Here is a 116469-nt window from a genome sequence, read left to right on the forward strand (position 1 = left end):
AGAATGAAGGGTACGTAATTTATTATTCTTATAACCAAAAAAAAAAAAAAAAAGGTAATTTTATACATATCGAACCCTAATCTTCAAGATATACCAAGAACAACTTCCTCTCATTAGCCTTTGATACAAAACTCCTTGTAGAAGTACACTTTCCAGACCCATTGACCACCAAACATCGCCATCACATGTTCCAAAAAGGTTTTGTTGTACACCATCCTTTTATCCTTCAGTTTCCAGAGTGCAATTTTGTTTTGTTCTTAACAGGACAGGGTGAGAGAAATGATTTGTAATAGTTGGGTTTATATAGGCTTTAGGAATTGTAAGAAAATTTAGGTCACATTAATTTTATGATGCTACATAAGGAAAGTACAACAATTCCTTTCATATTGTTTTCCTTAAAAAAAAAAAAAAAAAAAAGCCGGGGGTTGTGTCATGAACATCTTTTGTGAAAATATCAAGTCTTCCATTGAAGGCAAGTTTCACAAACAAGAAATTGAATACCCCAAATTGGATTTCCATATTAGAAAAATATGGTACCAAAGTATGAGTCAAGTAAAAGTGGGATGATTGTTTATCCAGGAGAGACTGGTGGCATTTTCAATTCTTATCATAAAAATTATTATTTTATATTTATAAATTATGCAATAAAGAGAATGAGTAATATACCGTGAATGGTCATGATTGTCAAAAATTCTTGGCTGTCCTAATGGGTTTGCAGCTTGTTTAACACGCAAGAACAATGCATGCATCTAGTCTAGTGATTAAAAACATGATGTACAAAGGGTTCCCAAAAATAATACTGGTGTATAATAAATATAGGATAAAGGGATAAACCATCGGGACATTTCACATTTACATTAGAAGATACTCAACTATTTCTATATAGAAATTGATTAATTATTTATAAATCAAAATCATTTTCTTATTCTCTTTAAATTGAATCAGTGAAAGAAAATGGTTTTCTTTTTTTTCTTTTTTTTTTTAAAAAAACTTGAATTTTAACTGTAAATAACAATGCTTATATTGTACAATTAGAGCACATATACCTTTTTTTTAAACCAATTAAATTATTATTTTTCAGTATAATATCTTTTCTATTAGAATCCTTAAGTTATTGGATATAAATTTTACCAATTTAGGTGAAAATGGATAAAGCCCTATCAAGATATATTTTTTAGAAAGGTAAATTATACTTGTTAAACCTTAAAGTCAAGGAGGGATCCAAGATTTGGATTGAGAGGGCCGAAATATGAATTAAAAAAATCATGGGTACTAACAATTACTCAAAATTCATGGATATCTATTCTAATTACTTTATTTACTCTCTAAAGTGACCGGACTAGCTCTAGTCTAATTAAAACTTCACTCTCTTAATCATATTGGTACTCAAAATTTATTTGGGGGTTCAAAGTATTATGAAATGAGAACTAAACAAGAGTTTTCATTTTTGTTAAATTTTCTACATGTTTTTATGACTACAACATTAGAACACTCATATTAGTCAATGTATAATAGCATAAGGAGTAAATTTGCACATCCAACGCCAAAAAGTCACTAACATCAATCATGTAACCATGTAAATATACAAAGTTATTATTCATATGCAAAACTATGTTTTAATACTTCTTTACTCGTATATAGAGAAACATGATTTGAGAGAGTAATATAAAATTAATAAGGAAATAATATTTTTAATGAAATGTAGTGTAAAATAGATAATCTTATGTAAGTAGTTTTAAAAATATAGTTACGAAAACAAAAAAAGAAAATTAAATTCTTACATTAAAATAGACAAAATAAAAAATTATGTGAGCTCTTAAATTGTATCTCTGAGTCAAAACTCCAAATATCTTTTCCTGTGGTCTCATGCCCTTGTCATAAATGGTTGATAGACTCATGGCCGAAAAGGCTAACCTGCTTATGGGTGTGGAACCATGAATGCCATCCACTTGTCACTAAGGCCCATTTGGATTTGATAAGTGTTGGAAATTTAGACCCCTTAAACACACAGATTGCGTAGCCTAGATTAATTAGCCAAGTTGTTACTTAGTCAAATTAAGCAATTCTAGGTTAAAACAATCTAAACAATCATATCAAGATATAAAGCAGCGGAAAATAAATAACACAAGATATGATCACCCAGGAAACCACACGGTAAAAACCTGGGGAGGATTTGACCCACCGATCCTCAAGGCTAACCTGAATTCACTATGAAAGAATTGAAGTTCGTACAAAAGGACTACAAGCTCCCCGCTCGACTTCCTAATGCTACCCACCAGTAGAACTTCCTGACACGACCACGCGCAGGCTCCGAATCCACGGACTACTTCTTTCTTGAATTCTTCAATCAGCTACAAGCTCCCCGCTTGCTTTTCTTTTAAGTTCCAATGGTTGCAACAGTAATGATCTTCAAGATGTTGAAATCATCTCCACCATGAAAACCCTAAGTTTTGTGTAAAGGAAAGCTCCTCAAAGATCTCACACGAGATTCACACAAAACAGCAATGTATGAGCAACAATACAATATGGACAACCTTCAAAAACGTGGCTAGGGTTTTATTTATATACCTAGGGTAAAAACATAAAACCCTAAACGTTTAATGAAGTAGGGCTGAGTTGGAAATTCTGCAGAAAATTCAACCTGTGCGATTTTCGATCGATCGAGTCTATTCTTCGATCGATCGAGCCAGGCCGAGAGTCCCAAGTACTTCTGCAGCCACTCGATTCCAACTTTACAATATTAAACCAACTTTGAGCAAGTCTAAATAAGACTAAATACAATGTTTTGATCATGGTTTGCCAACATTACAAATTAGAGTTCTAAATACATAAAATCCTAAGACCTTAGAACCTAACAAACTCCCCCTTTGGCAATCCGTGACAAAACCCTAATTAACAGCTCAAAGTTTTACAAATAAAAAGCCCTTTACAAAGATAATGCTCATAAAATTCAATTCAGCCTAACTACTATCCATAGTTGCAAGTGTAGACAGCAGCTTAGTTGAATCAACCTGTATAATCCTGAAATACTCAACAAACGCATAAACGCATGTGTGACAGTAAAGAGTAAAACAACAGGTATAACATTCTTGTAAGATCCACACAACACAAAATAAAGACATATAAAAATGAACAAGTCATAAATATAAATCAATACGCAGTGAATCATAAAGCAACAAGAATCAATAAAAAATATCATGTATATCAATCAATGTTACTCCCCCTAACATGAATATCCCCAAAAATGATATACAAAGTGAAGCACATAGATACAATCTAAAAATCCACAAGCTCCTCTAAAACAAAAAAAAACTCCCCCTAACTACAAAAACTCTACTACAAGTCAAAACTCCACTCCCCCTTTTTGTGACGGAATGCCAAAGGGCAATCACAAGTCGCCATCAAAAGGAGGTGGTGAGGGTGAATGAAGACGCGCAAGATCAGCTCGGAGAGCACGCATCTCATCCAGCAAGTCCACCAAAATCTGACCATGAGCCTGCTGAACAGTCATGACAGTCTCCAAAGTACGACGAACATCAAAGTCGGCCGAAGGAGGTGGAGGAACATCAGCAGCAGCATCATCATCACCAACAGGAATAGGAATATCCTCACCAGCCATACCTGCAGAAGAAGAAGGAGGAGGTGCGCTACTAGAGGGCTCAGATCTAGGGTGTTTAGAACCAGCTCGAAGATGAGCGGCCCTCTGTCTAAGAAAAGACGCACCTAAAGGTCCTATCACATGGACGGGCTCAGAGGAAGGAAAGTCACTAAGACCAAGATAGAGAAGAATCCTATGAATGAAAATAGGATGAACAAGAGCATGAGCAGTAGATGAACTCCTATAAACTTCGTTCAAAGAACGAAGAAAAAGATGGGGAAAACTAATAGGAGCATCAGTAACAAGAGCGTACAGAAATACACACCTCTCAAGAGGAATGGTGTGAACATGGGAAATAGGCCAGATCGAATGACAAGCTATCCGAAAGAACAGATAGTGCAACCCAGAGAGCTCAGCAGAAGTGATCCGAGGATCAGAACCCCACTGGACAGTAGTACCAGTGACGTATGACAAAACATCGCTAATCTCGGGAGACTCATCATAAGGATAGACAGGATGCTGGACCAAAGGTACCCCTAGAGCATCAGCCACTACCCGAGGAGTAATGGTGTACTCTACGCCTCGTATCCAACTCTTAACTAGAGTGTTGGAATCATAGACGCGGATAGAGATGTTCGAATAGAACTCTCTAATCAAGGCAGAAGGTGGAGGAGGATCAGAAACATCCACCAAGGGTAACCAACCCCGACGCTCAAAATTTGCCCTAATGGCAGGATCAAGCTCATCTAATAGCACAGAACGCTCAGCCCAAATCTTTCTCTTAACGGTCAGTTTCTCAAAAGTCTCTTGGTTTTCCTCACTCGGAAACCTCTCACTATCAAAGGATGGAGGGGGTGAAGGAGAAGGTGAGGGAACACTCCTACGGGCTCTAGTTTTCCTAGGCATAGTGCTAAGGAAAGGACAGAGACACAAAGAGAAAAACACAAAGAAACAAGAGAAAACAAAACCAAGGGCAGACTGCAAATTAGCACAATAAATAATATAGAACAAAAATCTATATGATGCATGAACAATAAAATGTTGTGATGCATGATCTAAATGCAGTGACAAATTAAGTTTAATTGAGAGTAATTGGACAAAATTGGCTTGAACAAGGAATTTCTATCAAAAATCCCAAAAATTTGAAAAACCACTTGAAAATTTTGCAACAAATTGATGAATTGAGCATTACAAAACACAGCACATAGATTATAATGCTTAATTACACCAACACAACAAGCCAATTTCATCAAATTCTACCCAATTTAACAAAAGCCCCAATTCGGATCAAGAACAAACCCTAGAATTTTCAATTTTTCACAAAACACAAAATTGATCAAATTAACCACCAAGGATCATTAATATAATGTGTCCCCACAAAAACCCAATGATCAATTTCATAAAATAAGGTTTGAATCAACAGAAAATCCAAAAAGAATAAAGTCCGAAAATTACCCTTAAATGCATGGATTTATGCATGAAATAATGAAAATAACATCAAAAGGAAGGGCAAAAGAGTCTTACCGGCTTGAGGAAAGAGAGATTTTGCAAAAACAACGGAGGAAAACGACAAAAATCCTGAGGTGTGGAGCCTTGCCAACGCGGAGAGAGAGAAAAGTTTGAAAAAAATTTTGAATAGAACCTTTGAAAAAGTCAGAACTGAACTTTTAAAAAGCTTTTCCACGATATTCGATCGATCGAAAATTACATTCGATCGATCGAAAAGCACAGTCATTTTAAGACAAATGAGAGCACTTTTTCGATTGATCGAAAAATAGGTTGGATCGATCGAAATGGGCAGAGGCTCACTAAATTTTGGAAAAATCACAGTTTTTGAAAGACACAAGCCGAATTTTGAAAATAACTCCTCAAAGCATTAAATTGAAGAAACAAAATGCATGAGTATGAGATGGAATGCTTTTTCAAAAACCCAAAATTTTGAACCCAATATTCTTAAACAAATTGCAATCAACCTCCCATTATATTTTCTCAAGCAACAAATATGTTGTGCATAAATCTCAAGATATTTTCAAACTTGGTTGGTCAGACCAAAAACACACACTAGCATGTACAGTGTTTAACAAAGAGTAACTTGTGTCGTGTGTGATACTAGCAAAAACTTGAGATACATGTGAGGTGATATGTGAATAGCAATCAATCACAAAGTCTACAAAATTCATCACATAGAATTCAAAAGAGACTATCACCTAAAGAGTTACATCCTATAACTCCCACATCTCCTAGAACAAAAGCTTGCAATCATGTAAGTTTCTTGTATTTTTGCCTCTTATTTGCATGAGATGGCATTCAGCCTAATAGTACACACCGGTTTGAATTAAGTGAATTGGCATCAAGCCTAATAGTACACACCAGTTTTAATTTATTTTGAGGCTACACCTTATGTTCTTTTTGTGCATGTGCTACACTTTCTCGAGCACAGAATCTTATGATATGCACTAAGGTGTTCATGATTGGCTAGTGAACAGTGGTGAGATGGTTATTTATGCCTTTCTCAAAAGGATCAAGTCCGACAGTCAAATAACATGTGACTTCAAGATTAAGACAAAGTGATAAACACCATAAACATCTTTCCCACACAACATGCACTACAAAGCTCAAACTAGTAAAGTGCAATAAAGTAAGCTCATCCAAGTTAAACAAGGTACATAAGACATGTTATGTGTAAATAAATTGACCAACCTTGTTTTTCAAAAATCAAGAACAATATGTTCAACATAAATTTTGCTTCCTCCTTTTCCCTTTTTTTTTTTTTTTTTTTTTTTTTTTTTTATTTAAAGGAAAACAAATAAATCCTAGAATGAAATGCATGAATGTAATGCAATGCAAGTCCTAGAACAAAGAAAACACAAAAAAAAAAAAAAAACAATGGTCACAAAAGAATAGAGCAATGAAGCACAAGGACCATGTCAGAAAGACTCAAGTATTTCGAGTCTTTTGCATCCAAAACTTTTTAGATGCACCATGAGCATTGGAGTTCTTATTCACATTTGAGTGATTCCCAACTCCATGATTGGAATAAAGGTTTAACACCTTTACCAATTCACCAATTAATGCCATAGGATCTTGTGCTTGAGGCACAGGCACTTTTGGTTTATTTGCTCTCTTATCAGCTTGAAGCTTGTAACAGTTAGGACGAATATGTCCAGACTTACCACAATAATGACAAACCCACGCAGGTTTACCATGCATCTTGTCCTTAGATTTGGTAGGCTCCTTAGGTTTAGATTCTCTTAAGTCTACCCTAGTCTTCTTAGGTGGTGAAACTTCTACAGGTTTAACTACCTCACTCACAGGTGGTTTGACAGTATCACTCACAACCTCACTCACAGAAGGTCCAGAAGAAGAAGAAGGAACAAAAGTAGTGGAATGTGGTCCAGTATCAAAGATGCTTTCAACATATCCTAACCCAGTTTTATCAGAAGGATACTTTTGAACATTCAGCATGTGATCAAGTTTAGAACTAGCAGATCTAGCAACAGATAAATCATGTTCCAAAGTTCTAACTTTATCAAGCAAAAGCATATTCTCAGATTTAACATTATTCAAAAGTTCATTTGCATCAAACAGTTTAACAAGCAAATTTCTCTTTTCAAGCTCAAGAGAATCAATTTTCTTTAGGCCAAGATCAACTTTCATAGCATCCTTTGCAGCAATTTTGCAAAGTTTGTTATAGGCCTCTTGAAGATCTGCATCTTCAGAGAGTTCCCCATCAGAAGGGTTCTCTTCAGCAGATATGCCTTCATTGACTATAGCAGTAGCCGTGAAAGCAATGAAGTTTCCATCCTCGTCACCACCGGACTCATCATCAGAAACCTCATTATCACTAAGGGTTACAGCCATAGCTTTACCCTTAGTCCTTAAGAATGTAGGACATTCAGATTTCACATGACCATACCCTTGACAGCCAAAACACTGAGGACCCAAAGAGTTATTAGAAGATTGACCAGAATTTTCTCTAGGTTTTTCAAAATTGTTAACCTTAGTGGGATCATTCTTCCTAAAATTTCTAGGTTCAGCAGTGTAAGTACCTCTTGCCTTTCTATTTGTATTCCTAAGAAAGTTCTTAAAGTTTTTGGCAAGATAGGCAATCTCTGTAGCAGAGAGCTCATCATCAAATCCACCACCATCAACATCATCAACTGACTTAAGAGCCATTGATTTGGATTTGTTCACTTTAGGTAGGTCAGACTCATAGGATTGAAGAGATCCTACAAGCTCATCAACAGGGATGGAGTCCACATCCTTGCTTTCAGTTATGGCAGTCACTTTGGGTCTAAAGTCTTCAGTTAAAGATCTAAGAATCTTCCTAACAATCTTAGGTTGATCATAGATTTCACCCAAATTAAAAGCAGAATTAACAATATCATTCAGTTTGGCATAAAATTCATCAAAGGATTCATCATCAGACATCCTAATGTTTTCAAACCTAGAAGTTAATTGCTGCAGTTTGTTTATCTTAACTGCCTTTGTGCCTTCATGCACAGTTTGGAGGATTTTCCAAGCAGTATGAGCAACCTCAACATTAGAGATTCTCTTAAATTCCTCCATAGAAACAGCATTAAAGATAGCATTCATAGCTTTGCTATTGAAGCTTGCTGCTTCTTTTTCAGAAGTTTGCCACTCACTCACAGGAGTAGCGGGCTTCTCCCATCCGTATTCAACGGAATTCCAAACCCTTTCATCAATGGATTTCAGGAATGCTTTCATCCTTACTTTCCAATAGGCATAGTTGTTCCCATCAAAATGAGGAGGAACAAACAGAGAGTGTCCATGCTCCATGACAACAGGGGTCAAGGATCAGCTCAGAGATTAAAAATCTCAAACAAAAAGAGCTACCAGCTCTGATACCACTTGAACGGTTTTAGACCCCTTAAACACACAGATTGCGTAGCCTAGATTAATTAGCCAAGTTGTTACTTAGTCAAATTAAGCAATTCTAGGTTAAAACAATCTAAACAATCATATCAAGATATAAAGCAGCGGAAAATAAATAACACAAGATATGATCACCCAGGAAACCACTCGGTAAAAACCTGGGGAGGATTTGACCCACCGATCCTCAAGGCTAACCTGAATTCACTATGAAAGAATTGAAGTTCGTACAAAAGGACTACAAGCTCCCCGCTTGACTTCCCTTTTCTTTTAAGTTCCAATGGTTGCAACAGTAATGATCTTCAAGATGTTGAAATCATCTCCACCATGAAAACCCTAAGTTTTGTGTAAAGGAAAGCTACTCAAAGATCTCACACGAGATTCACACAAAACAGCAATGTATGAGCAACAATACAATATGGACAACCTTCAAAAATGTGGCTAGGGTTTTGTTTATATACCTAGGGTAAAAACATAAAACCCTAAACGTTTAATGAAGTAGGGCTGAGTTGGAAATTCTGCAGAAAATTCAACCTGTGCGATTTTCGATCGATCGAGTCTATTCTTCGATCGATCGAGCCAGGCCGAAAGTCCTAAGTACTTCTGCAGCCACTCGATTCCAACTTTATAATATTAAACCAACTTTGAGCAAGTCTAAATAAGACTAAATACAATGTTTTGATCATAGTTTGCCAACATTACAAATTAGAGTTCTAAATACATAAAATCCTAAGACCTTAGAACCTAACAATAAGGATAAAATTGTAAATATAAACACTCACTGATGGAAAGGCATATAGCGACGTTCCCAAATAAACCTGACGGCCTTACATTTGTCCATTGACAAGTAACGACAGTAGGGAGTCTACAGCTTTAATCTGACGGGGCAGACTCGGGGGAGATGGAAAGCTGATGCCACTAAGCTAAAGGGGATGCACGAGGCTAACGGTTCTGAGATTACCTTAACTTGGCCTCTGCATATGTGTGTATAAGGAAATATCTTGTGCCTATACACTCAGTAAGATCCCTACAAGGAAAGGATTCCGCAAAATACGCTCATGAGAACTCCTATAAAGAAAAGACTTCTAAATCATGGAGGAGAGGCCAACCCTTTACTACTATAAAAGCCCCAAAACCCTCACTAGCCAAGGTACGCATAATTTACTCCCGCTTTAACACTCTAGAGTTGTGAGAAAAGTTCTAACTTGACCTTCAGAAGGTATTTGGTGCACTACACCAGTGCCCTTTGTTAGGTCTTCTTTTTTTGTTGTGCAGGTATTATTTCAAGCGTGCAAGAACCGTGTGGCTCATCGGTGATTTTTCGGCATCATCAGGATTGAAGGAAAAATGAGGGAGTAAAGTAGAGTAGAGTAGAATTGATTGAAAATAGTTTAATTTTTGGTCAATTCTACCATAGTCTACTCTACTCCCCATCTTTTTCCTTTGATCCAAATGGACCATAATTTACTACTGCAATTCCTATTATAAAAAAAAAAAAAAACCCTTATTTACTACCCCAAAAGTGCAAAAGTAGTACTTTGGGCCTATATTTGGTTTTCACACAGCACATCTATATCTAGTGTGCAAATTGACATTCTCTTTATTCTCCTTTTGTAAGAGGGCCATGGCTTACTGTTAAGGAGTTTTTTAGAAGGCCAGGGGGGCCTCGGCCCCTATAGTTCCGTTCCGTTTGAGTTTAAGCTTTAATTTGGGTATGCTTTAATTATTTTAAACTTTAAAATGTTTCATTTAAACTTCAAAATTTCTAAAATCGTTTCATTTAAAATTTCTATCACACTTTTTCCATTAACACCATTAAACATCATGTCAAGAGTTGCTTTAATTGATTTTTTTCCCCCCCAAAATTTGAGGTCTAAATGAATTTACCCAAAACTCTAAGTTTTAAGTGAAACTATCTTAAACTACAAGATTGAAATGAAACTCTTTTAGAAATTTTAAAGTTTAAAAGAAAAATTTTGAAATTTTAAGATTAAATGAAACATACTCAAAACTCTAAGATATAAAAAAGTAATTTACCATTTCTTTTAATAAATGAAACAAAACTATAAAGTCTATGTTGAACTTTTTAGTGAAAGTTGTTTTATTTAATGATATTTGTGAAACTATAAAATTTCTCTTACAAAAATAAGACTACGTAGACTTTCTTTTAAGTATACTTAATTAATCATTTACAGAAGGGTGCTTGTATAAATTAACATAATTAGTAGTCTCATCTTACGGCAATAAAAAATTATATATTTTTATTTTTGTGATCCCAACTTACAGTGTGTGAGATTGTTCAAGAGTTGTTGAACAATTTGTGCCTTGTGCACCAGACGTTAGCCTCATCATTAGTATCACGGCAACATAGGTGTCACATCAACTGTCTTGCAAGTCTCATGCACATCCATGCAAGCCAACTACACAAGCATCTCGAGTCACCTATTGACCATGATCATTTCCCACGTACTAGATATTGTGAGTGTTCTCGCTCGCAACGCCCATTGCTCAAGATGCTTCCATCTCCTTATGAAGCTTTCGGAAATTAGTGTCAACCATCATATGTGATCGTATGTTATCTTGACATGCCTTACGCGTTTTGTCATTACATAAAGTCTAGGCATCCCAAATTGTTCCACCTTAATTTTGAGGGAGAGGGTTAGAGATATCATGGCCTGAGAGCCCCAAAACTATTGGAAACCCATGTACTTGTAGAACAAGCAAGCTAATAATGAATTAGACTAAGGTTAGCTTAGGGTCTCTATATAGTATATAAAACTTGCACTATGTTTATTATAAACAAAAGTTCAGTTAACCAGTAAGAATTTGCCATATAAAAATATTGTAAAATAATTTATGTCATATTTTAATTTACCCAAATCTAGTGGCCAAGGGATTTTGCCCATAGTTAGGCATCGACACCATTGACCAATTAAGAAATGTATGCTTTGTTTCTCAAAAAAGAGAATGAAAAAGTACGCTTTCTCTTTTTAAGACTTAAATCTTAGAAAACAAAGCGATAGGTAATTAATTCTAGAAGGGATAGTGTGCAAACCTTACTAAAAACTTGAAAGTTCAAAATGTGCATAAAACACCCTTAAACGTTTAGACCTCAAATTATAAAATACCAATTCAAGCTTTATATCAAACAATTAATGTGCGGAACATGATAAAAGCTTATAACAGAATTGATAACTAATCTAAGCCAAATATAAACACATCCACAGCAGTAAATATAAGGCAAAGATAAAGGGAAGGAAGATGCAAACACACGGACAACACACGATGTGTTATCGAAGAGGAAACTGAAGTTCTCGGCGTAAAACCTCTCCGCCGTCCTCCAAATGGTCAATAATCCACTAAAAAATAGAATTGGGATATATGAACAGCAATAGACCCTCCAAGCCTAATCTACCCAGGTACCTAAGTCCTCCAAGCTTCCTGCTCCAATGAGATTGCGCCGAACCTTTTTCTTTTCTAGCTTACCAGATTCCACTACTAGACCATAATATCAACCAATGTATATTGGTTCCTTCCAAACTGCTTCCCTCAGCACCAAAAGAACCTTCTCACAGACGTGGGTGTAGTGAGGTAAGGATTTGGTTAAAGGCCTCTCAAGAATGTAACAATGGAGAGGAAGAGAGAAGAGGAATTTGTAGAGTCTCTAAGGTAAAGATTGAAGATGAGGAAATCTTGTTTTTCTCTAGGGTTTCTCTCACAAAATTCTCTCTGGAAGCTCTTTCAAATTAATGGGTATAAGGGTCTATATATAGTGGTGTGTGTTTGGAATACGAAAAGTCAGTTTTTGCCAAACAGGGCTGATTGGCGGCTTAGCCTTGCAGCTTGTCCAAGTCGCGAGTTCAAGTCGCGAAGTAACGGTCTGGCTAGCCTAGGACTTTTGTCCTGTAGTGCGATAGCTGGCGCGACCCTTTAGCTCAACTGTGTGCTTCTCACATGCCTGCAGTTGGCGGCTTGCCAATCACAAGTCAGCCACAAGTCCTAGCCGCAAAACTCTGCTTTCTTACACATACTTGAGCTTTTCTTCACATCTTCTCACACACTATCCTTTCAATAATCTCACCTAAATACAGGGTAATTAAGTGCTTATATTACAAGCAAATTGGCACGAAATAAAGCCAACAAGATAGTTGATAAATTTCAATCTTACAAAACTATTTGTCAACTTTCTAGAGATAGATAAAATTGTTGGTTTACATAGTAGGAATTGGTTCATATTTCTCTGATTATACGACAAACTAAGGATGGAACTAGGACTTCATGATGGGGAACCGGAGTAAAAGAAAAAAAAAAAAAAAACCTTCAAACCAAATTAAAGAATAACGATGACTACACATTCAAATTACAAAGTATGACCACTATGGGGGTATGGCTTGATGGTAAGAGTTCTCGAATTACTTCACTTAGTGAGCGGTTCGAGTGACAATCCCAATATAACTCCGATAGTACACATGGTATTATCCATTACCATAATGTGTTGTAGAGTCGATGAGTCCACACCGAAAATCTCACTTTTTTTTATCCAACCAAAAAAAAAAAAAAAAACAAAAACAAAAAAACAAAGTACAAAGTATGATTCTTATTCTTTAACTGATATATTTCACATACAATCACAATAAAAGAAGCATAGTGATTCAGGCATAATGTCCTTGTCGAGGCCTCATTAATTGTCATGGTTAAGAGAACTGTCTTTACATTAAAGAGACCCTATTAATAACATATATTCCACCATTAATTGCAAAATTTTCTTTTTTGTTAATACAAGATAGAATTTCTACTCTAACCTAATCTAAGTGTATATGTGTGTGAAGTTCTCTTTTAAAGACTTGAATCTCGGCTTTTGCTCCCCACACCCAACAAACATTTATACTTGTGGAGTTACCACCGCACCAAAGGTGCGTGGTAGTAAATGCAAAATTTTCAAGGCTTTACCTAATGTAAGCCTTTAAGTTCATTGAATTTGATAGTTTCCCAAAAGATTCTGTGCATTTAATCTTAGTAGTAGTATCTAACCGGTATTAAAGAATCCATCTTTACAAACCATCTAGCAGACGCCTATAATATCGACTACAAGAATGTCTTCAACTCTTCATGTCACTTTTCATGAATGCAGCAGGAGCCAAGTCTATCAATAGAAACGCTACACATACGTATTACCGCGTACGACAGCCCAACTTGATCATCTCCAAGAAACTTTAAATTAAGCATTTCAGTCATCCTGTTTCACACTCCCAAACAAAGTAAATTATTGGAGACAATATTCATAGGGCTATATTAGAAGTACCGATGTAATATGTGTATATTAATCTATTAATGGTCCAGATCACGCAAATTTACTCATGCAAGCGTGAAAATCTTACGCTCATTTGCAGAACCTGTTCCCTAACAATTCAAATACTATTGGATTTGAAGTTCTTGTATAAGCCCTGTTAAAGACTGGACCTGTATTCTAAAAGCTCAATATATTAATTTCCTTATTTATTACAATCACTAAAATGTTTAAATTTGTAAGTTTGTAATATACAAGTATATTTTATCATTTATGTTGGCCTTATTCCATGACAAAAAGTGTCGTAATTGCATTAATTTTTTTCCTTGTATTTTGTGGGATTTTATTGTATTAAGTTTAGTATTAACTTGGTGAAAAATTGAGCATAAAATGAAGATCAGTACATTTTCATGACTAGCTTGCAAGAAGTTCGCAAGTAAAAGTTTCCGCGAAAAGGCCACGTGAGAAGTACATGCTGGAAACTGAAGAGTCAAGTGTCAAGCTGCATTTCACGAATACTTCGCAGGATAGGCCATCTCGCGAGGTACCCACGAAACTCTCTACCTAGAAGATTTTACCATTACTATATATATCTTCATTACCCACAAAAGTAAAGAGGCATTTTTTAGAGAGAAAACCCTAGAGAGGTTTCTATAACACAACACCCACCTTTTAGAGAGAGAGCTACTCATCCTTTAGTGAGAAATCAATTTAGTCTTTTCTTCTTCTCTCTCCCATTGTCATACCTTAAGAGGAGATTTGTACCCAAACACAACTCACACCTTTTCAAAGTGTAGAGAATGTTTAGAAGTTTGGGAAGCTTTGGGGATTTGCCAAAAGAAGCTGGTGAGACTTGGCAGATGCAATCAGGCAGAATTGTGGGATCCGAAAAGCTAGTGAAGACAAGACTTAGAGAAGTCTGTTGGTAGCAGGAGCTTAGAGGGCTCAAGAACATTGGATACACTAGGCTTGGAGGGTCTTTTGTTATTCGTGTACTTTAACTTATTCACTAGTGGATCAATTTCAACTTAGAGGGTCATGGAGAAATTTTTCGCCAAGTTATTCGGTTTCTTCTTAGATAACACGTCTTAGTGTTATCTTGTGTTTGCATCTCTCTTCTCTTACTCTTTAAACTTTATATTTACTGTTGCTTGCTTGCTTATGGCTTAGAGAGTAGATCCGGTGATTGCGCTTCATTTACTCTTATTCTGCACTTAGATAAGTTAGAGTAAAAACAATTAAGCCGTAATTTTAAAATTGGAACTTAAAGAAGCACGTATGTTTCACACGAATCTGAGCTTTGAAAATTGAAGCTCAAAACTAAGTATTTGGAAAAACTTATATCCGCAATGGTCTTCATTTACTGAATCTCGCCTATTTGCTAAAGTCATCAATGGAAAATGATGACTTTTATTTTTATTTTTAACTCGGAGCGTTTGCCTCTTAGAAAGTTGAACTCTGAAGAAATATTAATTATTGATAATTTTTTTTTTTTTTTTTTACACTAGCTTTGTATCTCATAATAAATGAGTATGAGAGTAAGGGAAATTGCTAAAATATACTTAAGAAAACCATGGAGTTTCATACAAAATTTACAATCTTTTTTTCTTTTCCAAGTTCCAAGAAATGCCTCTTCAAAAGGATAGCGATGATTAGTGATGATTGATGAGTCCTATATATTATAGCATGAAACAATACTCTAGGAGAAGCAAACTATGACATTGGAAATGGGAGTATATTTTTACTCATGAGAGTGAGACAAATTTACGACACAGAATAACAATACATAGTACATAGTTTATTGATAAATTTATATCCTAAAGAAAACCAATCATTTGAAACTAAAACTAACAAGAGAGAGTGTTAATGTGTATAATGTTGTGGGCTTTAGGCCCAACCAGATTAATTGTATAGCAGACATTCTTGTACTACACTCTTACTTGTACTGCACTCAAATGTCTCCTATATAAAGGCACTCGTGTATATTCTTTCGATGAGAAATACAATACAATTATTCAGTATTTCTAACATGATATCAGAGCCATTACTCTGACATTTTCTCAGCAGTGTTGACTTTATTGGTGCTACTCCATTCTCATCGCTTTTGCAGTCGCAACAGCCGCAGCAGTCTTTCGCCGTAGAACCTTCGATGTCTTCTAGCCATCATCCTCAGGTTCCAGACCTGTAGCTGCCGTCGTTGAGGAGTCTTGCACCACATAGACCATTGCACTCACCGTCTTCACCATGCATCTTGCTTTGATAAATTTTTTTGTAGGCACCACAGTGATCGTCTCACCTCGATCTACTAAATCATGGAAGTCTCCCAGTCATCAGAGGCCGCACGCACTCTCACACACCAACCAAAGAAGCTGCAACTCAATCACACGCCTCACACGCCACCTTCTACTCCTACCAACATCATCAAGTGATGTCATCACCATCACGTCAGCTAGGGCTAACGTCATCATCCAATCCTCTGCTGATGTCACCAACCTCGTTAGCTGTCGTCGTCATTGACCGACCGTTGACTTTTTCATAGGATTGACTTTTCCAGTCCAAGTGCTCCTTACTCATTTTTTTGTATAGATTTCATTTTTGCAATCCTTTGTTAGGTTCAGTGTATACAGAAAATTTTGATTGTGTTTCATGTCAGTTAGGAAAACAACCTACTTTGCCTTTCAATACTAGTAAATCAATATCCACTGATATCTTTAACCTTATTCATTCTGATGTTTGGGGGCCATCCTCTGTCTCTAGTATTAGTGGGTCTCGATATGTTGTTGTCTTTGTTGATGATTACTCTCACTATAGCTGGATTTTTAATATGAAACATCGTTTTGAATTATTGAAAGTATATTCTAATTTTGCAAAAATGGTTGAAACTCAGTTTTCCAGACACATCAAAGTTTTTCAATTTGATAATGCTCTTGAATACACTCAATATGCTTTCCAAGCTGTTTTGCATTCCTATGGCACTGTACATCAACTAACTTGTCCAGGTACCTCTCAGCAAAATGGTAGAGCCGAACAAAAATTTCGTCGTATTCTTGCCATTGTTCGTGCTCTCCTTCTCTCTGCCAAAGTTCCTGCTCCTTTTCAGGGTGAAGCTACTCTTCATGTTGTTCATTCTATTAATTGCATTTTGAGTCCTATTATCCAAAATTAAACTCTATATGATGCCTTTTTGGGTCACCTCCAGACTATCACCACCTTCGCTCCATCAGTTCTGCTTGTTTTGTTCTTCTTCAGTCACATGAACATAACAAACTTGAGCCTCAATCAAGGCTTTGTTGTTTCCTTGGCTATGGCAAAACTCAAGAGTGGTATCAGTGTTATGATCCCGTCTCTCATTGTCTTCATATCTCCCGCAATGTTATCTTTTGGGAACATCGCCTCTTTGTCGAGCTCTCTCACTTCTGTGCCTCCTTGTCTTCCTCCTCTGTCTTAGATCTTTTTCTAAATGAGGCACATATTCCTTCTATAGCTGATCCTGATCCTCCTATAGTTGCTCCTGATTCTTGTGTAGACTTCTCTGTCAAACCACCAGATATCACTAATCCATTTCCTAGTTCACCCTTTAATGAATAGGTGGAAGATGAATAAGTCGAAGACGAGCTACCCAACCCCAACCCTGAGCTTGGGTCTCCTACTCCTGCTCCGCCTAAAGATCTTGCAAAAGACATTCCACTTCGTCACTCAACTCGGGTAAGAACTATTCCTACACATTTACTTGACTATCATTGTTACACTGCCCTTACTACACTACACGAGCCTCACACCTATCGTGAGACTTCCACTAACCCTTTATGGCAAATTGCAATGAAAGAAGAACTTGATGCATTATCTAAAAACCATACTTGGGATTTGGTGAGACTCCCCCCCCTAGGGGAAATCTGTGGTTGGTTGTAAGTGGATCTACAAGATTAAGACTCACTCTAATGGGTCCATTAAGCGCTACAAAACCCGTCTTGTTGCAAAAGGTTTTACACAAAAGTATGTGATTGATTATGAAGAGTCCTTTACTTCAGTTGTTCGTGTCTTATCTGTTCGTAACCTTTTAGCTTATACTGCTGCTAGTAAATGGGATATTTTTCAAATGGATGTCAAAAATGCATTCCTTAATGGGGATTTAAGTAAAGAAGTTTATATGCAACCTCCTCCTGGCCTCTCTGTTGACTCAAACAAGGTTAGTCACCTTTGACGTGCACTTTATGGCCTTAAACAAGCCCCAAGAGTTTGGTTTGCCAAATTCACTTCTACCATCTCTCGCTTGGGTTACATGGCTAGTCATTATGATTCTGCCTTATTTCTTCATCGCAATGACAAAGACACTATTTTACTTTTCCTATATGTGGATGATATGATCATAACTGATAATGACCTCAAGGATTTTCTTAGTCAGCAGTTTGAGATGAAAGATCTTGGACATCTCAACCACTTCTTAGGTGAAATCACTCATTCTATAAATGGAATTTATATTACTCAAGCCAAATATGCTTCTGAACTCTTGTCTCGAGCTGGACTTACTGATAGCAAAACTATTGACACTCTAGTTAAGCTTAATGCGCATCTAACTCCCTCATGGGGGAAACCATTGTCTAATCCCTCTCTTTACAGACGCTTGGTTAGCAGCCTAGTTTATCTTACTATGACTCATCTAGACTTTTCCTATGCTGTTCACTAGGTAAGCCAGTATCTGTCTGCTCCACGATCGACTCACTATGCTGCTATTCTGCGCATTTTTTGATACTTGAAGGGCACTCTATTCCATGGTCTTTTCTACTTTGCTCAGTTTCCTCTTATTCTCTATGCATTTTCTGATGCTGATTGAGCAGGAGATACCACTGATTGCAAGTCCACTACTGGTTATTGCTTTCTTCTTAGTTCTTCTCTAATTTCTTGGTGAAGCAAGAAACAAATTCATGTAGCCTGCTCCAGTACTGAAGCAGAATATCGTGCCTTTGCTGATACCACATCTGAGCTCCTTTGGCTATGATGGCTTCTCAAAGACTTAGGTGTGTCTACATCCCCTGCTACTTTTCTTTATTGTGACAACCAGATTGCCATTCATATTGTTCACAATGATGTCTTCCATGAACGGACTAAACACATCAAGATCGATTGTTAGTTTATCCATTATCATCTTGCCCATGGTGCTTTCAAGCTGATCTCAATCTCCTCTAAAGATCAACTTGCAAATATCTTCACCAAATCACATCCTAAGAAACGCTTTCGTACTTTGGTTGACAACCTCTAGTTGGTCTTACATCCACCTTGAGTTTGAGGAGTGTTGTTAACGTGTATAGTGTTGTGGGCTTTAAGCCCAACCAGATTACTTGTATACCACACATTCTTGTACTATACTCTTACTTGTACTACACTCATATGCCTCCTATATAAAGGCACTCGTCCATATTCTTTCAGTGAAAAATACAAATACAATTATTCAGTATTTCTAATAGAGAGGTTGATATCAAATTACCCATACTTTTATTACTATATTGTAAAATATAAGTAAAACATTTTATTAATATTGGATATCGAACCCAAAACTCCATGACACAACAAAAACAACCTCCTAAAAATATAAGCAAATATTTTATTGATATTGGATATCAATCCCAAATCTTCATGATACACCAAGGACAACCTCATATTTTCAATACAGAACACCTTGTAGAAGTACACCTTCCTGTTGGGTTAAGATAGCTTGACTCCAGTTAATTAATTCAATTACCCAAGTTAATTAATTAGGTCAAATTATATGCAAATTGTGAAGGCACTAACAAATCACCAAATAAACTAAATACAGTGAAAATTAAATTGACATGGTAATTTGTTGACAAATAGGGAAATGTTGACCTGCATTTTGTACCCCATACGACTTGGGCCCTTGTTTCCCAATGATGATGAATTCTAAGATTCAAGGTTGGTTTAGAACACAATCAAATGTTAAATTGACTTGATAAATGTTAAAATAGTAAATATAACTTTTAATGAACAAATAAATCTATTTTTGAAAAAATAAGGCTAAGGAAACTCTCGTTATGCGCATGCAAGAATTGGCCTACACATGTAGGCCGAATCTTGCGCATGCATAACAAATTCTAGAAACTAAACAAGGCAAATTTTCTGCATTAATGTTAAAGTTTAGAACAAATCTCACATCGTCTAGGAGTCGTTTCAAACCCTTATTTTCACACTATAAGTAGCCTTACATGGTATATTTTCAAAACACACAAAAATCCCACAAGAAAATACTAAGATTTACTAGAAATAGTGTATCAAAGACAGAGTTTTTCACAAAACATCATCAAGTAAATTTTCTTTTTTTAGGGCTTTTTTTGGCCTTGACCTTTAAGTTTAAGATTACTAATCACTTTTTTATTGAATTGTGAATAGATTTGACTGAAGGGAATAGTCAAAAATCAAGCTTGAAGAGTTTTTGTTTGAGGTACTAGTTTCAAACTTTTCTTTTTCTTTTCCTTTGTTTTCTGCTTTTTAATCTTTCTGTCAGCTTTAGTTTTTTGTTATTTCACATTTTAATATGTTTATCTAGCATAGGTTTCCGTAGTTGTATGTTTTATAAGCATGTTAGAATGTTAGATTTGTAGTTTTGAAGTTCTGTTATGTTTCTAGGGTTTCTGGGAAGAAACCCATGTGAGCATAATCTTGCCTACGCATGCAGGCTTGATTATTTGCATGCAGATTTGATTATTCACACATAGAGGGTTGTTCATGCGTGCGCATGAACTTGTCCAGAAACCTTAATTTTGTTTTATTTGTTTTCGCTTTTTTTTTTTTCACATGCAACACTCCTGTTTAGCCTCTTTTTCAAGTTTCTATGTTTTTAAGCATCTATTTCACATGTTTAATTGCTTGGTTTGTCTCTCATATGTTAGAATTAGGGTTTATTTTATGTTGTTTTATTTTGATTCCATGAACATGCATTCACATACTAATGCATAATTCCATAGGTGCTGAGTTGTTATAAGGTAAGTGAGGTAAGTCATGCATTTGTATTGTACATGCATCTATGATATGATCTTGCTTAGGTTTGATGATATAATTGTGATCTTGATGTCTAGGATGATGACATGTTTCGTTGGCTTTGTTTATACCTTTGATCTAATGCTTATATGCTTCTACCTTGGATGGATGTGATATGATATGATGATAGAGTTTGTGATGAAGCATGTTTAGATGTATGATGATAGGGTTTGTGTTGTGATGAATGCCATAATGCCATGAGAAGTATGATAGATGATGAGGTGAGATGCCATGCTAGATGAATGCTAGGGTATGACATGACAGATGTATGATTAGGGGTATTTGATGCCATGTTGATCATTAGATGTATGTTAGCATGTGTGTGAGTTAGATACAAGTATTGAGTATATCTTTAATAGGGTTCAGACATAAGACACAATGATAGGAAGCCAACCTTATAGTTGGGCAGTTTTGGATAACTAACACATTTTCAAAACCATACCTTAACTCCAAACACATATCTCTCGTAATAATATCAAAATGTCCTCCCTCGAGAGGATGCTATATATATGATTCCTAGACCATTGCAAAAACTAGGTGGCGATTCCCTCTTTATGTCCTGGTGACTATAGTGGCGACTCCACTGGGGATTGTGAGTTTAATTCTTGTGTCCTATGTCTTAATCGAGAGAGAGAGAGAGAGAGAGATAAGGGGAGGGGAAGGGGAAGGGTATCATCGAGTTGACGGCAGCGTGGGCAGGGAGGCATGGGTTGGTAGCATGGTAGGTTTATGTTGGGGTCAAACCGATGACGTTATGGGTTGAGTGGCGGGATTGGCAGTGTGGTAGGCTAAGCAGTAGGTTTGGTAGCATGGTGGGCTAAACGGCAGGCTTGGTGGCATAGTGGGCTGAGCAACGAGCTTGGTGGCATAGTGGGCTGAGTGGTGGGCTTGGCGACGTTGTGGGTTAAGCAACGAACCTAGCAGCGTGGTAGGCTAAGCAACGTGGTAGAGTGAGAGAGTTAGAGATGGAGTTAAGAGACTTTCGAAACTGAATAGCATCATTTTTTTTACTGGAGCTATAGTGGCATTTTAAAAAAAAAAAAAAGTTTAATTTTTAAATTAAATTTTTTTTTTTTTTTTTTTAGTTTGGTTTTTTTTTTTTAAAGGATCTACATTGGTGTTCATAAACGCCACTATAGGTTATTTTAATTTTTTTTTTAAAGGACCTATAGTGGCCTTTTTCAAATGCCACTATAGGTTCTTTTTTTTTTTTTTTTTTTTTTTTTTTTTTTTTGTTNATTTCATTTTTGCAATCCGTTTTTGCATATTTTTCTTCTAAATGAAGAATAAGGACTAGTCTTCTTCTTATTGCAATAAAAGTAGCCAACAATCCAGTAAACGTTTTTGCAATTTTTGCAAATGTTTTGGCCACAATATTGAAACTTCCTATCATCGCAACAAATCAGCTTTTCCAATTTCTGCTGGTACTGTTGCTAACACTGGAGGGTCCAACCAATAGCTCTTGTCTCTGCACAGTCTAAATCTTCAGGACGCACTTTCACCATATTCACAGATGACCTTAAAAATATCATTGCCAATGTCATTCGTATGGTTGGCTTATGGATTCCGCTTGTTACAATCACATGACACCTCACTCGTCCTTATTTTCTAAACTCAAACCTACACCACACCTTCTTAATATTTGCATAGCAAATGGTTCCGCAATGTCTAGCCATAATATAGGTTGTGTTTCGACCTTCAACCTCTTGGTTCCTAGGGTCTTTAATGTTCTTGACCTTTCTTACAATATATTTTATGTGGGGCAATTAGCTGAGTTGGGTTATCACATTATATTTGGTTATTCTAGGTGTATTATGCAGGATCTGAGGACGAGATAGAAGCTTAGGACCGATCCCAGCGTTGGGCATATGTTTCCCGTGGACAACCTTTGTCTTCCACTTGTTGCTCCTGTTTCTGTTGTTGTAGCTGCTACAGTTTCTTCAATTCCTTCCCTTGCACTTTGGCATGCTCGACTTGGTCATGCATCTTCCTCTCGGGTACAACAATTGGCTTCTAAAGATTTGTTAGGTTCAGTGTATACAGAAAATTTTGATTGTGTTTCATGTCAGTTAGGAAAACAACCTACTTTGCCTTTCAATACTAGTAAATCAATATCCACTGATATCTTTAACCTTATTCATTCTGATGTTTGGGGGCATCCTCTGTCTCTAGTATTAGTGGGTCTCGATATGTTGTTGTCTTTGTTGATGATTACTCTCACTATAGCTGGATTTTTAATATGAAACATCGTTTTGAATTATTGAAAGTATATTCTAATTTTGCAAAAATGGTTGAAACTCAGTTTTCCAGACACATCAAAGTTTTTCAATTGATAATGCTCTTGAATACACTCAATATGCTTTCCAAGCTGTTTTGCATTCCTATGGCACTGTACATCAACTAACTTGTCCAGGTACCTCTCAGCAAAATGGTAGAGCCGAACAAAAATTTCGTCGTATTCTTGCCATTGTTCGTGCTCTCCTTCTCTCTGCCAAAGTTCCTGCTCCTTTTCAGGGTGAAGCTACTCTTCATGTTGTTCATTCTATTAATTGCATTTTGAGTCCTATTATCCAAAATTAAACTCTATATGATGCCTTTTTGGGTCACCTCCAGACTATCACCACCTTCGCTCCATCAGTTCTGCTTGTTTTGTTCTTCTTCAGTCACATGAACATAACAAACTTGAGCCTCAATCAAGGCTTTGTTGTTTCCTTGGCTATGGCAAAACTCAAGAGTGGTATCAGTGTTATGATCCCGTCTCTCATTGTCTTCATATCTCCCGCAATGTTATCTTTTGGGAACATCGCCTCTTTGTCGAGCTCTCTCACTTCTGTGCCTCCTTGTCTTCCTCCTCTGTCTTAGATCTTTTTCTAAATGAGGCACATATTCCTTCTATAGCTGATCCTGATCCTCCTATAGTTGCTCCTGATTCTTGTGTAGACTTCTCTGTCAAACCACCAGATATCACTAATCCATTTCCTAGTTCACCCTTTAATGAATAGGTGGAAGATGAATAAGTCGAAGACGAGCTACCCAACCCCAACCCTGAGCTTGGGTCTCCTACTCCTGCTCCGCCTAAAGATCTTGCAAAAGACATTCCACTTCGTCACTCAACTCGGGTAAGAACTATTCCTACACATTTACTTGACTATCATTGTTACACTGCCCTTACTACACTACACGAGCCTCACACCTATCGTGAGACTTCCACTAACCCTTTATGGCAAATTGCAATGAAAGAAGAACTTGATGCATTATCTAAAAACCATACTTGGGATTTGGTGAGACTCCCCCCCCTAGGGGAAATCTGTGGTTGGTTGTAAGTGGATCTACAAGATTAAGACTCACTCTAATGGGTCCATTAAGCGCTACAAAACCCGTCTTGTTGCAAAAGGTTTTACACAAAAGTATGTGATTGATTATGAAGAGTCCTTTACTTCAGTTGTTCGTGTCTTATCTGTTCGTAACCTTTTAGCTTATACTGCTGCTAGTAAATGGGATATTTTTCAAATGGATGTCAAAAATGCATTCCTTAATGGGGATTTAAGTAAAGAAGTTTATATGCAACCTCCTCCTGGCCTCTCTGTTGACTCAAACAAGGTTAGTCACCTTTGACGTGCACTTTATGGCCTTAAACAAGCCCCAAGAGTTTGGTTTGCCAAATTCACTTCTACCATCTCTCGCTTGGGTTACATGGCTAGTCATTATGATTCTGCCTTATTTCTTCATCGCAATGACAAAGACACTATTTTACTTTTCCTATATGTGGATGATATGATCATAACTGATAATGACCTCAAGGATTTTCTTAGTCAGCAGTTTGAGATGAAAGATCTTGGACATCTCAACCACTTCTTAGGTGAAATCACTCATTCTATAAATGGAATTTATATTACTCAAGCCAAATATGCTTCTGAACTCTTGTCTCGAGCTGGACTACTGATAGCAAAACTATTGACACTCTAGTTAAGCTTAATGCGCATCTAACTCCCTCATGGGGGAAACCATTGTCTAATCCCTCTCTTTACAGACGCTTGGTTAGCAGCCTAGTTTATCTTACTATGACTCATCTAGACTTTTCCTATGCTGTTCACTAGGTAAGCCAGTATCTGTCTGCTCCACGATCGACTCACTATGCTGCTATTCTGCGCATTTTTTGATACTTGAAGGGCACTCTATTCCATGGTCTTTTCTACTTTGCTCAGTTTCCTCTTATTCTCTATGCATTTTCTGATGCTGATTGAGCAGGAGATACCACTGATTGCAAGTCCACTACTGGTTATTGCTTTCTTCTTAGTTCTTCTCTAATTTCTTGGTGAAGCAAGAAACAAATTCATGTAGCCTGCTCCAGTACTGAAGCAGAATATCGTGCCTTTGCTGATACCACATCTGAGCTCCTTTGGCTATGATGGCTTCTCAAAAACTTAGGTGTGTCTACATCCCCTGCTACTTTTCTTTATTGTGACAACCAGATTGCCATTCATATTGTTCACAATGATGTCTTCCATGAACGGACTAAACACATCAAGATCGATTGTTAGTTTATCCATTATCATCTTGCCCATGGTGCTTTCAAGCTGATCTCAATCTCCTCTAAAGATCAATTTGCAAATATCTTCACCAACTTTTTTTTTTTTCTTTTTTGTTCAATTGGTTTTTCTTTTTCTTTTTCTTTTTCTTTTTTGAGGATCTATATATAGTGGCATTCATAAATACCACTATAAGCCCTTGTAAGACCTAGGACTTATATACTATTCGGTGATGACCACAACATGGTGGATTGAGGTCTGTCTAAATCACTACACACCTTTGGCACGTTAGTCACTTTACAAGTGTTGTGGGGTATGGAGTGTAGGGGGAAAGAACTGGGGTTTAAATCTCCAGAAGGGAGCTTCACACACATATATATTTAGATTAGGCTAGAGTATACTTTGTATCTTGTATAAAAAAAAATTAATGACCACTAATATTTGACTGACTTTTCAGTCTCATTCAATATGATAAAAAATAATAATAATAAGGGGAAAAAGAGAAAAAAGAAAATTTCGACTTGCATTTTTTTCAATTGTAGGTGTTTACTTTTAGCCCTTTGAGCTATGAAAGCTAGCCGGCATTTAGAAGTTAATCAAACAAGTGGTATAGTGTACTATGTGACTTTTAATTTACGGGTGAAAAATATTGTAGAACTCAAATCTACTTGCTTGGACAATAAGAAGAATCTGGCCTGGGAGTTTTGTACATAAATGACTGATTGTTTTTGGAAGGATCTGGGGAAGAATCATCTAATTATTGTTTATGATCTCAAATTCGTTTAGAACAAAGAAGGCATTTTTGAGGTTGTCAGACACCCAGTAATCAAATTGTTTAAGACTTGGTCTTAATCTCTGTGCTACGCATTTTGCCTGATTATTATAATTTGTGACCATCATTAATGAAGGAATATTGTGATTTTGAAATCTAATCATTTCTGGAAATAATAAAGAAGAAAAAGAAGAACACTTAACGATTACAATATATGTTCACATTTATGCGTGCAGCCGTATATGCAAAGAGAGTGATGGTATCATCCTGTGGTCCAGCCATATATGCAAGTTGACCATAGACCGAGCATAACATTCTCAATAGCTTATTTTGTTATTCAAATTATTTTTGCTACTATTCATGTACCTCACTATAATTTTTAGTACTATTTATGAGTCTCACTGTACTGTTACAGCTAACTTTTACCTTTATTTACAATACTTTTTGCAAAAAGTATTTAGTTTTAACAAAACAAACGGATCCCAAATAGACCCTCAATAAAGTCTCTTATTGTTGTCAATAAAAGAATTAAAAATCAAATATGGTGTACCATCACAAAAGCCATTAGCCATTGTGAATCTGTGATAAGAGAATGTTACTAGGAAAAGAGAGGAGAGCCAAACCATTGATTAGTCTATTCAATCAAAAAGCTAATCTTTTTAATTTTGATCATTCATATCATCCTGTGGTCCAGCGAATAGATGCAAGTTGACCATAAACCGAGCATAACATTCCCAATCAAAAAAAGTCCAAAGCCACTTCAATATAGGTAGGCTGTCCCAATTACCTACGTGATTAGAACTCCACGTTTTAAGATTCCGACGCTAAATTTTCAATCATACAATATTTATTGCATGGATACGCTTTTCTAGCCTCCATGCATGTCCTTCATCTTCTAAGGTCAAACATATAAAATTTAGTCAATATTAGTTAGTTTTTCAAAAACTATTCCTAACCAAACTACAAACTATTGCAATACCAACGGTATTATAAGTATTATTTTATAAAAATATTGTTAGCCGCTCTAATATGTTATCCGTTTTATAATATCATTCATTCAAATTTTGAAAAAAAAAATGTCATTAATTATTATAAAAACTAGATGAAGAAAAAAAAGTCGTGCTTCCCACATTGTTACGTCTCTTATCGTTTACTTCTTCTATATAAGTATCAGTCTGGAGGCATTAATTAAGTCCCATACAAATCCCAAACACCCAATCATTCACATCTAATATTGTCCCTTGTCTGTCCAACATTTTTTATAACCCATCAAAAAGGCCAAAAAACATGGCACTTTGAGCATTGGTTGCACTTCTATTTGTGTCTTTTTTTCTGTCTCTAACCATTCTTGGTTACTCTCAAGCAGATATTAAAAATTGGTGCAGCCAAACCCCAAACCCTGAGCCATGTGAGTATTTTTTAAGCCAGAAGCTTAATTACCACAGCCCCATTAAGCAAAAGTCCGATTTTTTCACAATCTCAAAGCAACTAGCACTAGAACGTGCCCTAAAAGCTCAGAGTAACATAATTTCACTAGGGCCCAAGAGCAGAAATGCTCGTGAAAAGGCTGCATGGGTAGATTGCCTTGAGCTTTATGAGTATACCCTCCACAGGCTTAACAAAACCATTGACCCTAATGTCAAGTGCAGCCAGACCGATGCTCAAACATGGCTCAGCACGGCTCTAACCAACCTTGAGACTTGTCGGGCCGGGTTTACTGAGCTAGAGGTCCCGGACAATCTCTTGCCCTTGATGTCAAACAACGTTTCTAAGCTAATTAGCAACGCTTTGGCTCTTAACAAAGTTCCATACACTGTACCGAGTTACAAACATGGTTTCCCAACTTGGGTTAAGCCCGGGGACCGGAAACTCTTGCAGTCTTCTTCGGCTCCTAAGGCCAATATTGTGGTGGCACAAGATAGTTCAGGGAATTATAAGACGATAAAGGAGGCGATAAGTGCTGTTTCGTCACAATCAGGAAGTGGGAGGTTTGTGATATACGTGAAGACTGGGACATACAAAGAAAACGTTGAGATAAAGTTGAAAAATATTATGTTGGTAGGAGATGGTATAGGAAAAACCATAGTCACTGGGAGCAAAAGTGTTGGTGGAGGTTCTACAACCTTCAATTCAGCCACAATTGGTAAGTAAATTCAATTGATTTCTAAAAATATACATGCTAAATTTAGTGTTAAGAAATTGTTGCTAATTGGTTCCCTACAAAATATTACATACATATTTATGTCTTAGATATGTGATAGAAGAGATTAATAAGAAGTGGGAGTTTAGAGGTTTGAAAGGTCTGGATCAAGTAATGCAAGAATACCAAGGAACTTCTGACTAGTTCGAAAAAAAAAAAAAAAACAAACAAACAAACCAGAAACCCAAACTCACCGAACCCAGTGAAAGAAAAAGAAAAAGGAAGAACTGAAGACCGAACCCAGGAGAAGAAAGGGGAAAAAAAAAAGAAAAAAGAAAGAAAGAAAGAAGTGAAGACCAAACACAAGAAGCTCGGACTAAGTAGCTTAAGTTGAGGGAGAAGGAGGCTTGGACTGAGGCGTGAGGGAGGGAGGAGTGTGGGAGTGAGTTGAAATGAGGGAGAGGGACTGTGATACACGGACTGAGTGAGCTGAAATGAGTGGGCTGCTGTGCAAGTGAAGAGTGAAGAAGAAATGAGGGATTAGTTAGGGTTAGATTATAGGTGTATATATATATATATATATATATTAGGGTATTTTGGTAATTTAGGAGTATCGGGTTTTTATCGGGCGGGGTTTCAGGTCGGGTCTCGGGTTTTTTTAATAAAATCCGGACCCGACCCGGACCCGCTTCGGGTTTTTTAAAAAAAAAACCCATACCCCGCCCATTAGGGTCAGGTCGGGCCGAATACCTGCGAGTTGGGCAAAAATTGCCATCCCTAGTCATGGCCAAATCTTGAAATGAATATTGAGATGACTAGTCAACAACGAAGCAACGTTGGTGCATAGCCATTCCTCAAGGGTAAAGAGAAGAGAAATGTTATGTTCATGACATTTTCACATGCTTGCATTACAAATCTTAAGTGATATGTTGTAATTGACTGTTATTGGTGCACAAAAAAGTTAATAGTAGGTTCAAATTACAACCAATAACAATGTACCTTATAAAATTTGTTGTGAAAATATATATTGTGAATGTAGTAGCACTTCTCTACAGAAAAGATTGATATAAGCGGTGGAATACCGATCTGAGCCCAGAAAGCTTTGGCAATGTAGCAGTCTCAAAGAACATGAATAATAATTTATAGTTAACTCATACACCAAGCGGCAATAAGGGTCAAGACTTCAAATGTATTTATTCAGCCAAAAAAAAAGACTTCAAATGTATTTTCCTTAGGGTCCCATCACGAAGGAGTAAGGACAAAGAAAAAGAACAAAAAATATAGATCAAAATTTTAAAAAAGTTCATGACTTTTGGGAAATTCGCTTTACTTTACTTGTCCGTATGTTGAAGAGAAGAGATCATTATTATTATTCATTAATTTGAATCGTGGACTAATCTTGGCTCTAAAGATTTTGAGATGGTGAATTCCAGTGGGATGGAATTGATAGTAGCAAATTATATATTGTTCACCAATTAGTACTATGGACTACACAGAAAAATATTGTAACTTTTTTTGTTTTTGTTTTTTGGAGACTTATTATTGATTTGGTTTTATTGTGATGTCGCGGAAGCCTGAAGAGAAGCACACACGATGCTCTCTTGATGGACAGAAACTAAACTGTTAGTTTCTGGTAGTAAACTTCGAATCCACGAGGGGTTTCCCTGAATCCACAAGGAGATAAAACTGGAATCCACCAGAAGAAAATTTGACAAAAGTCTGTGTTTATTGATAATAGTCTCTCAAAAAAAACGTTTACAGACTTTGGGGCCTATTTAAGGGCTCCTTAAAACTTGATTGACAAGAAAATATAATCTAAATTAACTCCTAATTGATACCTAACCATAATAGGAATCAAATTTGACCTAAAAAGCATTAAATGCACCTAAAAATAAGGAAATAAATGCCCTAAACCTAAAATAACGAAAATTCCATTTTATGCAAATTCCATTGTATACTTCGTCTTACTCTTACACACTTATGAATATTTTCTCATACTTACATGTCTATAATTTCAAATATATATTTTTAAGTCTACTACAATCAAATTATCTTGGTATATACTTTGTCATTTGACATTTACAAATCTTATTTATTGTGTTATTTAAGCAAGAGAGTGCGTTAATATTTACTTATTGCATTCAACATCATTTTTTTTTTTTTTTTGCTTTGTGAATTCAATATCAATTTGTTTGCATGTAACTAGATAAAAATCTCAATTGTTTTATTGAGACCATTGCATTTGAATGACTTTAAATATAAATACATGTTTTTTAAAAGGTGTCATCCAAAATAAAATTGAAGTTTTTTGAAAAAAAAAATCGTGTGCATTGTTTTGCCAATTGAATTTGGGTTGTGCAGTGTAAATCACATAACAAACAAGTAAACCAACTATGCCTTTGTTTTTTTTTTTTTTTAATAATTATTTTATATGTAAAACCAACCATGTCTTTATTTTATTTTATTTTATTTTTTACAAAAAAACAAAATATTTTCAAAAACAAGTCAGGCCACAAGTTATTCGAGTTGGGTTGGGTTAACCTACAAAAAAATGAGTTGGGTCATGGGTTACCCGTTTTTAATACCGGTAATTAAAAAAAAAGGATTCAAGTCAGTTAAAATCAAGTTTGGGCCGAGTTAGAGAATTTTGACCCTTTTGCAATGTCTAGTTGTTAACGATTATGTTTAGAGTATTTGTTAATGGATCATTTTAAAAAAAATCTTAGTATCACTTTTATGAAAAATATAAAAAACTGTAAAAAAAAAAAAAAAAAAGCGTTGTTTTTTCTTCCTATAAAATATTTCTCAAAATGTTATTAGTTTAGAAATATTTCTAAATTGTAACATTTGTTCAAACACCACGTAGTTTACCCTTTTATATTCTCATCTCATATGAATGAATCCGAAATCTCCACTGTAGTGGGCAATGTGTTCAAACTTTGAACAGCAAAGCTTTTTTTTTTTATGAACTCAAAATCAGCAAAGCTTCTATTTTGCTTTTTAATTTGTTTGTTTTCTTCCTAAAGATTGAATTATACTGGTATATTATAGTGTATTTTACTGCTAGGCACTATATTCTTACTTTGAAATAAAAAATAAAATGAAATAGCCTGTTTTGGGTTCTTGGCTTTTATTTGGATGTCAAGAAAATGAGATTTTTTCTGGTGACTGGAGTTTATTTATTTATTTTTAACTGCATTGTTTTTTCAAATGATTGTTTCTAGATAAATTTGATTGGAAAAATGAAAAAAGTAACAAGAAAAAATGAGATAGAAGATATGTGTTGATTACACGTGGATTGGTTTTTTTTTTTTTTTTTGGTTTAAGACACATGGCAGTCCACATGGTAACCTTGGTGGCATTAGAATAATTTTTTATTTGAACTGTTAGCCATATCAACATTTTTTATCTGTAACTTATTTAGACACAATACCAAAATGTTAGAGACTAAATTGATATATTTAAAACGTTAGAGACTAATTAATATATAGTGTAAAAATTAAAGACCAAATATGTAGTTTATGCTTTATTAAAAATTAGCAAAAATATAATTGCACCCAGAAAATATAGATCTTTTTGTTTAAGTTCTGCTCCCCAAAAAAAAAAAAAGACAATACAGTATATAATAGGCAATACAGCCTTTTGCAAGAACTAACGATGAAAATCTCTACGCCTCTCTCCCTCTGAGAAATCTCTAGTCTCTACCATCACATCGGTCATTTATATTTATTATTTTTATTAAATCATTACTTGCCCAACACACATGCATTGTGATAAGGTGCAACATGTAGGATATTGCATCTAATGTAGTATTTATAAATGGTTGAAATTAATAGCGATAAAAAGTAATTTTTAATCTCTATTATTATTTAAAAATATTAAAAAAAAGTCAAAATAAAAAAGTGAAAAGTGAAAAAATATTGTGAGAGGAAGGAAGGTAAAAATAAAATATTGTGAATTGCACCGGTGCAATGCACTGGATCCTAATCCACCACGTTATATGGATGCCACTCTCTCCTCTGGTTCATGCGATCAAAAACATGTCAGAAACTTTTGACCCTTGATTTCATTTTTCTGTCCAACTCTAGCGCGTGAAGTTGGTCTTCTTTAAACATAAAACTAATCCTCTATTTTAAGCAACTAGAAGAAATAATATTCAATATAATGTAGGCAAAATATTCTAAAATTTCTGTAATCTTTTATATTTGGTATTTTTATGTAANGCGTTCTCAGAAACGCTGGTATAGGTCTTTAATGGATATAATTAAAAAGGCCCTATTGCAGCGCTTTTCAAAACGCTGCAATAGGGCCTATTTTTTTAAAAAAAAATTAAATTTTATAGCACCTGAAATGTACCTACAATACATATTTTCCAACACATTTTATAACACCTGTAATAATGCAAATACTAATGCATGTTTTTACAAATAATAATGCAAAAACCAAATACATAGATTAAAAGAACTTGATTCACAGAATTTTTACAAATAATAATGCTAAGACCAAATGTGTAAGTTAAAAGAATTCAATTCACAAAAAGCCTAAGTCATGCCAATCACAGGACAAACCAATAACCTGAAGAACTTAACATGGGCAAGCACAATATCAGCATCAATCTACCTGCACCATACCAATAAGAGAAATCACCAACATAATTTCAAAGTTTCAAAGCCACCAAATGTTTAATCTAGCAATTTAACAAATCCAACAGTCAGAATTGAGTTGTTTTTTTATTTTAATACAGCAGAAGCAATAATACAAATGAACTTAGTAATATCATAAATAAGGGTGAAAGGTACCAACTCATCACTCATACCTTCACCCTCAGTTTCTTGGCTCGCTTAGATACATGACGTTGAGAAGGCTCCCTACTTTGCTGATCCTAAACACAAGTAAAACTATAGAGGTAAAGAAACAAAATTTGCAGGCATAACTAAGTGGACATCACTTAGAAATTCTTCATGTGATTAAGAAATTCTCCCAATTAAATCAAGGTATAAAAGTGTCAAAGACCCAGCATCCAAAAGTCATATCAGCTAATAGCTAGCATCAAATCTATTTTTAGCATTGCACAGAACTTTTGATTTCAAATGGCTAACTAAAGAAATTAAGTGCACCTGGTAAATAAATATAAAATGGCTAACTAAAGAAATTAGCATAGTGAAAGATATAGTCAATAAACTAGAGGGGCATGTGTAAAAAATAAACAAGTACAACCATCATAAAAATTGAATACTAAGACATGTTAAGGTCTCTATTATGGAAAATAGAGTTCCACCATTTCTAAGAATTGAATTACTTTTAATAAGTCTTTAAAGTAAATGTTGGAAGGTCCAACAGTTGGGGCATGTTACTATGAGAAACTGGAAATCTCAAACCAATTAAAGTTGTGGTTTTGCAAACTACAACTTTAATGACTGGCTGCTTGGTTTCAAAACAATTTGAAATGGGTTAAATGCTACTAGCCAACTACGTGCCATACATGCTAGTTGCTATAATTAGAGTGGAATGTAACTTATCAAAATAAAATAGGGTGGTCTAAAGACAAAAAAGCAAAGAACCTAACATACTATAAACTGCTACTATCATTTAAGAGCATCCAAAACTGTAAACATACTATAAGCATGTCGATCACATTCCAAAGTAGGCTAAGGAGAGTAGTATCATATCTATGCTGGCCTAATTGACTAGTCAAGTGACCCAACAACCAGCTATGTTCCTAAGAAAACAATGAATTTAAACGCATACAAAAGTTATCAACACATTTGGTAACTATAACATTATTACTAGCAATATTCTTTAGGAATGGACATCTCTTTAAATATCCCATTTCATTTTAGTGTTCCTCGTGTGTGAAAATGATAGAGAGAAGCCCCTAAAATGAATTAATCAAATAAAAACAACTCAACAGGAATCATCCAATATTACACAAAACAGTCAACACTCCCAATATCATCTAAAACCACCTTATATCTCCATGCAAGCCACCTGCTTGCCCCAATTCAATAGCCCACCACAAACACACACACACACACACACACACACAGAGTACCTTAAGTCTAACACAAACAAATTCACTTGCTTTGTTCACACGAACTTGTAATGCCTCTTCTTTTTGCAATCTGCCAATAAGAAAAGAATACTTTAAGAATAACTTAAATTATATGGAATCAGGCATTTCTAGAAACTCCAAGCCCACCATATCAAAATAAGAATAAATTTGTGGTGACTTAGCTTTTGAGACCTTGATAAATGAGTCATATTGTGAGAGCTTGTGCTTTAGTTTACCATTATATAGTTATAGGATACAAAATACTAAAACAAGATTTCAATACTCAAAATTAATCAAAAGGTAAAAACAATTACTATGAATTATCCATAAGCACAGAGATTCAAAAAAAACACCGTGTTTACCATCAAACGTTTAAAATGTGGATAAATGCGAATACCTTTACAAGTGGATGGTGTAGTGTATCTCCAATATACGCACAAGTTTACACATTCTGCCTCAAAGTACCACCTCCCTCTATCTCTTTCTCTTATACTCACACACCTCCCTCTATCCCTCTATCTCTTTCTCTATATTTCTTATTCAAGCTAAACTTATACCCCTGTGCCTGCCAAATTCTATCTTTATCTAAACCCAATAAAGTTCAAGCATTTCGTCAATTCCATATACAATCACAAACAGCCTTTTATTATATTCAATTAAAAAATCAAAACTAAAGCAAGCAAAACTTACAAGTCCCTTGTTCTGGTATTTTTGTAAAAGTAAAAATCCTAAAATCCTCCCCTGATTTGATGATGTCAAGGTTGAATTTTCAAAATATTGATCAAAGAAAATATTATTTAATGATGTAACATCCAAAAGTTACACTAGTTGTAACTAGATCCTTACTCTAAAACAATTACTCCAAATTGAAAATATCAAATATCAAAGCATACAAGCAGAAAATAAAAGTCATGTCCACAAACCATGGTTGCAAAACTCTTTAATGAAACCAGGGCCAGTTAAAAGGTTTCAAGTCATATCATCTTGTTAATTTGTTTACAGCTTGGTGTTGAAGTTTTCTTGTAATAAGTCAGGATGATTGTACTTTTTAATTTGATATAATATGTGTTAAGTGTCATATACTCATATGCAATAAAGTTTCAAGATGAATATATACTTGATTCAAATTCAAATATGTCTGATTTTGCAAAGCAAGGTGGCAGTAGACACAATTGTCTCAGTCCTCTTTACAGACTTTACTGCAACAATATTACTACATTAATTGTAAGGTAGTTGCATTGGCCAATGTCCTCTTTAAACACTACCTTGTCAACCATCAGATCAAACATTTGGCTCTTGGCTAGGGTCTTGTGAATTATGTGAAACACAACACCCTATAATTTTGGTTACCTATGAATGGATCTTGTCAGACCCATACCCATGTAAGACTTAAGGCTAACTACATAAACACTAGGACCATAAGAGAAAAGCCAAATATGCAAGCTAAGCAAGTTGATCGACCACAATATAAGCAAAATAATGATCTTAAAAGAGAAGATAAAATTAAATAAAATAGGGCACAGATAATTAATAACAATTTTTTTTTGTATTTCCCAGTCAAAAGCTGTAGGGAACTACTCAGTGGAGTTAATATGATGCTCTACTAAAAAATCTCAATATTCTTACCATTAACACTTCAATCTACTGCTTTATTTTAAAGCCAAAGGCAAAAAAAGTAAATCAATTAATAAGAGAGTAATATTTTGGCATCCTAAAAGTATCATACACAGTATTTAATAGATATGGGTTACTACATGTGCTCCAAAATCAGCATCAAGATGAATAAGAAAAAGATAATAATAGGAAAAATGATTTACTTGCTCAAAACCAAGCATAAGATTTGCCCACTATATTCCTAATAATCAACAAATTGGACCTAGCAAGAAGGAGTGCAACCTGGGCCAAAATAAATCACAAAATACCAAGTGAAACATTATCTATATGTTTCATAATAAAAAAACTAAAATCAAAAGGCTATTGTGGAAATATTTCATAATAAAACAACTAAAATGAAAGAAAAATGACCAGATCTACCAAATAAACCTTAACTAACTCTACCAATGCCTAAACTAACATAATAACCAACTCAAAAGACAATATCTCTATAAAACAAACATTAACAAAAAAATTAACTCAAAAGGAAAATAAAAAATAAAAAAACCTGGAAGCGTCGCTAACTGAAGCGTCGCCGGAAGCATCGCTGGATGTTGCGAAGGATGAAGCGTCGCCGGCGATCGAGAGCTGAAGCGTCGCGTCGGAACTGAAGCGTCCCGATCGAAACTGAAGCGTCGCGATTGGGAGCGAGCTGAAGCGTCGCCGGCGTCCGAATCGTCGCGATTGGGAGCGAGCTGAAGCGTCGCCGGCGACTGAATCGTCGCGATCGCAAGCTGAAGGGTCGCGATTGGGAGCGAGCTGAAGCGACGCCGGCGACGAGGTGAAGCGTCGCGATCTGGATCGGCGACGATGTGAAGTGTCGCGATCTGGATCGGCGACGATGTGAAGCGTCGCGATCTGGATCGGCGACGCTTGCAAAAACATGGATATATGAACTGTCATGTGACACCATACTACAATAAGCAAGAAAGCTGTCACGTCATCATGCATGTAATTGAGGTAAGACATCAGGAAACACATTAAAAAGAAACGTAGGGAAGTGGCAATCAAACAATATTGTCTAAATTTTCCACATCTGAATAATTTAATCGAGGAACATGAAACAAATTGGATGTCATCAAATTAAACTTGCAGGACCCACCTTCATAATATATATTAGGACGATTGAATGAAGATTTTAGGACTAAAGGGTTTTGCAGGCATAAGGACTCCATCACATCCTGCTGAACTCTGTAGAACAAGAAAACAATCAATGAATTAATATTGCTCTGTGATTTTTATAAATAAAAAAAATAATAATAAAAGAATATTTTAATCTTTCTACCATACTGCAATTGCAAGTTTGAGGAGAACAAGGATTAGATACGCATATCAATTATTCTAGTACCAAAATTAAAGGATTTGTATTAAAATGCAAGGAATCCAAAGATGCTCAAAAGGAATGAAGCCAAGAGGAAATCATCTTGAAGACTCACTTAGGAACAGCTGTAGCTGTCAAGCCAATATTGGTACATTTGGAAGGCGGCTTCTCAAAGATGAAAGCTTACGGTAGCTAGGCCTGTTCAAATAGACAAGTAAGAAAGTAGATGACAGTAGTCATTATATATATGCTTATATGTACAAAGGCACACACATAAAGGTTGTTAAGTTTGGAGGTCGTCATCTGGTTTTCATCATTTTGGATAAAATACAACAAGGTAACTAGAAATTTTGGGTATATCAAACAAATCAAAGAATGCGTTTGTTGAAAAAACAAATGAAAGAATGTGACATGGATACCCAAAATGATTATAAAAAGAAACTACCCTCTTCTTCTAGATTAAAGGACCATCAATTGTTACTCATTGCAGAATATGTTACAAACCTGAAATCGTGGCCCCAACTTGAGATGCAATGTGCCTGAATTTACAAAAAAAGGCGCAAATTATACACAAACACCTGAAACTTCCAGCTGAAACACTCAAATTCCAAATACACAAAAGTAAATAGGCCACGTCAGTTCACACCTCATCTATGGCAATGAGATTTAACAACCCTCTAGTGTAAATCTTAGTCAGCTTTGACATAATCCCAGTGTTGAAATCAATTCTGGTGTTACATATAGCAGCCTAACTGATGGTTTGCCAGAATCAAGGTCCTCATGGATCTATAAAGTAAACCAGCACTGTCAAGTATTCCAAATTACATAACATACATAAAATCCAAAACACTGAAAAACTTAATTTTTGTAAAACAAATAGTCTCCAACAATAAATCCAGAATAAGGTGATCGCCCAATGCAACTAACAATCTTCTCTATTCCAGAAAAGCTCAAGCCTTGACACTTCGTTACAATTTATGTTAATTAATTCCAAGGTTCAGGACAACACAAGTGATTTTTTAAGCAAAGCGGCATATCAAAAGCCGAATAATTGAATTCACCTTGTTTTTAACATCCGAAGTTTGGGTTGAAGAGAGATATTCGGCTGCAATTCCTTTCTCCTTCAATGCCATCACTTGGTTCTCCTGATCATAAGATAATGCCAGAACTCTTTAACATCTGAAACCTCATAACACATAAGATAAAACTAGTAGAACAGAACAAAAGTCAACAAAATATAAACTTATTGCTTACCATCAAGGCTGCAATGAAAGTCGAATAACCATTGCCAATGAAAGAAGTTAGAGTGATGTCCCTAGCATTCAAAAATACCAACTTAAAAAAAAAAAAACGTTATGGAGCTCTAAGCTTAGCTTCCTCAGCTCTAACAGACAAATTAAATTATGGCTGAAATACATATTTTTGTCCCTAAAACTCAACCCAAGTTCAAATTTCATCCCTCAAATTTAAAAAGTTGCAATTTCCTCATAAATGTTTAGGTGGATAGCACGAGGGAAAAATTATACAGTTATGTAGACTCTTTTTAGAACTCGAGTTTAACAAACTCGAGTTCCAACCCAAAATCAAATTTATCAAACTCGAGTTTCAATTAGTTTATATTGCATAGCAGTCTGACGTTGTATAACAAATTGGAACTTGAGTTTGTCTACATAACTATATAACTTCAATCACGTGCCATTCTCCTAAAAATTTTCTTAAAAAATACTATTCACCAAATTTTGACTTCGGTAGTTGGGTTAAGGATGATTTGAACTTTGGACATCTTTATTAAAAAAAATTTCGTAAATGCCAGTTGAGCTATAAGACTCCTTGCAGAATAACTTGTAAATTTTGAAAGAAAGAACTAAATTGTAAATTTAAAATTAAAAATAAAAAAAAATTAGAGCAATGAAAATCAAACTTACACCAAATTTGTTTCTGGGACAAAAAAAAAATGTATTTAAAAAGAAAAAAAAAAAAGAAGAATGGCATTGAATGAATGACCTATTAAAGGAGAAACAACAAGAACAATTCCTGGTTTAGCTAATGCAGGAATCTGATAACACATTGACTTCCCAGCTCCAGTTGGCATCAAACAAAAACAATCTCTCCCAGAGAGAACAGCTTGAATAGCATCCAATTGCGTGCCTCTGAAATCAGCATAACCAAAATGCCATCTCAGAAGCTTCACCAATCCTTCCTTTCCACAAACCTGTTTATCGGAGCCACGAATGGTCTGCACCGGTAACGGTGACTTCTTCATTTCTTTCCTATCCCTGCAACCAAACACCACCCAATTTCTTTTCTAATTCTCAATTTTTTTCAAAATTTTTTTTAATCGGAAAATGAAGAAGCAAGAAAGAAAAATTGTAATTGTATGTCACCTCGATTCGGTTGTCGGTTTTTCTTTGCTTTCTCAGGAAGGAACTAGGAATCAAAACAACCAACGCTTTTACGCTTTAGCTCACTCAACACGATGTCGTTTTGAAAATAAGCTGACTTTTTATTACGGCTTTTTTTTTTTTTTTNCACATTGTCGCGATCTGGATCGGCGACGCTTCACATCGTCGCGATCTGGATCGGCGACGCTTCACATCGTCGCGATCTAGATCGGCGACGAAGTGAAGCGTCGCGATCTGGATCGGCGACGATGACGACGGCGTGCTGGGTACGGCAGTGGCATGAGGGGAGAGAGAGAAGTGGTGTGAGGGGAAAGAGAGAAGTGGGAGTTGAATGAACAAAAGAAAGAAAAACTAGTGTAGGGAAAAAAAAAAATAGGGAAATGAAAACTGGGCGAAATTTTGTGCGGGAAGGGGGAAAAAAAAAAATCTTATAGCTGACCTATCCCAGCGCTTTTTGAAGCGCTGGAATAGGTGGACCTGTCCCAGCGCTTCAAAAAGCGCTGGACAGGTCCTCTCCATTCCCTTATGAAAAGGGACCTGTCCCGGCGCTTTTAGAAGCGCTGGGATAGGTCTCATATAGGTTTTTATTATTATTATTATTATTATTATTTTACAATATAGAATTTCTATTTTATCTGCATTGATAATTAATGACAATTAACTATATTTATGCATTTAGTAGTGTAAAAAAAATTATATTTATTTTTTTTTAAAAATCTGCAATTTGGTGAAGTCACTTAGTCATTTTATTATGAGCTATGAAATAAAATTTAAAAACAAAAAACAATCACATATACTCAATAAAATTCACCACATATAGTTGAGAGAATATATATAGTCATATAAGTACACAACACATGTCCATCACGTGCCATTCTTAGATTTGAAATTTAACCGTTGGATTTGAAGAGTGTAATGAAGGTTCATTTCTGGTAAATTATGGTCACAATTAAACAATTGGATTTAGAAAAAGACGCAGTCAAAATTTAGTAAGAGTCTTTTTTTTTTTTTTTTTTTTTAAGAGAGGGAGAACTGCTTTTTTATCTTTTTGCTATAAGTCTAAAAGTGTGCTAAAATGTACAAAAATTTTGAAAAAGTGAGAAAATATATAAAAAATATGAGGTGTTAAAAAAGTTGTACATAAAAACTAAAAATTGATATCAAACAGGGTCTTAATCTTATTTAAATTAAACCTTAAATTTTGAGCTTCTTTTTTTCATTAAAATTCCTTAATTTTGTCTTTTTAAAATTTTCATCCTTCAAGTTCAATTTCATTTTTAAAACAGTTCGTCTACCATCAATATTTATGAAATCTTGATGAAAAAGGAAAAAGAATTCTTTTAAAAAAAAATCTATGTTGTTTTGGTTCTACTGAAAATTTTTTCCAATTGTCGAAAAATATTTTTAAATTGTACAAAAAATAAATTATTTTCAAATGTTTAATTGCATTCTTGAAAATACTATGAAAACCATATTTTCTACTACTTTTACACATTTTCTCATCTCCCAAACACGAATATAATTTTTTTTTTTTTTAAATCGTGATCGAGGGACTGAATATGGCAGGAGTTAGCCCTTGGAGACCAAGGATGTTTGTAGTGGGTGGAGATTTGGTGGTAAGTTTTGAGTGAGAAGAAAAATGGTTTACGAAAAATAAAAGCATAAACCAATTTCCGTCATAAATGTCTTTATTTTACAGTCAACTGGAAAAAAATTTCCGGTTAAATAACACTTTCCATTGCCCCAAACATCTATAAATGTGGAAAATATTTTTCAGAAGTCAATTTCTGTTAAACCAAACACAGCATTACAATCATAACTGTCATAAAAATAGATAAAATGATCTTGTTGAAAATAAAATAAAACTTGATGGATAAAAATGAAAAATCTCTAACTTACTGAATCAAAATAAAAACAACCACAAACTTAAAAGATAAAAATATATAATTTGGTCTTTAAATGGAAAGGTTTTTAATTAATTAATGTAATTTGGTATCTCCCCAAGCACCAAGAGGATGAGGGGTCTTAAAAGTTCGAACTGTCGGGACAACATATTGGTAAAGAGCAACTGGTGAAGAACCCAAACTGTGCACTACAGTATGAAAAGATGTTGACTGAAGGGTTAATAAATAATAATACAAGAAAAGAGCAATATAAAATTTCTTTTAAATAAGAAGTCAAATATAAGATTTTTTTTTGCTTGTCAAATATTAAAAAACATCGCCGCAACTCATAGACAAATCCAATCCAAACACAATTGTTACTCATTTGTTAACATATTTGGGTGGAAGGATCAGATTGACTCATTTTGACAAAATGAGGAGCTAAATTGACAAAAATACAAAACAAGACTACCCCTCAGCTTTGCTAGAATGAAAGGATAGGCATGCAGCATGCCACATTTGAGTATTTAGAACATTCTCATTTGCAAGCCATAACAAAGCTCCATTCACAACATCTCACATTAGTGGACACCACAGCATAAATTGCAGCCATTTCCAGGTTTCCTTTTGGCCATTCCTTTACCATGCTAGATGCAGAGGAAACCAACAAAGAGAATATTATAAATATCCCATTACTTATGATGTATTGTAAGGTTTGCAGCAATCACCAGAACTTCAAACCCAAGATACAAATTCAACATTAAAAAATTCTTGTAAAATGGCAAAAACAGTTATTTGAATTTCACCGCAGTGCCTTGGTCTGTTGGTCACCTTCAAATACTTGCTAAAATTTTCATTTATAATTTTTGGCAGCCTTAGTATTCTAAAAATTAATGCCCAATAGAATGACATGCTTACATCTAACAGATGGTGAATCCCTTAGAACATGACTGATCGCCTCATTTCTTTTATCAAGTACAAAGTTCTTCAAATCAAGAACCAAGTTCTATGTAAATGCTCTGGTTTAACAAGGGGGTACACTTCCCATAAGCCATGCCTCCGCTTTACACAAGCCTACTTGCTTGCCTTTTGTATGAAATTTTTAATTTCAAAAGCGTCTGTGCCTGTCTTTGTGATGACACCCTGCTCAGAGAATACAAGCTCATCAAACAGATGTACAACCAACTCAGTTAATCTTTCTTTACATTCACAAAAATGCATGTCTCAGAAAGAGAGAGAGAGAGAAGAGAGACCTTTTCTGTAACGATGCCAGTTATAAGATTAGCAGGGGTGACATCAAAAGCTGGGTTCCAGACAGAGATTCCAGATGCAGCAACTTGTTCCCCAAGTCCCCCACGTGTGTGTGTCAATTCCTTTGGGGATCTTTCCTCTATAACAATCTCTTTTCCAGAAGAAAGGGATAAATCTATGGATGTCAAAGGTGCAGCCACATAAAATGGAATGTTATGATACATTGCACACAAGGCAAGACTATAGGTTCCAATCTTGTTAGCGGTATCACCTGCAATTAGATTAAAACACATCAGTTGAACATACTCCAAGAAACAAAAGACAAAAACTAGTTGAATGATTGACTGCATTGAATCACCATTTGCAGCCACACGATCAGCTCCAACAATGACAGCATCTACTCGTCCATCTTTCATCAATGCAGCCACAGCTGAATCTGCTACAAGAGTAGCAGGTATGTTATCATGCACCAGCTCAAAAGCTGTGAGTCTGGATCCCTGGAGACGGCGAAAGAAATAAACATTCAAACAATGGAATTCAACATACAAGAGGAAAAAATGCACCATAAGTAGGTGGGTTGATAATTTTTTTTGATAGGTAATAACAAACTTTATTGATAATAAAAGTACAATGAATTTACGATAGTAAACTCATTGCACTGAAAAGAATACAGATCCATCAAAAAGAGAGACTAACAGGATTAAGAAATTCAGACAAAGAATGACAATGCGTAAACCCCCAAATACGAGACCACTCAAACAAAGTCCTAAGTAGCAAAGACTTCACACAGTCTACAAGTCTCTCAGTTTCTTCAAAAGTTCGGGCATTTCGCTCCTTCCAAATTAACCACATAAGACACGCTGGAACCATATTCCACACATTAGAAGTGTGACTCCCCAACCAATTCCACCACGCAATGTTAACGAAAAGTCAGCCCATGGACCAAAATCCTGAGATGTTAATCTCAAGGGTGGGCTTAGCCCAAGGTATGATTATCACTAAAATAGCCCGAATGAAAGGAAGCCATCTAGACCTGTAACCGTGGAGATCCAAGCTGACTATCTCTGCAGAGGCTGCTAGCCAAGGTGATAATAAGGGTCCACTGTCCCCGAGGTAGTAAGTGGACATCGGGTAGAGTCATCACCTATCAACCGGGTTCTCCTACTCTCCAATTATGCCCCGAGGTACACGACAGAGAAAACTTAAAACCTGATGAAACAGTCACATCCGCATTAATGGCACCCCTCACCTAATGTCAGCTGCATTCAATGCTGAATGACTGGTCTGAACAGTGGAAGCACCCCCAAAAGTCCTCCTTCATGATCACTACGTGACAGTGTAGAGGGATGATGGGATAAGTATCCCCCAAATCTAGCTGGGAACAGGACAGCTGAAGGAAGAGGAGAAGTGGCTATAAAAGGAGGAAGGAGGCAACAAAGGAGGGGGTTTAGAAAATTAGGAAAAGAAAATCTAGGCAAGAACAAGAGAGAGAAAGAGAAACTAGAAAGATTACTTTAAGAATTTTTAACCTTTGAAACCTATCCCTGTACCTTGGGAACTTTGTTCCTAGATATATAAAAGCTTGACTTGTTATTTTACGTCTTTAATTTACTGCTTAAACTTTCCAATGTGGATTTCCTTTCCATCTTTTAGAAATTAGTTGAGTAGATCAAAAAGATTTCTCACTGTTTTGGAGAGAGCTGTTTTTGACCCCCACAATACCCATTTCTAGTTTCTTAAAATTGAAAAGCAAAACAACCGTTTGTCTGAATGAAACAGATCCCTGCACTAGTAGACAAACCAGTCAAACTCTGCATAATCATCATGTATAAAAATTCTCTCCATCCTCAAAAGCATTTCTCTAGGATGTTAAATTTTTTTTTAATTTTTAAAAGGATGCTAAAAATTTCTTTTTATATGTTCCTTCATTTTCATTTGTCAATTGGTAAGTTCACATGCATCTAAATGATTCTAAATCCACAAGGACCACAACTTCATCTTCCAACCCATTCTTATAAGGGGAAGGAAGGTCGAATGCTGAAGGCAAAACAATGGCAGTTCTATTTACATCTTCCATAACATAACCAAGTGAAGATTAATTAGTTGTGTTCACATTCACAATATTCTGATTTTGATAACCACAGCCTTCATACAGAAGGGACACAAATCTATGCATTTCAAGCATCCAAGCTATTCTGTGATTGCCAACCTCAGTTGTAATACAAAACATGAGCAATAACATGTTTTTGATTGTTTGCATCAATCCCGGATTTGTTTTTTGCATCAATCAAGGATTGTTTGGTTGGAACTGCAAGATAGACATCCCTGGTTTCTGATGATGTTTCACTAAACAATTACCTGATCAATCTAAGTTTAAGCCACATTGTGGTAAGAAACTTCTCCTCTACCTAATTTTATGATCAGATCATGGAAATAATCCATAATTTACAAATATATAATTATCCAAATCACCACACTACCAGAGATTTTGAAGAACTAATTTCAACATTCCAATAGTGTAATTCTTTCAAAAGCAGATTCTTTAGGCAAGTTTGTGAATGCTTATACAGATGAAAGGATCCTGCAGGGAATGCTAATGAAGATTATAAAGTATAAACAATTTCAAACTAAACAATCACCTGATTGAATGGACGGGTTTCAGTGCAGTAGGCCCTTTCTAAGAATCCTTCAGTATGAACAGCACGGATCACACCAAGGGCAGTGCCATATCCAGCTGTTGCGAGACTGGAAAAATAAAATGATACTATATAGTCAGAAAAATGTTGGACAAGGCGAGAGAGAGTTATTTTATTAATATGATAATAACAAAAAGAAGAAGACAGAAAGAAGGAGAAGCACCTGCCCGTGTTGCAATGAGTCAAAATAGAAAGCCTCTTAGAGTCCTTCAGCAGGTGCTGAAGAACACTCGCCCCATAAGACCCAATTGCTTTGTTCGAAGCAACATCATCCTCAAGCATAATTTGAGCAGCTTCTATATAAGCCTAAAAAATTAGAAGAAATAAAGTATCATGGAAGATTAGTAACAAAACATTATTCGAGGTCCAATCACACCAGCTAAAATTAAGGGAGTAAACAATCAGAAACTATTTTTGGACTTAATCTACTATGTATAGCATGGTGGATATTTACTACCTGAAAAACACTCTGGGCTTCTGAGGTGGTAGCAGCAGCATTTGATATAACTTCTATGAGCTTTGTTGCGGCATCTGAGAGGTTCACTGCAGTTGGCCGGCTAAAGAAGCATGAAAGATGAGTATATGATCGGCTATTGCTCAATAGTTGCAAAAGCATTTCGTTAATTACAAACTCAATAGCCTCAAGCAGACTATTTAGTTCAATAATAAAGAGTACATTAAGACACAAGGAAATTGATTAATGATAATTTGAACATTTTTTTTTTCTTTACTACTTAAGTGAAGAAGGAGATCAGTGGATCTCATTAACAAGCTAGGCTTGAGATTCATAACAAAATACCTTGAGACAAGATATTCCAACTTCTTGATAAGAAAGGAAGCAGCATTATCAGGTGTCCCATCAAAAGCCGGTAAATTGGATACTTCAACAGCCAGGGAGAGTGCTGCTGCAATAGCAATGGCAGGTGCACCACGGACCACCATATCCCTTATTGCAGACCTGAGAAGTAGAGCAGGATATAGCTCACATACTTTATATTATTCTGGTCAACTGGCATAGCATGATAAAGGAAGCAACAGATATAAACAGGTCATTCAAAGAGAAATGTCAAGAAGAGCATGAACCTGCCAGACAGCATCCTATAAAATCACATTGTTGACTTAGATTTGTTAGCCAACATGAACTGTTAAGCAATAACGGCACGTCTCACAACTAATCACCCGATAGAAATTATGTCATTGTTACAATCATCTAGTGGGTGATAAACGTTAGGACTTAAACTAATCATATCTTTTTTTTAAAGATAGGTGAGAGTATTGTTAATTGAACTTATTATATCAAATATTAAAGGGTTTACCATGCCATAAGCTACCTCAACTTAAGACCTACTGCATGCAAACTTAGATCACACAACCTTCCATATATCTTTTTCAACATCTATTGGGAAGGCAAAGCCATATTCAAATAAACGACAAAGCTTAGTTACAGTTCCTTCGGAGTTGCAAATTCAATCATGTAACTTATTGGCCAATGCACTTCCTTGTGGTATACTTATAGCTTCCAAGACCACATGGAATATATAATTGGGACCTAAGATAAGAATTGTTCCTAAGGTTTGCATTTGCCATGGGCTTAAAAGCTAGCCTTTTTTACTATTTAGCTGCCTTTAAGCTTTATCTACGGTATTTTCAGCAAAAAGTTTTCTATTTCAGCAAAACCCAAATAGATTTTTTTTTTTTTTTGGTCTCAGCCAGCTTTTAGGACTTTTGTCACACATTTGGCATAAAACTACCAAAAACCATATATATTTTGTATTGCAATATGCAAATAAGCTACAGGAAACAGCGAATCGACAATAACAAGTATATGAGACAAATTCAGAGGTGTCTCACTCTCAAGTGTGAAAAAGAGAATTAATTAATTAATTTGAAGTTTAATAAAAATAAGATGATATTATTATTACCATCCATCTTTTGCGTCCTTGATATCCAAGTAAATAGCTTCCAGAGGGAGCTTTCTCTGTTCAACAACAACAACAACAACAAAATCAAGATTTAGCAAAGATAATAAATACTGATGGTCACCTTTTGGCTATTATAAATATGCCGAAAATGAAAACAAAAACAGAAACGTTTATATATATATATATATATATATAATTTGATTTAAATTGGGAGAGAGAGAGAGAGAGAGAGAGAGAGACCTGATCGAGTAGCTGGAGCGAACCAGGTTTGTAGCAGATAGACTGAAGAGAGTTGTTGTTGCTTTCCATTGAATTCTTGCGAATTTTCACAACGACGTTTCACTGAAATTCGCAAGTAAACTCTAGTTTTTATTTATTTCTATGCATTTGGTGGGGAATTCTGAATAAGCTAGTGCATTTAAAAGAGGAGATGCGATTCGGGTCGCTTCTTTTCTGTCACTGTCCGAGTAGTGGTGATTAGACACCACCAACCAGTTCGGCGAGAAACATGTTTTTTTTTTTTTTTATATATATATAAAATATTACCCCTTGAGGATAATTAAACTAAATAAGCAACCTAACAATTTACGGAAATTATTTTGTGCTTTAGGAATACTATAACGTACTTTCTCCTCTCATATAAGTAGTAGGTCTTATTAATTAAATTTATAGTAAAATTTATTATTTATGTGAGAGAAAAAATACGCATTTATGATATTCTGAAAATATTTAATAATTTTTCACAATTTACTAGTACGTTTTTTATTTTTGCATTAGATAGAATCGATCAAAAACCAGTCTAATGAGTCCGGTTCTTGGTTTAGCCATTAAACTAGTGATTTTTCGGTTTTTTTGTTTTCACTTATTTTTAAAAAAATATTTTCGTTTTTATAGAAAAAATTAGATCAGATTTAACCCCATTCACAATCAAACCAGTTGAATAATCCATTTGGTTTTTAATACCACAAAAAAAAAAAAAAAAAAAAAAATCTACCAATCCAAATATGATCCAAAATTCAAAATAAAACTCTAATCTAATTCAATCCATAAAAATCAACTTGAGGCATCGGGTTATTTTTTTTTTTTTTATTTAGAAACCAATTTGTCCTTTTTATTAGTCAAAAAAACATTTATCAGCAACTACAAGTCTTTGCACATCTGTAAAATCTGGAACTCTCTCTCTAAATAGAAGATCGAAGTTTTATTGAATCAAAAAATAATTGATACAAGCAACTAATCCCAATACAGTAAGGCTATTCTAATGAGTCCGGTTCTTGGTTTAGCCATTGAACCAGTGATTTTTCGGTTTTTTTGTTTTCACTTATTTTTAAAAAAATATTTTCGTTTTTATAGAAAGAATTAGATCAGATTTAACCCCATTCACAATCAAACCAGTTGAATAATCCATTTGGTTTTTAATACCACAAAAAAAAAAAAAAAAAAAAAAAATCTACCAATCCAAATATGATCCAAAATTCAAAATAAAACTCTAATCTAATTCAATCCATAAAAATCAACTTGAGGCATCGAGTTATGTTTTTTTTTTTTTTTTTAATTTATTTATTTAGAAACCAATTTGTCCTTTTTATTAGTCAAAAAAACATTTATCAGCAACTACAAGTCTTTGCACATCTCTAAAATCTAGAACTCTCTCTCTAAATAGAAGATCAAAGTTTTATTGAATCAAAAAATAATTGATACAAGCAACTAATCCCAATACAGTAAGGCTATTCTATATATACACGTCAAAGACTAAGTCCCTGAAAATCAGTAAATCAGTTACTAACTATGCTAACTGTACAATAGTGTTTCATTATATACATGACTGCCTAATTATTACAAGCCACGTGTATCATATTCTCCAAAGCTGTGTATGAAGACTTCATGATAAGGTATTGCCTCAATGGTTTCTAGCACATCCCTGCAAGCCCACTGGTGCTCTGTATCTGATGCTTCTGCTGCACATTTGCTCCACAATTGTTTATTATTGTGGCTGTTCTTGTCAGCTAGTGATGATGCTACTATGCTTGTACTAGCATCGGTATAGCTACTAACTATCTCTTTGCTTTGTTGGCCTGCTCCACCATTGGATTGCTGCCCTGCACTAGTCCCAGTAGATAATTCCTTTAGCCTTGAGCAAATTGTATCAATTTTAACACCCCCCTCAAGAGCAAGGCTCTTGCAATTTGTGTTTCTGACACTGGTTCTGGAAATTCAACACTAGTAGTAAAGATCTTAATCAAACCCAACTTCTTGATCAATCTTAGATAGTTGTCTACACCTAAAGCCTTAGTGAAAACATCAACTAGCTAATTTTTAGAAGCCACATGAAAGGTTTTAATTGTTCCATCTAGAACCCTGTTTCTAACAATGTGGCAATCAGTTTCTATATGCTTTGATCTCTCATGGAATACTAGATTTACAGCTATATGCAATGTTGCCTAGTTGTCATAGTATAATAAAACTGGTTTGTCATGCTTCACATGTAAATCTTTCAATAGAAACAACAACCATGTCACTTCACATGTTGTAGTTGCCATGGATCTATATTCGGCCTCGACTGAAGATCTTGAAACCATTGACTGTTTCTTTGATCTCCATGAAATTAATGAGTCCCCAAGGAAGACACAATACCCTGTAAGAGACTTTCTGGTGTTTGGACATCTAGCCCAGTCAGCATCACAGTATGCTTTCAGTTGCAAGTTTGAATCATAAGAAAAAATACCCCTTGGCCTGAAGTTCCTTTTATATACTGTAATATCCTATTAACTACTTGCATGTGAGGAACTCTAGGCTGAGCTAGAAACTGACTTAACCTATTTACAGCATAGGTAATGTCAGGCCTACTCAAAGTCAAATTCATCAACTTCCCTATAAGCCTCCTATATTGACTTGAATCTTTTAGAAGCTCTCCATTGCCCTTTGATAGTTTAAATTGCTGCTCCATGGGTGACTTCAAAGGCTTACAACCCATCATTCCTGTTTCTTTTAAAATCTCAAGTGCAAACTTCCTTTAATTCAAGCTAATTCCCTTATCACTCATTGCAATCTCAAGTCCCAAGAAATACTTGAGTGACCCTAAGTCCTTTATTCCAAACTTAGCATCCAGAACTGACTTTAAAACTACCACACAGTTTGGATCATTTCCTGTAATCACCATGTCATCACAAGTAGTGCAGTAAACAAAGGACCCTTGGCAAACACAAATAATGAGTGATCAGCTTGGGATTGAACAAAACCAAGTTGCTGAATGGTTGAAGATAGCTTAGTGTACCATTGTCTAAAGGCCTGTTTTAACCCATAAAGTGACTTAACAAGCCTGCAAACAGTAGGTGCAGTAGATGTAGATGCAGATGGAGAATGAAAATTTGAAGTTGAACACCCTCCCTTACTATGAAAACCAGGAGGCAGTGACATGTATACTTCTTCAAGCAAATCACCATGTAAGAAAGCATTGTTAATGTCTAACTGATGAAAGGGCCAAGATTTAGCTGCTGCTAAAGCAAGAACCACCCTGACAGAAACAGTTTTAGCTACAGGGGAGAATGTTTCGATGAAATCTAGACCTTCTCTTTGAGTATAACCTTTGGCAACTAGTCTTGCCTTGTATCTATCAACAGTCCCATCTGACTTCAATTTAATTATATATACCCATTTACAGCCAATGGGGGTTTTACCTGAAGGCAAGGTAGTGAGATCCCAAGTATGATTTTGTTCAAAAGGTTGGATTTCCTTATCCATAGCTTCTCTCCAAAGTGGATTTTTGACTGCTTGGAAGAAGCTTTGAGGCTCTTGAGGAGTAGAACTAACTGCCAAGACATAAGATTGATAATGGGAACAAGATGTGCATAGGTAAGACTATAACCAATATCATAAGGACCACCAGAAGCAAGAGAGCAAGCTGAAGCACAAGAGTAATCCTGCAAGCAAGCTGGAGGTTTTGAAGTCCTAGCTGACTTTCTGGTATATGTAGGTGGTGCCTCTGTTGTTGATGTAGAAGCTTGTTCTGGTAAGGCAAATGGAGGAACTAAAGGAAACTGAGAAGGTAGACAATCAACAGTAGGTGCATCAGCAAGTAAGGTGTTAGAAGTTTCAATAGAATGATCAACAGAATTAGAGACAGAAGGTGAAACTAAAGAACCAAAACAATCGAAAAGTGAATCTGGTATAAAGACAGGAGTAACAAAAGAATCAGTACTTGTGCTAGAAGAAGCAGTACCTTGAAAGGCAAAATCTAAAAGAAAATGATCAATAAGAGCAACATGTGTTCCAATAAAAGGAAAAATATTCTCATGAAAAATTACATCCCTGGAGATGAAAATTGACTTACTAGAAAGATTATACCTTATAACCTTTTACCCTAAAAGGATACCCCAAAAATACACATTTTTTAAGCTCTAAAGTCAAATTTAGATCTGGTATGAGAAAGAGTAGATGCATAACATAGGCAACCAAACACTCTTAAGTGATCATAGGTTGGCTCATGACCAAAAAAGACTTCATAAGGTGTTTTGTGAGACAATGGTAAACTAGGGATTCTGTTAATCAAATAGACTGCAGTTAAAACACTATGCCTCCATAGATATAAAGGTAATTTGGATTGAAACATGAGACATCTTGCAACATTTAAGATATGTTAATGCTTCCTCTCAACAATAGCATTTTATTGAGGGGTTTCAACACAACTTAATTGATACAAGATACCTTTTTATGCAAAGAAATCCTTCATGAGGAACTTGGTCCCATTATCTGTCCTCACAACCTTAATCCTTCTACCAAATTGAGTTTTAACCAAATTGTAAAACTGCTCTAAAACAGTCTGTGTTTGTGACTTGTGCTTCAACAAATAGACTCAAGGAGACCTAGAACAATCATCTACAATGGTTAGAAAGTACTTACAATTGTCAATAGTAGCAACTGAAAAAGGATCCCACAAGTCACATGCATTAAATCAAAACAATTTTCAGAAATATGAACACTTTTATTGAAAGGTAATCATTTTTGTCTTGCTAGAGGACAAATGTCAAAATGAAAATTATTTACAAAACCATGAAAAGACACTTTATTAATCTTCATCAAAGCCAATTTAGCATTTGATAAATGCCCCAATCTAAGATGCCAAACATGTGGCTAAATAGAATTGACTGAAAACACAGCAAAAGCTGAAGTAGAGATGGATTTACTTTCTTTTAGCAGGTAAAGACCATTGTACTCTCTACCCAGACTAATTGTGCTCCAATGAGCAAGGTCCTAGATGAAGCAAAAAGTACTAAGAAAAATGAGGCAACATAGAACAGATTTGGCTAACTTGCTAACAGATATGAGATTAAAACTAAAAGCTGGAACACAAAGTACATCATATAGAATAAGAGTTTCTGAAATTCTGACAATTCCTATATGGGTTATTAAGGCAATTTCACCAATAGGCAAGTTCACATGTGTGTTTAGAGTAGAAGTTATAGAAGTAAAGCAAGAAATTGAATGTACTATATGGTCAGTAGCACCTATATCTATGACCCAATCAGTGAATGAAAATATATCTTTATTGACTAGTTTTGTAGAGAAAACTAAATGCTTCAAGTTGGAATTAAAGGACAAACCAAAAGTCATTCCTGCCATAGTCTTAAGATAGGAATTAGATGTTGATGGATGGAAAATGGTGGCTGCCAAACCAGTACCAATAGGAACACCAAATGAAGAAGCCACACTAGCAACTCTAGTCATCAAGCTTGGCACTCCATCACCACTATTTACAGTAGCAGCTTGATGCTTATCACCAAAATTAGAGATAGTGTTGAAGAAAGCTAACAATTGCTCATATTAAGCCTTTGTGATTAGACATTGAACTAATCCAAGTGAAGAATACTCAATCATAGCTCCTTAATCATAAGAAACTTGATTAGCATTAGATTTTCCCTTTGGCTTATACCCGGGTGGATATCCATAAAGTTTATAGCACTTATCAATGGTATGCCCAAGCATGTTGCAATGTGTGCATAAAGGCCTTTCCTTTTTGTTGTTTCCTTTAGTCCAATTTGCATTCCCAAAACTATTGCCTTTTGAATTAACATACATAGCAATAGAATCTGGCTCCTTAATCATAAGAAACTTGATTAGCATTAGATTTTCCCTTTGGCTTATACTCGGGTGGATATCCATAAAGTTTATAGCACTTTTCAATGGTATGCCTAAGCATGTTGCAATGTGTACGTAAAGGCCTTTCCTTTTTGTTGTTTCCCTTAGTCCAATTTGCATTCCCAAAACTATTGCCTTTTGAATTAACATACATAGCAATAGAATCTGGTTTTGCTGCAAAGGATCCTCCATGTCCAATGTTCCTATAAGACTCCTCTTGAAGAACTAAGGCATAAACTTTGCTAATTGAAGGAAAAGGCTCATACATCAGAATCTGAGTCCTTATAGTCTCAAAATTCTCATTCAAACCCATCAAAAATCGCATTTGTTAGGTTCGAAGGTCTTAGGATTTTATGTATTTAGAACTTTAATTTGTAATGTTGGCAAACCATGATCAAAACAATGTATTTAGTCTTGTTTAGGCTTACTCAAAATTGGTTTATTATTGTAAAGTTGGAATCGAGTGGCTGCAGAAGTACTTGAGACTTTCGGCCTGGCTCGATCAATCGAAGGATAGACTCGATCGATCGAAAATCGCACAGGTTGACTTTTCTGCAGAATTTCCAACTCAGCCCTACTTCATTAGACATTTAGGGTTTTATGTTTTTACCCTAGGTATATAAACTAAACTCTAGCCACGTTTTTGAGGGTTGCTCCAGTTGTATTGTTGCTCATACATTGCTGTTTTGTGTAAATCTCTTGTGAGATCTAGAGGAGCTTTCCTTTACACAAAGTTTAGGGTTTTCAAGTTAGAGATCTTATCTACATCTTGATGATTAACTTGGTTGCTACCATTGAAGCTTAAAGTATATCAAGCGGGGGTGCTTGTAGCTGATTGAAGAATCCAAGAAAGAAGGAGTCCGTGGATTCGGAGCTTGCACGTGGTCGTGTCAGTAAGTTCTACTGGTGGGTAGCATTAGGAAGTCAAACGGGGAGCTTGTAGTCCTTCTGTATGAATTTCGATTCTTTCGCATAGTGGATTCAGGTTTACCTTGAGGATAGCTAGGTCAAATCCTCCCCAGGTTTTTACCGTGTGGTTTCCTGGGTTATCATATCTTGTGTTCTTTTATTTTCCGCTGCTTTATATCTTGATATGATTATTTGATTGCTTTAACCTAGAATTGCATAATTTGACTAAGTAACAACTTGGCTAATTAATCTAGGCTAACCAATCTGGTTGTGTTTTAAGGGGTCTAAAACCGTTCAGCATTACATAGGCTTTATCATGAGTAGCACTTAGGGTTTTCATTGCTCCACAACTACACTCTGCTAAAGGCTCAAGATTCAACAATTGATCCCATAATCTCTTAAATTTTGTGAAATACTCAGTCACAGACAACTGATTTTGAGTGGTGTGAGAATCTCGCTTTGAAGATTATAAATTTTGGGACCATTTCCTTGTGAAAACAAGTTTTTCAATTCTAACCATATATCTCTAGCAGTGTCATAGTAGATTATACTACTAGATACATCAACATGCATTGAATTGATAAGCCAAGAAAGTGCCATCGTATTGCAGCTTTACCATCGTATTGTACAATAGTGTTTCATTATATACATGACAGCCTAATTATAACAAGCCACGTGTATCATAAACTCCAAATCTATGTATGAAGACTTCATGGTAAGGTATTGCCTCAATGGTTTCTAGCACATCCCTACAAGCCTACTGGTGCTCTATATCTGAAGCTTTTGCTGCATGTTTGCTCCACAATTATTTATTGTTGTAGCTGTCCTTGTTTGCTAGTGATGATGCTATAGTGCTTATACTAGCATCAGTATAGCTACCAACTATCTCTTAGCTTTGTTGGCCTGCTCCACCATTAGATTGCTGCCATGCACTAGTCCCAATAGATAATTCCTTAAGCCTTGAGCAAATTGTATCAGTTTTAACAACATCACTAGGGATGTCATCTAACCAGAAACAAGGGCAAGGGGAAAACTTTGTTGCCTTGGCCAGTTTATTCGCCACAGCATTCCCTTGACGTTTTAGATGGATAAAAGATACTGAAGCAAAATTCAAAGCTAGACTTTTAACATCATCAATAATATGACAAAGGAGCTTAGACATGGTGAGGCTGAATTGAGCACCTTTGTAATTGTTTCGGAGTCACCTTCAAACACTACCTCTTCAAGTCCGAGCTGTATCGCATAAAGTACTATTGATTTGCAAGCTAGAGCCTCCACTTCATCAACAGTCATGGGAAGACAGCACCTATCCGAGAGTGCACCTTGGATTGTTCCACTTAAGTTTCTAATTACCACACCAATTCCTGCTTGTTTGGAGTCATGGAATAGAGCACCATCATAGTTTACTTTGGACTGTGTGTGTTAAGGAAGAGACCAATGAGTAGGACCCGCTAGAATTGGCTCAGGTATGGCAAGATCCTGTGCTGCTTGGAACTCTTATAGCCTATCACATATGTCCTGGTAGATCTGGTTGAAAGGGAGTGAGCTGGACTGCTTGCTCGTTGTATTTCTTTTGTGCCATATACTACATGCAACATAAGCAAATCTCTCAGCCAATTTGGGTACCTCAGAGTTTATGATACCTGTCCACAAGTCTCTAAAATTCACATATCAGGTAGATAGCTGATTTCTGAGGTAATGTTCTTTCCACCAAACCTCTTTGAGCACTTGGCAGCCCCAAAACACGTGAATTGTGTCTTCAACTTCCTCATTGCAGTGGACACAGGTTGCTGTCTTCAACTTCCTCAGCCAATTCGGGTTATGTTGGGTTTTATATATTTTGTCAAGTTTGTGGGTTTGATGTATACTCCTAATTGGAAGTATATAAAATATTTATATTTTTAACCGGGATGAAGATGATGGAAAAATTGAAGGATAAACGTAAATTACTATTATGTCCATTTATTGAATGATAACTATTATGTTTTGTGGCCAAAATGACACAATAACATTGTTTACCGAAATATATATCAATCTACTACTGTTTCGAAAACATGTAGGAATCTACCAATTTTTGGGTACTCGAGTTTGGGGAACTCAACTTTTCCATGGTACTCGAGTTCATGGAAAAAATTTGAAATTTTTTTATAGTACTCGAGTTCCATCAAAAACTTTCCGGAAAATTTGAAAGCTATTTTTTGAAAGAACTTGAGTTCATGAAACTCGAGTACCATGGAAAACTAGAATTCTCCAAACTCAAGTACTCAAAAAGTGATAGATCTCTACATTTTTGCAAAACAGTGATATTTGGCCATTTTGGCCATGTTTTTGTTATTAATGTAGAAGGGTGGGAAACTAGGCTCCATTTGGTTAGGTGGATTTAGAGAGGATGAAAAAAAATAGAGAGGGAAATAAATTTATTAGGGTGTTCAATTAGGTGGATTTGTGGAAGGAAAACTAGTGAGTCTCGAGTGTTTTCTCCCTAGGCCCTCCAAAATGTTTCTCTCCAAATTGGGGAGAAAACTAGAGAGAAAAAAAGGAACACAAAAATATGTTGCTTTTTCAGATCACAATGCCCTTTTGTGCAACGTAGCCAGCCAAATAGAGCCTTAGTGACAATTTTCTACTTTCCTTCCCATTACCTTTTTTTCTCCTCTTATCTCTAAAATTTGGGAGATAAAACAAAGAGTGGACCCTGATTGAAAACTTCATCCATCTCATTTTATTTTCTCTCTTTTCATTCCAACCATATAACAAAAAACTATATTTCCCCATTCCTTTTCTTTCATGTATTTTTCATTCTCTCCCTTTTCACTCCAGCCAAACATAGTGTGAGAGAAAAAGAAAAAGAGAAGACAAATGCTTAGTTGTTCCCCTTATTTGGATGTTTTAAGAATTAATTAAAGGACAGAGGTGAGAGGAGTGGTAATACAAATTGCCAATTTTTTTTTTTTTTTTTGTTACCATATTATAAAAACTCCCTAACTAATTTTCACCACTAGTCATGCGACACTCACATGATTTCTTTCGTCCATAAGAGCTAATGAAAAATTGTCACAAGAGTTAATTTGGTGGATATGAAAGTGTCATGGAGTTAAAGGAGTAATTGAAACTTCAAGGCGTGATTTTGCAACTAACCCAAACCACATAGGGTGTTTTTGCATTTATGCCTAAATTTAATGCATATATGTGTTTGAATATAATTTGAGAACTTAATATATTACACTTAAGTAATTGTACCTAAGTGCATAGGAGTGTAAATGAACAAGCATTAGCTATTCCTCATAAGGAGAGTGCATATGTGTGTAAATGATTCAAGCTATTTAGGAGCATCTCGAGCTCGATTTGAAATTATTTTTTATATAATTTATGTAACAAATGAGTCAAGTTCAAATGCAAATTTAAGGTATTAAAAAACATAGATCAAAGATAATAATATGTTTGTTAATAAGCTCATAAGCATGAGACTCTATTTAATATATATATATATATATGTGTGTGTGTGTGTGTGTGTGTGTGTGTAGGGGGGAGGGCCCAGATAATCAGTACCGGCCTACTTAACTAAGGCCCAAGATTGGCCTAAGTAGCCAAAGCCAATCCATAAGATGGAAATGGACCCAAACTTAGTTGGAGTGAGCCCAGCCCAACGATACGTATGTTGGGATTAAGAAATTATTGTTTGGGGGAATTCCAGTGTTCGGCCCACAATTGATTGATGAGGTGGTGGGAAATCCACGATGAAATGATTAAATTTAAGTCAGTTAATAAGAGTTATTAGTGCCTTTGAGGAGTTTGCTATTGAATATTATTTGGTGTCTGGAACAAGTTTCAGGAGAATTCTTAGAAAAAACATAATGATTTCTTGGGATTCTGGAAGAAAGTGGGATTGCATGGAAACTGGTGAAACAGTAATGATTTGAACCCCACTAAGGAGAGACTATATAAGGGGAGTGAGGGTAGACAATGAATGAGGTTTTTTTGGAAAATTTGGGAAAAAAGGGGGAAAGAGAGAAAACAAAGGGTGTGAGTAAGAGAGGGAGAAGAACGATCAAAGGGGAAAGGGGTGTTGGTCCAAAAACTCACGGAGATAATACAAATTGGGCTGTCCAATTTGTGTTTGAAGCCATTCCCCGTAAGATTGTTTGGAAACCTACTAATAAATAAATTGGGAGCCCAAATCCTTTGTTCAAGACATCAGCTCTCACAGGTTTGGGGACCACAATACACACACACGTATAAATGTTTAAAATATACTTATATAGACTTGAGATTGTATTATGTAAGTTTATAAAAAAGTTCATAAGATTCCAAATTATCACTTATCATTCATTGATGATATAATAGTCTATTTTGTAGCCAAATTATATACAATTTTATTAGTTAAGGTGTACTATTACAGGGTAACTCAATTTATAATGAGGTTAAGGCGACAATTTTTTAATGAGCTTTTTAAATACTAAATAAGTAAATATCAATTAAATATTATTTATTTGACTTTCTATTATATATATATATATATATATATATGTGTTTGTATGTATGTAAGGACTCAAATTGAGCCAAGGCCTAAAAGGTATGAACAATGGCCCAACAAGCTCACAACAATAGATTTGATAGAGAGTGGGTTTAATAAATGAAGACTTAGTGAGTTAAATGTGAATCATAGTGAGTTGGTTTAGTATTGGAATAATTGAGAAGTACAATTTGAAGAGAAAAATGCTCCTCGGTCAAGTCCGAGGAAGATATGTTCTTATGTATATATTTTAGACTTACACAGATATTTAGAGTTCTTAGTTACATTTAGTTCTTTTCTTTCTTTTTCTTCCTTTTCAGATGATCCCCCATGTAGAGGAATCCTTTTTTCTTTTATACTCCCTATCCTTTTTTCATCTTAGCCTTTCACTTGTTGATCAAATAACCCATCTTCCTAATACTTGTCCCATCATAACTTTCTTGCAGTCTTTGTGTGCAGCTATAAGGCTAGAAGTCACTGTTTAGGCATCACCTCCACATTAATGCAGCCAGTTAGTTAGGTGTAAAGCATTCAATGTGGTGGTAGCAGCTTTCTTCCTAGACATTTCTCAATTCTCTGTTGACTCACCCCTCTCTGAAGCTTATCCTCCCAAGCATGGTTGCCCATTGCCTAGTTCTTGCTGGGTGGTCGAACCTCAAGCTTCCACTCTGTTTCCCGAGGAAGTTTGGTTCCTCGGACAACATCACCTACTTGTTGTGACTAGCCCTCATCCTCGGCCTAATAGCCTACTTGCCCTTATTAATACTTGTTTGTCCTCGGGATCTTTGGCATCCTTGGGTGTGGCTCATGGCCTAATAACCTTATCTAAGTATCTTATCCCTACAATATATATATATATATATATATATATTTGGTGAAATAGTTTATAGTTTTAATTGAGTTTGATTTTTATTGGATCAATATTTTGGGGGATTTTTTTAGAAGCAGGAAAAAAAAAATGCAAAATCCACCCATATTTTTTCTTTAAAAAAAAAAACATTATCATTTTACCACTTTTTAAAGGCCTTTTACTTATACAATTGGGGCAATTTTAAAATATTTTTTTGGTACAAGTGGGTCCTTAGGAGAAAATACACCATGCATCAAATGCATGTTTCCTTTCTTTCACATGTAGGTAGGCTCCACACGTATAAGGTCCACCTCCATGTGAGAGAGAGGAAACATGTATCTGATGCATGGTATACCATCTCGGTCTTTAGGTCTATGCCTTGAGCCGGCAGTTCACTGTCATAATTTTTTGTGTTCTTATTTTCTTTTAGACCCAAAAAAAAGCTTGTCCTAAAAGCTACACGTCGTTTTTGGGGAAAAACTGTGGCAGGCAGGGTATGTCATTATTTGTCACCATCCAGACATATGTCATATGGTCTTCATCTTAATCATGTTTGTTATTGTGTGACTTTGATTTATGAAATATTAAAACACGAAAAGAATGGAATGAAAATTACAAAGTGATATTTTAATGTGTAACTCTATTTGTGCCTTGCATTTTTGCACCAAACAGCTCCTCCAAAGCGTGTCGGGTCGTGCCCATCTCCTTCACTTTGAAAGACTTTTCCGCGTTTTTCGCTTCTCTCTTCTTCTTCTTTGTTCTCCTCCTTCACGGGGTCCTCTCTCTCTTTCTCTCTCTCTCAAAAAGTCCTCCATTTCCAAACTCTGTAAACCCCATTTCAGCATAGAACTTTCTTCTTTTGGTAACTATATTCATAAATATTTTCCTCAGAGCTTAATGTTTTAAATCACATCATACCTGGAGTACTGATTTCCGTTAATTTTCGGTAAATTTCTTTCCTTTATTGCCTTTTGCATTCCAATTGTGGAAACCCAGTTCTTGTATTTCCTTTTTTATTTAATTATTATGGTCCTTTCTGAGTCATAATTTGCCGACCCGTAATTTCAATGTTTCTAAATTTGCTTTACTTAAATGATAGTAATAGTAATAATCTTATGAAAAAAAAAATGATAGTAATATTATTCTTATATCGTCACCTTTTGTTTTGTGTCTGATCTCTCTTTGGTTTGCATGCTAATAATTATTATTAAGATTACCAAAAAAAATTATTATTACAAAATAATGATGGTGAACTATAGATATAGTTTCCGATCCGAAATGGGTCTATTAAACGATGACCACTTGCAATGAATGATTTAAATTTCTTAAATTTATTTTCGAGTTTAGTTACATTTTTTTTTATACAATTTTTGCATTGCTAATGGGTAACATGTTGTGCATGTTTTAGATCATTGCATTTTGAACCTTGTGTTGCTGTTTTCTAATGTGGATATAGGAATATGATGAAAGGAAGTTTGTATGGTTTGAGGGCTAGAGAGCTCGCTATGGTAACCATTGTGCTTATGTGCATAACTTTTCTTATATGGGCATGGGAGAAAACCCCGCTTCTTACCGCCTTCTTGCCACCGCAAACTCATTTGCAGTTGACTCCAGGTTAGCCTTCACTTCTATATATGTTCAGTTTTCTATATAAACACATTTGTTAATTGTTATTATTACAATGAGTTTTATTTAAATAAAGTCTCAAATAAGAAACCGGGGTTTAAATCCGTCCAATGGCAATTGGTGGCTTGTCTTTGTGGTAATTAGTAGGTATATTTGAACCTAAAGCATCTTTTCTGATTGGTTCCTTTTAGTGTTGATAGGATCTGATCCCACGACCCTTATGAAACTTTACTAGTTGAACTAACTAGAATCCACAGGATTGAGGGCGATACTAAAAGAATAGAAATCTTCTAGCTGTTTAAATTGAGGATTTGTTGGTCTATGTTGTGTTAAAGAATGATAAAACTGAAAACTGAATCTGGATTTTGGATAATTTTCTGGAAAGGATGTGATAATTGTGAAAATGAGGAGTCTCTCAGTATGATTATTCTTTGAATGAAATACTATTATTGACTATTAATTTTGCTATTTTAGTATTTCTTTTTTGTTCACTGTTTGTTTTTGCAGATATTATTGTGAGTAAACCTGTAGCTGGCGTGGTATTTTCAGAATCACAAATTATTGTGGGCAAAGATGTGTCATCATTTCCAGAAAAATTGACTGAAAATGATGAAGAACTGAATCTGGATTTAGCAGATCCAGAGAATTCTGTGCGAAGCTCTCCTACAAGGCAAGAGATAAACAGCGATTTACCAACCACCACTGATCAGAATGGGGGTAAGATTTGCATCTCTTTTGTTTTTTTAGTATAAAAAAAGTTTGTTCAATCTAAAGTATACCATTGTTTTGCTGATTGGATACCTACATGTCCTCCTTTTGTTTTTCAAACTTTTTATGTCATTAGATCAAATTACAAACATCTCTTTTTGCTCAAGTTCTTTCTGGCTTATAACGGTAGTATTTCAAAATGATTTTCACCCCTGTATGTTCTAATTGTTATATTGAAAAATCGATTGGAGAATTGTTCTTCTTGATGTCAATATTCCTGTCCATACATTATAGACATCTTGATAAATTTGGGACTTAATTTTTGTGTTTTATTGTGCTCATGTAGAAATCCGCACAAATGTATCAGAAGGAGAAGAAGAAGCAAAAGACAAACAGATCCAGGAAGCAGAAAAAAAGGGTGGCGTAGAAGGCCCTACAAGTCCAACAGAAGTAGAAGGAAAACATCTTAAAATGGTAGATCAAAATTCGAAACAAGTAGGACCAATTTTGGATATGGTAACAAGAACGGGTTCCCCATCTAGTAGCTCTGTAGTTGGGGGGAAAGATGATAGGAATTTGACAATACTTAAGGAAAATCAAGGTAGAGTTTTGTTTTTATTTTACTAATTGGTTGTGTCTTATGGATTCTAGTTCCCAAACTCTTCAAACTTACAGAAGACTTGGTGAAGAATATCTATGAAGATTAGTTTGTTTGTCTCTACGAGAAAATGGTGTGATGCTCCTCAACGTAGACTTTAATTTGAGTTTCTGCTAACCACAGCTTAGTGAAATGTCCCTTAATCTAAGCTAGAAATTCTGACAAAGGTGACCCCATTTTGGACAGTCTATTGTTAGCTGCTTCTTTTTGAGAGGTGGCCTTATAATTCGAGTACAGTATAACAAGTTATTAACAACAGCAGCTTGTGAGGGAAGCACAGATTACATTAGTGCACAGAAATGTAATAAACATTGAGATGTTTACATGGTTCTCTTTGACAAATTGGCGTAATGGTTTTGAAAACATGTATGACATGATTATATTATTCTCAGATTTTATACCTTATGATTGCTGTTTTAAAACCTTGATGATATTGATTCATTTGCTCTGTGTTCTACATATATTCATGGTTGTGTCTTTTCTGAACTTACTCCAGCTTGTAACTATGCAAAAGGAAAGTGGGTTCCCGACAATAATCGGCCTTTATATTCTGGGTTTGATTGTAAGCAATGGCTGTCAGGGATGTGGGCCTGCCGGTTAACACAGCGAACAGATTTTGCCTATGAGAAGCTTCGGTGGCAGCCTAAATATTGTCAGATGGAAGAATTTGAAGGGTCTAAATTCTTGAGGAAGTATGTTATAACTTTTTATTTAAAATTTGAATTAAAATAGTTAAGACTTATTACTAATTTTTTTTTTTTTTTTATGAGAAGACTTATTACTATTTTATTTGGTTAATGGCTATAGTTCAATGAACCATTTAATTTTCAAGGTGTGCTTTTTGTTCATTGCACAAAGTTTTCCTCCAAACTAGGTTGGAGGAATCTCCAACCCATTATATGGTGCTTTTAAAGACCATTCACATGTATCGCATGATTATATCACGAGTCATTAATTCATTTAAACAAGTCACATAGTCATGTGACTAAAAGTAGACGTTGGTGGTCTTATGAACTGTCACATGGTGGGTTGGAAGAAATTTCCTCCAAACTGATTTGGAGGAAAATTATGTCCTTTGTTTTGGCCTGGCCAAATTAAGCTATGCTAGGAGAAACTGATCTTTTATAATCTTTTCCTTTTAGATTCAACCCATGCTTGGCCCAACTGACTGTTTTTTTAAGTGTGGGGTTTTCCTAGATAGATCTCTTCCTTATGACTTGCAGTGGGTAGCATTTGGTTGAGAGATATGGTAACTTAATCTTCCTAGAAATTTAGTTTTAGTGATATCACTACTGCTGGTTCTTAAACTATGGTTCTTAAACTACCCAACCCTGCCAACACATGATTATCACCATTTCCTCTCTTTACCTGGGTTGGCATGACAATGTGATTTTCTCCACCTCATACTCCACCTTTCTTCTGCACATCAAATTACTGCTTTAATTGTGTCAGGCTATTGGGTCACAGCTCAGTGCTGGAGGGCACACTGGTCAGCCCAAGTTGCAGATTCTTGGGCTGGGCATACCAGAACCCAAAACACCCCCTTCTCCCCATTCTGTTCTCCACTGTCTTCTCCCACTCTCGGGAAGTTCGGATCACTTATGTTTATGTACTTGTTTGCTTTGGTTCAAAGTTTACAGGAATTGTTGCTTTACTTTTTGCTTTGTTTATGTATAGCCTAAATATATATGCTGATGTGATGATTGTATTAATACATTCAGGATGCAAGGAAAAACTCTAGCTTTTGTTGGAGATTCATTGGGCCGGCAGCAGTACCAGTCTTTAATGTGCATGATCACTGGTGGTAAGGAGAGACATGATGTCATAGATGTCGGAAATGAATATGGAATAATCCAAGCTCATGGTAATGCTCGTCCAAATGGCTGGGCATATCGGTTCCCAAGCACCAACACCACCATACTCTACTACTGGTCAGCAAGCCTCTGTGATGTGGAACCCATTGATAAGACAAACCCCACCACTGATTATGCCATGCACCTTGATCGGCCGCCAGCATTCTTGCGTCAATTTCTTCACAAATTTGATGTTCTAGTACTCAACACAGGACACCATTGGAATCGAGGAAAGCTTAAAGCCAACAAATGGGTAATGTATGTTGGGGGTGTACCAAATACCAACAAGGATTTAGCAATGATTTGGAAGGCCAAGAATTTGACAATTTACAGCATTGTGGATTGGGTGAACTCACAACTGCCAAAATATCCAGGGTTGAAAGCCTTCTACAGGACCATCTCACCTAGGCATTTTGTTGGTGGGGACTGGAACACAGGTGGGAGTTGTGATAAGACTACCCCTATGTCAGTGGGAATAGAAGTATTACAAGATAAGTCCAGTGATGAAAGTGCTGCAGGTGCAGTGAAGGGAACTGGGGTTAAGCTCTTGGACATAACAGCTCTTTCCCAGCTCAGAGATGAGGGTCATATGTCCCGGTTTAGCCAAAGTGCCAGTTCAGGAGTGCAAGATTGTCTGCATTGGTGTCTACCTGGTGTTCCTGATACATGGAACGAAATCCTTTTTGCACAAATTTAGTCCATTGTAATAGGTGGTTAATGAAGAATACTACAGTGTGGCTTTAGCAGGTTTGGCTCTGCCTTTCCACGGCTTGGGTAAAGATTACCATCCGAAGATTCTGAACAACATGCTATTCCACAAGATGCAGTGACACGGGATGAGACTAAATTCTATAGTGGAGTTTATTTGCCGACCAATCTGTTGACAAAATTGCATTCAAATGCTTAATAGGTTTGTTCTTTTTAGTCATGTGGACTATTATTAGTCCCTGCAGTCCACATGTTTGTAGATGCAGCCCCTTCTGTTTGTAGGTTAGTTTTTTTGCCTTTTGATGGTGCATTTCACTTCCTAAATTGGGGTTTGTGGGCAAAACGCCACTATAGAAGTGTGAGAAGGCCTTTCCTTCAAATGAATTTTGGATTATCTTCAGATAAGTTGATGCTAAATGCTAGTAGTGTGAAAAGAAATAAAAGGCTATAGGAGCAACGAACAGATACAAAATTGGGCTTGAAATCATGGCAAAAACTGTATGCAAAATTGTACCCTATTTGAGTTTTATTGGTCAATACAACTAGGTGTTCAACTTCAATTGGAGAACTTATGGCATGTTTGGATGTTTAAAAAAGGAGGGGGAGTAAAGTAGAGGAAGGGAGAGTAATGCAATTACCTTATTTGGAAGTTTTTTAAAGAATGAGGGGGAGGGGTTTGGAGGAGTTTGGAGGGGTTTGGACTCTCTCTAGCCTCCCAATTTTAAATCCCTCAAATTGAAGAGATTTGGAAGGGGAGTAGAGTACATAAACTATTGATTAAGTAAATTACCTAATTTGCCCTTATTATATTAACAAAATTACACAAGGGGAAGGGCTAATTACTCCCTTCCCCCTTACTAATTTTAAAAACATCCAAATAAGGTGGAGGTGAATTATTCTCCTCTACTCTCCTCTCCACTACTCCCCTTCCCTTTACTCCCCTCTACTCTCCTCCCTCTCTAAACTTCCAAACAAGCCATTAATATATTTAAGTTTTACCCAATTTTATATGTTAGTATCATTTTTGTACCTAAGAAAAATGTTGCTATTAGCAAACAAAGTGTTTTGAAGCATTTACAACTGGCAACCTAAACAGAAAATCTGTAACTTGAGGTTAGAGAGCTATTCACGGTTGTGCCTAGTGCCAACCCATTCACATTTCCAACTCCAACATAAAACAAAACATTTTTACATGAAGTATACATACAGATAAGAATTGGGGCCACGGTCTCTGTAGAGGAGCAGACAACAGCTACAAACACACCCAAAAAATGCCTAAAAAGATGCCTTGACTAGTGGCTACCCTGTGAGTCTCCACAAATCCTTGTGGAGATGATGAGCTGGTCAAGTTGACTTTTCTTATGTTGGGTCTTTGGAGTTTGAGTTTTGGAGTTTGGACACCTTCAAATTTATCTTCATCATCAACACAGGGAATGTGGATTGGAGATATATATATATATATATATATATAATATTATTCATGTGAATTGGAGCACCAGCTGTTGGGAAACCATGACTCATTAATAAATGAAATGACTGCTCGATTGTTATTGGCCATGCCTCACAAGATATCCATCAATCATCATCATCATCATCATGATTTCTTTATTTGCTAATTCGTGTCAAATTCAAACTAGTGATATGGCAGCACTAGATTGTCTGTCTTTGGTGTCAAATTCAAACTAGTGATATGGCTGCACTAGAGTGTCTGTCTTTGGCACAATTGTGCCACAATTGATGCGCCAAATTTCCCTTGGCACAATGGTAGATTGTCTAAATGTTGTAACCAACAGATAAATTATTTGAATTTAGTTCAATGATAGAATAAGTCTCTTAAATAAATTAGTATTGTTATTTATTTATTATATACAAACTAGTGTGTAACTCTGTGCATATGCACGGTTACATTTAAAAACAATCATAATTATACATACATACATACATATAAATATATATATATATATATATATATATATATATAATTTAGAAAAATTTGATGGAACATATGCGCAAAATTAAACTCTAATTAAAATTTAATTTAGAATCTAATTGAATTTAGACTCTTTAATTTTTGCACCTAATAATTCACTTAGAAACACAAATTTAAAAATTAGATGAGACACATGGCACAAAATTAGACTTCAGTTTAGAATTTAACTGGATTTTCTCTTAATTTTGACTATTAATATATATATATATATATATGACATATAAACTTGAATTTTTTTTAGTTATACAAAAAAAAAGGCTCATAAATATAAAATCATTCAAAAATTATATTCTTTTATAGTTCATTTATATTGGACTCATCGTTTTTTACACTAAATTAACTCATTTGACACAAAATTTTAAAAACTTAGATTAGATGGGACACATGACACAAAATTAAACTCTAATTGAAATCTAATTTTTACATTGAATTAACTCACTTGGCACAAAAATTCAAAAACTTAGATTAGATGAGACACATGACATAAAATTAGACTCTAATTTAATTCCAATTTGAAATCTAGTTGGATTTTCTCTCAACTTTACCTATTATTATTATTATATATATATGATTAATTCTTATGCTTTAGGATAAGATTAGTTCCTATGTTATAGGATTTATTGATGAGATTACCTCATCTTGTCTTGGCTATTTATGTACCTTATAAATGCATTAATGAGAATTAAGCCGGATTAAACTCAAAAGAAGTCTATTTCTTTCTTTAAATGTTTAGAAGATTAGTCATCTTGAATTGACTAAACTATTAATTTATATTTTATTTTTTTCTAGTTCACAACACTAAACCTCTTGCTACAACCTTTTGAGTTAACCTAATGATTTTTAAGGTCTAATGAGGTTTTAATATTGAAACTTTTGACCAATAACTTTTGGGAGAGTAGTTTTAGATTCTCAAAAAGTTTTTTATGACTTTTTTTATTATAGAAAATAACAATATGTTGTTAACCCTATAGCTTGAACCCTTCCCCTCTAAACCCCCAAGCAATGGAGAGGTGCCAATTCAACTACAAGACCTTTGGCATGTTCTTGATGACCTAATTAGGGGAAAGAAAAGGAAAATATAAAAATATAATTTAGAATTTATTTTGTTATTAATATGCTATTAATGACATTCATTATCAAGTCTTGAATAATAAAATTGGTGTGAGAGTGCTTTTTTCTTAGCACACAGGCCCAAGTAGAGACAAGGATCTCAGGCCAAATACTTGTTGTTTTGGTGGACTGGGCTTGGTTCACCGCAGCTAAATAGGGGCTGATTACGAACCAAGTTGTGCGCAAGTCACATAAATCTCCTCAAGGCAAAATTGCGATTCCTCTTGAGTAATAAAATACTATTATAAGTGTTTTAGTGTCATAAAATGACCGTTTACTCTTATGAAACAAGTAAAATAAGTATTCATAATATTCACATTGAGAAAGAGGTTGAAATATAATATTTAAGACTTATCTTTTATTGTATAAACATTTAAAAGAGTTCCTTCACTCGGTACCCCGGGCGTACTGTCGTGGGATCCCGAGTGTACCAGGCCTGTAAGAACCTAGAATACTGATTCTCTGAACTATATGATATTTCTCCATGCTTATTATGCAATAGAGTTTTGTCATTTCCCTTTACCTCTATAGGTCTTGCATAAAAACACACTATACAATACACATATCTTCAAATAATTGTTAGTTTCTTAGATTAGGATATATATTTTAATACATATACATATATGTAAATGAATTTCATGAGAATGATTCAGCCACGAGGATCCTGACCCTAATTCTCACAGACTTAGTGCATTTGCACAAGACTTGTGGGATTTGGAACTCAAGTCCAAGTGGCTTTGCTTAGGCATTGCCTTCCAAGATAGTTAGGTGAGGAGGATTTTTGTGGGAGAGAGTGATATTTGATGTGTGCATGTTTTGACATATGTTTCTTTAGAGGCTAAGTGTGTCCAAGGCCCAAGTTGGAGTGAGGACCCCGGTAAAAAGACTCAGCTTTTGGCTGAGTAAAAGGAAAACTAGCAAGCAAGAATATATATATTGAGCGGCAAGAAAGCAGCAAAGGAAAACAATGTAATAAAGAAACACACGAAATAACTGTTAAGGATCCTCCAATCAGTATGAAATATTTCATTATTTTTTTTAATTGTGGATTACAATATGCTCACTAAGATGTGATACAAGGTTCAAATAAGTTCAAAAATCACAGACTTAGATGGCTATCTAAGCATCTAAGACTTGCAAAGTTTGAATCATTTTGAATCCAAGTATGTACTAGTGGCTGTTTCTAGGATACTGGGAGATATTTCCCAACTTTCTTTAAATTTTGACAAAGTTTTCTCAGTGATTCTATTATGATTTTACTATTGCTGAATCCCCCTTGATGTTGGCTACTTCCCCCCTTTTATAATGTCATTCTAGGGTTCAATGTACCATTGATTCTCCCCCCTTGGCTCCCTGGGTATTAGAGCCCCTATTATGCCAGCCATTCTGATGGCTGGTTCTTTCCTTGTTTCTTATTTTTTTTTTTTTTCTCTTTTCGTGCTGTTTCCCTAAAAGTCACTTGCTGACTTTCCATTCCGGGGCGTCCTTGGGCAACTGACCTTCAATCTCTTTTCTTTCAAGGGTTCTTACCTTTTAGGCTCAGCTTTTGGCCGTCCTTCCTGCTATCATTTTTCCTAGCTGAGCAAAATCCATTCCTGCTGAGTTGAAGGTTTTTCCAGCCATTTCCCCTTATAGTTCTTCATTCTGGGTTCCCTGAGGTACTAGCCTTTTGTTCATGAATTGTCACTTTCCAAGCTTTCTGGTTCTTTGCTGCACCACTGGGTGCTTGAGAAGGACATATCTGTTCTTTGTTTCTTGTATTTCGTGGAACCCCTTTTGAGCTGTCTCAATCCTACTTTAACTGTGCTGCACGTCCCAAGGATCCTGAGCCTTTGGCAGTAACTGGGTATCCTGACCTAGTTCTTTTACTGGATTTTGTTGGAATTTTTTAATGGCATTTTTTGCTAGAAATCTAAACATACATAGGGCCTTGATGTCGATACTTCTTGTTGCATGAATTGGGCCTTCTTTACTTTTCATGCAATGAGCTTTCTTGTGAAATTTTGGACCTCAACAATTGGTAAGGGCAATATTTACCTACATTTTCTTAGGTAAGAGTAAGACTATTACATGGATCAAAATTTGCTTCATTATCAAAGAACTTTAATAGTGTTACAACCTAAAATAAAATAAAAAATTTACATTATCCAACAATGTAATATCACTTTCAGCCAAAAAGGAAAAAGAAAAAGAAAAAAAAAGAAGAGAACTTTAATAGTGTTACAACCTAAAATAAAAAATTTACATTATCCAACAATGTAATATCACTTTCAACCAAAAAGGAAAAAGAAAAAGAAAAAAAAAAAAAGAGAGACAATGTTAGAGCATTAGTTCTTTTGATTGTAAGATTGTTCTTTTCAACCAATAAAACACTTATTCAGCAAAAAAAAAAAAAAATTCTCAAAATCCTATTTAAGCACTCCAAACACCAAAATATTATCTACATCCAGTTTCTTATACTTAAAAAAAAAATTTAAAACTTTGCTATAGTAACTTCTTACCTTTAGCATTTGCATTTAGGTATCTACAAAAATACTTATTTTACACACTCAAAAACTATTTTATCTATTTTACTATCTCATTTTATAACCCACCTAACATCCCAATTCTTATTTTTAAACCCTATTAATTTTTTTATTCATCTCTCTCTTCTCCTGCCTAATTCTTTTTGTCCCTTCCACTCATTTTCTATCTCCTCCTCTAAAACAAGCCAAATAAAATAATATATATTTGTTTTACAACCATGCTATAGTAGTTTGTATATATAAAAGCTTAGTGTTTATAGTTGCTAAATTTTTTTAGCAATAGCAACTTGAATAAAGCATGTTTTGGGCATTTGAAAATGTAAAATCTCAATTCGGAGGGTTTTACACCCCCCTCAATGCTAACGTTTTACAACTTATTGGAGCTTTGTTTCTAAACTTCAAATCGTTTAGTTTATTCAACTTTGTTTCTCTCTCTCTCTCTCTCTCTCTCTCTCTCTCTCTCTTTGGTGGACGACAATGGCTTCAAGGATGAAAAGCGATGGCGAAGATGGTGGATTGACGTTGGTTGTTGGGGTTGGCTCGCGATTGTTGAGTTTTGGTGGTTCCAATTACTATGGTGGTGGGTTGTTTGTGATGGTGGTTATGGGTCATTTTTATTTAGTGATGCTCATGGGGTTGAATTGTTTTGGGTTTGAATTGGTTCAGTGGTGTGTGAGACTGCTTTTTTTTCTTAGCATACAGGCCCAAGTAGAGACAAGGATCCCGGGCCCAGATACTTGTTGTTTTGGTGGACTAGGCTTGGTTCACTGCAGCTAAATGGAGCTGATTACGAACCAAGTTGTGTGCAAGTCACATAAAGCTCCTCAAGATGAAAAATGCAATTCCTCTTGGTACCTCAGGGTATACTGTCGTGGGATCCCAGGCATACTGTCGTGGGATCCCGAGGCATATTAGGCCTGTAAGAACCCAGAATGCTCTAGTTCTCTTAACTATATGATCTTTTCCATGTTTTCTTATGTAATAGAGTTCTGTCCTTTCCCTTTACCTCTATGGGTGCTACATAAAAAACACACTACACATATCTTCAAATAATTGTTAGTTTCTTAGATTAGGATATATATTTTAATACATGTGGGATTTGGAACTCAAGTCCGAGTGGCTTTGCTTGGGTTTTGCCTTCCAAGATAGTTAGATGAGAAGGATTTTAGCAAGAAACAATAAAGGAAGACAATGTAATAAAGAAATACAAGAAATAATTGTTAGAGATCCTCAAATCAATATGAGGTATTTTATTATTTTTCTTGATTGTGGATTACAATATGCTCACTAAGACGTGATACAAGGTTTAACTAAGTTCAAAAATTACAGACTTTGATAGCTATTCAAGCTTACAAGACTTGCAAAGTTTGAATTTGTTGAATCCGAGCATGTGCTATAGTGGCTATTTTATGGGATACCGGGAGACAGTCCTCTGCTTTTCAATGGGATTTATAGAGTTCTTTCTATGGCTCTGTTGTGATATCTTTTCTCAGATCAAAATGGTGATGAATGAATGTCCCTCAGCATGGGTTTTCTCTTCCTTTTATAGTGTGACTCTAGAGCTTCGGGGCATGAGCGATTTCTCTCTTTTGTCCCTCAGAGCTCGTACTGTGTCAGCTAACCAGAGGCTTGTCCTTTCCTTTTTCCTTATAATTTCTTCCTTTTGGTCCGACCACGTTGAAAGCCCCTAGCTAACTTTATATTCCAAGATCCACTCAGGTTACTGATCTTAGCTATTTGGCCCTCTTCGCCTTTTCAGTTTTTGTCTGCCCTCCATCCTTGTCATTTTTCCCAAACAATCGAGATCTTTTACTGCTGGGTTGAAAGCTCCCTCCAACCACTTCTACTGATGGTTTTCTCATGCTTGGTTCCTTGAGGTGCAGCTCCTTTGTTCATGAATGTTTGCTTTACACTTTCTGATGCATGACTGGGCGCTTGAGACCTGTTTGTCCTTCATTGTTTATTTTTTGAGTCGTTTCAATCTTACTTAGAGCATGTTGTGTGTCCCGAGGATCTCGAGCCTCTAGGGATCCCGACCCAGTTCTTTCACTGAAATTTGCTGGACTTTTTAATGGCCTTTTTTGCTGGAAATCTGAACATACATAGGGCCTTGATGTCGATTCTTCTTATTGCACGAATTGGGCATTCTTTATTTTTTTATGGAATGGGCTTTGTGAAATTTTGGACCTCAACATTAGCCCCCCAAGCTCGTGGGTTACCTGTAGTCCACGCGCGAGAAAAAAAAATTGTTTTTGGACACTTTCCTGCTTTGTAGAACCAATGTGTAGATCAAATAATTCTTGAGGGAAACTCCAAATGAATTGCTACACTTCCTTTATGGAATGAACTAACATGTTGCCAAAGATTAGAATTCACCTTTATGTTAGTATTAAGCTGTAGATTGGTATTCAATTTTCCATAAAACAAGTCAATTTGGTAGGCAGAAAATGAAGTATTCATATATAGCCAAAATTATATTGGTATTGCATTTGATGCCAAGAGTATATTTCTAGCACTAGTGTTTTTTGCTAGTAATTCTAGGATATGCTTCTTGAAAGTAGCATACAAAAATTAAATCTCAATATCAGATAGTATTGCTTTGTCAACAAGATTTTGTTTGTTTTACAAAATAGGTTGAGTGAGGGAAGCCCCCATGAACTTTGCCAAAGATATTCTATGCATTGTAGTACATGCTTGCTATGGCTAAGGTGAATAATACCCAGATGTTTGCCATATGAGATTTTTAGTCCATGAATAGTGACTTCCCAATGAGACCATGATATCATAAGTCATTGAATCATATAAACATGTTGATTTAACGTCTAATCAAGGTTAGCTATTCTTCTCAAAATGTATTAAGAGATAGAAACTTCCCTAAGGACATGGCTTAGAATGCTTAAGAACATCTCCATGCCTTGCTTTAGCTAAAGACCTTGCTCTTCTTGTGGATGCTCCTTATTCTTTTTCCAAATTGTGAGCGATTGTATAATATTTCAAATTGCAACAAGTTATTCACATATCATGCCACCAATTATATTGCTATATACATATAGTTCATGAGCCAAAGAAAATAACAGTGATTGAACTTATGTATAGTAAAGTTTGCACTAGGCTTCTCAATTTTCATGAAGTGAAAGATATATCTAAGGGATTTTTTTTTATTCTTATCTTAGCCCCCAGTGTATGCACTAGAAAAGCCAATTGCCAAATAAGACATAGCAATAAAATTATTTCATGTATATGAAACCATGTGAGGATTTCAACCACACAAGAATTCCAAATTTTGATTTTCGATAATTGGTCAAGTAAGAAGACCAAAATATTAGAATCTTTACTTTAATCTACATGAATAAAGTATTATGCGTGGGTGATACCTCTTGCACAACTTTCTGCAGTGTTTTGATATATTCAAACATGGTATTAATGAGTGGGCTCACCGAAAGGGTACCTTTCTTTTGTTGAATTGAAGTACCTCCAAGCCTTTGGTGAGTTTACACCATGTAGGAGGAGGGAAATGTTGCTAGCTGGTTTGCAATGTCATTGATTAATCTCTTTGTATAGAGATTTGCAAAAGTATCCATGCTTTTGTGGTTTCGAGTAATGTACTCTTGGAATTTTTTTTTTTAAGCTACGCCTTCCTTGCTTCCTCAGGCTCCCTTGAACCAATTTCTTTCAAGGAGGTCAATCTTGTGCACTTTATACACCTATTTTTGGATTTTCATACCCACTTGAGGCTCTTTCTCTTTGTACCCCTCGTTGGACCTCGCTTACAATTTGCACCCTTTGCTAAGACGTGCTACGACTTGTGTCTATTGTCGGTACATGGTACAGCTTGTACCCATTACTGGTACGTGTTGCAAGTTGTACCCATTATTGGGATATGCTTACAATCTGCACGCATTATTGGGATGTGCTATGGTTTGTATTCATAAACGTTTGCTTTTGACTAGTTTCTTGGTTGTACTTGGAAACTTTTTGGCCAATTTCTGAACCATGTATTTAGAAAATTTGTTCTAGGCCAAGTCTTGGGCTAGGCACATGGAAAGTTTGCTCTTCCCAAGTCCTAGGCCATGTCACTTGGAAAAAATTTGTTTTGGCCAAGTCCTAGGCCAAGTACATGGAAAGTTTGTTCTTCCAAGTCCTGGGCCATGTCACTTGGAAAATTCTGTTTTGGTCAAGTCTTGGGCTAGGTACATGGAAAATTTTCCCTTTTTCAAGTCCTAGGCCATGCCACTTGGAAAATTTCTATTATGATCAAGTCCTGGGCTAGGTATATGGAAAATTTTCCCTTTCCCAAGTCCTAGGCCATGCCACTTGGAAAATTTCTATTATAATCAAGTCCTGGGCTAATTTTCCCTTTCCTAAGTCCTAGGCCATGCCACTTGGAAAATTTCTATTATGATCAAGTCCTAGGCTAGGTACATGGAAAATTTTCCCTTTCCCAAGTCCTAGGCCATGCCACTTGGAAAATTTCTATTATGCTCAAGTCCTGGGCTAGGTACATGGAAAGTTTTCCCTTTCCCAAGTCCTAGGCCATGCCATTTGGAAAATTTGTTTTGGCTAAGTCTTGAGCCAAGTACATGGAAAGTTTGTTCTTCCAAGTCCTGGGCCATGTCACTTGGAAAATTTCTAGTTTGATCAAGTCCTGGGCTAGGTACATGGAAAATTTTCCCTTTCCCAAGTCCTAGGTCATGCCACTTGGAAAATTCTGTTTTGGTCAAGTCCTGTGTCAGGTACATGGAAAGTTTGCCCTTTCCCAAGCCCTAGGCCATGCCACTTGAAAAATTTCTATTATGATCAAGTCCTAGGCTAGGTACATGGAAAATTTTCCCTTTTCCAAGTCCTAGGCCATGCCACTTGGAAAGTTTGTTCATGACCATTGAATTTTTCAATTTTAAAAAAAAAGTTCCTGCGTAGCCCTTCGTTCTCAAGTGGACTCATTGAACTGATTTCTTTTCTTTTCTTTAAAGGGTTGAGGATTTGTTTCCTTCTCCAAGGATCTTCTAAAATATCCTCTCTTGGTTGTGAACAAATCCTTTATGGAAATAAACTTCTTTTATGAGTCATCTAAGGTTGCTCTTATTGGTGAACTGGTGGCCAGGAGCTCCACCAAGTTGATTCTGTCATGGTGTTTTTCCTCAAGTGGGGGATCCTCTTACGGGATCCTGGAAGAGGAAGGCTTCCTCTAGGCATGCTCGTTGAAGGCTGTCTTCACAAACTTCATAGTCTGTTTCTTACAAGGATCTCTACCACTACTACTTTTTTTTAGAGATCTTCTCACTCGATAGGTACTCCTCTTCTTTGGGGAACTAGACCAGTAAGTTTGCTACAACTTAGCTCTTGACAGTTCTGGGGATCCTTCGAACCTATGTTGTATTGGGAAATTAATATTAGCCACTGGGCCATTCTTCAAGATCGCAAGGGCTGATGGAGAAGGGCTTTTATTGGATGAGAGCTTATCACCAATAGGATTGGTGGTAAAAAAAGTAATGATTCAATTGTTGAGATGCTTGACCACCAAACGCGCCATTTCTATGTTAGGAAACCTTATTTCAGTTCCCTTTAATGCTCTGTATGCTTGGGATCAGGATCCTAGATACAACAATAATGATTTTGCCATGGACTAATACCCATAAGGTAGGCAAATGACTCATGTTGAAGTTTTATAATTGGATGCTCAGCTCCCCATATGAAAACATTCTCCCTTTTCAACAGTTTGGATAGTTTACTAGTGACCAAGGCTGGTATTGGTGTGAACTTTCTAATGTAAGAAACTCTTTCCAAGAAGCTCTTGAGTTCCTTGACCATGGTATATTTCTTCATGGTTGATATTGTTGTTGCCTTGGCTGGATCTATGAGGAGATTGATGTTAGGCAAAGAAAATTTATCCTTTAGACGTGCCTCATTTAATTTGGGGAAGTCCACGCCACTAAATCTTCATATTTTTCAATAGCTTCACCAGTTGCTCTTTTTTTTTTTGTACTGATAACTGACTGCTGATTAGAATAGGGGTTCCTTGGGTCAACCCCTAAGTTCACTTCTTCTAGTTTTTCCTTTGGTAGGATTTATGTCTTCCTTTCTGTATCCATAAGTTTCTCCAAAATCTTCAAAAGCAGTATATCATCCTTCCTCCTTCTGTCTTTTTTCTGTCCAAGGGATCTCTCGAACCATGGGTATTGTTTCCTTCTTCTGGGATGGGGGCCCCTCGTGATCCTAGAGATGGGATACTCTGACTCATCGTATCCTCAGGTTCCTCCAAGATCTCTTCTTGGGCTATCATGTAAGATGGTGGTCCAGGATCCTTTTTTAGGCTACATTCAGGTCCCGTGTGCCTTCATAAGTAAAATTCTGCTTTCCCTCCAAGTTTCTTCTTCTTCTGGGATAGGAGCCCCTCGGGATCCTCGAGATGGGAGCCCCTCGGGATCCTAACAATAAGATATTCTCCAGCTGGAGCTAATTCATCATAAAGTATATTTTCCACAAAGTTTACTTTGTACTGGATGAAAGGACTAGGATTGGCAGTGGCTTTTTGTGGACTTCCCATTCAATTCCTCTTTCATGTATTAGTGGTACATTGAGAGGATTAGGCAATACTTGTGATCTCATGATTGGCCTTTAGAGCTAGTTGTAGGTGTCCTTCAGTGGTCTCTGTATCTTCTCCAAATCTTGTTATTTCCATGAGTGGGCCCATTTGTTGAGCTATAAGAAATGATAGATGTATTGTATAGTTGTTGAGCTTTCAATAATGTTGATTTTGCTGCTGACTTGCAATGTAGTGCTTCTATTGATTTTCTTCAAAATATATTTAAGGCCTATCGCACAGTAGGCTTTAGCCCCCAAGACATGAGGTAGTTGTTGAACCATGCTTGATCCACCTTCTCTTGATGCTATTGTGGAACTTCTATCAAAATTTTTTTATGCCTCCATTTTCTTTTTTATAACCATTTAACTTTGCTGGATCCATGGAGGTACTTCAACTTTGTTGGAACCAAAAAATTGTTCCACTTTGTTAGAATCAGAAAACTATTCCATCAAGGAACAACTCGAAATTTTTTATGGAACCAAAGAACTACTTCATTTTGCTAGAACCATGGTTGGAACCAAGGAACTACTCAACTTCTTTGAAATCAAGGAGCTACTCCATTTTTTGTTGGAATTCGTGTCTAGACCTAGGGAACTACTTTTTTTTTTTTTACTGGAATCTAGGATCTCATTTGGAATCAAGGATCTCCTCAGCTTTGTTGGGATCAAGGATCTCCCAGGCTTTGCTTCCTGGAGTCAAGGATCTCTTAGGCTTTACTGGAATTAAGGGTGTACTCAACCTTGCTGGAATAAAGGATCTCCTCAACTTTGTTGGGATCAAGGATCTCCTAGGCTTTGCTTCCTGGAGTCAAGGATCTCCTAGGCTTTGCTGAGATCATGGAATTACTCCATTTTGCCAAATCCATGGGCGGAGCCAAGGAAACTTGTCCATTTTGTTAGCTTGCACCATATGATATTATTATCAAGTTGCTGCAAAATTATTTAGCCCCTCAACATGAGGCGATTGCTTTGCTAATGTAATTTACATTTCATCAAGCCTCTTTGATTCACTTACTTCTTTTTTTTTTTTTTTTTTAAAGAAATGAAACAATATTATGATTTTTCTTAAAAGAAAATAAATCAACCCCCAAACGTGAGGCAATTACTTTATTGTGTAGCTTATACAATCTTCATTCCATCAATCTTTTTTTTTTTTTTTTTTTTGCTCACTTCTCCTTTTTATTTTTTTTTTTTTTTTTTAGCAATGAGACAATGTTTTAATTGTTAAAATATTATTACATGACTCCTCTTACCCCCTTTTTGTAAAGAGTAGAATCCTCATGAGAAACAAGATTTTGTTTCTTCTAGCTGAGTTCAACATTTATTTTCAACTTTTTAGTTGTACTATATAGGTTGGCTATATTCTCAAAACACCTTTAGTATTAGTTAAGTTTTATGAGATCAGTGAGTTGCCTTTGGAGATCAATGGTACAAAGTAGTTTCACACCACCAATACCTCATTTAATAAGCATCTTCAAGGTTTGGACTTCAAAGTTTAGGACTAAACTAAATGCATAAATGCTAATCAAAGTTTAGGACCTCATTTTATTTATTTATTATTCTTCAAAACTAATTGATTCAGCTGGGCAGTTTTCTTTTATGAACATCTTTAAATGAGGTCCATTTAATTGGAGGATGAGTATGACAACTAAACTTATCTATGATTCTATATTGTGTAGAACAAGTGTTTACTTCTATTACTAAACAATATAATGCTTTTGCTTTCATGCAACACAGTGATAGCTATCCATTTGAAAACCATAAACTTCAGTCCATTATGTTCAAAATATAAAATGGAGAAAATAATGATGCATAAAACTTATCTTGTGTTGGGAAGTTCCCCAAAATTCCATATAGAGTCCCTTGGTAGAACATTCATTGGAGGAACCCACACTTTTGGGATCTTGATGTTGAATGCACTAAGAGGAACTTTCCTTCCTCTAGGTGTTTTCTAGCTTTGGAGCCATGCTTATGAAGGGATTGCTTTTTCCCTCTCCTTTTTCCTAGTCCCCAACAGAGTCGCCAAAATGTGAGAGTGCTTTTTTTTCTTAGCACACAGGCCCAAGTAGAGACAAGGATCCCGGGCCCAAATACTTGTTGTTTTGGTGGACTGGGCTTGGTTCACTGCAACTAAATGGGGCTGATTACGAACCAAGTTGTGCGCAAGTCATATAAAGCTCCTAAGATGAAAAATGCAATTCCTCTTGGTACCTTAGGGCGTACTGTCGTGGGATCCCGAGGCGTATTAGGCCTGTAAGAACCTAAAATGCTCTGGTTCTCTGAACTATATGATCTTTTCCATGTTTATTATGTAATAGAGTTCTGTCCTTTCCCTTTACCTCTATGGGTGCTACATAAAAAACATACTACACATATCTTTAAATAATTGTTAGTTTCGTATATTAGCATATACATTTTAATACATATACATATATGTAAATGAGTTTCATGAGAATGATTCTGCCACGAAGATCCTGGCCCCAATTCTCACAGACTTAGTGCTTTTGCACAAGACTTGTGGGATTTGGAACTCAAGTCCGAGTGGCTTTGCTTGGGCTTTGCCTTCTAAGATAGTTAGATGAGAAGGATTTTAGCAAGAAATAGTAAAGGAAGACAATGTAATAAAGAAATACAAGAAATAATTGTTAGAGATCCTCAAATCAATATGAGGTATTTCATTATTTTTCTTGATTGTGGATTACAATATGCTCACTAAGACATGATACAAGGTTCAACTAAGTTCAAAAATTACAGACTTTGATAGCTATTCAAGTTTACAAGACTTGCAAAGTTTGAATTTGTTGAATCCGAATATGTGCTATAGTGGCTATTTTCTGGGATACCGAGAGACAGTCCTCTATTTTTCAATGGGATTTACAGAGTTCTTTCTATGGCTCTGTTGTGATATCTTTTCTCAGATCAAAATGGTGATGAATGAATGTCCCTCAGCATGGGTTTTCTCTTCCTTTTATAGTGCGACTCTAGGGCTTCGGGGCATGAGCGATTTCTCTCTTTTGTCCCTCAGAGCTCGTACTGTGTCACCTAACTAGAGACTTGTCCTTTACTTTTTCCTTATAATTTCTTCCTTTTGGTCCAACCAAGCTCAAAGCCCTTAGCTAACTTTCTATTCCAAGATCCAATCAAGTTGCTGATCTTAGCTATTTGGCCCTCTTCACCTTTTCAGTTTTGTCTGCCCTCCATCCTTGTCATTTTTCCCAAACAATCGGGATCTTTTACTGCTGGGTTGAAAGCTCCCTCCAACCACTTCTACTTATGGTTTTCTCATGCTTGGTTCCTTGAGGTGCAGCTCCTTTGTTCATGAATGTTTGCTTTACACTTTCTGATGCATGACTGGGCGCTTGAGACCTGTTTGTCCTTCATCGTTTATGTTTTGAGTCATTTCAATCTTACTTAGAGCATGTTGTGTGTCCCGAGGATCTCGAGCCTCTAGGGATCCCGGCCCAGTTCTTTCACTGGAATTTGCTGGACTTTTTAATGGCATTTTTTGCTGGAAATCTGAATATACATAGGACCTTGATGTCGATTCTTCTTACTGCACGAATTGGGCATTCTTTATTTTTTTTTTTATGGAATGGGCTTTGTGAAAATTTGGACCTCAACATGGTGTTAGGTGGCAGTGTGGGTTGGTTTCAGTTTTGATGGTTGCTTTTAGCTTCAGTTGCTATATAGTTGGGTTTGAATCGGTGGGTGGTGCTAGAGAGAGAGAGTAGAAGAGGCATCAAGAGAAGAGAGAGATGGGTTGTTTATTTATATTACTATATTATTGGTGTAAGGACCAGATTTGAATTACCAGCCCACTACGTGGATGGAGTTAGGCTCAAAAAGCCCAAAATAATGAATTTATAGAGAATGAGTTGGAAAAATAGGCTTTAGTTAATCAAACAAACGCTAAAATGGGTTCAGATGATAAGAAAATGAAAAGAGGAAGGTTTGTATTGAAGAAAAATCATCCTTGGCAAGGTCCAAGGATGTCTGTTCTTATTTATTATTCAGGATTGGTTACAAATTTGGTTCCTGAGTGCTACAGTATTTTCCTTCTCCTTTTTCGATCCCCTTTTTTTGTTGCCTCCATCTTCTTTTATATCATCTTTTTCTTTTCATTCCCACCTTACATATGCATGTTGGAGGGTTAGTGTTGATACTTGTCCCATCAGCCCCTCCCCTAAGTCTCTATATAGTAGCTATAAGGCTGAAACAACACTGTTCAGGTATCACCTCCACATTAATGAGGCCAAAGAGTTAGTTGTAGTGCATTTAATGCGGAAGTAGCAACTTTCTCCTTAGATATTTTAGGGTACTTTCTTATCTGATATCTCTACGATACTTATCAACTCCAACGAGACTTCTTGGACCATCACCCTAAGCGATAGACAACCTTTTCGGACCTCAGCATCAATCAGTCGAGGATGAATTTATCATCGGCCCGCCCTCTTGAGCCATTATGGTCAAAGTTAACCTCTATTTACTAACACAGTCTTTTCTAATAAGGATTTATTCTCCTTGGACAACCCCTTATCCTCGGGTTAGGTCACAAACCCGTAACACAAACAAATGATGGGCTCCCGGGCCCAATATCCCTATAATTGGGTAATCTTTATATATTAAGAAGATTTAGGAAGTTAGTTATGCCTTTTGAAAATGTCAAAAAATGCCCATGATCTAATTATATAATCTTTATTCCTAAAAAAAAAAAAAAAAAAAAAAAAAAACAAAAAACTACCGAAAAAAAAATCTCAATTTAACTCCCCACTAGATAAATTTAAGTTTTTTTTTTTCCTTAAAAATTAGCGCACATTTTTTATTTAGATATATCTCATATATGTTTGATATATTTTTAGAAAATTTTTAGGTACTCTTAGGTCTTGTTTGGGAGGAGGGAATGTAATGGAATTGAAAGGAATGAAAAGAATAATTTTATAATATTCTTCACTTCTCTTGTTTGGGAGTTTTAATGGAGAGTATAGAAAGTCCATTCTCTTGTTTGGGAGTTTAAGTGGGAGGATATAAAATGGGTAAAAGGGAACACCCATTCCTCTCTATTCTCTTAAAATCTCAAATTTTCATTCCTTTCGAAATTGAGGGGAATGAGAAAGAATGAAATTAGATTTAATGATTTTTTTACTAAAACTTCCAAAATATCCCTACATATTCAACTATTTATTTTAAAATAGGGGTCTAATAGTAATATTGTCATAAAATGATTCTATTCCATTCCCTCCATGTTAGCGGTGTCCATGGGTTGGCCTAGGTCGTGTTTGTGCCCAACTCGAACTCGACCCGATAGACTCGGGTGGGAGAAATCAGAACCCACAACCGACTTGTGTGGAGCTTTGGATCGGCTGAATTGAGTCTTGTCGGTTTTGGGTGCATATTGGTCGGTTTCGGGTTTGCTACAAGGGGTTGAAATTTGGCCTGATTTTGGTCGAAATCTTGCCAAAGAGAGATAGATCTGGCTGGATATATCGAGATCTAGCCAATATTCCTTTATATCTTTCGAGAATTGGTCGAGATCTCGCTATATTTGTCTAGATCTAGTTGAGATCTCATTATATTGGCGGAGTTTTGAGTTTAGACTTATCAGTTTTTCGCCGGAACACAAGATTTGCGACTGGAAGAGAGATAGGTATTGTGCTGGTTGGGTTCTTCGGTTTCTCAGGCAATCAAACCGAGACTCAAAATGATTGTATCGAGTCTTCACGCCGATAACCCACAGTCGACCGAACCACTGCTTAGATCGGGCAGTTATCGGGTCGGAGATTGTTGGGCTGGTCGGATTCTTCGGGCTGGGTAGGTGCTGGAGAGCCCTACTCTATGTTATTTCCAAACAACATTACTTACATTCCATTTATTTTCATTCATTAATTTTAAAACATCCAATTCATGGTTACTTAATTCCATTATTTTCCATTTCTTTTCTTTACTTAAATACATTTTATTCCATTTCATTTATTTTCATCCCCTTATTATCATTTCATTTAATTCCCTTATAAACTCTCAAACGAAACCTTAGAGTACGGTGAAATACTGCTCTCTTCTTATATTCATGGTGGACTCTGTCATAAATATGAGAAGAAAGAACATTATTTTATGTGCTCTAAGAGCATCTCAGGAACTCCATTTTAATATAAAAAGTCAAAAAAATCAATTGCTCATTTGATAACCTTTCCTTTTAACGATAAATCTTACATCTTATCTCTTTATTTTCTATTGAAAAAAAAAATCACTTTTATTGTTCCATAATCCGTACTACTTTGATCCTTTTTTTTTTTTGGAAGCCCGTACTACTTTGATCCTATCACAAAACCAACATCATTAAGCAATCAAAATTAAGTCCCAAAGCAAATCATAAACCTAAAAGATAAGAAACCAGTGATTCATCATTCCAAATTCCAACCACTGCACTCAACACCTACTCGCTTATTATTCTTTTCCTTTAAACAAAATCAATTCCACGTCATCATCCCATTAATTAAATTAAATTAATGGTGATTACAAACTTGGCAAATCATTCAAAAAGTAAACTTTGGCCAAATGAAGCATCTGATCTGAGAATCTCTTTTGCATTCCCTACATGTCACGTAAACCTTAACCTTAACGTACGTGTCTCAAAAAACACAAAAAAAGACAATTGAATACTAATAAATAAGTTAATAATAAATAATTTAAGAATAACAACAACAACAATACTTTTCATTTCATGTTGTCCATCACCACCGTCCGTCACTTTCTCATTCAAATTCAAATTCAAATTCAAATTCAAATATTTCAACAAAGCACACAAATGTTCGGTCACTCCAATTGCTAAAAAAACCAAATCCCACTCACCAAAAAAAAAAAAAAAGTTACTATTTATATTTTAGTACTTGAAATTATATTGTTAATCATTTTGTGAGAGAAAAAAAAAAGTGGTTTCATTTTTATAATTTTTAATTTAATTGATGGCTGAGGATTTTGTGAAAGCTGTGGATGACGGGTTGAAGCTAGCGAAGCGCGTGTATGGAGGGAAGGCGCCGCCGAGGCCGGTGGCGCATATGGTCAAGTCTCCGGCGGCGGAGACCGAGGGTCTGCCGACGGCGGTGATGGTTTACGCGGTGATATATGACCCGGCGATGGTGGACAATCCGGACATACCGACCTACCAGCCGCACGTGCATGGGCGGAGGGACCCGCCGGCGCTGATTCCGTTGCAGATGAATGGGGTTGAGTTGGAGGTTGATTGTTATCTGGACACTGCGATCGTTAGAGTTTGTGGATCGTGGAGACTGCACTGTGTTATGGGAAGCAAGAGCTGTGATTGTCTCGTAGCTATACCCATGGGAGAACAGGTCTGTGTGTTTTTCAATTCAAGTTTTGGTTTTGAATTTGGGTTTTGTTGGGATTTTAGTTTGAGTCTCTGAATGAAGTTTGAATTTGGGTTTCTTGGGTTACAAACAAACAGTGTGTTTCTTTTGTTATAGTATAAGGCAGAGCAGGTGCATTTCTGAATTGAAGTTTGAATTTTTTTTTTTTTTTTTTGTTTTTTGTTGGGGCCAGTTTGTGAAATTGAAGATTTTTTTTAGGGGATTGTGCTAAAAATTATGGGTTACAAACAGTGTGATTCTTTTGTTTGTTACGAGGTGAAGCATTTTCTGAGTTGAAGTTTGAATCTTTTTTGGGGCCCAGTTTGTGAATTTGAATTCATTTTGGATGCTTGTACTTTTAGGTTACAAGCAGGGTACTTATTTCTTTTGTAAGTGCAAAAAGTCTAGATACATAATATATCTCCAAGAAAATTTACAATTGTTGAAGTGACATGTTGTGATTAGTGCACAATAAAAGTGATTCGTTTCATGTGAAAGTAATCACAATTTGCAATCTCATGAGCTTAAGCTTTTTTTGTAGTTAAAATTTGAAATTTGGTTTTTTGGGGTTTCTAATGCTTTGCACATTCAGGTTAACAATGAACTTATTTCTTTTGTTTGAACAATAAGTCTAGATGCATAATAAATATCAATTATTTATTTATTTTATCTTTACAATTGTTGAGATGATGGGCAGTGATTGGTGTAAAATAAAATGATGTCAATGTTGGTCCCATTGTGAAAGTAACATTAAACTAATCACATACTGCAACATAAACCTCTTATGTTGTGAAGAGAGTTGTGAAATTTGTTGTGTTTGTAACGGATGAAATGTTGAGAGCTTTGTGAATTTAAATTCTTTATTGTGGATGTATAATATAGAAGTTGAAGGGTTGTATTTGGAGAGACCACTTGTTAGACACTATACGATCCCTAAGTTTAGAAAGAAGTAAAGAACAAGTGTCAATTTGAGTTTTAGAAAGAATGAAGAAATGGACTTGGAAATTGTTTACAATTCGGAGAAAAGGAAGCTATTTTTTACCCTATTTAGAATCTTTGTCCACTTGCATCCAAAATGGGAGTCCAGAAGTGGAGGAAAATCATTGTAGAGTGCCTTGTTTAATCAAGAAGTTTGATATAAGATAGCTTCCTTTCCTAGGTACTCATAAACATTTTCAAGTATAGAGAGAGGGAGAGAAAGGGGGAGAGAGAGCGATAGATTGTTTGGGATATCTAAGAGCTGTTATAGAGGTACTGAATCATGTGGTGCATGCTATGTCCCCCCCCCCCCCCCCCCCCCCAAAACACGAGAGAGAGAGAGAGAGAGAGTTACACATGGTTTAACTTATAGTAATATTACATCATTTAATAATTTTTTTATTGGAGGTGCATCTTGACATACCCATTGTGGGATTACATTTCTTGCTATACTCTCTATGGCTACGAAATTTGAAGATAATCATTAATAAATAGCTATCTAATTTATAATTTTTTTTAATAATAATCTATAAAATTTTTAAATTTCAATGGTTGTTTGTGTTTTGTTTTGTTTTATATATATATATATATATTTATTTATTTATTTTGTTTTTTGTACTTTAGAATTATGAATAAAAGATGAGTTTATGGATCAAATAGTAAGTAACAATCAATTGGCATGAAATTCTATGTACTTGTTAAGAACATAAAGAAAATGTAATTTCACTGTGGGATTTCTAAAATATTAATCCAATAAAGAATTATTTGGCGATGTAACATTAAAGAAAAGTTGCTCAAAGTGTAACTTGATCCTAATCCATGGCATTGCCTTCTCTCCCTTATCATGGGAACTTGGGTTCAAAAACCCCCTCTCCTATTGTTGTAACTATCTAATTGTCAAAAATATTCCTCTTGGTTTAAAATATAATCCTTTGGATGTGTACTACTTGTGGAACTCTTTGTTGCTATATCATTACTTCACAGGTGCTGGAATTTGATTTTATGTTCTCAATTAATATATTATTTGGCTAACAGGGTTCAATTCTAGGTGTTGTGGCTGATGTGCATGGAAAGTCATATCATACTCAACTCATTGCAACGGAAGACATTGATGGGACAGCAAAAACAGCTCGAGCCGGTGATTGTGGCTTTTTAAAACCCCACATATTTACCCTAACAATTCCACAGGTAACTAATTATTTAATAGAACAAACTTTGAAATTTTTGTTGTGTGTAAGCACTTTGAGTTATTTATTGTCTAAATTTATTTGGTTTGATTCATTTTCAACTAAAATTTTCTTTTCCTATCTTCCAAGGTTGATGGGGGTTCCAATCTATCAATAAAAATTAGTTGGTCTCAGAAACTTTTTTATAGTGACGGGGAGTTATTCTTGAATGTACCATTTACTTTCCCCGAGTATGTCGCTCCTCTTCTAAAGAAACTTCCAAAAAAAGAGAAGATACAACTAAATGTGAATGCTGGTACTGGAACTCAAGTTTTGTGCAACAAAATTAGTCATCCTTTAAAGGTGCATATTTCATTAACACTTCCATGGTAGTATGGTACTTTAAATTTTTTATATTCTTAATGACTGATGTGGTTCTTTTACCCTGGCTTTTAGGAAATAAGTCGCCAGGTAGGAAACTTGGGCTTCTTATATGAATCAGAAGTTCTCTCATGGTCAAGTACTGATTTTAGTTTCTCCTACACTGTAAGATACAGATTACTTTTTTCTCTTTTTGGTCACCATATCTTTATCCTGGACAGTTGAGTGCTTATCAAAAGATGGTTTCTTAGAATGTGAATGTAAATAAAAAAATCTGATCATATTGGAGATGCATGGGTATTTTTGTGAGAAGCCCTTTCACTGTGATATGTACAGATTCTATAGAAGCTTATCGTTCTAGCTCATCTGCTTGCTTTTCAGGTCTCTTCAAGTCATATATTTGGCAGTGTGCTCTTGCAATCTCCGTCTTTGGATGACAATGATCAAAGAGAGATATTTTGTGTCTATCTTTTTCCGGGAAATCGGAAAAGTAGGAAGGTTGGTCTAGTACTTCATCATTTAACGGGTATGTTTTGTATTTTGATTTTCTTTTATTATAATTTTTTTCCCATTTAATTTAATCTGATAGGTGTTCAGAAAGGATATAGTTTTTATTGTTGATATAAGTGGAAGCATGCGGGGAAAGCCAATTGATGATACAAAGGATGCACTATTTGCGGCCCTTTCTAAGCTTGATCAAGAGGATTCATTTAGCATTATAGCTTTTAATGGAGAGACTTATCTGTTTTCAAAATCACTGGAATTGGCAACCAAGGAAGCTGTTGAAAGGGCCATTCAATGGATAAATGTGAACTTTTTAGCTGGGGGTGCTACAAACATTTTACTTCCCCTGAACACAGTATGATTTTGCAGTTGGTTCAGTATCTTTTTATCTAGACTTTACTTATCATATGCACTTCTAGTTTTGACTTTTTTTTTTTTTTTTTTTTGACATTGATGCCACTTGGGAAGTATCAAAAGATAAGTTGCTCTTCTCTTTCAGGCAATGGAGATGCTATCCAATGTCCAGGGTTCAGTTCCCATCATTTTTCTAGTTACTGATGGGGCTGTAGAGGATGAGAGACATATTTGTGATACAATGAAAAATTATCTAAGAGATGGAAGACCAATATGTCCACGAATTTTCACTTTTGGAATAGGTAATGGTTTTTGTTTTATTTTTATTTTGTGCTTGGAAGCCTTGTGCTGGTTAGCTGCCTCAAGACTGTTTAGAAGTATTTCTGATATTTTCACATGTGATGTAAACAAATCTTTGCTTCTGCTGAGTATCAGTGACATTATTTTCCCTGATTAATTAGAAGTTTAGAACATGTTTGGTATTTATGCACTTGCACCTATTGGAATTATGATTTCTTATTTTATGTAGTACTTCTAGTTGACTGGTTATCTGGATGTATTTCAGGTTCATTCTGCAACCATTATTTCTTGCGAATGCTTGCAACAATTGGCAGGGGCCAATATGATGCTGCTTATGATATAGGTCAGTCCTGTAAATTGAATTTGCAAAACTAAATTTGAATTAGTTAATTCTTGGGAGCTTGTTGATATGGTTAAGATGACATAATTTTGGATGTCGATATGAATGATTTGTGTTACACTAAGCAATTGGAAAATTTTGAACTCTCTAGAATTCAATGCGATAAGTTATGTTAGAATTATGTCGTTAAATGATTAAACTATCCATGTTCCAAGAGATTAAGCTTTTGGGAGAATTGTTAATTTTACATGGTATCAGTGTAGGAGGGCTTGAGTTCAATCCCTTTCTCTCTCCACTCCACCTCTCATTTGAAATCCCATGTGTTGGGCCTCACGGATTAAAAAGGAATTTGAGCCCACACCCGAGGGGGGGGGGTGTTAGAATTATGTGGTTAAATGATTAAATTGACATTTTCCGAAGAGTTTAAGCTTTTGGGAGAATTGGTAATTTAATAAGTTAAATGAGTACAGTTTTTAGGTCTGGTTGTTGGGTACTGTTCCTCCATTTTCTGGCAATGTCCATTCACTTTGTAGCAAACTCTACAAGAGATTTGAGTGCTCAATTTTTTTTTTTTGGGGATAAATTTGACAAACTCAGTGAGTGTGGATGTAAGTCTTACAGCTTATATGTGAACTTTGAGCCCTTATTACATTATAATTAGACTGTGCATATACATGGATTAAATCTGAAGCCATGAAGTGCAAGTGCATGGGTTTTATTCCAAAATGCTCAAGTTTAGGACTATAAGAACATCAACCTCCAAGACCCTGCCTTAATGGGACCAGCAATAGGTCATGGCCTTTATTTGCAATGGTACACAACCCAGTAGTTTGCCAGTTATGTGATGTTAAGAATGATGGGAATTGAAACGAGTTGTGTTTATATTTAGGATTAAGATATGCATTCCTATTTGTCTACATTAGGAACTACTCTTTTAATTAGATAGTATTTATTAGTCAGAAACAATTGTAAATTTATTATTTTCTCTTGTATCAATAAAACCCGAGCTTATTGGTTCTTTCTTCTTCTTGTTTTAACTGTCAGATTCTGTTGAATTCCGAATGCAAAAATTGTTTACCAGAGCTTTGTCTCCCATTTTTGCAAATATAACTGTGGACATTTTGGATGATCTCAATGAAGTTGAGGTAACTCCCTCTCTCGTCTTTAAGTGTTCTCAAACATGTCTCATAGTTTTTACCATGAAACTACATTATTCCAATAGTTTCACATGCATATAGTTAAAATTGTCTCTTCCTTTGTGCGTTGACCTTTATATCTCTAAGGACCAACTTAGGCTCTGCCTTTCTATGCTAATGATAAATTAGGATTTATGTTTGAGAATAACTTCTGTCATCACTGTGAGGAAGATCTACCATCATGCTTTCTATAGTTCTATAACTTTCTAGATTTTCTTTCCCTGATGTGTGAGGTTTATTCTCCAACTGTCTTTATGTCTTTATTTCTTTTTACTAATTATCCAAGGGATGATATAAAATTATATTTCTATGCATTTATTATGGAATCAGTCTTAGACATAATGCATCTGCTGAAGGTTGACAAATATATCCAAATTTATTAAATATGGTATTCTATTCTTACCTGACATATCTGCAAATATTGTGACAGGTGAACCCTTTTCATATTCCAGATCTTTCGTCTGAGAGTCCATTGACTGTATCTGGAAGATACCGGGGAAATTTTCCTGACACTATTGAAGCTAAAGGTGTCTTGGCTGATTTGAGTAATTATATGATAGAATTGAAAGTAGAAAAAGCAAAGGACGTACCTATTGACAGGGTAAGAAACCAACTTGTCAGTCTGCTCACCTTTACTTATTTATGTTGTATCTTTTGGTCAAGTATGGTGATTCCAGATGTTCTTACATATACATATGCATACATGCATTTGTGTGGTTAGCTTAATTTTAATACTCTGTCAAGAGAAGCATTACCTGATTTGGAATTTAGGCTAATTACATGATGGCAAAGATTTGACCCATGTTGGAACTGCCACCTCTTAAATACATATCTTAACTTGTCAACATGGTTATTCATTTTTCATTTAGTTTTTAAATATATGTCATGGGTGATTTTCTGAAAGTTACACGATGGCAAAGATTTGATCAATGTTGGAGCTGCCACCTCTTAAAAACAATCTATTAACTTGTCAACATGCTTATTCATTTGCAATCCATTTTCTTTTTAGTTTAAAATATATGTCATGAGTGATTTGTTGAAAAAGAAGCTTGTGTCCCTCGTATTTCTTGTGTGGCTTGTGTATTGTTTAAGGTAGTGGCGCTTTCATATTATAACTACAAGGCTTGTTTTCTTGTCACTCATTTGTGTCTTTTCTGTAACAGGTGTTTGCAAAAGAACAGATAGAACTACTCACAGCTCAGGCGTGGCTTTCAGAAAATAAACAGCTTGAGGAAAAGGTATGTAGTTTAGTGTTCAATTATCCCCTTTGTTCAACACCACCAACCCCCCCCCCCCCCCCCCCCCCCAAAAAAAAAAAAAAACAAAAAAAAAGTATGTAGATACAAAATGGCTTGATTTGAGCTGGATCAAATTGAATGCTTTTTAGCAAGTTCAATTCTAAACTAGGATCGAATCTTCCTAGAAAATTTACAATAGCTAGTTTTCCGAATGATAGAATTCTGATCACTTTAATTACAACCTTCATTTGGATTTTTTCCCATATGCTTGATTGTTTAGAAATGTTTCTGACAGATTAAGGCTCTTTATCTCTACCCTTAACAATACCATATGTTGAGTACATCACTAGCAAGGCTTTTTTATTTTTTGGATAAGTACATGACTATTTAAGTCACTGACAGATATATGTTTATAGTGCATGATATGACTAGGAAGGTCATTGACCATTTCTACCTATCCTTACTTTAAAGTTTCTTATTCCTGGTAATGAAAAGAATTTCTGGTCCCATACCCATTTTTTTTGCAGGTTGCGAAAATGAGCATACAGACTGCTGTTGCGTCTGAATATACCCATATGGTCCTATGTGAGATAGTAGGAGGAAAGACAGCCAAAGAATCATTTGGGGTAAAAGAGGTATGCATTCATGATTTGACTAGATATTTCAATATATTGTCATATTTATGCCATAAAATTTGTTGGACATTCTTGTGAGCGTTACCTATCAAAGTTCTAATGTTGGCTAACCTTCTCCCACTCTTATATTTCATTCCCTGTGAATATGAAGTAAATCATCTAATCAAGAAAATCCAATTTTGAGATTACTCTTGAAAAAAAGAAGACTACTTATGTTAAAATCAAATGATTTCTGATGTTAATTATAGATGCATTAGCTGAACCAATAATTTGTCTATTTTCACACATCAACTTGTTTAAAAGGGTTACTTTTGTTAGTCCAAACCATTTTTTATTGTCTAATTTTGTGTACTTGCCTGTTTATATAATGGCTTATGAACTGTTTTGTGATCATTTTGAACCATTCTCAGAAAACTGTAGACCCTAAAGGCCAGAAAATGATAATCCTGGGAAACCTTTGCATTGGCTTTGGCAACTTGACTGCAACTGCTGATAATATACCTCCAGGATCTGAAGAACCAAAATTACCTGAAGCAGCCGAAATATTCATCAAGGCAACTTCAAATTGTTGTGCCAGTTTGTGTAGTCACTGCTGTTGCATGTGCGGCATCCAGTTTTGTTCCCAGATGAATAACCAATGTGCAATCGTGTTTACGCAGCTTTGTACTGCTCTAGCGTGTTTTGGCTGCTTTGAGTGTTGTGCAACTGTTTGCTGTTCTGGAAGTGATGGACGATAAGAAATTCACCCTCCCTTCCCCTATTGGGGCTGAGAGGAGCTCAAAAGTATTTCATACTTTGCTTTATACTTTATGAGAGGATGGTAGAATTTAACCTCATTAGTATTTAATACTTTAGGGTTATGTATAGCAATACATGGTTTTTTATAATAACTTAGATACTCATAGACTGGCGTGAAATACATGGGAGTTTTAACTCCTGTACTATTGAGCACACTTAGATTACTTCGAGTCAACAGATTTGCAGTAGACCTTTTTTGGCTGACTCTTGTGATAGTCACCACAAGTTCAAAATATATTTGATATTGAAGATCCTGTTTTTCGTTTCTCAAAAAAAAAAAAAAAAAAGAAGAAGAAGAAGATACTGTTTTTCATGGATTGGTTTTTTAAATTTTGCTGGCTGCATTTGATTTAATTTGCAGTTGCTGTGCCCCACCCAACCTGAAATGAGGCTTGAAGTTTTGGGTAGAAAGTGCTGTAAATTAATGTTAGCTAAACATGCATCAGGCTTCAGAAAGTTGGAGGGCCATGATGCAAACTCGATTAGGATGCCTGGCATTGAATTTCCGGTATATTTTTGTGTTACACCCAAGCCTTATAAATTGGGTTAAGAACTTCATTCTAACCAGGTCTAAATAGTAGGAAATCTCATTCTAACTAGGTCTAAGTGGTAGGCATACTAATTGAGTAGAAGGGAATTTTACTTCCCTAGATTTAAGAGAAAGAAATTCTGCCTTAAAAACACTATTAGTTAATAAGATAATAGACAGTGAAAACTTGAAAACGATGGCCTTAAATAAGATATAATAGCAAGAATGGATCAAACTTATAAATGGAATCATGGAGACAATCCCAACAATAGATCAAAGTTATGTCTCAAGATCCCCTCAACAAAACATTACAATTTGCACGTGGTATGTTTTTCTTTGTTCACTGTCATAACCATTATTTTATGTGTCCACGTCTCTTCCAGAGTTTACATGAGTTTCATTTTCACTATGATTTTCTTCTACATGTTGCTCTACTTTTTCTTCTTGGTCATCTGAATCCTCTGCCTCTGATTTGTGGTAGAAGGTCTCCTGGATTTTCGTCACACCCTTTTCCACAGGCCCTATAGCTTGATTAATGGTCAACACAACGTCCTGGACAACCTGATCACAATGTGTAGTATCTAGAAAGTTAAATATTGAATATCTTGTATGGAATGGCTCATAAGCAGGGACAGAACTTACATGTTGACCACCTTCAACAACAATATCTTGAACACTCTCAGTGACACTTGTCCCAATAGCCTCTACTTTAGTTTTCTTCTTCTCAAGCACGGCTGATTTCTCCTTGTCACCTTCCTCCAATTTCAGTGCTTCTTTGGTTGTTTCAGTAGTGACCTTCCCATACTCAGAGACTGGGAGGAAAAGATATGGTTCCACCGGAAAAACGTACACATGAGCAACAGCTGCAATGGCCATCTGCCAAGAGAGAGAGAGAGACACGTATGACCAGGGCTATAAAAATAAACAGGCTAATGTGACGCTTTATAGTCTTCATGGTTTAATAAAAAATATTCTGCATTGGATCTACATGTAGTAACTGAAAAGCACTTCAAGATAATTACTTGTAATCAACTACAATTAGGCAAAGAGCTGAAATGAAAAGAAACTGAACAGAAACTGAACAAGTACCTAATCATTGGACTAATACCCTTCTAGAAACATGTATCCTTGCAAACCGGTAAACCTAAGCAGTTAAGAGGTGTGAAAAATCCCTAACCAGAACTTCATCTAATGACTCACAATTAGACTAGAAGCACTTCTATTCCATTCCCTTAGATATCCATTTTTTTTTTCTGTAACATGTAGAAAGGGACTGATATTTCTACATAAACACGTGAGACCATCCTTTGTGGGACTGTGGACTGTGGTTATCACATTCTACATGTCAGATATTTCTCTGCATTGTTAATCTCCCTTTCTAGTTGATTTGGATATTAGATATTGTCAATTACCATTTAAGGCTTCTTGAAAGTATGTATTCAAGTGATATAATATAAAGAAGAAAGGAATCTTAGAATGAAAGGAAGTTTTAAAACCACAGCAACAGAAACAACTTACTTCTATACAAATCAAGAAATCCTGCAGTCCAGTTTGTAGTTTTCCCTCCTTCGGCAGAACTCCAATTGTATGCAATAGTGCGATACCCACACCTTGCCACCAAGTAGCAAACACAATGGCCTTGAAGCTGATGAACTTTGCAAGTGGCTTTATTGATTGAAGTCTTTCATGGGTTACATTGTAGAACTTCACGAGGCAATACAAAGCCCACATCTGGCTGAAGTTCAATACAACCGCTATGTATGGATAACTGCAGGATATGAGAGTGCAGCAGATATTAGCATGAGAAAAGAGAAAAAAAGGGGGAGGTCATATTTTTTTCTCACTTGCTATTATCTACCATTGCCATATATAGATATCAGGAAGAGATAAGAGTACAGCAGCATTTAGAGTGAAAAAAAAGGGTGCGCATAAGAATGTTTTCAGCGCTGCTAAGATTGCTTGGATCCACAATTTAACTGAGAAAACCAAAGAAAATAATAATATAGCTATTGTTGGGGCTTGTCCACTGTTGCTTATGAAGGGCAATGAAGAATGAACAAAAATTAACTAATATGTAGCTCAACCATATAACTACAAACTTAATGACAGATGTTTCCTACAGCATAATCAAGAAGAAAGAAATTTCAGTTGAAACCACTAATGAGAAAATCAAAATAAGTCAAGGGAAATTGACAAACTCCAAACATGACAGCAGAATCAAATAGGGATATAAAAGCGTGCATGAAGGACACTGGATAATGGCCCAAAAGAAAATGCATATCTGAGTTATGTCATTATGTGATGTAAGCACTATGTTATAATGAAACATGTACAAATGTTGGACTTGCATATAAGATACATACCCATAGTTCCACTTGAATTCCCCATCACCATAAACACCAAAGAGTTCTAACAATAATGATAAGAAAGCACAAACTGTCTTCAAAATCATCTGGGCTATCCAGAAAACATTAGTCTAAAAGAGAAATTCAAACTGCACATAGTGGAAGTTCAGTGACTTACATATTGTACAAGAGCAAATTTTTCTATTGCAAGCAAATCTTTCCCAAGAGTACGAGGTTGAAAGAAGAAGTTGTTGAACGACCTTTCCTGCACTGTACGATTCTCATCTTCCCCTTCTAACAATGGTTCGCCAAGCTGTTTCCGTGATTTATTTTCTAGCAGTTCAATGACTCTGCTTTCACCACCTACCATAGTTTTTATTTTAAAGAAAGAACTTTATGAAAACACTATAGCAACATTATAACCTCTTGAAGTGTGATCTTTTCTAACAAACACAACAGAGATTAATGCAAATATGTGAGTATAGAGACACCATATTTTAATGCAAATATGTGAGTTAAAGATATTAATGTTCAATAAAAGAAAGGTAACAATCTCTTATGGAGACACCACTTTTCATGGTTTTCTTTCCTATTAACTTTCATGGAGGTACTATATTTCATTAGGCCTTCTTTAAGCACTTAAAGTCAAGAATATTTATCCATTTACTCTCCGGCAAGGAAGTACATAAGGTGAAGATACATCTCCTTGACCGTAAAACGCTTCCAAAGATAAATGGTTAGTCTTAATCTCCCAAGTGTTTCCCAACAGTTTGTTAAATAACCTAAACAGTTATCAAATTAGCCAAGGAAGATGGCACAATTGCATGGAAGTAAAATTAGTGAATGTTGCTCATGAAGATCTGGTCAGTAGTAGCTTACCCAGGCAAGCAATCAAATAGCTCCCAAAAGAATACAAGGCAAATGCTTCATAGCAGTTTCTTAAAATGTCGCATGCAAGGGATGCTTTTGGAAACCACAATGATATGATCTGGGTAAGAACAAAACATAAATTTACCACCACTGTTAAATGATCAATCATCAAAATCTCAGATCTGAACAAGATATCTGGGCAATTACATTTTCTCTATTTCTTTCCTTGTCTTTCTCTATCTCCCATTTTTTTTCCTGGAGAGAGAGAGAGAGAGAACCATGAAAAGAACAGCAACAATCCATTTTTGTTCCTGGGAAATCAATTAAGATTAGATTAAGTCAGGCATCATTTTTGTACCATTCACTATGTAGAATTATGAATGCAAGTTTACATAAGCATTAAGGATATGTTTCTGTAGATAGGGGAAATGACACACAATTGTTATAAAATGTTCAAATTTTAGAGCCATGATTAGATTAAGTCAGTCATCATTTTTGTACCATTCACTATGTAGAATTATGAATGCAAGTTTACATAAACATTAAGGATATGTTTCTGTAGATAGGGGAAATGGCACACAATTGTTATAAGATGTTCAAATTTTAGAGCCATAGCAGGCAAGATTCAAGTTGAAAGACCATTATCCCCGTCAATTGCAAGCTTAAAACAGAAGTAAAAGAAAAAAAAAATTCTGATCCAAAACCACTGTCCTAAAGTTCTTTGATTAAAAAAGCTGATGCCGTTGAGCCCCATCGGTGCCAATGGAACCATCAATACATAAAACTTATCTTTGGCAGGCTTGGAAAATTTTTTAATGGGTAATAAATTTCACTGAAAAAGCACAATGAGGGGTGCAACCCTGGTACGCAGGTGGTGTAAAAGAGAAAGCACCCTCAAGCAAATCTAGTGTCTAAGATTCTGCAGGCATGAAAGTTAAAAAGGTGCTATTAACAATATGCATAAATGCATAACAAGTTATGCTCTTTAGGAGAGGCTTTTAGTCCTACTGACTGAGTTTACCCATATGCTAAATTGGCTTAAGCAACACCCAATCGGTCAAACACCATAAAAATTTCAGTTTGGCTAATAGTGAAAGAAACATAAATTAATACAAAGTATGGCATTCATAGAACGGTCAGGATGCTTATTAGGGAAACGAATTAACTGCAGGATTGGTGTAATATCTGAGATGTTGGAGAATGAGAAAGATGGAGAGGATCAATGCTACAACTACAAAGCATCCTGCAGTGATGAGGGCCGGTTGATGAAGCCTTTGGTATGTGTCTGCATAGGCTGAGCTAGAATTTGATGCCATTACTTGCACATCTTCCACTCACAACTATCTATAACTTGAATAGAAGCTCTATGCTATGACTTACCACCTATGGTTATGCAACCTGAGATATATTACAACATTAGATGATAAATTAAGTATCTAGTAAGAAAGAACATACATTCAACAATTCGGGAAGGTAACTTGAATGCAATGTTGGAGAAAAATGTAAAAAATGCATGACACTGTTCCACTATGATTGGCACATATATATTTTTCATTAACTTCCAAGTATTATAGAAGTCGTTAATTGTAGGACTCGTATCCTTCTACTACAGTACTGTAATTGTATTTATTGGATTCTGTTTCAATTGAATTTTTCATTGTTGTTACTGATAGTTCAGCTTTCTTATTGTAAACCATTATCATTCTATTCCAAACAGTAAAACCATAAGCAATTGCAAGAATTAACTAATTGCACAAGAATTAAGCCACAAATTTTTTTCACTTTAAACAGATTCTATAATTTTTCGAAAAAAGAAAAAGTAACAACCAGAAATGTTTCTCTTTCCAACAAGAATAACAAACGCTTTCTCTTTTCCAAATTGTAAATTGAAAGTGACCCATCGGAGCAACTTCAGCACTTAAATATTACAAGGAAAATGTTAACGAGCACCGTTCAGATTTCCCTTTAGATTTCTCTATATGGGTCTCACTTAAAAAAGGGGAAAAAAATTGTCAAAAAAGATAAAAAAACTATCAAAAGCTGCCAAAAAAACTGTTGTTACTAACTGCCAAAAAAATTGTTGTTAATAATGCGCCTGTTAAAACAACCCATATTAAAATATCTAATATTGAACCCCCAGAGAGAGTGAGAGAGAGAAAAAGCCAAATGAAGAACTAATAAAAGTAAAAAGAATGATTTAAGTCCATGAAAAGTGAATATTGCTGACCTCTGAAAAGGGTTTGATGCAGAAGAATCAAGAATGTAGCTTCTTCGAAATCCAAAGAATTTATACGAAACAACAACGGTCATATCCATATAAGTTATGAGAGCATGCATGCATATTCCATGTGTATTAGGCCACGGAGTAAAGTTTGCGTCCGAGGTTGACACGTTCCACTATTCGGATTTGTAGCAGTTCAAACACTGACACGTACAACTCTACTTTTCAACACTAACTGCTCTGTATATGATACATGCATCAACAGATCAGCCACTAGTATTTTTTTTTTATTTATTAAAAATGTGTAATTCTAAATTATATTAGATGTAAATTATTAAAATTTTTTAAAAGAAATAGAAGTGTCTTTTAGTACGCTCGTTTGGATAAGAACCTTCTCACCGTTTGATTGTTAAAAGTGATAATCCGGGTAAGTTATGTTCATCTCAAGGACTGTCATTTTCCAGATTTTATTTTATTTTTTTTAATGAATGATTATCTTTCTCATATAAATCATCCTCTCTTCCTTTGAATGTAACTCTTATATCTAAAGCCAAGTGAGACTTTAAATATTGTATAAAACCAATAAACTAAAAAACTAAAAGAAAATGTGTTTACAATATAGACACTCTTATTAGGTTGTACAAATGCATATTATCACCTTTTCCTCTCTCAAATTTTCCATTGGGAATTTTGAAGGACAAGATCTATACTGCACAAAAAAATTTTTAGGTATTTTTTTTTTTTTTTTTCATATCATAAATAAAATCTCCACTTTTCATATTAATTTTACTTTTAATTAATTACTTCAACTATTGCTCCTATTGTTACTATTTATCCATTACTCATCATATTTAGCTCGACTAATTCTTATTTTGCCTTACTTTTGTAGTCCATTTGAATGAGCATGTGATCATCTTTTAAAAGATGAGATGTCATATAAACATGTTCTACTAACTTGCGACTACCAATGGCTCTATTTTACCTTTGTTTAATTATTTATTTTCTTATTTTTATTTGCTTTGTATTTGGTCGGAAAACTTTAAATTTTAGTTTTGGTTTGCAATAACTATTTTTTTTTTAATTTCTTTGAAGCTATTTATTTCTTTTGGTGTAATTAAGATGCTATTTTGTGTATTAATTGTTAATTTGTCCTACATATTTGATTTTAGTTTTGAAACATTCTCCCCCTTTTGGTTATCAGGTTTTTCTTTTTAGAAAAAAAAAAAAAAATAGCACAAGCTTTTCTATTCTAATTAATTATTTTTAAATTTTATTTCGCCTTGGTGGAAGTAATCTTTCCAGTGGTATCAATGATTCCTTGAAAAAATAGAGGAGCTTCTAAGCTCGCGCGTGAGCGCGTGCTTAGAGGCTAGTGCATATATATACACTTATATCTCCTGTTTGGGATAGTCATTTTATTAGTCTAAAATACCCTTGCATCTAATGTTTAATAAGTGAAAACAGTAACAATACACCTATTAACTCCCCCCAAAAAAAAAATGTCCCACAAAACTATTGTACTCTCACTCTCCCATTAGTTTACGGATGCGTTTGTGTAACGGCTGTGTTTGCGTTTGTGTAGGTTGCGTTTTTTTTGGCTGGTTCATTACACTGTTCATGGACTAGCCAAGTGATAAAAACGTGTAAATAGTAATTTGCAGTAATAAAAAATATTTTGCTACAGTATTTTCAACAATAAGTTTTCAATTTTCAGCAAAATAAACGGTATCCAAATGCACATTACAAATTGAAATTTAAACGTTCAATTTTCCACTCATCTACAATTTTAAATTTCCTGTAGTTATCAAGTAGTTACAACTTACAATGTTTTCCAATCTCTATCCTAAAGTCTTTTGATATTTCGAAAAACCACACACACAAGAAACCAATCTTCCTATGTTACTCAAAGCATTAAGAGTAGCGAGAAACATGAGTGGGGTCAACCACAAAAACAGTTCCAAGGTAGTATTTAGTAAAATATTTCTTTCTATTAATGTCATTATCTAATGACATAATTAAAAATAGGCTAAAATGTAAAACTCGCCTTCTAAGTTTCTCCAAAATTCATTTTAGTCCTCTAAATTTGTTTTCATTTATTACAGTTTTCTAAGTTTTAGATTTATTCTACAAAGGTCTTTTCGTCAACTTTTGTTATAATTTTTTGAAAAAAAATTTGGAAAATATTTTTCAATCATTAATTGAATTTTTAATTAAAATTTGAAGAAAATTTTTAAAAATTGAAAAATTAACCACAGCGTATAAAATTTTTTGATGGAAAATCCTTAATTGAATGAACTTAAAACTTAGAGACTGAAATGAATGAAAGTAAAATTAGGAGACTGAAATGAATTTTGGTGAAACATAGAAAGTGAGTTTTGTACTTTAGCCTTAAAAATAAAAACACTCATGGGATGGTTTTAATATTTTGTCCTCATCAAAAGTTGTTCATATAATTTTTAAAGATCCGTTTTTAAAAAAAAATTTAGCAAAAAAAAAGATCCATTATTTTTAGTACTTCACTGCCAAATTTTTTTAGTACTTAGATAAAGTTTTTGTTTAATTGTTTTCAGAATTATATTTTCCTTGATTCTGATTTTTTAGTTGGTATTTTATTTATTTCATGATTCCCATTCTTCTGCTTGAAGGTATTTTCATTTTTTTTTTCTCTCTTATATATTTAATTTGAATGTCGTTGATTAGATTTAATAAGAAGGCACAATAACTTTACCCTCGCTAGCTGTCCATCAGCGATTATACTTTTTAATTATTTAACACTATGGAAATTGCCTTCTTGATTATGCTACTGCTACTTTGATTAGATTTATCACTCAAGCTAATTCAAAGATCTTAATTCAATGATTGCATAATTGCTAACCTTTGAACATTTAGTGAAAATAAGGGAATAGTGATTGGAAAATGTAGAACCCCCAAATTGAGATGAATATAAAATTATAAAAATAAACTTAAAAAAAAAAAAAAAAACCCTCATCACACGTGCAAAATGCTTTTGATGAGACTAGAATAAATAATGTAAGTTGTTCATATGTGCACCTAATTCCAAACCCAAAAAATTAAAAATTAAAAAAAGAAAAGAAAAAAAAAAGAAGCTTTGAGATCCAAAAACAAATATAAACATTGAGATGGAAAAATGATTAATCGATGAATATGACAATTCAAGAAAAATTTAGTGAGAAGATGCAAAAATCAAACAATTTGACATGAAAAAAACACATTTAATTTGAATTTATCAGAAACACTCAACATTATACACTCACCAGAAATACATACCCAAAAAAAAACAAAAAGATTTTCCAAACATTATATGTTCTCGATTCTCTTTGTTATATACTTATATCAACATGTTTCTCAAAAAAAAAAAAAAATCAACATACAAACATATATACATATTTAACCTATTTTTGAATCTAAAAGTTTAGGCATTTTGTAGTCATAAAAATCAAAATCATTAATAAGATTGATCCCCCCAAAAACAAAAAAAAAAAAAAAACCCTCATCACACGTGCAAAATGCTTTTGATGAGACTAGAATAAATAATGTAAGTTGTTCATATGTGCACCTAATTCCAAACCCAAAAAATTAAAAATTAAAAAAAGAAAAGAAAAAAAAAAGAAGCTTTGAGATCCAAAAACAAATATAAACATTGAGATGGAAAAATGATTAATCGATGAATATGACAATTCAAGAAAAATTTAGTGAGAAGATGCAAAAATCAAACAATTTGACATGAAAAAAACACATTTAATTTGAATTTATCAGAAACACTCAACATTATACACTCACCAGAAATACATACCCAAAAAAAAACAAAAAGATTTTCCAAACATTATATGTTCTCGATTCTCTTTGTTATATACTTATATCAACATGTTTCTCAAAAAAAAAAAAAAATCAACATACAAACATATATACATATTTAACCTATTTTTGAATCTAAAAGTTTAGGCATTTTGTAGTCATAAAAATCAAAATCATTAATAAGATTGATCCCCCCAAAAACAAAAAAAAAAAAAAAAAAATCAAAATTAATTCCAAAGAAAAAAAAAATGAGGAACAATGGTGAAAGCCCTTGACCTATTTGATATTATTGATAGCATTGAGAATCTCAAGGTACTAGTGGTCCGTGGATAAGCTGACAACACTACTCATTAGTACCACTTGAGTTTAGGTATTTATTGCACCAATTAAGTAGGTAATTGCTTATTACTCTCTTTCACTCTTTTTTTTTTTTTGATTAATTTACTCTACCATTCCTTTTAACAGCTGTTTAATTAAATAACAAAATGTATTGTTTTGATGTTGGGGAAGACAAAAGCTTATGGTAAACGGTTGTTCCCATGATATAATTAGATTGAAAGTGGGTTTCCAAGATGACATGGATCTATGTGAACAAGTCTAGGGAGTAGGGAGAGCCTTCTGCGAGTGTTACAATTTCCTTTGGAAATCAATTGAGAAGGTAAATACCCTGTCTCCTTTATAAGAACAAATGTTTTGTTTAGATGTTGAGGAAGTAGGGAATTTGAAAAATTACTTTCTATTTGCTGTTTTGTTTATAAAACCAGTATTACTTTGTTTGATTAATAAGAAGCGTTCTTAAGTCGACGAAAGGAAAATTTTCAGATTTTATGAATTTTAGGACAACGTGTTTCTTTAATTATTGATTAGGAATTTTAATTACTATTTTTTAAATAAATATATTAAATTATTTTTATTACATCACAAAAAATATTTTATGAGAGTAAAAATTGAAATTGTTTCATAGTTTAATTGAATTCCTTAAATAAACTTTTTTTTTTAATGATAGGATACGAGTGCTCTTAGGGTAATTGTTAATAAACCATATTAAGAAAGTTTAACATCATTTTTATGAGAAATATTAGCTATCAACATGATTAATTTTTTTTATTATTTTCTCATAAAATATTTCTAAAAATAGTTACTAATTAAACCAATGATATTATCAACAAGCTTTGTCTTATCTTAGTTTTCTACTTAACTTTTTAGAGGTTTAATGAGTTATTGATTAGGCTCTATTTCATTTGTTAGTAGGTGTAAATGTCACAAAAGTTCAGCTGTTGATGTTGTGAAAGATGGCGACCTTGACCATCTTTTAACGGTTTTATTGGGTTAAACCAATGTGAATGAGTGAAAATAAGTTAATGCCTCTTAAGGTGGTGATTTAACTTATTATAATTTTCCTTCTAGATTGATGGTTTACATGGAGTCGTCACTTATTTTATTTAAATTGCAAAAAAGAAAAAGGAAATTCAAAGTGAATAAAACATAATTTGATTGAATAATTGAATTTTAAATCAAGTATAAAAATACAAGGTCTTGGTCCTAACTCCTAAATACAATCTAAGAATTACATAGTTTTGGTCTTAGTTACATTTTAAAAAATGCACAATTGCATAGATAAAACCTTATTCCATGAACTTTTGATCTAAGTTTGGGGGCTAAGTTGTTAAGAAAAACCGTGTTTAGGCACTCACCTTACCTAGTGAAACCGATCTTTTAGAGTATGGTGGCCAATTGACATGTCACATTATTCAATCAAACAATATGTTGTAAACACATAAAGCATATCATTAATTTGAAAGTATGGATCAAATAGAAATATGAAATTATGATCATGAATTGAAAGGAAGAATATATATATATATATATATATGAACATGTGATTGCAAGCATTGATTGTCAATTGTCAATCCATCATGATGCGTTTGATAAGGATTATTGATCTAACATATGAACGCAACAATGTAATCAAAGAACATGTTTTTGCATGCATGAGAATTTTAGAACATGGAAAGAACAAACATGATTTTTCATGGATTTGTTAACAAACTAAGATCTAAATTTTCCTATGAACGATGAAGGAAATTCATGCATGATAACACCTAAATCATTACTATTGTCCACGCCAGATTTTGGATGGGTGACCCCCCAACCGATTTGTTAATGGAAGTGGGAGTTTGTTTGGTGAGACACGTAGTGAAAATGTGTGATGAGTGGACAATTGAGTGTAGATATGTTTTAGTAAGTTCATTTTTATCTTTCCATTTTATTAAAGTCGCCATCAATCATTAGTTTTTAAGTTGTGATTGATTATCTATGTCTAATCCATTTTTATACCAAATTAACTAAGGATTTCCCTAAGGTTTCCTAAGTAAAGGGGTAAGACAAATGTCTTGAACCAAAGATACGGACTTAAAAGTTTGATTACGTGAAGGGAAGGTGTTAGGTGCCCCACACACTTATCCTAAGATAGTACCGTGTTTTGATTAATCCTTAATTTTAATTTTTTGAAAAATAACCCTTATATTTGATTTTTTGAAAAGGGGGTGAATTTAAACTACCAAATTCATTTAAATATATATGTAGCATGTGAGAATATATATACAATAGCGTATGAGGTAAAATGTATAATAAAAATCTAAGTAACAACATGTGACTAGGGTTGGCAGTTCGTGTTAGCCTGTCGGGTTTGTGTCATGTCGACTCATAAGTATTCGACTATATTGATCAACCCTAACCCGACATGTTGATTAAACGGGTTAGGATTCCTCAACCCTAACATAACCTATTTATTAAACTGGTCAGTTGTGTCGACCTGTTTATTAGATTTTATCAAAAAAAAAAAAAAACTTTTTTTAGTATTAATTAAATTGATCTGAATTATGAAAAACCAAACAAATAAATATTTTTAATATAAAATTCAGAACTAACAAGTAATTGCATTACAAATAATAATTCAAAGTTAAAACATATCTCAATATCACAAATAATCAATCATAATATGTCAAAGAAAATAAACCACAACAACTAATAAGTTTATATACCTAGGGTTTGAATGGTATATTGGTAAAATGTCATTTAATTAAACAGGCCAGACTTGTCAAACGGGTTATATATGATGGACACTAACTCAGCCCATTTATTAAACAAGTTAGTCGTGTCAACTCGAATAAGATATGAACCCATTAAACCTCAATCCATAACTTACTAATTTCATGTCGTATCATGTCGGGTTCACGAGTTGTGTCAAATTTTGCCCCTACATGTTATATGGAGAGCACTAACATGTGAGAATACATGGCGTGAAATAAAATTTTAATAACGAAGGCATTTTCCAATTGAAGCATATGTTCTACAAAATCTAAAAAGGTTCTAAGAAACTCACCTCCACCTTTCAGAGAAATTTATATAACTTACGTGCAAAAGAGGCAAAGTATAATGGTTAGTTTCCAAAGGGAGAGGGGAATGTAGGCTTGATTGCCTCAAGTACCCACTAACTTAATCAATTTAAGTTGGAGAAAACATTTTGAAATTGATCTTTGGAAAGACTTTGAAAAAAGATTTTTTATTTTATTTTATTGTAAAAAGGATTTTTTTTTGGGAAAAAGGAATATTGCCGTTTAATATATATATATATATATATATTGAAAATCTATCTTCAAAATCTAATGAAATTTTTTAGAAAATGAGGTTTTATGAAAATGATGCAAATTCTTATGAGGTTTTTGAGAAAATGAATTTTTATAGAAAAAAGGTGCAATCTCTTGAATTTTTCTAGAGAAGAGAATTTTTATTAAAAATGGTGCAAACTCTTTAATTTTTAAAGAAAATGGATTTTTTGTGAAAAGGGATGCAACCTCTCTAATTTTTCAAGAATAGGGAATTTTGTGAAAAAGGTTGCAACCACTTTGATTTCCAAGAAAATGGATTTTAGTGAAAAATGATGCAACAACTTTAAATTTTTCAAGAAACATAATTTTATAAAAAAGTGTACAACTTCTTTGATTTTAAGAAAAATGATTTTTTTTTTTTTGAAAATGGGATGCAACCGCTATGATTTAAAGAAAAATCAAAATTTTAATGAAAAAATGTTGCAACCTCTTTAATTTTTCAAGAGAATGTATTTTTTTGTGAAAAATGGGTGCAACCTCTTTGCTTTTTAAGAAAAGATATTTTTATGAAAAAGGGTGAAACCTATTCAAATTTTCAAGAGAAGAGGATTTTTATGAAAAAGGGTGCAACCTTAATTTTTCAAGAGAATGGATTTTTTTTGAAAATGGGGTGAGAAAAGGGAATTTTAGGAAAAATGGGGTTCATAGATGTAAAATCCCATGATTTGGAAAAGAGATTCCATAGAAAACTTCTTTCTAAAACACATATGTTGGAGAACATAATCAGTGAAAAAACCCTTTTTGAAATCAAGTTTCAAAGCCATTTAAAACCAATTTTAACAAATTAATTCTGTAGAAAAGTTCAGTAAAGAGAGAAAGAGGTCAAACATTTATTGTGGTGTATTTGGATTTGCAATAGAAGCTAGAATGACACCATTCAAAAATCCTTACACAAAAGGGAAAGCAATAACCACGTAACAAATGATAATGGATATTAGTTTGGCTAGCTTAAGGCTACAACTTTCACTAATAAAATTAATATGACTATATATTTTGAAAATTTAACTGTTGAATTACGTTGGCTTTATGTTCTTAACACACCTATCAAATTTTTGCCAATCAGATGTTATTTACTATACAATCTATAAATTTATTTTTTATGCATAAATTTAGACTAAAAAAACTTGAAAATTAAACATTTAATTGATAACATAATTATTGATCTCTGATTTTCTAGAAATTTTGCAAGTATGAGGATATAAGAAGAAGATGTGATTCAATGATGGATTTATTAAAATTCACATCTAATAAAAAGATATTGAATCAAGTTATAGTCTTAAGCTACAACTGAGTTTGTTGCAAAACTTTGTCCAGTGACGATATTTAAAGAGGGGGAAAAAAAAAACAAGAATAGAGCAATATAACACTAAACTTAAAATCAAAGCATATTAACATGTATATAATAATCTCCAACAAAATAAACATGTAGTCTATTGATTTATTTAAACAAAGTAAAATTCCAACAATAGTTTAAACATTCGAGTAAGAGTTGGAATAATCCAAGCAAGGCAACATTCCCATCATGATGTTCTTACCCAAGCATAAGAGAAATGGAATAAATGAATGAAAATGGATTCATAGACATGTAATATCCGAAGTGTAAGAACATGTATTATCTATACTCATTTTGAATCCAAGAAAAAACAAGCAAACAAAATAAGAGTATATAGACCCATATTTCACAATTTGTACACATGTAATTCCATGAATAAAACTCATATTATAAATATGTAAATCTAATACATTCATAAAAAAATGACATACAAAGCATGTCTACATCAAGGAAATTCAAGTACATAACATTTTCATCCCAACCATAGAGCATGGAAACAAAAGGAAAAGGGGTAGAAAATACTAGAAAATCACCTTTGAAGCACTTTAATTTTGGGAGGTGGGAGGAGATTCTAGAGAGCTTGAGAGTCTATGGAATTTTGGAGAGATTATTTGGTGATGAATGAAGAAGAGGGAATGGTCAAATTTATAGGAAAAGACCCCTACCCTTGGGCCCATATTTTTTGTGGTGTCAAGAATTATGCCAATACATAAATGGTGTCAAGAATTTGCCCACACTAAGTATGATGTCAAGAATTTCCCAATTACCTAACTTTTCTACTCCAAAATTTTTTCCAACTTCGGGTACCAACTTTGCACCTTCTATTGGAGGCCGTAATGGACTCCCTTTTTTTTTTTTTTAATAATTTTTTTTTTTACTTTCTTTATATTTCCGAAAAGCCCTCGTAGCATAATTTCCAATAGTTCTGACCTTGAGTCATTTGGAGCTCTGTACAGAAAGTTTTGGGTTGTTGAAGTGGGTTGGTTCATAGGTGACTAGGGTGTTCCAGCTTCTAAGTTGGTTTTTGTCAAACTTGTAAGCGCGATATCTTCCAATCCAGGTAAGCTCTTACAATGTCATTTTTACTAGGATGTAGATAAAAATCACTACTTTGAAAAGCTACCAACTTTCTAGTTCCAATCTTCACGAGTTGCAAGGAAATCATTCGCAAAGAGGGAACCCAACACTAGTTTTTATGGGTTTTGCACAATTTATCCTATTTCTGTGGTGTTTCCTGACTCTCTTGAACTCCGTTTCACTCAAACTTAGGTGTCATTGGAAGGATCATAACACCTACTTTCTAAGTCTATCCGCTCTTTTGGTCCAATTTTTGATATTGGACTAGTAAAATGCCTTGGAAAGTAGTGTAACAAAAAAAAAAAAAAAAAAAACTAGCTTTTGTTAAAAAGTTTTCAGTTCTTTGTTTTTGCAAATTGACTTTGTTCCAAGTGGAATTTTTGTAATTCAACCATGGTAATTTAAATTCAATCTTTCCAACAAATCCTCATTTGGGCCAATTGGGGATCGTTTGATTAAAATCGAATCAAATTGGGTTAAAATCAAGCTTATGGACAAGTAATAGAAAGGCGAAGTGTTTTGCACTTTTTTACTGTTTTCAAGATATCTTGCTTGTTTTAAATCTAATTTGAGCTCGTGAATAGTTATTTTAATGGGAAATCAAACATCTATGTTATGAGCTCAAAATTATTCTAATTAGGTGGTCAGATTTTGGTCAAATCAAGATCAAGTACAAACTGATGGTCGGATTTTGGTCAAATCAAGATCAAGTCCAAACTGATTGTGGTCAAACTTGTGAAAATACAATCGTGTCTGTAGGTATATTTTTAATAAGATATATTGCAAAACACTAGTCAAATAGTTTTCGAAACCTATGAAAAAAAAAAAAATCTGATGAAAAGTCTGAAAGTTCAAGGTCGCCATCACCATTACAGGTTATTAACTTATTTACATCATATTCATGTTATGAAATTTGATGTACATTTTTGGCAATGTGCCATATACTTTCCCTTATTGGAAAGTCATTTGTTAAGGGTTTCCAAGTAAAGCCTGGACACCACCTCAATCCAAGATGGATGATTGTCCCCATGCATGGAAAAGCATCACATGGTTTGTTTTGTTGAAATTCCATAAACCTTTCTTGGATTATGTGGTGTTCTCGTAGCTGGAGACCCTCTTCCTTTGCCTCACAGTAATAGCATCTCGAGAATTATACATTGGGTTCCCCTAGGCATGGCAGTCAAATTATATTTCGAATTTAGCAAACCTCATGGGTAATAAAGACATGCTTGCTTGCTTGTAAATATATATGAGATGGGAAACTATTTTGCTGATGATAATTCACAAGGTTGGAGTCAGGAGCAATTTAGGTGCACTGGGATTCCCGTGGAAATAGAAGTACTGTTTGTCACTGTTTGTGCTTTCAGAACATTTGAAATTTGAAATTACATTTCATGCTACCGAGTTCAAAATTCGTGGTTACACCAAAGAAAAAAAAAAAAGGTCGGTGTTGAAGAGAAATAACTAATCATATATATAAGTAAACTGTTAGAATATAATGTCATTTTCTGAAATTACTTGATAATGAGAATAGGATTTTGAATATTTTGATTCTCACACATCCATGCTATTTCATCTATATATATATATATACATTCTCTTTTATATTTCAAGATGTAGACATTTCTAAATTAATTGTGAATATGTATGTGAAATAATATGTATGTGAAATAGTACTAGATGTGGGGAGTCATACCTCTCTATAAAAGAAAGACTATTTGGTTTAGTCATATCTCTCTCTCTCTCTCTCTCTCTCTTTGACTCGACCAAGAACGCTCTACTGATGACTTTTTCTTTACTTGTCCAACCTATTTCTCTCCAACCTTAGAGCATTTCTGGCAGATTCTCCAAATTTTTGTACTATTTTGAGAATGAACAGTGACTTTTACTTTTTAGCTATTTACTTTTTTAAATACACTTTCCAACAGATTCTCTATCACATTTAAATATTATTTCTTCATTCATTCTTTATTATTTTTTTATCATCATTTTTTCTTTCTATATTCATTCCTAACAATTATATTTTTCAATAAAAAGTGTTATATTCACAACATTTTTCGCAATACTTTCACAAGAATCACATTAAAATCTTATGTGGAAAGTTGTTATTAGTTTTAATTTGAATTCATCGCTGAAATTATTTTTTTACTCACCAATATTAACTAATAACAATGTGTAACTTAAAATTTATTACGAAAATATTGTGAAAATATTGTGGTAGCATTTCTCAATTAAGATTTTTTATTTTTTATATTATTTTTCCTTTCTTTCAATTCATTCTCATCCATACATTTTTATTTCTTTTTTTCTTTTTTCTTGTTTTTCTCCTCCACACACGTGTCCAGCCTATTTCTATCCCCCCACCCCTTCTTTTATTTTCTTTTTCTCCCTCACATTCAAGAACATTCCAGCGAGCTCACTCTCTCTTTTCTCTGGCTCTCTCTCTTCTTCTTTTTTTACTTGATTCCAAAACATTCAACAGCTCGCTGCAATAAGAAAAGAAAGAAAAGGGGAATAGAGGGAAAGAACAAGAGAGATGGGTCATTGTGCTGTCACTCATCTTCGTTCCCAACGTTGTCCAGATGGGTCAGACAGCTTCTTCTGTCTTCTGTCTTTTTTTTTTTTTTTGTTATGATTTGATTAATTTTAAAATTGTGTTTTTGAGTTTGTATTTTGATGATCTGATTATGCTTGAGTTTAGAGATGTTTGAGAGAAAGATTGTTGTGTTTGTAGCTATTGTGTTTGTAGCTATGAGAGGAGAGAGAAAGAATTGTTTTTTTTTTTTTGAGATGTATGAATTTTTTAAGCAGAAAAAATTGATTTAGAGTTGCTACAGTGCTTTTCTTGATTGCTACAGTGTTTTTTAAATCTAGAAAAGCACTGTAGCAACTTCAAAAAATATTTGAAAAAGTTTTGTGTTTAGAGGATCTGTTGGAGTGTGAACAGTAACATTTTTTCTCCAAAAAAAATATATATAAAGCATCTATCGGAGATGCTATTAGTCTCCTAAATCCTAATGCTTTTCAAGTGGGTACGTGGCTTCAATAGAACTCTTTTAATCAATTAATAAATTCATGGTAGAAAAGTCAACACAGTCAAATTTGAACCCACTCCAATAGATGTAAACCAGTATGGAAAAATATTTAGCCATAAAAACATATATGCAATGCTATTTAGAATAGTGAATTGGTTTCATTTCCTCGAGAGCTCAACGTTAACATAGGGTTGCTATAATAATATAATCTAATCATACTCAAATCTCGTATAGAAAAAAACTATGCTCCTTTTAGTACCGGAGGTGATACTGCTGGTTAAGAAAAGTGAGAGACAGTTGGATAGAATAGATAGAGTAAACAAATCCAAGACCAATATGAAAAAAAGTGACTAGAAAATAGAAAATGTACGTTAAGTGAGTTCGTTTTTAAGACATAGATCTAAGAGATAGATAGTTGTTTCCGATGAACTTTAATTAATTTATTTATGTTGTAATAAAATGGCAGAGACTTATTAATTAGACTCATATTTGAGACACGTGTTTGTCGCATACGGTTCTATAAGCCGTCATCAACATTTCGTCATCTGACACCTGGCATACCATACCCTACTTGCTGTTTGTTGAAATTGAAAATGGAATGGACCCATGTGGTGGACAACTTCACGTGGTATTAATAGCAACCCCCCATGCAGAGAGAGTGTAGGCCAAGCCATAGATTTGAGGGATTTCGATTCTTCACATATAGTTATTTTTTAATCAATTGAGATAGGAATATATAACCTAAATCGTTTATTATAAAAGAATGATTGAGGTATTAAAAGAACTTCTCTCGACAAGGATGTAAATAGGACTTGGAGTTAGGGCCGGAGGCAGTTCTATTATTAGTTGCATGCGGTGACTTCGGCTTTCAGCTTCATTACTTAGTCGACAAATGTTTTCTTTTATTATTATTATTTCTATGTGTGTGTAGAGTGTGTCTTTTGTTGGTAAAGATAAAATAATTTTGTTTAAAGTTTTTTAAAGAGTTAAGTTGTTTGTTTTTAGTAAAATTAGTTAATTAGTCTCAATTTTTGTTGTTGGGCTAATATTTTGGGCTTGTATATATATATATATATATATAGAAAAATGATGTAAGTGGTGGACCTAGATGCAAACAAGTAAAAATTTGTTATTTCAATAGTTTGTAAAAATGTTATAAAAAAGTTTGTAATTGTAGCATTTCTCTTCTAATGATCAATGATATTATTAAGGGGGACAAAATGTAATTTTATTGAACGAAATTGCTAAAATTAGTACCTAAATATATAGTTATATAGTTATATTCTCTTTTTTTTAAAAAAATTGGGGTGGGGGGGGGGGGGTGTGGAGGGGAGGCATTGCCCCCTAGTCCATGAATGGCTCCGTCCATGCTGCTCTAATTATATATATATATATAAGTCAAAAGACTCCAAACATAGAGTAAATCCAATTAAATTTCAAATTGGATTTCAATTAAAGCAGCCTAATTTCGTGCCATGTGTTCCATCTAATTATTTTAATTTTTGTGCTAAACGAATTAATTTAGTGTTGAAAACAAGAAGTTCAATATAAATAAACTATAAAAAAAAAAAACCTTAATTATACATCTAAAATTAGAAGAAGAAAGAGTTTGAATGATTTTACTCTTATGAGCCATTTTTTTTGTAACTATTTAATAATAATTCAAATGTATAAGTTATTTATGCAATACTATGAATATATGTGGTCCGTTACTAATTAGATAGAAATATATATGTGTGTGTGTGGGAGTATGTTAACTATGATTGTTTTTAACAGTACCTGTACATATGCGCGGGGTTATAAACTAGCTAGTTATAAGAACTTTAAAGCATATTGATCCTATCATATTAACTATCTACCATTTGATTCATATTCCACAAAGACTAATTAAAGAAGTAATTATTTATGATTTTGTCTTAATGTTCAGGTTTGGATTAATTATATAACTTCCCTGTCTAAACATATATGCTAATGGAGGAAGTTACTTATTGAAAGCCTAAACAACATGGACAATATATATTTAGTAAGAAGTTGTTATAATTTGTCTTTATTTAAAAAAAAAAAAAAATAAATTAATAACATGGAAAATTTGATTTAGTGTAGGTTGAAACAGGACTGCCCATCCTGGAACTTTCTTCAAGGATATTTTTTCGCATAGAATTGATAACCTTGACAACCGGGGTCTGTAAATATTTTTGTTAATTCCAAGATCCTCGTTTTAGGGGATTGTATGGCTAGTTGCATTGTAAACCTGCCACAAGATCCTATAGATTTCCAAAGTACTTAAAATTCTAATTTGACAACAAGTACTACATCTCCTTTACTCCTCAGGTTAAAAAGGATTTCCCTGTGCTCATATTTCATGACTTTAAATTAATAGGAAGTTCCAACTTGAAGTATTAGGTTTCTTTTTAAAAGTACTATTTTATTTTAACATCCATATATATATGGCCCTGAATTTGTAATCAAGTAATATGCACACCCCCCCCCCCCCTTCTCAAACCCCCTTTTTTTGAGTTTCGAAGCTGTTTATTAGTTTAGTTTAAAGGTTTAGAGTAAACCTATAGTCTTCTTGATAATTGCACAAGAGAGATATGTGAGAGATACACGGAAAATTCTTAGGTATTTCTAGAGTACGGAGAAATTGTACTCTTTCCTCTCATATTTATTGTGGACACTACCATAAATTTAATAAGTGAACTTCACCATGAATGTAAGAGAAATGAGCACCATTTTTTGTATTACGAGAGTAGCTAAGAATTACTTGAGATATATATATATATATATATATCGAATGTCATACTTTCACATGACAATTAATGGCACAATTAATTACATGGTGAGCCTACTATATCTCTTGAGAAAATTATTCACTTGTATAGGTAGACCACGAGAAATTATTATTTACATTACGAGGACTACTGATGTGGTCCTTCTTGACTAACGAGATGATATCATCTATGTAAATATATATATGAGCTTCCTAATCAGCACAAGTAATAAAAAATAAAAATTATCAAATGATGTCACATTTGCATAAATAACAACATTTTATTGGTTGGAGATTAGGGAGGACCACGTCAGCAACTCTCCTGATGGACCTAATAATTTCTCGTAGACCACCCTGTGATCTTCCCTACTAATAAATACTAATAAAAAGAAATTATTTCTTATTAATTTCTAAATTTAAGAAGTCTACGTAGTCATGAAACTGAAACCTACAATAATTTACCTAATGTATATTGGTTAGGACCACACGTAAATATTGGTTAGACCACAATTAATGAATAATTTGATTAATTTCTCATATCTTTGGCCATGAGTACCTTTGCATATTTAAGGAGAATGGAAACCGAGCAATGATCAAAAATCATTTGATGTAGCATGCTCAATAATTAGCAGCCGCTTTGGATGGGGGCATTTCAGGAGAAAATAGAATAGAGGAGGAAGTCTCTTGGAAATCATGTGTTCTTCCTTTTAATCCTTTTTTTTTTTTTTTGTTCTTTTTTTGTTTTCAACATCTAAATGAGAGGAAAATATCTTTTATCCACTCAACTCCGTCTTAATTTATCTTTATTTTTCATTTCTATTCCATTAGGTTTTTTTATTATTTTATTATTTTTTATCAAATCTTAAATCATATGAAAAAATGAAAAAATAAGAAAATTTTAATTAAATTATAATAAAACCTAATAGAATAGAAATGAAGAAGAGGATATGGGATGTCAAAATTGCCCCACCCTACGCAAACTATGTTGTCCTACTTTGTCTCATATTGTTTTTCCTGCCACAGAGGGTTTCAGTTTTGCAGATTAGGATCTCTGGTGCAATTACCCCCTCTCCACTCACAATTTTTTTTTTACCACTTTTACTTATATATATATATATATACTTTAAACTTTTTTTTTCCTACATATCATATTTATATAAATATTTATAATTCTATTAATACTTATATATATATATATATACTTTAAACTTTTTTTTTCCTACATATCATATTTATATAAATATTTATAATTCTATTACCATCTCTTAAATACACTTCTTTACCATCTCTATGTCATCGGCACCATAGCCACCTAATTAAGAAGAGCAAAATGCACGCACCTTGTGCCCCACTATATATATATATATATATATTTCTTTTTTCTCTCCCCAAAATGGCAACGAGGCACCCAAAATCTAACTGTAGCTTGCCCCTTTACTATCCCTAATAGGTTTCTTTCTTCAATGTATTTAAGTTAGATTAATTAGATAGATAATTTATGCAATTATTTATTATATTCAAAGAATGAGAGAGCTCTTGTATTTATAGATATAAGTACATGATAAGATGTATGACAAATTAACCATTCAAAAATACCTGTAAAAAAAAAAAAATTCAAAAATACACTTGAAATACAAATTTAAATTTTACATTATCTAATGTTCCCTCTCAAGTAGAAAGATCATAGAAGGAGAGCCTCAACTTGTCATGGAGGTAAAATAAGATGATTAGAGGAAAGATTTTTGGCCATGATATTAGCCATTCTCATTAGACATTCAATTCTTTGTTTGATATTCAAATGTTTGCACACCCATGCAACCGCATGATTGAAAATTTACATGCACACACACTTGGATAGTAACATGTTTATAGGTTGTATGTTTATATGCTTGGATGTTTATGTGTTCATATGCTTATATGTTTACATGCTTGTAT

The 116469-nt window shown here is 34.7% G+C and overlaps 4 protein-coding genes, 1 long non-coding RNA gene, 1 other non-coding gene and 1 pseudogene across 7 annotated transcripts; 3 read left to right on the forward strand and 4 right to left on the reverse strand.

Moving 5' to 3' along the window:
* The first annotated feature begins 27416 nt into the window (after positions 1-27416).
* LOC112025532 (pectinesterase 2-like) lies at positions 27417-28280 on the forward strand (annotated as a pseudogene).
* A 4337-nt stretch (positions 28281-32617) lies between these two features.
* Positions 32618-36843, reverse strand: LOC136062435 (uncharacterized). Its single transcript, XR_010624178.1, has 4 exons — positions 36483-36843; positions 34322-34391; positions 33086-33151; positions 32618-32889 (listed from the first exon to the last, which is right to left on the reverse strand). It is a non-coding gene; the product is annotated as an uncharacterized LOC136062435 (long non-coding RNA).
* A 33-nt stretch (positions 36844-36876) lies between these two features.
* On the reverse strand, positions 36877-39806 carry LOC111996696 (uncharacterized). Of its 2 annotated transcripts, XR_010624173.1 has the most exons (7): positions 39680-39806; positions 38550-39571; positions 38357-38440; positions 37942-38081; positions 37800-37834; positions 37411-37493; positions 36877-37165 (listed from the first exon to the last, which is right to left on the reverse strand). It is a non-coding gene; the product is annotated as an uncharacterized LOC111996696 (transcript). The 2 variants fall into 2 exon arrangements; XR_010624171.1 differs by lacking the exon at positions 39680-39806 and having other exon boundaries at positions 37052-37165; positions 38550-39646.
* A 2508-nt stretch (positions 39807-42314) lies between these two features.
* Positions 42315-47953, reverse strand: LOC111996660 (methylthioribose-1-phosphate isomerase). Its single transcript, XM_024028651.2, has 9 exons — positions 47690-47953; positions 47450-47505; positions 46327-46485; positions 45985-46084; positions 45691-45833; positions 45471-45576; positions 43190-43328; positions 42834-43102; positions 42315-42723 (listed from the first exon to the last, which is right to left on the reverse strand). Exons 1-9 carry the CDS (start codon positions 47756-47758, stop codon positions 42655-42657), a joined length of 1110 nt encoding a protein of 369 aa, XP_023884419.2. The 5' UTR covers positions 47759-47953; the 3' UTR covers positions 42315-42654.
* A 12554-nt stretch (positions 47954-60507) lies between these two features.
* On the forward strand, positions 60508-65969 carry LOC112004354 (protein trichome birefringence-like 16). The gene is made up of 6 exons (XM_065761459.1): positions 60508-60802; positions 61313-61470; positions 61990-62199; positions 62537-62791; positions 63345-63540; positions 64570-65969. The coding sequence occupies exons 2-6, from the start codon at positions 61317-61319 to the stop codon at positions 65396-65398; spliced, it is 1644 nt and encodes a 547-aa protein (XP_065617531.1). The 5' UTR covers positions 60508-60802; positions 61313-61316; the 3' UTR covers positions 65399-65969.
* An 18359-nt stretch (positions 65970-84328) lies between these two features.
* LOC111996688 (uncharacterized) lies at positions 84329-93121 on the forward strand. The gene is made up of 13 exons (XM_024028686.2): positions 84329-84962; positions 86991-87143; positions 87272-87484; positions 87578-87667; positions 87884-88000; positions 88092-88361; positions 88506-88662; positions 88926-89003; positions 90045-90145; positions 90627-90797; positions 91360-91434; positions 91962-92069; positions 92480-93121. The coding sequence occupies exons 1-13, from the start codon at positions 84576-84578 to the stop codon at positions 92804-92806; spliced, it is 2247 nt and encodes a 748-aa protein (XP_023884454.1). The 5' UTR covers positions 84329-84575; the 3' UTR covers positions 92807-93121.
* A 462-nt stretch (positions 93122-93583) lies between these two features.
* LOC111996689 (protein LAZ1 homolog 2) lies at positions 93584-98004 on the reverse strand. The gene is made up of 8 exons (XM_065761468.1): positions 97778-98004; positions 96886-96922; positions 96621-96764; positions 95920-96104; positions 95760-95848; positions 94915-95164; positions 94039-94272; positions 93584-93957 (listed from the first exon to the last, which is right to left on the reverse strand). Exons 1-8 carry the CDS (start codon positions 97925-97927, stop codon positions 93757-93759), a joined length of 1290 nt encoding a protein of 429 aa, XP_065617540.1. The 5' UTR covers positions 97928-98004; the 3' UTR covers positions 93584-93756.
* Positions 98005-116469: the final 18465 nt, after the last annotated feature.

The sequence above is a fragment of the Quercus suber genome, unplaced genomic scaffold, assembly GCF_002906115.3.
Source record: "Quercus suber isolate HL8 unplaced genomic scaffold, Cork oak 2.0 scaffold_19, whole genome shotgun sequence".
Classification (NCBI taxonomy): domain Eukaryota; kingdom Viridiplantae; phylum Streptophyta; class Magnoliopsida; order Fagales; family Fagaceae; genus Quercus; species Quercus suber.

Excerpts from the sequence above, each read along its gene's own strand:
- LOC111996660 (XM_024028651.2), bottom strand. The coding sequence starts at position 47,758 with ATGGAAAGCAACAACAACTCTCTTCAGTCTATCTGCTACAAACCTGGT. Across the intron at positions 46,486-47,449 it reads AAGGACGCAAAAGATGGATG|GTCTGCAATAAGGGATATGG; the intron begins GTAATAATAATA and ends TCTACTTCTCAG. Across the intron at positions 45,834-45,984 it reads AAGCCCAGAGTGTTTTTCAG|GCTTATATAGAAGCTGCTCA; the intron begins GTAGTAAATATC and ends CTAATTTTTTAG.
- LOC112004354 (XM_065761459.1), top strand. The coding sequence starts at position 61,317 with ATGATGAAAGGAAGTTTGTATGGTTTGAGGGCTAGAGAGCTCGCTATG. Across the intron at positions 61,471-61,989 it reads TCATTTGCAGTTGACTCCAG|ATATTATTGTGAGTAAACCT; the intron begins GTTAGCCTTCAC and ends TTGTTTTTGCAG. Across the intron at positions 63,541-64,569 it reads GGGTCTAAATTCTTGAGGAA|GATGCAAGGAAAAACTCTAG; the intron begins GTATGTTATAAC and ends TAATACATTCAG.
- LOC111996688 (XM_024028686.2), top strand. The coding sequence starts at position 84,576 with ATGGCTGAGGATTTTGTGAAAGCTGTGGATGACGGGTTGAAGCTAGCG. Across the intron at positions 88,001-88,091 it reads GAAATCGGAAAAGTAGGAAG|GTGTTCAGAAAGGATATAGT; the intron begins GTTGGTCTAGTA and ends TTAATCTGATAG. Across the intron at positions 91,435-91,961 it reads ATAAACAGCTTGAGGAAAAG|GTTGCGAAAATGAGCATACA; the intron begins GTATGTAGTTTA and ends TTTTTTTTGCAG.
- LOC111996689 (XM_065761468.1), bottom strand. The coding sequence starts at position 97,927 with ATGGCATCAAATTCTAGCTCAGCCTATGCAGACACATACCAAAGGCTT. Across the intron at positions 96,105-96,620 it reads CTATTTGATTGCTTGCCTGG|GTGGTGAAAGCAGAGTCATT; the intron begins GTAAGCTACTAC and ends AAACTATGGTAG. Across the intron at positions 95,849-95,919 it reads AATTTGCTCTTGTACAATAT|ATGATTTTGAAGACAGTTTG; the intron begins GTAAGTCACTGA and ends TGGATAGCCCAG.